The following is a 143,847-nucleotide window of genomic DNA, read 5'->3' as shown; positions in this document are numbered from 1 at the left end:
GGTCCCTCAACCACCATACTTGGTGTTTCTGACCAAAAGGTTGAGGGACCTGGCTTAGTCAGCAAAAGTTTAGGGACCTTGAGTCAGCAATTTTTTTTTTCTTTTTTTTTTTTGTCAGTTTTTTTATTTTAAAAATATTATTTATTTGTAAGTTGGCAATTGTCATGATGAAGAAAAGTTTAGGGACCTAAAGAAGCCATGTGGCCCAAATGAAATCCTTTTAACCAAAACTCATCGTTTTGATTTCTATTCCTTATGCAAATTCATCCTTTGGCAAGGTGAAACCTTCTTTATATACTCTAGAAGAGTTGAAGGGTTAGTCATTTTCATCTCAAACACAAGTCAAAAAATACGAGCTCCATTGGTATGTCTGGGTGGGAATTCGGAGAATCATCAGCGCAGAAGAAAGCAAAAATTGAGTCTTTGACATCAGCTGAAGGTTAGATCATCCCCAATTTCAAGTTTTTTTTTTTTTTGTATTTTGAACCGTACCCTGTTTTTGTGTTCGTAAACGAGTTAGGGTTTCATGAAAATGTGGAAAAACTTGAAATTTTTTGTGTTGATCTACTTAAATTATGCTTCACTTTGTTATTCTCTGCAATCGCATGTAATTTGTTGTTGTTTTGTGTGATTTTTGTTGAGTTAGGGTTTTACACTAAAGATTAGGGTTTTGTATGCTCTATTTTTTTTAATGTGATCACTTAAAACGGCCATTCTAAATCAGGCCCGACTTTAAGCCGGTTTTTTCTCACACACATAACAGGGCCCCCAAAAATCAGGGGCCCACAATTTAAAAAATAATAATCGCTGACTCAAAAAAAAAAAAATCTACTCTACCTATTCATCTTCTTCCCCATAAACCTCCATTTCGAAACCAAAACCCAAAAAATCTTCCTATCCAAAATTCAATGTTTGACTTTTGCCTTTTAATTTCCAAAATAAAATTAAATTCACTCAACAATTATCACTCCTAAACGGCTAATTTGCCTAATTATCTCCAATTCACTTAATTTTTTCTCTATTTTTTAGGCAAAATTGAAGAGCAATTTATACTCTTATTAGAATCAATGACATTCAATTGATATTAACAACCAAATTTTTATTTATTTATATCAATTTCAAGATCAAGCAATACCCACAAAATATTACAATCTTCAGTTTTCTTTCAATTTTAACTTAATTCAAAATGTGGAAAAAACGTTAATGGAAGCACTCAAAATTCTGGCGAACTGTTCTTGTTCAGTAAATTTGGAGTAGTGGAGTGCAGAGGTTGATTACTTGATTAAAGAGCAGGTTGTATCTATCTATATATATATATATTTTTGTTATTTTAATTTATGCATAATTTTTTTTATTTCTGAAATATAAATTGTTGTTTTTTAATTATGGCTCCTAAAATTAGGAAATATGATTCTGGTTGTGCAAAACGTAAAAAAAAAAAATAAAAAAAAAAAAAAATTTAAGAATTGACTCAATCTGGGCCCAATTTTTATAATTAGGACAGGGCCACAGAATTTCCGGAGACGGCTCTGATTCTAATATATGTGTTCACCTAATAACCTAGGTATGGATGCTTTGGAAGATGCACACCCACTGATGGGAACTCCGGATGTCTTGGTGATGCACGTGTTCCCCAAACTCAATTGAGTGGACCAGCTCAGTGTGGAAAGGGTATGTTGGAAGTGGCAACTATGGTGGACCCTAAGGCACATTGCACCCTACCTGCCATACCGTCCGCACTGTAGGAATGAGTTGAGGGATTGGGTTCTTAATGACATCCTCTACAACTTTGGGAGGGACTTCTTTGCGTGGATTGAGAAAGACATGACAGTGTATTTCGATGGCTTTCCACTTCTATTCAAGGAGGATTGGGAGGTTGTAGGTGGGGTGGTAGAGGGGTAGTTTTTTACTTATGGTGTCAGCTAGTTTTTGTGCTGTTAATGGAAGGTTTAGATAGTCTTTTGCCATTGTCATAGCTTGGAATGTATGTAGGTAGGTTGAATGCGACATTCATGATGTTTTTTTTTGGGTATGTCACTGCTATGACAATGTAGGATCTAACTTAACCAAATTAGTCTTCATTTAGTGATCTAGGATGATGCAATTGTATGTAATTCAATGAAGCCTAATGTAGGGTATTTTGTAATGACAATTATGTTGATTATATTAATGAATATGAATGCTATTATTCTGTTTACTTTACCTTAATCTATTTTGCATTTAGCTATAATTGTATGTTTGATTTAATTTATGACATTCATGTTCATGTTCGTTACTTGGTAGTAAATTTGTGTACTTAGTTGATTTGCCATTGCTAAAAGCTGTCCATTCTTTTGTCAGATTATGGAATTAAAAGCTTGTTTGATTATACATCATGGTGGTCAGTGGCAAATTGGTTGTGAATCATTTTACTTAGGGGGGAAAATAAATGTCTTTGAGGATATTCCTGAAACTGTAGATGCTGACTATGTGAAGAATTTAATAGATGGTTTGGGATATGATGACATTGTTAAGGTCCATTTCTTAGATCCTAGGAAAGATTTTAACTCAGGGATTAGGTACCTAGGTTTTGAGAAAAATATATGTGATCCTTTCTTGAACTTACTTCTACAATACAAGCCCATTCATATATATATATAGAGCATCAGGAACCTATCACTCCTTTATTTCAGAATTTAGGACGAAGGGTACTTTTATAAGTTTGTTGACAAGAGATAATGTGGAAGATGATGAGCCTATTGAGAGGCCAAGGGAAGGAGTGAAATTGCATGAACATGACCATATTCCTGTTGGATTGATTCAAAGTAACTAGCTATTTTTTAGGTGAATTTGTTAAATGTTATTGATAAGTTAGAGTCTTTAGAAGTAAATGGTTAGTGGCTAATTACGTGGGAGTAGTCATTGTTACTGTTAGTGGAGTCATGCATAGTGGGTTAGTTAGATAAGATCATGCTCCTAATTATTAGCTTTAGGTTGTTATTCCATATGCTATTTATATTCAAGTATCTCTGTATTCTCGTAGTGTAGCGGTGAGTTAATAAAATCAGTTTTTGTTTATCTCCATTAATATTATTTCACTTAAGTCTTAGTTTCAACAATTCCTAGGCATGACCAAGCTGACACTACAAGAAATAAGCTATTTTGCGATAGCCAAAATCTGTCGCAAAAATAGCAAAAACCGTCGCAAAAAATAGTTGCGACAGTCAACTGTCGTAATTAGTTTGTCGTTGTATCAATTGTCGTAAAATTTCATTTTTACGACAGTTTGGTTGTCGAAAACTTTTTTTACGACGGTTTTATTAATTTCAACGACAGTTTAATTTTTTGTCGCTGTAATTAATCTGCAACAGCTTAAAACCATCGCAACAACTACGACAGCCATGAAAATTGTCGCAAAAACAAACTTTGACGATGGCTAGCCGTCGCAAAAAATAAAAAAAAAATAAAAAAAAAAAAACAAAACCCCCAACCCAACCACATCATCCCTCCTTTAACCAGTAACCACCACCAACCGCCACCGAAAACCACCAAATTAACCCACAAAAGACATTAAAACCCATAAACAACCCTAGATCTGAAATTAAACCAAAAAAATCCAACATCCAACAACTCCAAAAACCACAAATTAACAAGATCAAACAAATAAAAAAAATAAACGAATAAACGAAAAATTAAAAAAAAATGGCAAATAAACAAAAACCACAATAATAAAAACAAAAAATACATAATATTTAACATACCTTCGGAAATTCACAAAAAATTGAACAAAAAATGAAAGAAAAAGCATAAATTATCTAAACAGTACAAATTTGAACAAAAAGGCCACAATAAATCAAAAGAAAATAAACGAAACATAACAAAATCAAACGAAAATGAACGAACAACAAACGAAAAATAAAATAAAAAAGGCAATACAAGCACAAAATAATGAATTTAGACCAAAAATATTAGAATATAAACAAAAACCACAATAACAAAAACGAAAAAAACAAAAAAATTTAACATACCTTCGAAAATTTCCTTTTCTTTGGGCGTTGATTGTCAAATTCGACCATAAAAACTCCAAATCTGGAATTTTTATGGTCAAATTTGACAAAAAAAAACCTCAATGTCACGAAATATAACCTCAAACACACGAATTTCACTTGGCCACCTTCTCCATTATTTTTAATGAGAGAAAGAGCGGAAAGGAGGATGAGAAGCAGAGGAAAAGAGGATGAGGAACAGAGATGAGATAGAAAAAGAGAGAAAAGAGAAGAGGAGAAAAGGGGAAAAGATTAGAGAAATAGAAAATCTGGAAGAGGAGAGAGGATAGAGGAGAGAAAAGATGAAACGAGAAAGGAGAAATGAGAAATGAGGGCGAAAAGTATTAGGGTTTGGTGTGGGCTTAGCTTGTTGGGAATTTAAATACCCATTAAAAAAATCAATTCTACGAAAGCCATAAACTGTCGCAAATTAAAAAAAATTTAAAACCGTCGTAATTTGCGACAGTTTATGACTGTCGTAAATATTAATTTTTTTTATTATTATTTTTACTGTCTATTGCGACAGTTTAATTGGCCAAAAACTGTCGTAAATCAATGGCAGTTTAAAAAGCCGTCGTAACATTACGACGGCTACTAAAACTGTCGTAAAATTAAAAAATTACGACAGTTTTGCTAACTATCGTAGAAAATCTTTCGTTATTTGCTCGGATTCTAGTAGTGTGATATAGACTATGATACTGAAGGGACTGATATGATGATAAGGAGTTTGTGCAAGCAAGGTGTGAGATAGCCAATGACAAAAAAATGTGATTTCTTATGAGGATGAGTTGGAGATGTTGAGGAAGGTAGCTGCATATAAGGGTTTGGGAGAAATAGGGAGTGACTTTGAGGGGTTTGATGAGCTAGATAGCCCTGATGAAGATGATGATGACAGTGATTGTGGTTTTTTAGTTGCTCCACCTTCCAACAAATATGTTAAGTCAAGTGTTAGGATCATGGAGAGTGAAAAACCCCAATCCCAAGTCTTTTATCCTGGGTAGACATTTGATAACCCATCCAGTTTTAAAAAGGCCATTAGAAATCATTCAATGGAACAGGGAAGAAACATACCATTTCATAAGAATGATAAGATGAGGGTAGGGGCAGTTTGTGAGCACAAGGACAAAGGGTGTCCATGGAGAATCTGGGCCTCTTGGGATAAAAATAAAACAAAGTTTTGTGTCAAATCTCATGTTGGTCAACATACATGTGGCAGATCCTCTAAGGTAAAGAAAATGTCAGCCTCTTGGATTGCAAAGTAGTACAACACACAGTTCAAAGTCAACCCTTACATGAGGTTACATGACCTTATGGAGACTGTTTGGTTAGATTGGGGCATTAGGATTAGTAGGTACTTGGCTCATAGGGCTAAGAGAAGAGGGCAATCTCTTATTGTGGGTGAGTGCAAGGAGCAATATGGATTGCTACCTAGGTATGCAGCAGAGATATTAAGAAGCAATAGGGGGAATATAGTCAAGCTCAAGTTAAATGGGACTGTTTTTTACAGGATATACATTTGTTTTGAGGCTTTGAGGAAAGGTCTTTTATGTGGATGCGTGTAACACTCTAGAAATTCCTTTCTTTTAAAATAATTGTTTTGTTCTGTTTAAAACTCAAAATAGGAAAATCTAAGACATTACCACCACTGTGAAAATGGCTAAGGCAACTATCAAAGACACACAGCGGTAAACTATTTTTAAAAACATTCAAAACGACTCAACTTAAAAGTCAACCAACGAAAGTAAAGTCAATCAAAGTAAAACAAAGTCAACCTACAACTTGGAACCATTGTAGGCCCTTAATAAAACCAAACCAAATTAAAACCTTTGCGTTAGCCTCACAAACAATAATATCATAAAATAATTAAAGCAATAAACATATCATAAACTTATGGAAACTAGCATGATTCGCTCTTCACTCATGCCCATCATGAATATGCTTCATCACCTGAAAAGCTTCTCTCTACTTATTTCCATTACTCTTCATTAAAAATGGGTCATCATAGGGCCAAGGTAAAGACAAGGCCAACAAACACACAATCAGCAAAGCTGAGTACATAAGCGTAATTAAACACACTAACATGCTTTCACCTATCAACACACAACTTACCTCGTTGCACCTGTTTACAAGCACGCAACATACAACAAAACTTCTCAACTAAGTAAATAATAATTTATTTAGTATTGATTACGCATCGAACATGTTTCCCCCCTAACTTGCCGTAATAAAGGGGTACTAACACGGGAGTTAACTGTGCCAGTATAAAAGAACCACTCGTAAGTGGAGGAATTCCTACGCATAATAATAAAAGGAAAATACAGCGTCCTGTACTCCTAGTAGAAGTTATGGTTAAATTTAAAACCCCATAAATCCCCCCATATGTTCATACTCAAGGTATATACGTTCCAAGAGTTTTGGTGCGTAATCTTTTTCACTTTACATTATTTACATATTATTAAACTTGATGATGACTTTCAAACCATAACAAAATCAAACATTACAATTATCCAAACAATTAAACATTCCAATTTAATTCTTGAATAATTAGTGACCACATAATATTTAATGTTGAACCCTTTTTAAATCTAGCTCGGTGTCAAAGACACCTTAAACGCATAATGCGCTAAAAATCTCATCCCTCGGTGTTAGGAACACCTTAAGTGCACTAAGGCACCAAAATATAATTTAATCCTCGTGTATAAAGACACTTAAATAGCTCATTTCTCATGTTTATAGCATCAATAGAAATTATATGAACCATAATAAAATTCCTTTCAATATTCCAAACCAAATTAAACATGTAATTTAATTCAACATGCTTTCTATCATACCATAAATAAAAGTGTGGTTCATATTCAACATGCCAAACGACTATTTTCAAATCATTATCCATCACAAATAAATCATGCTTCATAATTCAATTGCCAATATCAACTAAATCACAATTTCCAATCATAATCTAGCATGATACTACTTGAGATTAATTAATCAAGCCTAGCGTGTTACTACATCATAAAAAATATGCTAAGTACGCGAACGTACCTTGAATACGATATTAAAATCGCCATGACTAATAGAAATCACTCACTTTAAAGTCTCCTACAAACCAAAATCATAATAGGGCATTAAAATCTACTCCACACAAATTTCCAGCAATATATACTCTTATTAAACCACTAATAATTTAATTAAAACAAGCTGAAAATTATTTTAAAACCTCATACTTTAATCCAAATTAATAGGTAGTTAAAATTCTGTCAAGAAACTTAATTTTTAGCATACTACCAAAAATTCCAGCAATATTAATTAATAAAAACTTGCTGTAATTATACTTTAAAACCCTTAAATTAAAGGTTTAAACCACCCTAAATCATATTCCTTCAATAATCAATTATTTATAAATCTAGGGTTTCAAAAATTGGGGCTTTTTAATTAGAATTAAAATCTGAAAATTAATTTACACCATACTTAAAATCAATCATCATAAAATCATCACAAAACTCATAATTTATAATTAGATTTGGGATTAAACAAAAGAAAAATAAAAAGATTAATTTTTTTTCCGAAAAGGGGATGCCGGACAGTAGCACGGTACCACAGCCGGCTACTGCCAGGCTGCTGGTGGCTGGTGCTGCTGGTGGCCGGCGGCCCATCGATGGTGGTGGTGCCGGCGGTGGTGAGTCGAAAAGGGGAAGGGGAAGGGGAAAAAGAAAGAAAAAGAAGAAAAATAAAGGAGAAGGGAGAGAAAGTTTACTTTGGGTATTCTCCACTCTAGACAAAGTTTAATTTGCCCAAGTGTTGAATATTTATACCCCTTTCTCTAGAAACCCTTCTTACCTAAACTTTCCCTTTTTACTCTTTCCTAATCCCTTTCCTAATTAAACTTTACTAAAATAAAACTTTCCTAAATTAAACCCCAACTTAATAAAATAATTTATTAATTAAAACTTTCCTTTTATAAAATATTTCCAAACTTATTTAAAATAAATAATTAAAATGTCATAAATAATTCATTTCAAATTATTTAAATACCCCACAAAATACTTATTTAAAATAAAATACGTATAAAAATACGTGGTATTATAATGCAGGCCTTTTATATCACTTGATGGGTGCTTTTTAAAGGTTCCTTATGGGGGGCAATTATTGGTTTTAATACTTATTTAAAACAACCAAATGTTCCCCTTAGCATGGGCAGTAGTAGGTGTTGAGAGCACTGAAACTTGGAGTTGGTTCTTACACCTACTTGCTGCTGATTTGGGAACAGAAGAAGGGGCAAGGTATACATTTATGTCAAATCAGCAAAAGGGCTTGGTTGCTGCAATTGCAGAGGTTTTTCCATAGGCTGAGAGCAGGGTATATGCAAGACATATCTATTGCAACTTTAGGGGGTGTTTGGGGGTAGCTTGGAGTTTAGGATGCAATTTTGGATAATTCTAAAGTCTACAACCGAAAATGATTTTCTGGCAAAATTACAAGTCATGAGGGACCTTTCAAATGATACTGCAGAGGATTTATTGAAAAGAAATTATAAGAAATGGTGTAGGGCATTCTACACACCTATGTCATGTTGTGACAGTGTAGACAACAATATGAGTGAAATTTTTAATGCATATATACTGAAATGGAGACATAAGCCAATAATCAGCATATTAGAAGACATTAGAGAGAGCCTAATGGACAGATTACACAAGAAAGGGACATGATCAAGGAAAGGGATCTCAGTTTATGTCCTAGAATCCAACAGCAACTAGAGAAGCATAAAATATGGGCAAGGGGTTGTAATGCATTCTGGGATGGTGGTTTTTGCTATGGAGTGAGGGATGGGACAACTCAAACTAAGTATGTTGTTAATTTGGTAAACAGAACATGCTTCTGTAATGCATGGCAAGTTAGTGGGATACCATGCAAACATGCTGTGGTGGCCATTTGGAACAAAGTGGACCAACCAGAGCAATATGTGAATGATTTTTTCAGATAGCACATATATGTGATGTGTTCATTTTATATATATATATTTATCCCCGTCCCTTGGTCGTAATTAGTAGTGTTTTTGGCTCCTACGAGCCACTTTTATTACTAATTTGTGTTTTCCAGTGCTTTGGTAGTTTTGCTTGAGTATTGTAGGAATTTGCGTACTTGGAGCATTTTCCCGGGTTTTCCGAGGAGCATCTACAAGTATTGGAAGACCGCGACCCAGTTCGATAGCCCAAGACCGATTGGAGGGATCAAATCGGTGATTAAGGGCTCGAGTATGAAGATCCAAGGAGGAAACTCGGATTGGGCCGAGGAAAAGAGGCCCAATCGAGGTTTTGGTGGCCCAAGAGAAGCGGCCCGGACCAGGTTCTCCGCCCAAAGGCGCGCCCGGCCGGGCGGGGCGGAGCAACATCTTGAAGGGTCCCGCGCCCGGAGGCGCGCCCGACCGGGCGCGAGAAGACATCTGAGGCAAAGGAGGCGGGCCCGGTCGGGCGAGCCACTGCCCGACCGGGCGCGAGAAGGCATTTGAGGAAGAAAAAGGCGGGCCCGGTCGGGCGGCCCCTTGCCCGACCGGGCGCGTGTAATTTTAGGTGTTTAGTGTTTTCCGTTCAGTTTTGTTTTAGCGAATAATTCTTGCTTAGTATTAATGTAATTTTATTGGGTAAGATTAGGACTTCTTCATAATTCTCTTACTCTAGTTTTTATTCTCTTCCTTCTCTCTACTCAACTTTCTCTCTCTAGACTTTTATTCTCTCTTGTTTCTTAATTCAATTGTAATTCCGCCGTCTTGGTACGATTTCTCTCTTATTTAATCTCAGTATTTTCTTCTTTCAATTTCTTCATGTCTTGTTTAATTATTATGTTTTGCTTAGTTTTAATTATGTCTGAGTAGTTTTCCTTCTAAGGTTTATGGGGATCTAATAAATAATATGAAAGGGTAATTTTATGATTGTTGATCATTGATGCTTAATTGATTTCCTATTGATTGTTTAAATGCTATGCAATTAGATTTGGCCAGGTTTAATTGTATGAGTTTAGCAATATTGATTCGAGATTCGAGAGATGAGAATTGATGTTTAGGCTTAGTTTCAATAGGCGGATTAATTTATAAATGGTTAGGTCGAGATTCGAGAGATGAGATTTAATACCGGTAAATTAATTATGTGATTGTAATACGTAGCGAAAGCCCTTTATGATCTGATTAATTAATGCATTGATGATTGATTATTGTGTTTTACCCTGGAATATTGTTTATTAGTGAACCTATGCCCTAGGCTTTATTATTATTGATTTCTTCCTTAATTATTCTCTTTACTCATAATCTTCGTAGTATAATTTATAATCACAACAAATATTGGTTACTTTAATAATTTAGACTATATTAATTAATTAGGAGTAGAAAGACTAGTTTCCCTGTGGATTCGACCCTACTTCCCTATCTGCATAAGCTAGTGGACTTAGGTAATTATTTTTGATTAGGTGATACGACTTTAGCCTGTCAAAATTTGGCGCCGTTGCCGGGGAAACGGTTTTATTTTTATTTCTAATTGTTTTTGTAGTTTAGATTATTTTTCCCTTTTGCCTCAAAGGACATTAGTTCTTTGAGGTAGTTCTAATATCTGTCTTTTTAGTTCTTTGTTTATGCCCAGGTGTTCCAGATCAGGTTACATTCCATTCGATCCTGAGATCGAACGCTCGTTTCATAGACAGAAGAATTTTTACAGGCAGATCCTAGCAGGTTCTGGGAGTAATAATATTCCTAGAAATCCATTACCTACTTCTAGTGATTCGGAGCATTCTATTGATTCAGAACTAGAGATGGGTTGTAGGGAATATTTCAAGCATCATGATAACCCCAAACTTGAACCCCACTGTGATCATACACTAAAGTACGGTGGCGTTCCAAAGGGAAAGACAAAGAGCAAACAGAGTCGCCAACAAGTTTTAGGAACTTGTAAACCCAAAAGACAATCCAAAGGACCGTCAAATACTCCATAAGGTCTTGAACCAAACAGGGTCCGGGGATGAGGGTACGAATCCAATCTACAAAAGAAAGGACCCGCCCTATAAAATAGGCCTCTACTTTGTTCTGCTCGTATTCATGTGCGCTTTTCGAATAACATACAAACATTATATTAAACCTACCCTGTTTATCTATGTTGGTTGAATATTAATGCACAAACAAATCTATTATTGGCGATCACTTGACTTAAAATCACATTAGCCTAAACCAAATTATTAATTATCTTATTAAGCGTGATTTCAAGTACAAATTCCCTTTAAACCTGCATAAAAGGCTTGATCAAGCAATAACAAAATATATCAAGCAACATAAGCATCATAATAATAAATAATGATAATAACATGATAAGACATAATAAAGCTTGATAATAATAGCAAGATCCTAGGCATGATACTAACAATATTAATAACAAACCCTGGCATGTCACTAAACAATAAAGATCAAAGCTTTAAACCTAACATGGTACTAACATGATATTAGAAAAAATTAAAAGCATCCTAACATGATACTAGGAATTAACAATAATAAGCATGCAATCTACATTGTGAAAGAAATAGAGAGTAAGCTAATCTACTTACTTTGAAGCCTCGTACCTCTTTCTAATAACAAAATACACAAGTTAGTAAACTTCAATGAAAATCAATAAACAACAATTAAAGAATTAAATTGAAATCAAATTGAATAAAGTTTTGACTAGTTTTGGACCAAACCCTCATAAATTGTCAACCCTTGCACGTCTAGGGCGAAGGCAACTTCGAACTTGGCTAAGAGACTCTAAGTCTAGTGAATGCGGAATATTGTTTGTAAAAAGCTAGTTTAGAAAGAGAGAGAGAAAGAAAGAATTAAGGAAGAGTGTTGATAGAGAGAATTGAGAAAGAGAATTGATGAGAGATGATGAATAAAAAACAGAGGTTCGGACCCTATTTATAAGAAAACAGTCCGAAAAATCATAGAATTTAATAAGGAATAAAACTCCACGCTGTCTCTAATCAAACCGACCTTGTCGCCAAAGATTTATCTTGTCGCCAGGCGACAGAGTCTGTCGCGAGGCGACAAAACTGTCGTTTCGCGACAAGACAGTTTTTTGCGGATTTTGTTTTAATCATATCTTTTGATCTAGAAGTTCAAATAAGTCATATAATATGTCGTTGGAAAGCTCTTGAAGTATACTTTCTAATGCAATTGGAATCAGATTAAAATATTTTGTAGATAAAAAGATATGGACGAAATAGTGAAAGGGTGTCAGTTTTGGATAGAGTTTCGTATATCTTTAATATCTTTTTCGTTATAGCTCGGATTTATTATTATAATATATCATTGGAAAGATAATTTCAAGATCTATCCAACCATATAAAATTTGGATAAAAAATATGAGGCACGAAAATAATATCTGACTATCTTTGAACATCTTTAAATCCGAATAGAATTAGGAGAGTTTTAAAAAAGGAAAGTTTATATTCAAATCAAATTCTATGATCTTATCTTTTCAAAAAAGGATAATTAAGATATTTTAGAAACTTATAGAAGATTCTAATCAATCCTAATTAGTTTAGGAATAGGATTAAACCTTTGGACCCTCCTCATGATCATTGGGTCGTAGGTAAAATCCGGTTTGGGCCCAATTTAGTATTTTGGCCATAACTTCCTCATTATTCATCGGAATTGGGCTTATAATATATCGTTGGAAAGGTATTTTCAAGCCCCATCCAACTACACCATTATTGGAACCTTATCATGGATCAAAATAAACTGAAATGGACGTTTTTATAAAATAGAATGGGTTTTCGAAAACAGAGAGAAGGATTTTAATAAAAACTAACCGCAACACTTGACTTTTCACACTTTCACCTCATTCGATTATAGTTTGACGCAAAAGGTATTCATCACTGGGTTTGGTTTTGGGGAGACACAAATGGGTGTCTACATGGGTACACCACCACCACCTCCACCTCGCAAGCTTAGCGATTATTCGCAACCATCGCTGACGGATTTCCCACATCTTTCTCCTACACCCGATCTCGAGGGAGTCCAGTTCGAGATCAAGCCCCAATTCATAACGATGATAGAAAGAAAGAAATTCAGTGGAGCAAAGGGTGAAGATCCTAATCTTCACATTGCAGATTTCTGTCAATACTGCAATACTATTAGGCAGAATGGGGTAACGCAGGATCAAATCAGGGAGATTCTTTTTCCCTTTTCTTTATGTGGAAAAGCTAAATTATGGTTCAATGGTTTGAATAGAGCTGCACTTGGTATTACTAACTGGGAGACTCTTGCGTTGAATTTTTATAATAAATATTACCCTGCAGAGAAAACAGCTTTATTGAGAAGCGCTATCCAGAATTTTGCCCAAGAGACAGATGAAGCATTATATGAAGCTTGGGAAAGATTCAAGGATCTGCAGAGAGAGTGTCCCCACCACAATTTGGCGAAGTGGCAGTTGATTCAAGCTTTTTACAATGGTTTAGGAAATGCATCTAGGACAATTTTAGATTCCGCAGCTAGCGGTAGATTTATGAATTTAAATGTTGATGATGCAGGTCAGGTTATTGAAGATATGGCAATCCATAATTCCCAATATGGGAATGCTAGATGTTTTGCTAACAAGGGAAAACATCATGTTGATTCAGTCACTTTATTGCAAGCCCAGCTTACTTCTATTTGTCAGAAACTAGATAATCTTACTACTAACAATCCTAATTCTGTTGCTAATGTTTCTGCTGTTTCTAATAATGCTAATGATGCTTTCTGTGAAAATTGTGGAAGTGTAGGTCATTATGAACAAGATTGCAGGAGTTCAATGGAGCAAGTTAATGCTTTTCAAACCTACAAGCAAAATAACCCATACTCCAATTCCAACAATCCTGGCTACCGGAACCATCCCTACCTATCTTACCGTAGCACCAATGTTCAAAATCCTCCACCTCCACAACAACCACAACAAGCACCCCCTCCGCAGCAGAAATATTACCACCCTCATGCTAACCAGAAACCCCCATCACAGCCCCCTACTACATCTTCTGACCCTGCTTTATCAGAAATTAGGGCAATGCTGACCAGTATGCAAAAACATATGGAGAGCAGAGACCAACAGATTGACTCTATTATAGCCCATAATAAAGTCATGGACACCCAAATTGCCCAATTGTCCTCTACCCTTCAATCTCGTCAGCAGGGAGCTTTACCAGCGCAGGGAATTCAACCTACGGATCATGCTAATGCAATCACCCTAAGGAGTGGTTCACACTACGATGGGCCCCTGATGCCCAAAGAGGATGAACCTGAATTAACTAATATTGCTAATCCTGATTCCGTTTTACCAATTTCCCCTGCAGGGCTGCAGGGTAAAATTCCTGATGCTAATGATTCATTGCAGGGTACAACCTCAGGGAAGGATGCACCCCAGGAGGAGAGTAGGGAAGCACCACCAGTTATCAAATTACCATTCCCTAATCGCCAACTAAAGACTAAGTTGGACAAGCAGTTTGGTAAGTTTCTGGAGGTTGTTAAAAATTTGCAGGTAACGGTTCCTTTTACTGAACTTATTACACAGGTTCCTGCATATGCTAAATTTATGAAAGATATTTTGACTAGGAAGAGGGCCTTTAATGAGGTAGAAACTGTAGCTTTTACTGAGGAGTGTAGCGCATTGTTACAAAATAAATCTCCTCCTAAATTAAAGGATCCTGGTAGTTTTTCTATCCCTTGTCATATTGGTAATGTCTTCATAGATAAAGCATTATGTGATTTGGGTGCTTCTGTTAGTGTAATGCCATCGTCTATTTGTTCTAAATTAAATATGGGTGAATTAAAAATTACTAATATTACTTTGCAAATGGCAGACCGTTCTGTTAAATATCCCCTAGGTATTTTAGAGGACGTCCTTGTTAGAGTTGGTAAATTTTTCATCCCTATTGATTTTGTTGTTTTAGACATGGCTGAGGATACACAAATACCCATTATATTAGGTAGGCCTTTTCTCCATACTGCAGGAGCCATTATAGACGTTAAAAATGGTAAACTAACCCTATTTGTCGGTGATGATAATATTACTTTTAATTTAGGGAAGGTTTTAAAAGGTCCTATGCTAGAGGAAAACTGTTGTTTGATTGATGTTATTGATATAATGGATGATATTTGTGAGAATAGCTTGACACAGATTCTTGCAAGGGATCCCTTAGAAGAAATACTTTGTGGTAATTTGTCTGCAGGTGATGCGAGTGTCTGGAGCAAGGAGGTGGACATTATTGAGAAAGCTCTTGCCATAGAAGAACTTGATGACAAAGAAAATAAGAAGGTAGTAAAATTAGTTCAGGAATCGACACCTGTAGAGGTAAAGAAACCTGAACTAAAACCTCTCCCTTCTCATTTAAAGTATGTTTTTCTTGATGAGCAGGAAATGCACCCTGTGATCATTAGTACTGCACTTGATGACCCACAAACTTCCCAACTTCTAGAGGTTCTCCGAACCCATAAAAGGGCAATAGGGTACAGTATTGATGATCTCAAGGGTATAAGCCCAGATTTTTGTATGCACAGGATACACCTAGAGGACAACTACAAGCCTTGCATTCAACCCCAGAGGAGGTTGAATCCCAATATGCAAGAGGTAGTCAAGAAAGAGGTTATGAAATTACTTGATGCAGGTATTATCTATCCTATTTCTGACTCCAAATGGGTAAGTCCTGTTCAGGTGGTTCCTAAGAAGGGTGGGATGACCGTGGTTAAAAATGATAAAAACGAATTAATTCCCACTAGAACTGTTACAGGGTGGCGTATGTGCATTGATTATCGTAGATTAAATGTCGCCACTAAAAAGGACCATTTCCCTCTCCCCTTTATTGATCAAATGCTTGAGAGGTTAGCTAACCATAAGTTCTTTTGCTATCTGGATGGGTATTCAGGATTTTTCCAAATTCCGATCCACCCTGAAGATCAGGAAAAGACTACATTTACATGCCCTTATGGCACTTTTGCATGTCGTAGAATGCCTTTTGGTTTATGTAATGCACCTGCTACTTTTCAACGTTGCATGATGAGCATTTTTTCTGATTTCATAGAGTCTATCATGGAAGTCTTTATGGATGATTTTAGTGTCTATGGTTCTTCATTTGATTCATGTCTAATTAATTTAGCTAAAATCCTTAACAGATGTGAAGAATGCAACTTGGTCTTAAATTAGGAGAAATGTCACTTTATGGTGACAGAGGGAGTAGTCCTAGGTCACATTGTATCTGATAAGGGCATACAGGTAGACAAAGCTAAAATTTCAGTGATTGAGCAATTACCCCCCCCCCCCAGTTAATGTTAAGGGAGTTAGGAGTTTCTTGGGTCATGCGGGGTTTTATCGCCGTTTTATCAAAGATTTTTCTAAAATTGCTAAACCACTGACTCAGCTTTTGCTTAAGGATGCCCCTTTTGTTTTTACTGACGAGTGTCTTGAGTCTTTCAACAGGATTAAGCAGGCTTTGATTTCGGCACCCATCATATGTTCTCCCGATTGGAGTCTTCCTTTCGAGATCATGTGTGATGCAAGCGATTTTGCTCTAGGAGCCGTGCTTGGACAGAGGAAGGACAAAGTTTTACATGCTATCTACTATGCTAGTAAAACTTTGGATGAGGCTCAAGTCAATTATGCCACCACGGAGAAGGAGTTTTTAGCTGTCATTTATGCTTTAGAAAAATTTAGATCATATCTAGTTGGTTCTAAAGTTATTGTTTTTACTGACCATGCAGCTTTAAAGTACTTGATAGCCAAAGCTGAATCAAAGCCTAGGCTACTCCGGTGGGTTCTCTTACTCCAGGACTTCAACATTGAAATAAGGGACAAAAAGGGAGCAGAGAACGTTGTGGCAGATCACTTGTCGCGAATCAGGTATGATGAGGGTAAGGATTTTCTCCCTATAGATGATTCATTCCCTGATGACAACCTGTATGCAGTTGTAGAGCAACACCCCTGGTACGCCGATTTTGCAAATTATTTAGTGGGTGGTACTCTACCTCTTGACTTGTCCTACCAACAAAAAAAGAAATTCCTGTATGATGTTAAACATTATTTTTGGGATGATCCTTTTTTGTTTCGTGAGTGTGCAGATGGATTATTTCGCAGGTGTGTCCCCGAATGGGAGGTACATGGTATTCTCACTAGCTGCCACACTTCACCTTATGGAGGACATCATGGTCCCTCTAAAACAGTGGCCAAGATAAACGAGTCAGGATTCTATTGGCCCACCATGTTTAAAGATGCTAACATTTTTGTGCAGGCTTGTGACTCTTGCCAGAGGACTGGCAACATCTCGCGGCGGCATGAGATGCCTCAAATTGGGATTTTGGAAGCTGAAATTTTTGACGTTTGGGGTGTTGATTACATGGGACCGTTCCCTTCTTCTAGAGGGAACCGTTATATACTAGTCGCCGTAGATTATGTATCCAAGTGGGTAGAAGCCATTGCCACTCCTACCAATGATGCCAAGGTGGTCCATAGGCTTTTCAAGAAAACTATTTTTCCTAAATTTGGAGTGCCTAGAGCCATAATCAGTGACGGAGGATCCCACTTTCATGAGCGGAAGTTAGATACCCTCCTAAAGAAGTATGGTGTTTACCATAGGACAGGGCTAGCCTACCATCCCCAAACTAGTGGCCAAGTCAAAGTGTCTAATCGCGAGATTAAGGTCATCTTAGAGAAGGTGGTATCAAAATCTAGGAAAGATTGGAGCGATAAGTTGGATGACATCCTTTGGGCATATAGAACCGCATTTAAGACCCCTATAGGTACCACTCCCTATAGACTTGTGTATGGTAAAGCATGTCATCTTCCGGTGGAGTTAGAGTACAAGGCATATTGGGCTATTAAGGAGCTCAATTTGGATGCTAAGCTAGCGGGAGAAAAGAGGCTTCTACAACTTAACCAACTTGACGAGTTTAGGTTGATGGCCTATGATAGTGCGCGAGTCTACAAGGAGAAGACTAGGAGATGGCACGACAAAATGATCTTTCCGAGAGAATTCAAAGAGGGTGATAAGGTGTTGTTATTTTACTCTAGGCTTAAACTGTTCCCAGGAAAGTTGAAGTCAAGGTGGTCGGGTCCTTTCACTGTAAAAAGGGCCAATAAGTTCGGTTCTGTAGAGATGTTTGATGAACATGGTAATGAGTTCAAGGTAAATGGTCAGAGGCTTAAGATTTATCATGACGGGGCTACGATTGGTGCAGTTGAACTACTACATCTGACTAGCTCCAGCTCGCCTTGAGAATACTATGGTAAGAAGATCGTGCGGGACCTAGATAAACCAGCGCTTTGCGGGAGGCAACCCGTATTTTCCTTATTTTCATTTTTGTTTTTCTTCTTTTTCTTATGAGAGGAGAGAGGAGGGAATTTAATGAGTTTTATGAGTTTTTGGTACAAATTACAGGAAAAGGGTTAGTGAAAATTCGAAGAAAGTTAGGTCGACTAACTTTGCTCTCGGGCCCGGTAGGGCGGAGCGTCGCCCGACCGGGCGCGAGAGTAAGGGTTGGAAAAGCTTGAAATTGGCCCGACCGGGCAAGAGAACGCCCGGCCGGGCGCGAGAGTTGACGTATACGGACTTTAAATTGGCCCGACCGGGCGGAATGGTGCCCGACCGGGCGCGAGAAGGAGATCAAAACTTGAAGAAATTGGCCCGACCGGGCGGTGAGGCGCCCGACCGGGCGCGAGAAAGGGGTAGATTTTTTGTGGAGATCGCCCGATCGGGCGAAATGGCGCCCGACCGGGCGCGAGCAAACGACGCATCAGAAAGTAAGGTCGCCCGACCGGGCCCCATTCCGCCCGGCCGGGCGCGACATCACTCCCCCCTCACCCGTCTTCTTTCTTCTTCTCCTTTCCTTCTTTCTTTCTTTCTTTCTTCATTCCTTTTTCACTCTCCTTCATTTTATCTCTCTAAAACTCAAATTTCCTCTAACTTCTCTCTAAGATTTCTCCTTCATTTTTCACCCAAATCCAAAACTTTTTACATATTCTTACTCCTCTCTTCATCCTCTACATTCCTATATCAAAATTTTACATTTTCCACAAAAATAAATTTTCGACCACCACTTCCAATGGCGGCAAAGAGGGCCAGAAACTTTCTCGGGGGGAGTTCAAGCGGGTTATCCCAACAATATGACCCGGCTCTTCAACTTGCTCAGTGGCCGACGATCAAGATCGCGACGCCGGAGCAACGGGAAAAGCTCGAGGTGCTCTACGGACGCGAGGTAATCCCCTCACGGTGGTTACACCGTCCCACTTTAGAAGCTTTAGGTATTGATGACTTTGTTAAGAGATTTTTGAACGATATTGGTATGCGTAAATTTGTAGATATGCATTATTCGACTTACCGTGAATTAACTTGTGAATTCTTATCTTCTCTTGTTATTCAAAACCATAAAAGTGGTCCAAAACTAATTTTTAGGCTTAATAATAAAAACATCACTCTCTCTTTTGTGGAATTTTGTAAATTTTTTGAACTGGAACCGGAATTAAATAGACAATGGAATGCTGAGTTTAAAATGGAGGATGTGTATTTAGCTTTGACTGGTATTCCTCATGTTTCTGCACAACATGCTAGTGCTAGGCCTATCCACCACCCCGTCCCTAAAATGTGGCAAAGATTTGCCGGTGTATGTTTCCTAGGTAGGAATGAACCCCATAACTGTCAGACCAATGAACTAGCTGTAATTGGCCATTACATGTTTGGGTATGAGAAATTGAACATAGCCCGGTATATCATCCACCACCTAGGTAGGCATGCTACGGCCAGCAACCACCACACTACCCCCATCCGTCTTGGTGGCCTTATCACTAGGATAGCCATCAAGAAGGCCGGTTTTGTAGAGAGTGGACCCCACCGGATGACTAACATGGGACCCGACACCTACATGACCTCTAGGTACCTTGAGGAGCTTGGGTGGTTGCGGGTAGACGAGAACCAGGTCACCCATTGGTGCATTAGGACAGGGACTGAACAACCCTTGCCCATTTTTCCTTTGCCCAACCCAGACTTGACCGTCTTTCCCCCAGGGCAAGAGTCCTACACTTATGCCCTGTTAGTTGCCCATGCTAGGGGTGAGGATCCACAGCAGGCCCAGGCCCAACCACAGCTTGTAGTTCAACCCATTCCACAGCCACCATCACCACCCCGACAGTCCTATTCCGTCCCTCACGGTGACTCTGACCCAGTTTGGGACTTGCAGAGTATTGGCCAGGCCATAGGTCGCATAGAGCAGACCCAGACCGAGTTCAGACAGATGATTGGCTCTGTCGACCATAGGCTAGGCTACCTAGAGAGGAACCAGGGTAGGGGGCTCTACCCTATTTATGATGATTACGCTCGTCGGGGCAACATTCCCGACGATGTTGTTTACCCAGACTGGTTCCAGCCCCCACCTCAGGGATACGATAGGGATCCCACTGCCCATGGTATTTACACAGACTATTCTTCGTTCTATGGGTACGGTCAGGACATTCCTTTTGGGGGACCGCCGGGGGGGACTTTTCATGCTAACTATTTTGGTGGTAGCTCCTTTGGTGCAGATGGTGAAGGTTCCAGTGGTGGAGCAGGTGGGTCCACACGGATGGACGAGGATGAGGATGAGTAGCCAACTGGGCTAGCTTCGAGCCAATGAGGACATTGTCTGATCTTGGCTTGGGGGAGATTTTTGGATTTGGTATATATTTTTCTTCTTCCTTTTTCTTTATTTTTGTTTATTTTTGGTGTGTTTTGTTAGTTTAGATTTATTGCTTTTTAGATTAGTTTATTGCTTTCCTTATATGAAAAGTACAAAAAAATTGAAAAAACAAAAAATAAAAAAATATACGAACCAATGAACTGTAAATCATGCTTCCCTGTGCCCCATACTTGAGAAAAATTGTTTTGATTCTTGGTATTTGATTTTGAGCATTGTGGATTAGTTGATCATGATTTGAAGTTTAGTTACTTGGATTCCTAAACATGCGTCAATTTTGTCCAACTACTTGTGAATATAGTGCTTGACTAGTTGATTTGGTTAGGAATGTGTGTTAGTTCCTGGTATGTCAATGAATTTGAGTATTGATTTGCAACTATGAGTAGTGTTTCATGACTTACTATTATGCACATGTGGAGGACGAAGGCATTTGTTCTTTTAGGTAGCCTTCAGATTTATTTAGATACATTTGTTCCCTTCTTGCTACCCATGTTGTTGCTTGTGCCCTTTTATTGTTTTTAGCCACATTACAAGCCATATTTGCCCCATTGGTTACTAGTCCCAAGCTTGGCTTGGGGGAGCTATTAGTGAGTGAGGTGAGGGAGTTTGTAGTGTGCACATTATTTGCACAATTTGGGTGGGTTTGAGAAGTAATTTGTTCTTGATCATATTTTTGTTTTGATGAGTTTAAAAGTTGAATATCCTTGGAAAAATAAAAGTGTGATAGGAAAAAAAGAAAAAAAAAAGAAGTTCAAGAAAAAAAAAGTGAGAAAAAAAAAAAAAAAGTGAACTTCTAGAAAAAAAATGAAAAAAAAAAAGCAAAAAGAAAAAAAATGTTTCATGTTCAAATTATCTAAGTGAAGGTTTATCAAAAGAAAAGAAGGAAAAAAGTTGAGTTTCAACGTAAATATTTCAAGTTATGAGTTCAAAGCTTGTTATTCACTCTTGTTCCATATTATCATATTTTTATGAGTAATTTTGTAAGCGTTGGGATTGTTTATATTGATTGGAGTATATTTGGTGGATTTGTGTTGGAGTTAGTTTTGTTGGAGATGTTTATGATCATTATATTTGATCATGGGTTTATTAGGATATGGCTCCCTTTTAGCAAGGCTTTTCTCTCACATATTCCCAAATTTATCTTACCCTTTACCCTAGCATTACATTACAAGCTTTAAAGACCTTCCGACCTTGTGCATAGAGTTGTGTAAATGTGAAAGTGTTGTTTATCAATGCAAGTTATGACTTGACATATTCCGAGTCGACTATTAGGTTGAGTGTATGTCTTTTTAAACACACGAGTGTTGTGAGTTTGGGAGGGCATTGTTCACATTGAAGGGGTTGGGATGGAGAGCGATCGAGTACATCTTTTACTCGCCACATAAATGAGAGTTGAGTGTGTGAGCACTAGTCTTGAATTCTATATGCTCTTGTGGTTTGCTCTACTTGACAATTGTGGGGGAGGAAAGGTGATTAGATGGATAGGATTGGTTGATTTTGAAGCATGTTCACTTGATTTGCCTTGAATCGTTTGTGCTTGATTTTTATATTGGGGTGAGGCATGTTTTTATCGTTCATTGAGGAGCTCTTTGCTTAGGGACAAGCAAAGGTTTGGCTTGGGGGAGTTTGATGTGTTCATTTTATATATATATTTATCCCCGTCCCTTGGTCGTAATTAGTAGTGTTTTTGGCTCCTACGAGCCACTTTTATTACTAATTTGTGTTTTCCAGTGCTTTGGTAGTTTTGCTTGAGTATTGTAGGAATTTGCGTACTTGGAGCATTTTCCCGGGTTTTCCGAGGAGCATCCACAAGTATTGGAAGACCGCGACCCAGTTCGATAGCCCAAGACCGATTGGAGGGATCAAATCGGTGATTAAGGGCTCGAGTATGAAGATCCAAGGAGGAAACTCGGATTGGGCCGAGGAAAAGAGGCCCAATCGAGGTTTTGGTGGCCCAAGAGAAGCGGCTCGGACCAGGTTCTCCGCCCAAAGGCGCGCCCGGCCGGGCGAGGCGGAGCAACATCTTGAAGGGTCCCGCGCCCGGAAGCGCGCCCGACCGGGCGCGAGAAGACATCTGAGGCAAAGGAGGCGGGCCCGGTCGGGCGAGCCACTGCCCGACCGGGCGCGAGAAGGCATTTGAGGAAGAAAAAGGCGGGCCCGGTCGGGCGGCCCCTTGCCCGACTGGGCGCGTGTAATTTTAGGTGTTTAGTGTTTTCCGTTCAGTTTTGTTTTAGCGAATAATTCTTGCTTAGTATTAATGTAATTTTATTGGGCAAGATTAGGACTTCTTCATAATTCTCTTACTCTAGTTTTTATTCTCTTCCTTCTCTCTATTCAACTTTCTCTCTCTAGACTTTTATTCTCTCTTGTTCCTTAATTCAATTGTAATTCCGCCGTCTTGGTACGATTTCTCTCTTATTTAATCTCAGTATTTTCTTCTTTCAATTTCTTCATGTCTTGTTTAATTATTATGTTTTGCTTAGTTTTAATTATGTCTGAGTAGTTTTCCTTCTAAGGTTTATGGGGATCTAATAAATAATATGAAAGGGTAATTTTATGATTGTTGATCATTGATGCTTAATTGATTTCCTATTGATTGTTTAAATGCTATGCAATTAGATTTGGCCAGGTTTAATTGTATGAGTTTAGCAGTATTGATTCGAGATTCGAGAGATGAGAATTGATGTTTAGGCTTAGTTTCAATAGGCGGATTAATTTATAAATGGTTAGGTCGAGATTCGAGAGATGAGATTTAATACCGGTAAATTAATTATGTGATTGTAATACGTAGCGAAAGCCCTTTATGATCTGATTAATTAATGCATTGATGATTGATTATTGTGTTTTACCCTGGAATATTGTTTATTAGTGAACCTATGCCCTAGGCTTTATTATTATTGATTTCTTCCTTAATTATTCTCTTTAATCATAATCTTCGTAGTATAATTTATAATCACAACAAATATTGGTTACTTTAATAATTTAGACTATATTAATTAATTAGGAGTAGAAAGACTAGTTTCCCTGTGGATTCGACCCTACTTCCCTATCTGCATAAGCTAGTGGACTTAGGTAATTATTTTTGATTAGGTGATACGACTTTAGCCTGTCAATATGCTAAGACTTATGATCACCTACTTGAGCCTCTAAATGGTCCGCAAGAATGGCATACTTCAGAGAACATTGTGACTGCTCCTGAGCTGAAAAAGGTGCACAACAGACCTAAGACAAAGAGAAGGGCTTCAGCTGGTGAAGTTACTGAGTCTGGGAAGCTAAGGAAAAAAGGAGGCAAAATAACATGTAGCTTGTGTGGGGTTCCTGGCCACAACATGTAGGAATGCACCAAGGGATAGCTCTAGTGGTCCTAACACAACTTCTCCCCCCCCCCCCCAACTGAACCTATTTCTGCAGTCCCAATGCACAACAGAGGTGTGAGTGTATACACCTACCCTAATGGTTATCAAAGACAAGCAATTGTAAGTTTTGTTATTGCCTTAAATTGATTTATTTTTATGCTCCATTACTGTACTTAATTAATTTTTTTGTTACTTGTTTCAGCCAATTAATCAACCAATTCCAACAACTTCTAGAAGAGGAGCTGCATTTTACTCTGATTATGCAGGGGAGCAGACCATATATTCCTTCTCTTAGGAATATCCTATGTCACAAACACAACCAGAAGCAGCATCTCAATCATTACAAACAATATCAAAATAGTCATTGTAGAACTTAGCTAGGGCAAAACAAGTGCAGAATAGAGACAAGAGCAAATGAGGTAACCTCATTTCTTTTATTTATAATTTAATAATAACAGTCAATAGTGAAATAATTACATTTAGATGGCTTGCTTCCTAATAACAAACCAAGCAAGTACACATGTAGCAAGTGCAAAAATAACCCACAATTCACACTTAAAACATATAGAAACCCTTGATTTTTTCATTTTCAGCATAACACACTCTGAGGTCATCTTTCTTGCAAATGTGTTTGCTTCATTAACCCTCTTCTTCAGCTCTTGAACTTCATTACACGACATCCTTTTGTCTGTAAGTATCCCTAAGATGATCTCCCTCTGCCATTCTGTCTGATCTGCATCATCAATCCACCCGAATAAGGAAGAAGAGAGTTCGGTCCACAAACAAGGCTTAGGAGCTTCCATTCTAAAAAACCAATTGGCAATAGTAGGAGTTACTCCTCTACCTTATAAAGTGGAACCAGTTCTCCTCTTTCTCAAATGTGGGACACTCACAAGTGGGTTACAATGGGTTTCAACACTAAGATATCCAGTATTGTTGTAATGTTTTTTTTTTTTTTTTTTTTTGGGTTAAATTATTTAAAACCATGCTGTTAAAAGTAAGGGGGAATTAATAAAATACCCTAAAATGGTTTTTTTAAGTACCATAAAATAGTACGGCGCAAATTGTTATTTTTGGCACAACGATTAGGAAGATTTTGTTGACTTGTGTGACACTGTAGCCATTTAAAAAACTGAAAGCAACAAAAAAGGCGTATTTGGTTGAAAACTTGAAATACCGTCTCAAATCTGAAATGCCCGAATTTTCAGGGTGTACTCATACTTGTTCTTGATCAATCAATTAATAAATTAATTTCATATTCTGAATAGAACAGTCACAAACTAAAGAAATTAAGAACAAAAAAATGGGGGTATTATCAGCAACAACAGGAAGTCGATATGTTAATCTTGAACCTATTTCTGCATTTCATCAAATTCAGGAATTCCCCTTATCACGTTTACCCACTTCACCTTCCTCTGTTACTTTCTCGTCTCGAGTTGTAACCAGTCCCATTTCACTCAGTTCTAGAAAACTCTGGAATAATACTGCTTTTGATGCACCGGTTCCAGATAATATCGTCGATGTTTTGGGTGATGTCTCCATTTTTAGGGCTACTGCTGAACCTGTCATCTTCAAGGATCTTTGGGATCAAAATCAGGTTCCCTTTTTATTTTTTTTGCGGGTTAATTAAATATTTTAATCAAGAATGAATGAATTTTGATTACAGAATTATCTTGTATTGGTCTCTAAAAATCTGTTATTATGATTATGGTAGTTTTAGTAAAATCTTGTGCGAGACTGTTGTACTTGTATCAGTTGTATGATACTTGATTTTAGTAATCAGGATTCCTGTAAATAAAATTTGGAATTTAGTAAAATAATGCGTAAAACAGAGTACAAGCAGGAAAAATTTAGACTTTAATGTTGTATATCAAAAAATTTATTTTTGGAACCCAAAATGTAGAAAGTAGGAGTGATTTTAATCATTATTCTGTAAGAGGAGTAGTTTAGGAATCACATTATTATGATATTATAGTATGTGGTTTCATTTTGAAGCAACTTATTATGAATTGCAATTGTAAGTATTTGTGGACGACCAAAAACACATGCATTTTCACATTATGATAATTATTAAATTATACTGATGTTGATAAGTTTGTTTGTGGGGTTATCCAGGGAGTGGCAGTTGTTGCACTGCTGAGGCATTTTGGATGTGTTTCCTGGTAAAATTATGCTTCAATCTATCAAGTAGTTAGTTAGATATTTCTTTTGTGGTTTACTAATTTGGGTTTTCCACTGTCCTGTGAATCTGGCAGTTTGCATTAGATTTGAAAGACGCAATGCCGATATTTGATGCTGCTGGTGTTAAACTCATTGTTGTTGGTGTTGGAGAACCTGAAGGGTACCTCTCTTTGCTTCCTCTTTTTCTTTGGTTTGGAGTAGTACTAAGATCAAGACTCCAATTTGAAACGAGAGAGCGAACGAAGAGGGCAATAATATAATCTCTATTTTGTAATGACTGCAACACTTTGACTGATACATATGTAAACCTGCACAAGTTTGACTATTAACATTTGTAATTCTATATTAGTAAGAAATGTAAAAGATTAATATAATGAAAATATATGTAATATAAAGATTAATCCAGAAATATATTTGTTGACTATGTATGTTTTTTATATATCGGTGAAAAGTACTGTCAAAGGAAGTAGTATTACATAAAGATTATTAGCATGGTTATAGGTATAATACATCTCATATTTATCTAGACTTTTTTCGCATTCCTTCTACCTCAGAGATAACCTCTCTACAACTTTATGACACTATGTGTAAACTAAATAATCTCATATTTAACTAGACAATGTTATTGCTGATCAATTTTCTGCTGACCCAATACCTTATTTCATTTGGACTTATGCTCAATCGTTTTATATATCCAGTTACCATTTCCTATGGAGTGCCTTTATGCAGATCCTGAGCAAGGTAAGTTCTACTTTATAGTACTCCCTCGGTCCCTTAATTAGATGCCTACTTCTGTTAAGGGACGGAGGGAGTAACTGTTATTTGTAGAGATATATTGCTAGTTTATCAGAATACAGACACTCATTAATTGCTTGTTATTACAGGCATACAAGTTATTGGGGTTATATTTTGGTCTTGCTCGGAGATTATATATTCCTTTTAATGTAATCTTTCAACCATCTTTCCTGAGATATTGTTTCTTCCTAAGTTGATTCATGTTTTCACTCAACATTGGTATTAATCTGACAGAAAAAGATTTACGGGATCGAGAGGTATGTATCCCTGAAAAGGGCTTGGAAGAATTATAAAAAACAAGCTACACCTAAAGACAGAAGTAGTGTTTTGCAACAGGTTGATTATAAATTTATAAATTAACTTTAACTAAAGATCTGATCACTTAATTGATCAGCTCTAAAATCTTATAACTTGACCCATTAGACGAACTGTTGTATGCTCGGAAAGAGGAACAAATGGGAGACTATGCCCCATTAGACGATGTTTTCAGTGCTTGCAATATACCACCAATTGCATAAAGCTTATGTAGGTAGTGTTCCATGCAATCAGGCTCAGCTTATGAATAATGTAGCATACACATTTACTTTCTGACGCTCATCATTTTTTTTTTTTTTATTTTTTTTTTTTTCTGCAGTATCTAGTAAACAAGAATGATTTGATTACTTATTAATATAGCGCAATTCCTGCCATTTTAGTTAGCAGCAAACGTAATTACTGGATTAGAACGAACACTGCTGTAAAAAGTTGTGGAAAATTAAACTGACATTTTTATGAGGATGTGGCTCATGTTGGTTAGACTTGCTTGCTCGTTTTGACAAAACTAGTGAGATGAAGAGTCTGTATTTTGAAAGAAAAACGTGGGTTCTAGAATTATTTAATTAATACTACCTCGTTTCATGTTATTTGCAACAATTTGACAAAGAGTAGAAAAGAAAAATGTTTAATAGTTGCAAATAATATGAAACGGAGGTAGTATCATTGTTTAAGATCATTGGGCTTTCATCCGCCCAAAGTTTTGAAAATGGAATAAAACAGTAAGCTTGATTTGCGGGCCAGAAATGAAAAAAATTGTTAGATTTTATAATGTAGGCATTTTCCTTTTTCTTTTGAGAGTCAAAGCATAAGGTGACAGAGAATTAGATATTAAGGTGCATGCAATCTTCCGCCCTAATTTGGGTGTGCATTGTTTTTCCTGGCATGGAGAACGGCAAAAAAGCCAACTTGAGGGGTGATTTGAAATATTGTTAGATGAGATTTGCGATTTTCGACCCCTTGTCTTGCCTTTATAAATTTGAAAACTAACCGCTCTTCTGATCTCACAAACATAGTTTTGTGTTGTATATTCATTGGGGTTAAACTATTTCTTGTCTTATTAAAAAAAAGTTTTAAGAAATTATTAAAATATATTATTTGGTTTAACTTATTTTTGTATATTATTATTGCGAAACAATGAGAGTATAAAAATCTATCTATACTTGCATATTAAAAAGCATTCCTAAAACAGAATACGTGCCACGTGTCATATTTTTTTAAAAAAATACTATAAACATGACATGTCAGCATTATGTGCCACGTATCACACCTTTAAACACTTAGATGACATGGCACATACTCTCATCCATAACATGTATTAGATTTGACAACTAAAAATGTTTATAGCAAGACTTAAACTCGAGACCAATAAGTATTAACACCTTGTTTGGATAAAAGGAAATGAAAGGAAAAGAAGAGAAAAGGAGGGGGACAAACTCTCTGGTTTGAATAAAAGGAAATGAAAGGAAAAGAAAAGAAGAGAAAGGGAGGGGGACAAACTCTCTTGTTTGGATAAAGGATTGGGGGAAGGAAGTGAAAGGAGAGGAAGGGATCAATTTTCCCCCTCTCTCTTTAATAAGCATAATCCCTCCAAATTTGGAGAGAAAATGGAGCTCATCTCTCCCTCCCTTTCTTCTCACTTCGCTTCCTTTTCTATCCCTCACCTTCCTTTCCTTCCTTGTTTCCTATCCAAACAAAGCGTAAGTTATAAGCCTTATCATCTTAACCATTCATTTAATGTGTTTTTTATCAAACAAAATTATAGTTAAGTTGAATAAGATAATTAGTGTTTAAAAATTCAAGTCATGAAATTTCAAGATGATTATCAAAACATTCAGAAAAAATTAGTCAAATATAATTAACAAACTAAACAAGACAAAGTAGCATATCGGGGCATCATTCGACCACACTTGGTCGGGAGAAGTCGTATTCGATCCCCCACAACAATAATTAGAAGGGGAATGAAACCTAACCACCCAAAAATAGCATTCGTAAATTGTTTCTTTGGCACAACAATTTTTTGGGCTCGTATGAGTTGTGTCTAATCGTTTAGCCGTTAAAAAAAATTGAAAGCAACAAGGGCGTGTTTGGCTGAAAACACGTCTCAACTCTGAAGTGCCCAAATTTTTAGGGTGTATTTTTTATTAATTAATTAATTTCATGTTCTAAAGAGAACAAAAAAGGGGCAAAAAATGGGGGTATTATCAGCAACAGCAGGAATTGCTGCAAATCGATATCTTAATCTTCAACCAATTTCTGCATTTCATCAAATTTGGGAAATCCCCTTATCATTATCATCACGTTTACCCACTTCAATTTCCTCTGTTTCTGTTCTGTCTCTTTCATCGCGAGTTTTAACCAGTCCGAGTTCACGACTCGTTTCAAAGCTTCTGTTTCTACTGCTTCTGATGCAGCAGTTTCTGATAATATTGGGGATGTTTTGGGTGATGTCACCATTTTCAAGGCTACTGGTGAACCTGTCATCTTCGAGGATCTTTGGGATCAGAATGAGGTTGGTTCATCTCTTTCCTCAATACCCTTTTTATTTTTTTTACAATGTCTTTCGTGGGTTAATTAGTTTTTGAACAAGATTGAATGAATTATGATTATTGAAGTATGAAGTATGATGTATTAGTGTCTAAAATTAGGAAATTTGATTGTAATTATGATTGTCATCATAAATACTCCGTATTACAGTATGTATGAACTGCACCCAATGATTATGTTAGTTTTAGTAAATCTTGTGTGAGACGGTTGTACTTGTATGATACTGATTATAGTAATCAAGTTTCACTTGAATAACTTTTAAATTAAATAAAATAATGTGTAAAACAGAATAAAGGGAGGAAAAATTTAGACTTTAATGTTCTATGTCAAAAAAATTGTTAGTGCAACCCAAAACGTAGAAAAAGTGAGTGATTTTAATCATTCTATGGAGGTTAAAGGAACGATGTAAGAGGAGTAGTTTAGAAATCACATTATTATGATATCAATGTAGTTGAGATAGTTTAGGAATCACATTATTATGATATCTATGTAGTTGATTTTCTATGAAACCAAACACATATGTAGTTTCATTTTGAAGCAACTTATGAATTGCAAACTCTAAGTATCTGGGACCTAAAACACATGCAGTTTCACATTATGATAATTTTTATATTATAATTACACTCATGTTGATAAGTTTGTGTGTGGGTTTATCCAGGGAGTGGCAGTTGTTGCACTGCTGAGGCACTTTGGATGTGTTTGCTGGTAAAACTGTGCCTCAATCTACTGTATTAACTATTAAGTAGTGGGGTGTTTCTTTTTGTGGTTTACTGATTTAAGTTTTTCAATGTTCTTTGAAGCTGGGAGTTTGCATCAGATTTGAAAAAAGCAATGCCGAGATTTGATGCTGCTGGTGTTAAACTCATTGCAGTTGGTGTTGGGGAACCTGAAAAGGCCCGCTTGCTTGGAGAACGGGTACTTCTTTTTGCTTGCTGTATCTGTTTGGTTTAGAATCTAGCTGACAACTCAAATATTTAACTTGAAAATTCGCAAACTAAATAAGAAACATGTTTATGAGTTCATGAAGTGACATGTGAGAAGCCACTTTAAGAAATTATAACTGCCTAGGTTTTATACAGTGGCAAATTTGGATAGACTTTGGTAGTGAGGATATTTGTTAGAGAATGAAGACTATGATAATCGCAATTCTTATTGTATGTCTTAGAAGCACAAATAGGCATTGAAAGAACGTTGACCTATATATACAACTGCAAAGCCGCAATATGGAAGTTAACAAACTCTGGTCACTCTGCTTGCAAATTTACCTTCCTGTTGATCATGTTACACTTTTCCCAAAACTCTTGCATACTCATGTCCTTGGCGATGCTCAATAATTTGGATGTTATTTCCACTTAATTATTTTGGAGCCAGTGAATAGTTAATGTGGTTTCTAATACTGAGTCAGCGAATGCCTCATCTTGCTAGGCATTGGTTTCTATGATTGTTAGCAATTTTCTCATTTCTGGCAGACTGGCACTCTGGATTGGCAAATTTCTTTCTGTGAACTTCAGGGCAAATTCCTAAAGACTTTATCTAGTAATCTGCATATATTATGAATTTTTATTTTGCCGTATGATTTTGTCCTGTGCAATAAGCAGCATAAATACGAGTATGTAATTAGTCATATGCTTCATTACTTCGTTTTTAGTATTACCGAACAATAGGGTTTCTGATGTGTTATTTTGAAGATCATTTTTCACATGCCCTTTGGTATGCTAAAATAGTATGAAACAATGCAAGTCCCTTAAGTTAGGTAGATTGGGGATTAGGTAGCTGCCTAAGGAGAATCATCCAAAGTCAATTAGGTATCAAAGCAGTTGTTATCCCTCTATTATGTTTGGAGCGTCTTTCTTACAATCTGTCAGGTCACTTCCTCCTTGCCCACGTTAGGCTCCGTAGTTCTTTCTCAATTCTCACTTTGTTGACTGCCATCCTATTCTGTGATTCAGACTTTTCTACATGCCTTGGTGCCTCAGAGATCTCTGTACAACTTTATGACACTGAAAATCTTATACGAAGTATTTAGCTTGCCCCAGATTCATTCTACTCTCCTAGATGTAACTTTTAGAGAGGCTCAAAATCTTTGACTGTGTTCTAGCAATATGCTGGTCAATTTTCTGCTCTTGTTTCAGTTAGAAGAGTTTTCTACTTTTCTTCTCTTGTTATATTGATTGCTGCCTGTTGAACTTTCTGATCTTCCAGTTTAGGTCATTCCATGCCTTGTTTCTATTTTGACTCATACTCTATCCTTTTATATATCCAGTTACCGTTTCCTATGGAGTGCCTTTATGCTGATCCTGAACGCAAGGTAAATTCTAGTAACTGTTATTTGCAGAAATATATTGCTAATTTCTCACAATACAGACACTCATTGAAATGCTTGTTATTACAGGCATATGATTTATTGGGTTTATATTATGGTCTTGGTCGGACATTCTTCAATCCTGCCAGTGTAATCTTTCAACCTTCTTTCCTGAGATATTGTTTCCCCCTAAGTTAATTCAGGTTTTCACTCAATAATTCACATCCTTGGTTTTAATCTGACAGAAAAAGGTTTTCTCAAGGTTTGAATCCCTGAAAAAGGCTACGGAGAATTATACAATTCAAGTTACACCTAGCGACAGGAGTAGTGTTTTGCAACAGGTTGATTATAAAATTATACATTTACCCTAACTAAAGATATGATCATAGGCCAGGCCAAACCTCAGAAAATCTTGCGGTCTTGCCCATAATTGATCTCTCTAGAATCTATAACTTGACCCTTGTTTCTTTCTTCCAGGGAGGAATGTTTGTCTTCAAAGGGAAGGAACTGTTATATGCTAGGAAAGATGAAGGAACGGGAGACCATGCCCCCTTAGAAGATGTCTTCAGTGCTTGCAATGTGCCAGTTGCATAAAGCTTATGTAGATTGTATTCCATGCAATCAGCTGACAAGCTTGTGAATGATGCAGCTAACACATCTACTTCCTGGCGCTGATCAAAATGTTTTTGCTGCAGTATCCGGTAAACAAGAATGCCTTGATTACTTTTATAGTACAATTCCTGCATTTTAGTTAGCAGCACATGTATTTGATGGATTAGATGGATTAGAACACTGCTGTGTTATTTGATGGATTAGAACACTGCTGTAAAATAACTCTTCAGTATATATGAACTAGGAACATATTGTTCATAGTAATCGATAAATTCATTGTGTATATGTTCAGTTCATCTGGCTCCCTAATACCAAACATTGAAAGTTAATTTAATAAAAGCTCCCTAATATCTTGCTACTGCAGCCTGCATGGTCCGTCAATCATCTAAACTCAACATACTTTAACTGAAACATCTATCTGAAAGTGAATTTTGGAAATTTTTGAGATTTATGGGCATTATACTCCGTACATATCAAGAAAACTCTATCCTGAATGTTGTGGAAAACTGGCATTTGCTCTGTACCAAGTAAACACAATAGCACACACTAGCTTACTATTCAGACAAACCCAATTGTGAGGTGAGATTAGTTTCTCACTTCGAAGAAATGGAGGGAGAATCACTAAGATATACAAAGTAATATGGGTAGGCTATTGAGTACAGAACTTGAAAATTCCACATTTGGCTCGAAATCCACCACAACAAAGTTTCACTTCTGAGGATGTGGCTCATGTTGTGAGACTAGTTTGCTCTTTTTAACAAAACAAGTGAGATGTAGAGTGTGTATTTTGAAAATAAAAAAAGTGGGCTGCTAGAATTGTTGAATTAATTAATTAATTAATATCATTATTTAAGGTCGTTGGGCTTACATAGGGCCAAAGTTTTGAAAATAGAAGTAAAACACTAAAGCTTAACCTGTGGGCTGCAGCCCATGCAAGAAGTCTGCTTTGAAGAAAAAGAAAAAAGTTGTCAAATTTAGGAATGTTGGCATTTTCCTCAAGGTTTTCAAAAAATTGACAAAACAAGGTTAATAGTAATAGTAATTAACTAATTATTAATTTATTATTATCTTTATAATTTCTAAGTAAACATTTTAAGAACATGGTGGAAGAAATTAGCTGATAATAATATAAGAAATTTGTTCAACACTTTCTTGACTCACGAGAACACTACTATACGAATTAAGGAAAATGGGTTCCCTTAACAGGAGCCCTTTCTTAATCTTGTTTTGACAAATTCCACTAATGTACCCTTTTTGTACTACATTACATTTTTATCACAGATTAGGTTGTCACCATGCTCTATTTTTCCTAATTACCATTACTTTTTCTAGAATTTAGTACGATTAATTACTAGCGCACATGATTAAATCTTGCACACGTCGTTTGTTTTTTTTTTTTTTTGTGACATCCTACCTGTTATACTAATAAATCAATACTAATTTTAAATAATGGGAATAACTTACTCCGTACTAGAAAAAATATAATAAAAACACGGAGTAATAAAACAAGAAATGCTCTTAGGAACCCTCAAAAAAAAGAAATGCTCTTAGGTTGTGATAAGATATCATTAATTTTACGCTTTGTTGTTACCCACAACGAAGCGAAAAGAGTAAAATCAATAATAACAACGGGATGAGGGTCCTTTTCAAGAACTTCACAAGTCAAAAAATTGTCTTGTGAATAGAAAATGCCATAAATAGAAATATCATCTTAGTTGTATTCCTTGTCTAATTGTTTTTATGAAAGAGAGTGAAGATGCACAAAGAGTATAAATGGAGAGGAATTAGCAAAAAAAAATTCTCCTGAAAGGAAAGAAATTGGAAATAGACATGAAATGAATATATGAAAGGCACTTATTTGTTACTACTGCTAGTAATTGGAGTAGTTCTTGTCTAAAGCAACCCCACCAACCAACCACTTTGGCAGATGTGATATAAATTTCTAATTTAAAACTTTATATTATAAATTTTATACTAATGTTTCTCATTTTATTACTCAATATTAGAATTTTCCTTGTTTGCATTCTATGCTCTTTTAGGAAAAACAGAACATAAAAGGGTCCTAGGCGTATGGGTGTTTCTGTGATTTGCTTTGGATGGATCAATAATTCATTTGCTTCACTTCTATCTCTTTTTTTTTTTTTTTTTTATTCAATTAGTTATGTTTAGTGATAATTATAGACTTTATATGATACTACTAGTTAGAATTTGGTTGTGACCAGCAGTCAATGTTTGTGAGAATCGTGGACCCCCTTTGGTTTGGAATCCTTATGGAATGAAACAGAATGTTTGAAAATAATATGCAAATTATGTATCCGTCAAAAAAAATATATATATACAAATTATGTACGGAGTATATACTCGAATGATTTGGCGTATCTCATTAGCTCATGTGTAAGGGTCTGTTCTGTTCAGATTATTTTCAGTTCAGTTCAGTTCTTAATTTACTTCTCTCATAAAATATTCAGTTCAGTTCTTAATTTTCTTCTCTCATAAAATATTCAGTTCAGTTCAGCTTATTTCAGTCAATCAGAATAGGCCCTAAGTTTGCATCTTATAAGGGTGCATTGTAATTACATGTTCATTTTTATCTACGGTCTAAACAGTTGAAGCAAGAAATTGATAACAATAGATATTGAATCGTAAAATAAGGATAAGGTTGTCATACAATCACTTGGCCGGATGAGAAGATAGCTAGGGAGCATGAAAGCATTTTTGTTTCCTTTGGAAGGTACATAACTCTACTTATAAACTTTAGTTGCTTTAAACAAGACAACAATAAGATAAATTCTACTCCGTATTGAAGATCAGCCACGCTAACTCTTACTACACAATTACACCCTTGTTAATGCTCATAAGAACCTATAAATATACTTCGTATGTGCTAGAAAGATGTTTTTAGGTATGTGATCTCCTACAAGTTATGGTCTTTGATCTCCGATCATAAAATGCCCGAAAATGATCATCAATTAGTATGTATATGTACAATATTGTGCGTGAATTAGTCAATGTGATCTCCAAGTAACGATCAGTTGTGTTAATTTCCATAAGCACTAACTTTGATACTGTATTAGATTAGATAGAATGAAGGAAAACATAAAAATCACAATCCAAAAATGATTTTGTGTTATATTTGACTCAATCCCTAAGTACAAAGGTTAAATTAGGCACAGATAACGAGAAGATTGATACATTCATTCTATTAAAATTACAGTAAATTAAATAAAATTGATCATGTGTTATATTTGACATTAGATGAGCATTGAGCAATAGAGCAGTAGTAGATGCAGTATAGCATGCTAGAAAAAACAAAGATATATAAGAGGGGAAGCTTTATACAGAGATAAGAATTGAAGGGAAGCAGTTTCTTAATTAGTGATAACAAAATCTAACAAGTATATAGTACTACTATAAGCTATGCTATTCCTACTAGTCTACTACTATCTAGCCTGATCCCCTCATTTATTGTTTTAGTCTGACCATTTTGCCTACAACTACAGCCAAATTTGTGTAGATCATACATATTGTTCTTTCTTTGTTGTTTTGTTTTAATGTTTAAAGTTCTTACTCAACTCGATTTTAACATCTCCACCGCACTTTGTACTCGTAATTGTTTAACCTTATAAGTATTATTACGGAGTACTTTGTATTATGTGGACACTCCGTAAATGACTGTCATAACTATTTCCTCTATTCTAACATGTTAGGATAAGTATGACTTTGGTATGGAGTAATTAAAAATGGAATAAGATATAAGGGCTGCATATAAGAAGTTAAAATAGAAAGAATTGACAATAAATAAACATTTATTACACCAATTTACTCGTAAATTGTTGATAAATTCTCAACTTAACACTTAAAAAAGAAGCATATAGCATTACCCATTAAAAAAAGTTGGCTTACATAGTACTTTGCTAGACAACTTTAAAAGAAATACTTCGTATAATTTAGACAGCAATATTAATTTGTTCAATGGAATTAAACCAATATTTCTTTTATTTTTTTAATTGCGACATTTTCTTATTAAAAAGTAAAATAATTTCTAAATTACTATAGAGTACTTTTTATATTTTGTAATGATTTTTCTTTTTATTTCTGACTCTCCCTTTATACCTCTTATTTTTATTTCTCTCCTTTTCTTAAATAATGTATTCATACTATACTATCCACATGTATGATTAAAAAAAAAACGGAGAAAATATATACTAGTCGTAAACAAAGAATGGACAAAAATAGACGAAAATGTCTCGGCAACGGCAGCTAATAAGGCAAAAGAAACGAAAAAAGCAAAGAAACAGAGCTAGTACGTACACCCTATTAATAATGCAGCAGATCAGAACACAAGACCTCCCTCAGACTCAGAGGTTTATTTTATCTGCTCGAAAGAATCTCTTTACTCTTATAATTTAAAATAGAGTTGTGAAATGTGAATATGACATGACCCGCGTTTTGCCTTCAACCCTCAGACGATGACGTTTCAGTAATTTTTTTTTTTATTAACATCCATCTTTCTTCTCTTCTGCTTTGCTTCAATTAAAGCTGCTTTGCATGCTTCTAGCCCGGCCCAATTACCCGGCCCAAACACTGCATGTCATGTATGAATGTCTGCATGCACCCCCTGGACTGTTCTCTGAAATGTCTGGGTTTCTTACGTCGCTCTCACTCTCTATTTTTGTTTTGTTTTTTGACTTCAATTTTTCTCAAATGTGTTTTCGACCCCCCCACCACTCCATATCTTCCTTTAGATTTTGTCTTGGATCTTCTGCTTTCAAACGCTTCACTTCTAACTCCCATACTACTACGGATAACTCGTATCCTCTAACATTTTACGTGCTCATTTTCCTTTCGTTCCCCAGTACTTTTCCATGTAATTTTGTTCATTCTATTTTTATTTTCAAAAATCTTACGAGTGTCGCTAAATTTTTATTCATCTCTGACCCTTATATAGATTAAATTAGAAAATTTTAGACGAGATTAACAGAATAAAGCTTAAATGCCTGTGATATTTAACTCACTTTGAGACGCATATACTTGTGTATGTGATGTATTCTGTACTTGTATATACAAGTACCATTTACTCATATGAGATTACTCTATCGATATACAATTAATAATGATTAACATTCCAAAAAAAAAAAAAAAAAAAATCAGCTCATTAATAAAATAATGTACATGGACCACATTGTTGCTCATTATTCCAAACTATTTTGTTCATCTTATAAACAAATAATTGCTCATAGGAGATAGAGATATAGATAGAGATAGGTGTGCATAATCTGAAGTTTCATGTAACATAAATTCCAACGTTGGCACCACGCTGTAATAATAAAGAAGTATGTTGTAAAAAGAGGGGTTCATTTAATGAACAGTGGAAATTCTATTCCATCATAATATACACCGTATTTGTTTAAGCTTGATTGAATGCATTTTTATCTGTTTCGATTTGAAAGTCTGACTTTCAAGCAATGCAATGCAATGCAAGCAATGCAATGCAATGCAAGCTAAGCAACCTTTGCAGGATCAATTTAATTTCATGACGTGGGGTCATCAATCTCTGCAATTTTGTTGAATTATGTATGTCCTGATTTTATTTATTTATTTATTTATTTATTTATTTATTTATTTATTTAAATAAACTTTAGATACAAAAATGGATAAGAAAATTATGAGAAGGAAGTGACACAGTGTTCCTACTAATGTAAAGACGTGTGACTATATTAGCTGACCCTATTTCATCCATTAAAGACAGACCTTTCATTGACGAATATGTCATCATCAAGGTGGAATTTTTCTTTTGCTGATATTTCGAAAAAGAAATTTTGAGAATTTATGGGTTATTGAGGTACATTAAAGGTTTTGCATTTAATATAACTATTTTGTCAAACATTTTTACACAATCAGTTAAACAAATCATCTTATATAATTAGGTAGTCAAACCAATTAACATAATCAACTAATATTACGGAGTAACAACTACGTCGGACTTCATAGTTCATATTGTGTATCAACTAACACTCAAATAAGAATTTTTTCCATTTCCTAAATAATACAATATTTTGATTTATAAACTATTTTATTATTTATTATATCATTAACCATAAAGACTAGAATGTTGTACTATAAGTCTACAAGTATTAACTAATTACGTATAGAATATTGAGAAACGGATAAATAACATCTTTTATCCTTATGATCTATCTTTAGGTGTTTAGTGAAAAATATTATGGTACACAACGTAAATCAATATAGTAGTGATCATATAATTTAACTTCTTTTTTTTTTTTTTTTTTTTTTTTTTTTTTTGTCTAGAAATTTTGGAAAAGACGACAAATAGGGGAAAAAAGAGGGAATGGAAATTCCAAATTGCTGTTAGCTCTCCACAAAAGTTGGGGTACGATGGTGATCGAAAGTGAAAGGGAGTGGGCAACTAAAAATGTGCATGAATTAAAGTTTTTCTTTTTCTTTTTCAATCAATCAAAAATAAAAATTAAAAAAAAAAAAAAAAGAATAAGAAGATAGACAGTATATGGGCACTTACCTAAGTTGTACTCGTAATGAAATGGTGTTGGTGGTAGCTTATGATTACCACAATCAAAAGTGGTCTCCTCCAAAATCTATCACTTTTGGCCCCCATCAATTGCAATTATATGAGAGTTTTTTGCTCATTATTTCTACTTCTCTTAACTATTTCTTGTCACCTTTTTCAAACTAAATCATTGCTATGAGAATTTCTGTCTCCATGCACTTACATTTGCTCCCATTCCTAATGCATTATTGCATGCAAATTCATACTTTGATGATCCACCAGTTAACTTGAGTGTTGGTTTAACTAAATCTTTCCGTTCGAAATTAACCATCACTTATATAACTAATCATAAATTAGTGTTTCGAGATCGTTCCTTGAAAAGAAATGACTAAGAGATGTTGGCAAATTAATAGATTGATGGCATTTTTAACAAGCTCAGTATGCCAATGATTCATCATATTTAAATTTAGGGCAAACATAATGCATGCATGGTCACAAACACATGATTGGTAAGATATGGTATTAATTAATATGATATGTAAAATATTATTAGTATTATAAATATGTTCTTTATTTCTCCTTCTACATAATTAATCCTCCCTCAATTTCTTTATTATTTTCCAGCAGTATAAAATTCATTTTATTCAAATTATATAACCAAACTTATATTAGTATAAATACCACAAATATAAGGGAAAAAACGTAATTATGTGGGATTTAAAAATATTACATTTTCTTCATAAAAAATCTGTGTTTGAATATTACATTGAAAACTACTAAAACATCAAGATGGATTAATATTATCGTTATTGGTCCAAAAGATAACCTCGTCAAAAAAAGATTCTTAAGAAGTATTTTAAAGTTTTAATTAAATAAGTTCATCACGTTCTCCAATTAGTATCTAAAAAGGCTTAGACCAACATAGTTGAGCTTGACATAAAACAACCAGTGCTTAAATTGCTTGTGATCTAAAACTTAAAAAACTAATTATCATAGTTCCACTCTACTTTTACACCCTTGAAGACAAGTTTATTGAAATTAGTTATAGAATCTTCATAAGTATTTTTTTTTCCTTGTTGAGCTAAAAGGTGGGGACAAAGTCTCAATTTAGAGTGGTGCACATTAATATATTATCAAGATCAACATTGATCAATTAGAAGAATTAGGCCATGTTTTTTTGAGTTGTTGTAGTTTGCTCTGCTCTACTAAGTATAAAATTAGCTGCTCTGCTCTGTTAACACCTGTTTTGCTGAAATTTACTAAACTCTGTTAGAAGCTCAAAAGAACAAGATCTTATCCTAATAAAAGTAAGTTACACTTTAATGTGCTAAAATTAATGTAATAATAAAAAAATAAAAACGCCATTCTGATCTTAATACTCCATTTAAGTTATTGTGAGACGATTTTACGCTCCTACACGATTAAACTTAATTAATAAATGGACAAAAGACATTTCCAACATATCTTAGGAGCTACTAAAAAAACATGTCTTAGGCACTTACTCCGTATTGTTAACACATGACAAGATATAGTTAAAACTCATCTGATATTTTACTCTTTATTAATAAAGAAAAGAGAACAAAAAAACCAAAAAAAAAAAAGGACTCTTGGATTATATTGTAGCACGCCATAGTAGTGGATTGTTCTCCAATTTTATCTTCTTTCTCCAAGTTGAAACGTACTTTATGCAAATTTTACCCTAAAACAGTAAAAAAAATTAAACCTACAAGATATAAAGACCTTAGCATATACGGTCCACACTCCACTGTTTGGCAAAGACGTTTCAGCTGAGGCCTGAGGATTCGTGAGATTTTTATGGTATACTCATAGTACGGAGTAATTAATACTAGTACGTTGTATGAATGTATGATAACAACTTACCATGTAATTATTATTTTTTTATCAATCAAACAAACAAGTCTACCAAGTGCATATGTATAGATCAAAACAAGTTTTCTAACTAGAGTTTTTGTTTATTATAAGGGTTTGTTATGTGAATTAAACAATTGTCACTTATAATAAACAAAAACTCTAACCCAAGGTTTGTTTTGTTCATCTTAAAAAATTTCAGCATTAGTTAGGGTTTTAATATAGAGTGAAAACTTACTTAGGTTTAAGAACCCTTGTTTTTCTAAATTAAAATTAACTAGTTGAAACTAGTTAACCCTTATATCGATCTTTTTAATTGATCTTATTTTAGTTACAAATTGAGCTTAAATACTCCCAACCTGTTTTAATACTATAGTTACCTCACTTACCTCTTATTTTATTTAAATCAATTTAATTATCTAAAATTATGTATCAATCAAAGTATAAAGTATAACATTTAATGAAGTGAACTGATTGGAGCTGAACTGAACTGGACTGGAATGAGAGAAGGAAATTAGAAGCTGAACTGAAGTGAGCTGAATTGAAATTAAACTAAAGTGAATAGGCCCTAAATCTTATTTTAATTTCAATAATTAGTTTATCAAATTGAACTTATTCTTACTAAAAATAAGTGAAATAATATGAAAAGAAAAAAGCCTAGGTAATTACTCTAATTGCATCTTTATAATGAAAAATGATGATATAACAAAATCTGGAAATGCTGTCTTCCTCATTCTTTTTTGATTCATCAAAGGGACCTACTTGTCACCTTTTCGGTCTGGAAGTAGTTGCGGACAACCATTAATGCCAAAATTAAAGCAAATTCCAGCACTAGATATCAATTTTACTTTTTTTTTTTTTTTTAAAAGTACATGAACATCACTATTTACTACTATTAAATAATCGCCTTAGATTTTGACTTTATGAGTAATTTTGAGTTAAAAGTCCCACTAAAGTTATTGATGTCTTATCTTACCGTGGATAATATGTTACTTAACGCTAATTTTCTTTAATTAATTTGCATGTAGTGGAAGCATAGATTAGATAGCAGACTTAGTTGCAATAATGTGATCTGAAATTGTTGTTAAAGTAAATTTGTATACTACAGTATATATTATGGCTAAAGTTCATCAGTGAAAGTTCTTTTTTGACGTGAGGAATGTTTACAGTATATAATTATATTAGAGTTAATTAGATTTAATTACTCCGCTAGGAATAGTTTAGGTAATATATCTAGCCTACTACTACTTCCTCCGTTCTATTAATATTGAAACAATGGAGTTATTGCACTATTCATCACTCCTGTTTAACCACATAATATGATTTATACGTTAAGCAAAATATTGTCATGTGAGATCTTGTTGGATACGTCTCATAAAATATTTTCACAATATCAACTTTTTATAATTTTACTCTAACACAATTATAGATATTTTGGGATGCGTAATTTCATCCTTGTTGCAATATTAATAGAACGGAGGAAGTATTATTTTTGTATAATATAGCATCAGTTTTGGAATATCATCTTCATAGGCATAGAATTCCCTCTGTGATAAAATTTAAGTACAGTGTGAGAGTGAGGGATATGTTAGTTGGTTAAAGCTGGCTTTCTTCCTGATTTCAGGTAAATCTTGAGAACAATTCTTATCACACCCGTCCTTGTTGCTCTCTAAACACCAAAAAAAAATAAAAAATAAATAAATAAATAAATTACATTGTACTTCATAATTAATAATAAAAGTAAAAACATACTTGTCATGGTATGAAGAGCTAATAAATGTGATTAGAGTGTTTTTTTTTTTTTTTGGGTTTATCCAAAACATATACTCTGTCTAAAATTGTCAATTTGTCACGGTATGAAAAGGAATGAAATGTGTACTCCATATTGTGAAAATACTCCGTAATAATATTGTAATAATGCATAGGATGTAGAAAGTCTTATTAGCATTGATAACAAGAACCAGACCTACAGAATTGAAATGAAACATAGGTCAAAACTTATTTTTTTTTTTTTGTAGAGGTAGCTTAGCTGGGTGTGAAATGACTCGTTAAAAACGACGGTCGGGGTGGGGGATATATTAGACAGTTTAAGGCTAAGCCCGTGAATATACTGTATACAATGACCCAGCTAATATGCACTACAACTCTCTTATCTCTTTCTCTCTTACTTCCTCCGTTTTTATTTACTTGCAACACACCTCTTTGGCACGTATTTTAAAGAAGATATTAGATTAAGTAAACGGATAAATTAAATTACAAAATTTTATCATCGATAAGAAGAAAGGGGTAACACGTATTTTAAGGGAGATATTAGACTAGGTAAACGGATAAATTAAATTACAAAATTTTACCACCGATAAGAAGAAAGGGATAAGTTGTTACGGTTAAAATTTCATAACTTAATTAATTAATTCGTTTACCTAATTTAATCAACTCATCAAAAAGCGTGATAAAAGGTATATTGCAACTATTAAAAAACAAAGTATATAAATAGAGTAATATACTTAGGGTATGTTATTTTCAGATTATTTTCAGTTCAGTTCCAATAAGTTTAGTTTGGTTCAATTCTTAATTTTCTTCTCTCATAAAATATTTATTTTAATTCAGCTCCAATAAATTCAATTCAGCTCAATTTAGTCAATCAACATAAGCGTTTACTAGTCTGGTCTGTTGTAGTAGTAGTACAGTTTAATCTCATCTGAATAATTGCCTGCATAGAGCTGCCTCCCAACGCCAACCGTCACCATTTTTTGCTTGGAACTTGTATTTCTTTACCTATCACTAGTTCACTACTCTACAATCTACATACCCGTCAATCTTTCTTCTTCTTCAATCTTTTTTTTCAACATTTCTTTCGGTTTTTACAAGTCATCAATTTTCTTTATTACTCCATCCGTCTCCAAATAATTATCTTTTATGGGCAAATTTTAGTCCCAAAATATTCACCCCATTTGCTTTTTCCAACAATCATTAATATTACGTAATTTTTTACCAAAATTCCTCCAATCTGCAATAATATTTGTGCAAATTTAACTTTTCCATGTAAATTTTATTTTTCCATGTACTTTTATTACTTTCTCTCTCTACTTTTTTGCATATCCAATGTCAATTTACTTTTTCAATATAATTTTACTATTCTTATTTATGTTTATTAATTCCCGTGAAAAATACCCATAAGGGACTATCAAAAGGGGTCAGATGGAGTATTATTACCACATGCATGCATTTTTTTAATTGTTTAATACAAACATTAGATTGAAAATTGGTGACATGATTAAAAAAAATTTGGTTATTGTACGTTTAAATAAAAGATTTTATACCAACATGGAATATTCTCTACAAATACAAGTACCCTAAAGTCAATCCTACACTAATTTTCAAGTTTAAAGTTGAAATTGACCTAAATAACATGCATGTATATGATTTAGCTCGGCTCTACCAACGAGGTCTTGAGTCTTGACCTACCTGGTTTTAATTGATGAAATGTGTACATACAATAAGTTACGGATTTAAATTCTATCATCTACATTTGCAAATTGTATTTCCTTTATGGTTCATTAAAAAAATACTCGTTATATTGATCACTAATTCATTAATTCCCCATTATTGTATCTTCCACCCTAATTACATCACACTTCATTAGCTTTTACAAAAATGGTTACACTTGCTTTTCATAGTCTCTAATACACATGCTTAACTATTACGGAGTAATACCTTAAACTACATAAATAAGTATTAATTGTAAATACGTACCCGCAAGATAATGTAACAAGATTTTCACGTGATATTTTCATTATATTGATATCAGTAGAACTTTTCAATTAAAAAATTTTGAACTTTAACGTTAAAGAGTAAATTAAAGTGTAACCATGCATTATTGTAAAATAAAGAGAATAATAAGTAAAATTTAACCACTTATGATACATTGTACTCCGTACTCCATGATAAATAAGACGAGTACTGTACAAGTACAATGTGATGGCCATATTCTCGATGAGATTATTATATCTTGGGTAAAGTTTAAGACGAAGATCTAACACCTACACCTCAAAAGGTTACATAAATGCAAATGATACATAGTTGAATCCAAAAGTCCAATTGCAAAATTTACAAGTGATAAATTTTCCAAAAATAGGCAAACATAGTTTGTAAAACGTAATGCAACACGGATAAGTTACCCTAATACTGTTAAAAATCGAAAAAATTAAATTAAGTCCAGAAAAAAGCATGCATGCCAAGCTTAGGTATAAGTTATTGTGTATTCCTTCATACTGTACTCTCGTAGTATAATGTAATAATGTTAATGTTAAATTTATAGCACAGCACCAGTCCGTCCTTATGGCCAGTCAAAATTGATGACAAAGCAACAGGGTAAAGGAACAAAAAGGAGATCTAACACCCTATTCCATGTCATTTTCACTATCATTATACCAAATCTAGTGATATATACTCGTAGAATTGTAGCTATATGTATTAATTTTTTAATTGATGGATTTATATATATACTTCTGTTTTCTTTTGTTTGTTACGACCAATGTATCAAATCTATACTACCTTCAATTCGTCTCAGTTTATTTGCCTGTAACTCTTTGTGTAAGGTTTTATAGAGAGGAAAAAAAAATAAACAAGTTTGGGATTCAATGATCTTAATCAATAGAAAACATAGAGAAAAAGATTTCTTTATTAGCATATGGAGCTTTTAAGTTGAAGTATATTAAAATATAAAAGTAGATGTTGTATATGCTCTCTACTCTGTAATAAGCGAACAAATAGAAATAGAGAGAGAACTAAAAGCCTAGTGCGAAAATGAAAAATCTATCCCATAGATTGAGTAGACAAGTACTACTAAATACACTTTACTATTTATGGCACTTTATATTGTATTTAATCGTTTTACTCATTTGTAGTAAAAAGTTGCAGCCTAATCCACCAGGTCTCTTCTTAATGAAAGTAGCAACTTAAATATTTATATAATTTTTTTAAAAAAAGGAAAATTTGTGAATAAGAGAAGGGCGCGGGAAAGAAGAGATAAAGCCAAAGTTGAAAGAAAGAAAGAAAGAAAGAAAAGAATTAAGAGAGAGAAAATAAAAGAATTGAAAGAAAGAAAGAAAGAAGAAATGTCTTTCTCAAACACAGATCCCTAAATGAAGTTGTTTGTTGCAGCAACAAGAAGGTTTTCATTGCCTCTCTTCTCCAACACTATCTCTACTTATATTTTCTTTCTTCATTCTTTTTGCTTCATTTCATTTTTCTATCACTTTTTAAGTCCTTTTCTTACCTCTCTCTCTAGGGATTGATTATCCATTGGATAATTTTTTACTTGATTATTACTATTATTATTATCATATCATTAGTTTTTATATTTTGGTCAATGATTGAATTGTGTTTGGTTTTTTTTTTTTTTTTTTTTTTTTTCTTGAGTAGAACAATTTGACAACCATACAACAACCTAGTTTAATTATCATGAAGTCAATCAACAACAGTGATGATGGAAGTAGCTGCAACCCCAACAACAACAACAACAACAACGACAACAATGGTTGGTTACTAGGTTTCTCTCTTTCTCCTCAGATGAACAACATGGCTCAACAACAACAGCAACATCAACAACATCAAAATCCTAGTAGTACAAGTTCAGTTTCAAGTTCACTTGCTACCTTAAACAGTTTATTCCCTTCCCATCACCTTTACCAACCAAACAACAACAATATTTACAGTGGTAATTATTATGGAGGTGAAAACAGTGATCATCAACTGCATGATAATAACAATAATCATAGCAGTAATCATCATCATCATAATTTGTTATACTCTCATCCTTTCTCTCTCATGCCTCTCAAATCTGATGGCTCCCTCTGCCTCCCTCAAGGTATCATATACTCTCACTTGTCTTTTACTCTTTTGTTTTTTTGCATGTTCCGAAATTATTAATTAATAGTCACGTTTATAGTGTAATTTCAAACAAACAAAACAAGTAAATTCCGTATTTTATTTTTGACTTTGAATGTGAAAAGGAATGGTGCAAGCTGCAATAGGGAATTGCTCTACTACAACCAGCTCTACCACAACAAATAATAATGCAACACCGAAACTTGAAGATTTCTTCGGCGGCGATCATCATTACGAGCAACAACAACAAGAAGCTGTGCACGTGCAACAATACCCATTTTACCCTCAAATAGTAGGAGATCATCAACTCCCACAACCACCAACAATGGGAGGAGAAACAGAAATATCAGCTGGGTTAAGGAATTGGGTACAACGGAGCTACATTGGGTGTATGGGATCGGTTGATGCTGATCATCATCATCATCAAATCAACGGTGGAGATCAGACTGTGAGTGTCAGTAGTAATGGTGGGCCTGCTAATGGGCCTAGTGCTGGGCCTATGGGTGGGATAGGTTATGCTGATTTGCAATCACTGAGCTTGTCAATGAGCCCAGGGTCCCAGTCCAGCTGTGTCAGTGGGTCCCACCAACAACAACATCAGATTACACCCACCAATGTCACACCCATGGGAGCTGAGTCGTCGTGTTTAGGGATGGAGATTAGTCGGAAAAGAGGAGGAGAGAGAATTGAGCATAATACTAAGCAAATTGTTCATCGTAAATCTTTGGATACTTTTGGCCAAAGAACTTCTCAATATAGAGGTGTTACCAGGTATAATAATTAATATGATCTTTTTAATTTTTTTGTGTTTAATTTTACATTTATTTTTATTTTTAGTATGGTTTTAAAATGATTAATAATGTGACATGATTTGATGAACAGGCATAGATGGACAGGAAGATATGAAGCTCACTTGTGGGACAACAGTTGCAAGAAAGAAGGCCAAAGTAGAAAAGGGAGGCAAGGTTAGTCTTAATTCACACCTAACCCTTTTTTTAAAAAAAAAAAAAAAAAAAATCCTTACATGACAACTAAATCCGAGCATAAATAGTAAATTTTATCATCCAATAACTAACTTTTTTTTTTTTTTTTTTTTTAAATTTCGTTGTGGTGGCCTGGATGTCAAATTTTGCAGTATATCTAGGTAAGTCTTGCAGGAATATTTGCTTGATTTTTTTTTTATTTAATTTTTGTCTTGACGCTTGAAAAAAAGGAAATTCTAATAATAAAATGGACAATTATAGGAGGATATGATACAGAAGAGAAGGCAGCAAGAGCATATGATATGGCTGCACTCAAGTATTGGGGGTCCTCTACTCATATCAATTTTCCGGTAATCATTTTTTTTATTGTTGCTTGTTTCAAAGTAGACCAAAATTTCCTGTTTTCTGAAATGTTTGGTTTTGAAATTGTTACTAAAAACAGTTGGACAATTACCAACAACAACTTGAAGACATGAAGAACATGACTAGGCAAGAATTTGTTGCTCATCTTAGAAGGTACTACACCATTTAATTGCCTTCTATTTTTAACTTGTTATTTAATTTTGATTTAAAATGCACTGATTTTATAATTATATAATGTTTTTTGCTATCATAAATTCATTTTAATTATATCTTAGGTCAACAATTAATTATATGGTAATGTTATGTGTATACCGCAGGAAAAGCAGTGGTTTTTCAAGGGGTGCATCAATCTATAGAGGAGTTACAAGGTAAAATGATTAGTCCTAGTTTAAACAATGCAAGCACATTTAGTGTGAATGTATCATACTAATTTAATTGCTTACATTTCAGGCATCATCAGCATGGAAGATGGCAAGCAAGAATCGGGCGAGTAGCCGGGAACAAAGACCTGTACTTGGGAACATTCAGTGAGTTTTTTCTCTAATCCAAAATCAATTAACACCCAATTGTTAGCTAGCTAGTTAGCATAATCAAACAGTTGGTTAAACCTAAACCATTAATTTTTTTCACGTGTTTTGTGGTGTAGAATCTTTGATGAGCAAGTAATCATAATAATAATATTAAAGGGACTTCAATTCTTTATGATCTAGAAAAAGCCATCCTTTAAATCCACTATTAAGTGTATATCATCTTTTTGGACACTGGTGAAATTATGATCATAATAATACTTGCGCAAGTATTACTACTATTATATGGGTCTTTTGATAAGGCTGTTCGTAAGAGAATATCTTTAAATCAATCCTTTTTCTGTTGCCTTCTCAGTTCTCAACATTCTTTCACTTTATTTTCTTAAAAAGCAAAGATCATCATACAAGAATTTAAGTTGATCCTTTTTTCTTTTCTTTTCTAAAAGAAACTCTTTTGTTTAGAACTAAAAAATTCTGTTTTTGTTTTTTAAGTGGATCAACTTGTTGCTTTGATTATGAGTATTGAGTATGACTCCTTTTTATTCCTTTTTTTTTACTTAGGTACTCAAGAGGAAGCGGCCGAGGCGTATGACATTGCAGCAATTAAATTCAGAGGGACTAATGCTGTGACCAACTTTGACATAGCTAGGTACGACGTAGACCGTATCATGGCTAGTAGTACCCTGTTAGCTAGCGAGCTAGCTAGGCGTACCAAGGATCCACTACCACTACCACCACCACCGGCACCAGAAAAGAACGTAAACGAGGAGGAACGAGAGAAGCCTGATTGGAAAATCGTCCTTTACCATTCATCTCAGGAGCAGCAACAACATCAGCAGCAGCAACAGATTGAGCAGGCCTCAATGGGAATGGGCTCTGCCCAAGCCCATGACACAATGCTGGGGTCAGCCCAACAAGAGATTGGTGGTGGGGTCCATTACTCTAACACGTCATCATTGGTTACTAGCTTGAGCAGCTCAAGAGAAGAGAGTCCTGAGAAGAACACTAACAGCAGCTTGCCTTTGGCCTTTACAATGCCACCTTCAGCAACCAAATTGTTTGCTAATCCTGCAGCAAACATTGGCACTTGGATTAACCAACCCGTCGAGCTTAGGGCCCCTTCCATATCACTCCCTCAAATGCCAGTTTTCGCCGCTTGGGCAGATTTACACTAAGTTACTCGTGTTTTGCTAGTGTTACCTGTATTTCTAATTCCCGCGGATTATAATCCTATACGTGTGAATTGGTACAGTGGTACAATTTGCGTTCCCATACCCGTACCCCGACTAGGTAACGTTGTTAGTTTTTGGGTATTGATCACGGTCATTAGATTCGTAGTAGTAGTACTAGTATTTATTTGTATGGAGTAGTAATTAAGGCTAATGTGGGTTAAATTTATTTCATGGTTTTTATTTGGATGTAAGGTTAATTAATTTTATGTAGATCTTTTGATCAAAAACTGAAAGTAACAGTAAGGAAAGAAGAAAGCATTTTAAGCCTTTACAGGTTATCATTGAAATTCTATGAAATGAAATTTGACAAAGGGGACATAAATTCATCATTACATAGCATAATATAGCTTTCATTTTACCCAAGTACATGACCAAATTATGCATAAAATTTATTTTTTTGACTATGATATTTTTTTGTAAACACTTTTTGACTAACCCAAAAAAAAAAAAAAAAAAAAAGGAAATTAAATTTTAGTTAGATCCTTTATTTTCCCCTCTTATATGGACATCATCATTACATATTTTATCTCTTTATCTTTAAAACACTTTGCTTTCTTCAAAGGTAACAGACATGTCATTCCCTATGATTCAAAAAATAAGATTCCCAAATGACCAATTTTGTGATTAGATGTTATGTATATCTGCCAGTTTTCCTGTCATTTTTTACTTTCATCTTTGTAATCTTGGGAACTAACATTTTTGCCATTTTCAGTATTTTTTCATATCAAAACTCTTCTTCCTGCTAATCCATTAACTAGGATAAACGACAAGATTTTTGTAACTTTGTATAAGCGTGACTTGATGCATGTAATCTTTATATGTGTGTGTTTTACACAGAAAAAGAAGTATAAAAAGGTGTCAATAAATCTTGTAAAAATCTTGAGAAGAACTAGATTGTTTCCTTAATTTGATGCATAAATCTGTAAGACTACTAGCAACTCAATGAGTAGTTCATTTAGAACCTCGATAGTTTCACCTTAAGGCTCAATTTTTTCACATTATTTCACGAGCTTATTATCCAAATTTGTGATTTAGTTTTAAAAATGCATGTTGAGCAAAATCTAATAAAAGTCCACATGATTTATAACATCAAAGTGAGGTGATTTTATTACCTATTCTGTAGAAATTATTTTTAAAAATACATGTTGAGCATTATCTTAAAATAATTATCGTGATAAAATTTTTACTTCCTATAACATCAAAATGAGGTCAAAGTACAAAAAAACTACTCTTAAAAGACTTCTTCATGTCATAATAAACTCATACGGAAACTCCTTACTTCAAGTATAGATACACTATGAAAGCCCAAGATCGTGTTGGAAGAACCTAATTTATAAGTTAAAGTAATAAGCCTTAATTAATACAAAGCTTAACTAGAGAATTTATAACAAATGTCGTGCATGTTTACTTTTCTATTTCACTGTTTCTTTTCTACCCTTTATATATATATATATATATATATATATATATATATAGTCTCTTAGGTTGTGAAAAACTTGGCATTGAGCCAAATAGGTACCAATCCTTACAAAAGTAGACCCATGGAGTATGGTGAGTTGTGCTATGACCTCATCTCATGAAGATCAATTCAAGGCACGAGGGGCATCTTGTAAGGTGGTATGTATGGAAGGAAAACTCCGATCCGGACTAATGTTTGCGTTGTTTCTATCTTTACTCCTTTCTTATCAACTGATCAAAACACTTGTTGACTTCGTAAAGTTTAAAGTAGCTTATACTTCACACGAAGTATTACGTTTTCATATTCATTATTTAACTGTCTTGACATTTGCCATAACCCCATAAGGTCCTATTGTTTTCTTTTGTTGCTATACTGTTAGGCCCAATTGCAATATTGTGTACGACTGTTAAAACCTCAGTACTAAGGTATTCGGCCCATTATCACCCTACTGGGTCAGGCAGCGAAGTTCATTAGCTGAAAATTAACCATGAAACTCAAAGATACAGTAAAATTTTCATAACAGTGGTTGTTACTTGTTAGTCTACTAAACGTAGGAAAAATGGAGTAAAATAATTTTGTTGACTATGAAGTTGTAGTTGCTGTCTACAATTTCATGTATTTGGATGCCAACTAAACGACTTCTCAATTTCTACTGTACCTTCCACTTAATAATATATTTATCATCCTTAAGGTTCACTCACTAATATTCAATCTGAAAATCAATACAAAAAATAAAATAAATTTTTTTTTAAAAAAAAAGTACAGTATTACAAAAGGTGCTATATTTTGAAATAAAATTTTCTTTGCCATATAAAATTTGGACTAGTCAACATATAATAATAAACAAAAAGTAAGATATCTTCGTTTATATCTGGATCCTAACATACCGAAAAGGACTTAACAACATATTGGTTCTGAGACAAAGACTTATGTATGATCCAATATTTAGAAGGAGGCCCAACCTGTGCAAATTAAACAAAATAGGACCAGGTCCAAATCTTTGAAAATGAAAACAAGATATTTGGGACAAAAAACAAATAGACCCGTGAATAATCCCCAATCATTTATTGAAAAAGGGTTAATTAATACAGTATGTGCTTCATTTTTTATCTACATTAGGGCAGCTAACGCGCGCGATGCTAGCCATATCTAGAAGGTTTTTTGGTTTGGTTTTTATATCACAAATTTAGTTAAATTAACAATAAGAGAAAATATGTAAACAACTATATTTAGGTGGTATAAATGTTCAAGACAACTAATATTAATAAAAGCATAAAAGTATATAAATATTTCAGAGGGTATAGTTGTCTTAACACTATTCATTAAAAATACTATGTACATATTAATGAGGGTATGTATGTAAATGTACATTTTGAAGGGTATAATTGGCATTACACTATTCATAAGAGTAGTTTTCTACTTTTTAGAAGGTAGGGATATCAGCATCCCAGGGAGACACAAGAAAATTGAAAGTTGTCCAAAAAATATCTCCAAAACAGCCAATCAATTTATTTGGATTTGTTTAGTTTGTTATCCTCCAAATTGCGCTGAATTGGACTTTTGGAAGCTTGTGTAATGTGTAATGAGAAAATATATTGTTTTACATTTTAACACGCTAACGATGTTTTTACCAATAATGTGTAGGCGTAGTAGTTAGAATTAAGAGTTTGTGTACAAGTATAAACCTTTCCCAATTGCAAGTTTAAATCAATTTCATGAAGTATCTAAATAAATTTCAAGTATAACTTTACATAGAAATATATAGAATGAGATCATCTAACTAATTCATTTGGTATGTAAAGAGTTTGATGTATGATCACTATGACGTTAACCACACATAGTAAAGTATTTATATCGGTTATTTTAACCACACATAGTAAAGTATTTATATCGGTTATTTTACTAAAAGATTTCCCTTTTTTTTTTTCATTTGCTTCCTAGTTGCTCCACCATTGGTCCAATAATAACCTTTAACAAATTAACAAATGCACTTATACAAACGCAAACATTAAACATATATTAACATTAAGTTTCAAGCATGTTTTAATACGTAGTATTATGGTCAATGGATTCTCTTGTCAAAAAATAAAAATAAAAAATAAAAAATCATGGATTCTAATAATAGTAGTAACAAATATTAATATATCTCAACAGTCAACATCCCCAAATCCTCCTTTCTTTTTGATTGAAATCATACCTTTGTTGATCGTATACAAAGTATATAATATATATATAGAGTATTAATTAAATACTAAGAGTTTGTTTGGCATTATTGTGGTTTTCTATTTGTTGGTTTTTTGTTTTTCAAAATCATATGATATATGTCACATATTAAATAAAAAATTAGTCAAATTTATTAAACTCATGATAATTTTGAAAACTAACAACAGAAAAGTGAAAACACCTTTTTCTTGTTTCTTGTTTTTGGTTTTTTGTTTTCTAAGAAACTGAAAACTGAAAACAAAAAACAATGCCAATTTACGATTATGATTGATACTCCGTATTAGTTAATTTAACCCAGCATTTGATTAATGAAAATTATCCTAAATATATAGCAGGCGGCCGATTTGCATTAATATTTTATAGAAGAAAATAGTTAATAACAGAATCAGCCAAAGAAAAAGAGGCATATGGCCAATAAAATGAGCGCATATTACCTAACAAAAGCATATAATAATGTAAGGTAGCCCTCAAACATCTCCACTGGCCCATATCATGTATGTTTCATGTTTGGTAGATGAATAATGAATGTCAATGCAAATAAACATTAAACTTACTTGCATTATTTGCTGTTAACTAAACTGGACTTGTCACATCCTAACTTAGCTTGGTTCTTTCCCTCTGTCTCTTACGCATGACTTTTGAATACTCTACAATTTTGAATCTCCAAACTCTATTTATTACACACGTATTAACACACACCTATCAACAACATCATCATCATTCATTACATTAACTTCAGCATTAGCATTATTGGCAAAACTTCAACTTGATTTTTTTATGTTATGATTTAGGACATGTTAGAGTTGAGGATCAGGGATCGAGCATCTAACATACATTCAGGTAGTATTACGAGTATTACATATAGTAGATGGTAACATAAGATAATATACATAAAAGGGTTGTTGATTGTGATGGTACAAACTAAGACCATTAGTTCATAAAAGAAGGGAGAAATATGTAGCTCACAAGTTGCTCAAGTTTGACTCAAGCCCTTAGTGAATCTTCTTATGTATGTATGGGTAGTTAGATTTGCTCTTAGGCATGTTTTTTCACATTTAACTATGATGGATTATCAACTTTTATACTTCGGAATTTTTACTCATTTATAATTTACATATCGAGTACAAATTTACACTTCATCATTGAATTTATGCATTGAATAACATGAAAATCAAAAAATTGTTGCTAAAATTAGGAATTAGGAAAATTAATGGAGGGTGGGACAAAGCACTAACCAGTTCCTTTGGAATTGAGCGAAAAGCGCAGTGTTGCTAAAATACTGCTGATTCATGTCGGACGTCATGGCTAAGTATATGAAAAATTAGAAACACAAGAAACAGTGAAGCACCAAAGTAGATTATTTGTTCTGGAATAAATAGGACACGTGGGTCCATTTAACTTATATTCTGTGGTGTAATTGTGTTATGTTGTGCTTTGGACAATATACCCTAGTTTGCTAAATTCTTAATTAACTCTCATAATTATTTGTTGATACATTATGCTTACCAAGTACAACAGTACAGCTGAGTATTATCCAGAAATACTTGCGTGGACCTGGTTCACAATAATATTATTGTGGACCCGAGGTTTATACACACGCAACTGACATTATATTGAACATAGAGACCTTTATTTTTAACATAGTAACCTTTATTAAAAGTTGTATAACGTTTAATACTATTGTGAACTTGAAGTACGACGTTATGACCCTAATTTTAACATAGTGACCTTTATTATTAATATTGACCTTATAAAATATTTCATTAAAAAAATTAACCTCTTATAGCCTATATATTACCAAATGAACTATAGTTTATCTAATGTTAATGGTCCACAATAAATTAGTGTGAACCAGATTCATTTAAGAATTTGTACGTATTATCAGCCTGTGCATACTTGTAAGTTCCTAACATAACACACCCTTAGCTGTAATACTGTTAAAGATAATCCATTTTTTAAAGTTAATTACAAATATTTTATTCTACTAGTAACAACTACTTGTGGAAAATCTTCTCATATCTGAGACAAGAAGAAAGGTCCGATCTGATGGATAGGATACTCCGTATTATAATTTGCTTGTACAGAAGATACGTTGGTCATTTTCTTATAATGATGTTTTGATTTATTCGATAATACTCGTACTTTATGCCAAGTATTACGATAACATTTTATGGTTGATACATATGTATGAGTAAAGACCAAATACGGTCCCTAAAGTTTGGTATAAGTTTGATTTAGGTCCCTTAACTTTCAAAAGTCTGATTTAGATCCCTCCACCACCACTAAACACTTATTACGGCGAAAAAATTAAAGACTAGGCAAAGTTTAGGGACTAAAATGCTGAGTTGTCAAATGAAGGGGAAAGTTTAGGGATTTTGCCCATATGACATGTCTTTTTATATTAAGAATTGTGAAAGTTTAGGGACCTTGGCATTAAATATTTTTTAAGGGGAAAGTTTAGAGACTCAGCAAGATATGTGGCGTAATGAAACACCACAAAAATAAAACGACGCGCTTTCGTCTTCGCTTTGCCCCAAAAATAAAACTACAATAGTAACTTCCACCACCACATCCACCGCCACTACATAAACCACCATCATTACACCACAACTGTCTTAAACTAATAAAAAAAACCAAAATTCCAACAAATCTAGAAAAGCTAGTCAAAGTGAAAAGAAAAAAAAAATCAAATCGAAAACAAAAATAAAGGATTAACCCATGTCAAGTTCACGAGACGACAACCACCTTGAAGTTTGGATAATATAATATATACTTATAATTTTATAGGTTATAGCTTTGGATGCATTGGTAAGTTGGAGGCTTGAAGATCTAGAGGTGGTGCGTGGTTTTCGGTGAGAGTGATGGCGGTGTAGGTGGTTTTCACTGAGAGTGGTGGGGTATTGGTCAATCTCAATGCGAGTGGTGATGGTTTTGGTGAGAGTGATAGAGGTTTTGGTGGTTTTTGATTGGGGTGTTGATGGTTTTGGTGTTTCGTTTTTGACGGCAGCAATATTGGTCGTTCGTTGATGGTGTTGGTAGGGGTTTTGGTGGTTTTCATAGGGAGTAACTGGGTTTTTGGTGATTTTAGTGGGAGTAGTACAGTGGGGAATTTGGTGGTTTTGGTGGGGGTTTAGGTTCTTTTCGGTGGGAGAGGGTGGTGCTAGTGAAAGTGGGTTGGATATGTAGGGTGGTGGAGTTTTAAAAATGGGAAAGGTAAGAAGTTGGGGGGAGAGAAACATAAAGTTATACCAAAATCAGACTTTTGAAAGTATAGGAACCAAAATCAAACTTTTGGCAAAGTTTAGAGACCGTATTTTATGTTTACTGGATATACAAAATACTGTATTTAATACAAGTTAATTGTTTTTCTATTTCAACTTTACTATAAATACTTCCTGTCATGAAGATAATCACAAACTCGTGCAACTATACAAAGCTTTTAAGTCATTAATGGCTAATGGCTAAGAATAAGATCATGGTGCGCGACATACTCACGCATTATGCAACTATCAAATGACTTTTTTGCCCTTTTAAAATAATTAAGTAAAACATGGTTTTGGCTACAACTCAAAAGCCACCAAATATGATTAGGATAAGCCCCACCAAAGAATATAAAATATGTTTTGTGAACTTAATTCTTTATTCCATTGGACAAAAAGTATAATAAAATCACAAAGAATACGTATTAAATCACCTATATTACGACTCGAAATTGCTAAAAAGAGGGGAGAAAATCTTCTCCCTAATCACGCCTAAATGCACATGCTTGAGCGTATGATGTAATTCTTGCACCAAAAAGTTCTCCATTGTGGACTCCTTTTGCTAAAAGCGAAATTATGATATCGATATGTTAGGGCATACCGGCATATCTTAGATCTTAATCCATCTTATATTTCGTAATTAACTTTAGGAAATTTTGACTATAAATACCATCAAATACATACTTTGATTTTTGGTACCTATTTAAAGTTTTATTTTATTTTGCTATTCAAAAAATCTAAAATTTTACTTTCTTCGTTTTCTTTTACTTGCAACACAACCTCTAGACACACAGTTTTAGGAAGTGATTAATGAAGGTAAACAAACTTTTTTAAAAATATAATTTTAATACTATGATTAGAAAGGGATTAAGTATCATCTGTTAAAATTATTTTGATTAATTTAGTTGTTTACACCATGTAACTTTGACCTTAACGTGTGTGCCACAAGATGACTGTGTAGCAATTATTTAGAAACGGAGAAAATTGATTTTACTTTATTAAAGTTCAGATTATTATAAGGAGATATGAGTACTATATAAGTTGGGATTATTTAAAGAAAATGGGTCAAAGTTGAGATTATTATAGATCAATTTTTCCTATTTTTAATCAAGTCTAATAAGTTCTACTGAATAGATTTCGTATGACAACATAAAACTTTCAATTTTATGAAGGTAAATAGAATGAGTCTAAGACACAAGTGGAGAGGAATTGGGGGAATTTGTAAGCAGCGGAATTTAGTGAATAGTAGTACGGATTAGGACCTGTTCTCTTCAGCTTAATTTCAGTTCAGTTCAGTTCAGTTTTTAATTTTCCTCTCTTATAAAATATTCATTTCAGCTCAATTCAGCTCAAATCAATTCAGTTCCTAATTTTCTTCTCTCATAAAATATTCAGTCTAGTTCAGTTTAGCTCAGCTCATCTCAGTAAATCAGAATAGACCGTAACTATTCCTCCATTTTTTTATAGTTGCAACACACACTTTTTTTCACGGTATTTAAGAAATGTGGGGTTCACATGATATAATACACTTTAAAATGGGCCACGTGCTTTAAATAAGGGAAATAGTATAGTTTTTCTCTAAACTAACTTTCCATTTATAGTGTGTTGCAAGTATTGTGACATTTTCATTTTTGAAAAGTGTTGTAAGTATTAAAAAATGGAGAAAGTATTATTAGTACAGAAATTGAGTACACATTAATCTGTAAAACAAACGGAAAGTTAAGCGCAGAATGACGCATTCACCCTCGAATTCCATTCATTTCCATATTTCTTTCCTGAATTTCAGCTTCACTTCTCCCTGAAACCAACACCAAAAACAACCAACCCAATACAAAACTCACAGCTCCCACCTTCTCCACACACTCTCTCTCTCTCCTCTCCAAATCACCCACCACTCTCCTCACTTAAAAATCAAACTCCCCCAAAAATCACAAAATTAACCCACCAAATTCAAATTCAAACCTATGAAAAAACACCACCACCGTCAACACCACCACATCTCCGCCGTATTCTTCCTCCTCCTCCTCCTCCATGTCCACCCCTCAACCTCAGATCCAAGCGACGAAGCCTGTCTATCCCAGCTCTTCGCCTCCTTCCAAGACCCGGCCCATAATCTCAAAAACTGGACCCAACCCAACTTCGCCAACCCATGTAACGGCTTCGACTCTCACCTCCAAGGCGCCACTTGTAACAACGGCCGCATCTTCCGCCTTTCTCTCTCCTCTCTCTCACTCCAAGGTACCATCTCTCCTTCTCTCTCTAAATGCAATAACCTCCAAACCCTTGACCTCTCCTCCAACTCTCTCTCCGGCGAGATCCCTTCCGAGCTAAAAGACCTTTCTAACCTCGCCGTTCTCAATCTCTCCGGCAACCGTCTCTCCGGTCAGATCCCTCCCTCACTCTACCTCTGCGCTTACCTTAATGTCATCGACTTACATGGGAACCAGCTAGTGGGGCCCATTCCTCAGCAACTGGGTCTCCTCGTGCGACTCAACACTTTCGATGTGTCGTATAATAAGTTGTCCGGGGTGATTCCGCCGTCGATTGGGAATCGGAGTGGGACGTTGCCGAGGTTTAATGCGACGTCGTTTCAAGGGAATAAGGATTTGTACGGATATCCGTTAGAACCGTACAAAAATAGAGGGTTGTCTGTGATGGCGATAGTTGGAATTGGGCTTGGAAGTGGGCTTTTGAGCTTGATTGTTAGTTTTACAGTTGTTTGTATTTGGTTAAAGGTTTCTGAACAGAAGATGGCTGCTGCTGAAGAAGGCAAGATTAGCCACCATATGCCTGATTATTGATTTCTTTTTCTTTTTTTAATTTTTGGATTTTTAATTTTATTTGCTGGGAAATTGTTTGTTAGTATAAGATAAATATAGGTTGTTTAGTTGACATTTTTCCAGTTTGTATGAATTTGATCTTAGTCGCTACTGATCTTCATTTTCAGAGGGAGGGTAATTGAATTATGGTTTTGTTACATGATTTGACTTTTTTTTTTTGGGTGGTTTAAAGGAATTTTGTTTTGTTTTTTTTTAGTTCGGAAATCGACAATGTACAGAGAAAAGAATTGAACATGTGAGACATTCATAAATTAGTACAATACCAGTATATACGAGTTTATGTTGAATGCTTCCAATTATTATTACTCGTATATTTTTTTTTTTTCTGAATTCTTTTCTTTTCTTATTACTCGTATTATTATTGTCGTGTATGGGTAAAAAAAAATGTCGTGTGAATCAAAATTTACGGCCTTGTCTGACAATTACCGTCCTAAATTACCTAATATAATGGACATTCTCTTTGTCTTCCATTTAATTGTTGGGTTTATTAGTTGTTTTAATTGCGATTGTGCTAGTAGTTGAGACCTACAAGAAATTCCGATTGATAACTTTAGGTTGTCATGTTTTCCCCAAGATGATTATCTTTATCAAACTTAATTAAATTGTCTGAAATTATATTATGGATTTGTCATGTACAACTGTACAAGTACTATGTAATTGTTCTCATCACCATATTATTTGACTATTAGTGAAATAAACCCAATTTTCGGATTGAATTTCAAAAAAGTTAATTACGAGTCAATGAGTTTTGATGGAGTTAAGGCAATTGGCGAGCCTTTAAGTTTCCAAATACGAGTACATGAGCAGTTTGGTCATGGAATTTTGATGAGAATCATAAATTGTTGAGATAGGAAGGCTGAGGTTAAGGACCACTAGTATAGTTGGATACTTGAGCCACAAGTTGTCATTTTCTGAGTGGGAAATTACGCAGGCTATGGAGAAAGTGACCGAAAGTTTCGTTGATACTGTAATGCTTTAGTGGGTGATATCATTGGTATATTGCCATTCTGCTGGTTTTTTTAGTAACGCTAATAATCATTCCACAGGGTCTGGTCCCTAAATAACTCGAAGAATCAATTACAACTTGTTTGTGGAAAACACATCAAATTAACCTTACAACAAAAATAAGGAGTACGGAGTAATAAGTTTATGAAATATGATAAAGATGACGTAACAACAATCTTGATATACTAAACAACGTAAACTTACTTAACTCGGGTGAAAGAATAGTAGATCAGAGTACCTTTTAAGGCGTAAGGAGTGTTTCGGTGCGTGGAGTGGCTCTTAGGATTGTCTAGTAGTTAAGAAGGTTTTGGTAAATGCGAATATGGGGTGGTGGGAGACCAAGACCCTTTGGAATGGGGAGGAAACACTTTTGTTTTTGTATGGGTTTCTTGAGATTCCATGGACGTGCTTTTAGCCAGAAACATTCTCAAGGAGTATATTGCAGGTATTGTAGTATAATACTAGTATCACTACTATAGTTTGACCCACCTATCTACAGTACTCTCATATTTTTTTAAGATATATATTTTTTGAAGTTTTCCATTGTACTATTTTGATTTTTTTTTTTTTTAATTGATTTCTTCATTACATTGCTCACTTAAATTCTCTCTTTTTCCCCTCTTTAGCAAACATGTACGTGACCTAGCTGCTGCTTGTTGGGTATAAACACACATGAAAATGTGCACAATAAGTTAATGAGCTAATGTTAGTATTGTACTTTTACTTCCCATAGCAATATACTCCTTTGGTTACACAATATATTTGGATAGTTTGTTAATTACTAGTCAGTGCTTTTTTTTTTTTTTTATTACCACTTGTGCTAATATATGCCGCTAATTACACAATATTTTGAATATTTAGTATAAGTGTCGTTAACATCCATTGAAAATAAATGTCAAAGATTTGAAAAATTATTTTAAGTCCAAAAGAATATATGACGCTCTTTGCTAAAAATTATCCCTTTTTTCGTCATGCATACACAACATATGCTTGTTCCAAATTATTCTTTTTTAAAAAAATATATTGGTATCCCATTAGTCATAAAACCAATCCTAATTCTAAATATTCATTTCTCACTCTTTAATTATATACTTGTACTAGGTTAAGTCCCGTGCCATGCACGATTATAATTAAACTTTACAACAAAAATTATAAAGAATGGTTTTTTTTTTTTTTTTTTTTTAGGGAAATAAAGAATGGTTGTTAATTTAACAATAATTTATCCAAAAAAAAATAATATTTGTGACAAAATAACTTGAATTTTAATTTATACCAAATGCGTAAAGGTTATTATTTTGAATTTTATAAAAAAATAATTTAGTAATAGAAATTTAGAAGCTATTAGGTTTTATATAAGAAAATGAAAATATAAGCTTAGGTTAGTAACCGTATATGTCTTACAAAAAAAGAAAAAGAAAAAGAAAAAGGTTAGTACTCGTATACGAACTCATATACATACATTTGTCCTTATATTTTTGTTGACACACTTTGACCGGCATTAAATGAAAATTTAGTTGATTACTTTAGGATAATTAGTATTCCGTAATCAACTTTTTAAAAATATATTTATAGTGAGTAGTAGCGGTTTTTATTTTAATTTTAATAATCACATTGCATAAAATGTGTAGAGTAATTAAATTGAAGTTTTCAATATATGTTGAGTTAAAATATTTTACACTATTCATGTGTCATCATTTACTTAATTTATTTTACCAATATACAATATAAATATGATCATATATTATGTTGTTGGATTTGTCATATTGTCTGCTTATATATATATATATATATATATATATATATATATATATATATATATATATATATATATATATATATATAAAATCATAATTTTTAATAATCTCTAATTAAAAATTTTGATAATTAAAGTTGTGTCTTGGCAAATGTGCAAATCCAACTCTAGTCTTTTAAAAAGGAGGGAGTATAATATAATAAAATAATTTTGTTCAGTTGTTTGTATAAACGTTATGTATAATTTTAAGATTCATACAAATTACGCTACTAAAATGATTTTTCTATTTTTAATTAAAATAAATTTTAATTTATGTTAGTACTAGGTTAAATCCCGTGCCATGCACGGTAATTTTTAATACTTATCATTAGTTTAACACTATTATTTAATTATAAAAAATTATACCTAATTGCAAAATAGGATGAAAGTTCTTTAGTTACAAAAAAAATTTATCACACTAAAGAAAACAGAGAGAATAATATATGCACGACTAATAAAAATAACTATGAATTTCATTACAAAGTTATAGATAGCAAACTATTATTGCATAATATTGTATAAAAAAATAGGAAAATTTGTTAGAAACAACCTTTTAAAGTGTTCACTTTATTTAAAACAACCTTTTAAATATTTTTTTACAAATTCAGACCACATTATAATTTTTTTTTATCAAAGACAACCTAATGCTAATTTTCGGCGTTGACTCTATTTTTCCGATGTTGACAACGAGTGTATGAGACATGTGACCTCATATATTGCTAATTAAACCCCTTTCCCTCCAATTCACTCGTACTAAATCCCCTCCTCTCTCAAAGTAATTTGTCACTTTGAAGGGTTTTAATAGGAGTTAATTGGAGGGGAAAGGGGTATAATTAGCAATATATGAAGTCACGTGCCTCACACACTCGTGGTCAACATCGGAAAAATAGAGTCAACGCCGAAAACTAGCATTAGGTTGTCTTTGGTAAAAAAATTTTATAATGTGGTCTGAAGTTGCAAAAAAAAAATTTAAAAGGTTGTTTTTAATAAAATAGACACTTTAAAAGGTTGTTTTTGACAAATTTTTCAAAAAAATAATATCTTTGTTTGAATGTGTACAAATGGAATACACTTATCAAATAGGAAATGTAATATTATTGTATTTTGTATTAAAAACTTCTCTAAAAAGCTTTGACCAAAAAATTAAAAAAAAAAAAATTAAAAAAAAAATTTGGAGGGAAAATTTTTAACCAAGAGATGACATGTATTATGAATGAATTCTAAATTTCTAACTCAATACTATGTTGTAAGTCATACTTTTAAAAATCTTCAGAGGCCAGTTGAAACCTGAGAACATAGCACCATCCTTACCTAATCATGCTCTCAGGCGATAATTGGAATTTTCACCATAGTGGTAGAAGAAAGAGGTCCATCCCTAAGTGTAACCACTCTTGCCATCCACAATTCTCAAAACTTATCACTCCTATTAAAGTTGAAAATAAAAGCACAACGGAAGGAAATAAACAATGAATTGGAACAACTTATCTCGTTGTCGGATCAATTGAGGTGTCGTGACGAGTCACTGTCCTAAGTCAGAAAAACCCCAACTACGGTGGCTAGACTACGGGTTCTGACCCCAGGGTTAACACCTCCTCCGTCGGCAAAGGCACACTCCAATGGACAGAGTGAGATCCGTCTTTGTTGGCTGAGATCTTGGAACAATTTTAGACAAGATACTATTTAGAGAGAGAAAATAAGTAAGTAGAAGACTCCTTTTTAGAAGTAAGTAGAAGACTCCTTTTTTACACACCTACTTGAAAGTAAAAACTTGGTTTTTATAACTAGTAAAAGGAACGTTAAAATTAATATGAAAATTAAGAGTTTTGTAACTGAAAAATTACTTGACAATAAACTCTTAATTTTGTAACAGCTATCGTATTATTTATAAGATTGTAACAGACAAAATCTTACTAGTAAATGTGGTAACGTTGACCAAGGGGAATAATCATCAATTATGAGCACTATAATTTTAATCAAAAGTTTGGAATAAATCTCCAACAACAAAACTCGAAAACAACTCGATGCTTAATACCACAATCAGGCAACATCTACATTGAACTAATTGCAAAATGAGAAGAATAGATAGAAACGGAAGAAGTTGTTCACACAAAATTTCATAAACGATCAGTATTTTAAAGCAAACTTTGAACCCCCTTGCCTTTTGTTGTGTCTAGTAGGAGTAATATCAAGATATTTGGCCCAATCAGAAAGCCCTACAATTCAAGTTTTATGATGGCCCGTAGATTATTACTGGGTTGATCATATCATATTATCTCATTCCTTCCTTTCTTCTAAAAACTCTAAAACCCTAAACCCCAATTTTCTCTTTTACTCGTTTCTCTCTGTAATCTCCTCACCTTCAGACCTTCTTCAATGGAGAATTCAACGACTCAGAAAGAAGAAATTGAAGTAGACGAAGATAACCAGAGCTTCGAGGAACTAAGCTTGGATCCTCGTCTTCTTCGAGCACTTATTAAGAAAGGAATCGAAAAGCCAACACCAATTCAGCGTGTCGCCATTCCCCTAATTCTCGTAAGTTCTTCTTCTACATTCGTTAATCTTCAAATTAAACCCTAATTTTCAAGGAATTTGTTCACAAATTGGGTGAATTTGAACAGGAAGGTAAGGATGTGGTTGCCAGAGCTAAAACTGGGTCAGGGAAGACATTTGCGTATCTACTTCCATTGCTCCAGAAACTATTTTCGGATACCGGCTCGAATAACCGCCTCGGTCCTGCCGCATTAGTTCTTGTTCCCACCCGAGAATTATGTCACCAGGTTTTGAATTTAATTTATTCATGCTTTCATTTTTCTAATGTGGGTTTAATTTGGGGATTTAGGGTTTTTGATTTGTGATTAAAATTTATACAGGTTTATTCTGAAGTGACGTCTATTATAGAATCGTGTAGAGCTCAGTTGAAAGTTGCTCAGCTTACTAGCACTATGTCAACTATTGAGATGGTTAGTTGTCATTTATAAGCTCTTTTTTAAGTTGTTCGTTTTTGCTGTAATTTGAGCATGTTATTAATGATTGATGTCGTTTGTAAATTCTATCAGAAGCAGGCGCTGTCCGGCCCTGCGGATATTCTGGTGTCAACACCTGCTTGTGTGCATACTTGTTTGAAAGCTGGTGCTCTTCAACCGAAAGCCATTCAGGAATCTCTTTCTATGCTGGTTCTCGATGAGGTTAATCTTGATTTTAGTATCTCTTTGTTGTTGATACTTGTTGTCTCTCTCTTTTTTTTATAGAGCCGGGCAAGCTGTGGAGCGTTGATGTATTAGTTTTAGGCTAGCAGTTATTTGTGGCACTGATTATTTTCCATATTTATAAACTTGTGTTTATGTTCAGGCAGATCTCCTGTTGTCTTATGGATATGAAGATGATCTAAGATCTCTTACAGCCCATGTCCCTAGACGTTGTCAATGCCTCTTGATGTCTGCTACATCAAGGTTTGTTCTTTTTTATATTTATTAATATTTTTTTTTCCTTTCTTGATTCATGAATCTCTGTTATCTTTCTTGGCTCTTTAAGATTGATCAACGAATAATTTTTCTAGAAGTGAATTCCATGGGGGATAACACTTTTATATGTATTTATAATTTCTTAATATGCCTGATTAATATTTCTTTATTACCTATATAGTGCTGATGTTGAGAAGCTGAAGAAACTTATTCTACACAATCCCTATATTTTGACTTTGCCAGAGGTTGGTGGTACCAATGATGAACTTATTCCTAAAAACGTGCAACAGTTTTGGGTAAGAGTTATTTTGTATGTATTATGATCTAAACGTTACCCCATACTTCATTTTGATAAAGCATCCCTGTTTTTGTGTCAGCTTAATTATCATGAAATGTTGAGAATTATACTTATGAATCATAAATAATTTACGAAGAAACTCCATGAACTAGCATGTGGATTTCAGAACCATTAAAAGACTTTTTGGGGGAAATAATACAAAGTGACAGAAAACTTATTTATTATGGATCTTTGAGTGGGAAAGACTTATGACCCCTTAAAAATTGAGACAGTCAATACTGAAGAGTAGGAAAATGCCTACTGCATTAGTAATTTGAAGAAATATACATGTACTGTGATTTTGTGATGGGGATAACTTCTATGTGGTGCTGTCTCGATGCCTTTGTTTTTTCAATTTTACTTTTTGTTTTGCGTTAGATATTGATTGTAGGGTGATGTGAACACCAAGTTGATCTTTCTACTATTATCCTGTAAACAATAAGCAAAACAAATACTTGTTCTAATTATGACTCAAAATGACTTTGCAGGAAGTTCAGTGAATTCAATGTGTTTTGTTGTTTGTATAATAAGTATACTCATGAACAGCTTCATCTCTCCATGTTTCCTCCTCGTGATTTTAATGTTTATGAAAGTTTAGGAATCATTGTGTTCCTTTTTTTTTTTTTTTTTTTTTGGCCCAATATGTGTTTGTTGTCAGTTACGGGTTATGTGCTGCTTTTATATTCTTTATGCAATAAATTTACTTTTCTTTCTTTTTTTTTTCCCCCTAGATTTCTTGCAGTGCTCATGATAAGTTCATCTACATTCTTGCCCTTTTAAAGCTGGAATTGGTTCAGAAGAAAGTACTCATCTTCACTAATACAATCGACATGGGATTTAAGTTAAAACTCTTTTTAGAAAAGGTATTGCTATTTTTTTATTTTTTATTTTATTTTTATAATACCTTCACAATGACTGATAATGATGTGCTCATTTTCGGGATGTTTGGCATAATGTAAATGAACTTTCATTTTGATTATTAATGACTGAATTGAGGATATAAACTTTGGGCCAAGTGTCCTTGAACCTTGCTCGAAGTTTGATTAAATGTGGCCACAATAGGTAATGTTGAGTACTGATTTCATGTCAAGGTTTTTTTTTTTTTTTTTTAATATTTACATCTGTATGGCAGTTTGCTATCAGATCAGCTGTTCTAAATGCTGAGTTGCCCCAAAATTCTAGGCTTCATATGCTTGAGGTATGAGCTGTCTCCGCCATTGCTTTAGCCTTCAATTTAGTTGGACCTTGTGCAACTTGTGCTACCTATGCCCTTGGCTGGCTATTTCCTTTAAAAATTTGGACTTTGGGACATTGGTTCTTGACCCTGTAGCTCTTTGTTGACCAGGAATTTAATGCAGGTCTTTTTGATTACTTAATTGCAACTGATATCAGCCAAGCTGGAAAGGATCAGGAGGTTAGTGAGAAAAAATCGGAAGGAAAAAAATCCAACAAATGCAGGAAGCTAAAATTGGATGCAGAATTTGGTGTAGTGAGAGGCATAGACTTCAAAAATGTGCACACGGTATGTGAATTTTTTTTTGTATTAATATGTGCGCTTTAGGTTGTTGATCTATGCTACGTTCATATTTTCAAGGCCCTGTGATTATTTAATTCATATCACATGTTATCTAACATTTTGTTCATACGACTATACGTGGCATTCTCTGTTTTAGCCTTTTGTGCTAGCCAACAGATCTTTTCCTTGTGGTAGCATATGAGAAAGATCATAGCTCTGACTTTTGCATAATTTAGTTCTAGAATAGCATGTAACTACATGTTCACTCTTAGGTGTATAGTTGGTGGACTCTAATTTTAATTCAGAAATATTTATATACCTAACAAGACTTGAGTTTGTGATCTGCAGCTCACATTCTCCCAACTAAACAAGGGTCTACAATCAAGACCTATTCTTTGATCAATATGCAACTTGTTGGAAGGAGTAATAGAATGACCGTTAACAAAGTACAACAAGTTTGTCGTTGGGATTTGTTAATGGTTTAGTCATCTTCCGGACATGTATTTTTATGATCCTAATCAATCTGTCATTGCTACTGTTAATCATCATTATCTATAGTAGTTGTGTATTGATCAAAGTTTAAGGTTTTGGTTGCTTGTTACTACTTCTCTTAATATTTTAGTTGTAGTGCATGATCTAGTTTTAACTTCTCAACGCTGTTATCCAAAATAATTAATTTAAAATGATTTTATGTATGCACTAATAATTGGTAAGATTTTGAGCGACAATACTTGCATCTTGTTGGAAGCTATTATAAAAACACTCGGTGAATAAAATTGAAATCGTAAAGGATACAGCCAAACTGTAAGAACCATAAATTGATAGACAAACTAATTGTTACGAATATCAGCTAAGTGGAAACTGATCATTACTCCACCGCGCATTTCTCTTTCCTATTTTCAAAGGGAAAACTTTTAATTCAGCATTTTAATTCTTTGTTTTGTTTCTATTTGAAGTCAGTTTGTTTTGTTTTGATTTTAAGTAGGGTTTTAGTTTGTCATATTTTTAGAGATCAGATTCAAGTCTTAATTTACTTTTTTGATCTGTGAAGTTGGGTAATTATAGTAATGTCAATGAAGATGTTGCATTTCCTAATTTTCTTACAAGCTATCTTTGGACAATTATGTTAACATGAAACAGGATTTTGAATTTATGTGTTAATTCATTTCAATTATCTCCCTTCTTTGTTTGGGAGACATAAGCTTGAGATGAATAAGGCTGTTGCTCTATGATGGAGTTTATCCTGGAAGCATTTGTAACATTAGCTGCAGAAATTCTTGATTGACCTCTGGAGCACATGGTATGATTACTGTTTGATGCCAGAATGTGGTTATATTGACTCTTGAATTGGCTTTTTTGTGCATCACACAGCATCAATTACATAATGTGCTGCTGCTATATGATAGCTACAGGCTATTCACACTTGACTTAGATAGAGTGATTATCTGCTTTGAATTACTTGAGTGGTCTTGTTATAACACACTAACAACACCTGGACTTTCTCCTTTATTTGTTTGTTTATAGGTTATAAATTTTGAGATGCCTCGAAGTGTCGCTGGATATGTGCATCGAATTGGACGCACTGGAAGAGCTTTTACTACTGGAGCATCTGTTTCTCTTGTAAGTTTCGTTAGGTAGCATATACATTGTTTTATAAGAGCATTAAACAGTGACGATTTAGTGATTTCATATATTGTTTGTGACTACAGTCATATCTTTTAGTTGAATGCTGGAAAAAAATGTTCAAGCAACACTTCCTGCTTCTTTTTTCTTTCCCCTATATTGGCTTAGGCATATAAATTCCTAATTTATAGACCCTGGATATGATAGGAACATGTACAAAATATATGCAAAACTCACTGGCAACTCCCATTTGATAATCTGGAGGGGTAATTAACCTTACATCATACCAGGTTGCGGAGCGGTGACTTGACTCTTAAATCTCTCAATGGTGGTTCACATTTTAAGCTTCTCTATGTTTTGGAAAGATGTTCAAATAGTAGAGCAATCATTTTGTATCTGACAGCTTGTCTTCTTTTTTTAATTTGTCCTGTGTAGTTCTAGAAATATTTATTCTTGTCAAAAAAAACATGTTCTGAAGTATGGTGATATGCATGTGATTAGATGTTGCCTACTGCCTATGATGTTTACTCACCCTGGCCAGCTTTTTCGGGCTTTAGAACAATAAAATTTACTTTATGGTAAAGAACAACATTACATTGAAATTGTGTCCTTTCTGAGCATGATGCTTATTAATTTGTTGATCCTTACCTGTGGATTGGTGAAACAATGCAGATGTAAATGACTGTTTAGTGCAAAGCAGAGCTAAATTTTGCAATTCAACCCAATAATGAATTATGTTTGGCTTACCATGTGAAATTATTACAACTGCTTTCCATATAATCGAGTTTTCATTTTTTTTTCTTCTATGTTCTGGGAGACCATATGGTTTATTTATATACAAAAGTCGTGTCTTCACAGCGAGGAAGAACATATGTGTTATAGTTACTGGTATTTACTTGCTCATTTGAGTTCAGTTCCTTAAATCATAACTGTTCAATATCTGATTTTTATTTTAATCTTATGTTTCTCCTATTTTGATAACTTAACGATGAGCAGGCTTGTGCTTGATAAAATTATGAATGCTTTGGTTGTTGGTGTTCTGATATTTTCATTATATGGTAGGTCTCTCCAGACGAGATGGAAGCTTTTGATGAGCTAAAGGCTACACTTGCAGAGAAAGCAAGTGATGATACCAACTATATTGCTCCATTTCCCCTACTCACAAAGAATGCGGTGGAATCGTTGAGATATCGAGCTGAGGTATTTCTTTAACATCTGTTCGTTACTTCGTACACTGTATAACTACTGTCAAATTTGTTTTTTGTGATTGAGGAAGGGGTTTGACTCAAATATTAACAGTTATATTTTATATATAAGATTGAAAGGAATGACCTCCACTGTCAATAACTCCTCCTCGCTCTTTAGCCTTGCTCAATTAAAAATTATTTCTATCCTGAGATTGAGCACTTTTCATGATTTGTAATCCTTGTACTGTTTTTAAAGTATATGGGTCAACAAAACTTACTTCTTTAAATGTGACTGGCATAGATTACCTCCTTTGCTTTATGAATTAGATTCAACAATTACTTTGGTATAGTCAATTCAAGCCTTCATTATCATTGTGTTCACTCTTGATACTTTACTATCTTTAGTATTTTCCCATCCTTCACTGGTCTCGCTTCTCTTTCTTTCAGTCCATTTCCAGTGGTATATGTGGTGATGTAGAAGGTCATTTTGACAAGTATTTCAAATAAAGGATAATATACCTTAGTACTTTGAAAGTCATCTCCATTAAAGAATAGTGATTCTTTGGAATAGATTGATGTTGGAGGTTAGGATTGTGAAAAAGACTGCTAGTCTATCTGTGCCAGAAGAACTGCTTAGCTTCTTTTGTTTGTATGAGTTATACTGCTATAGTGCTTTTGAAGGGCTTTTTCTTATGGGAGCGTCTTTTTTAGCAATTGGAGCTCTTGGGTTGACCTTGTAGATGTGAATATGTGATATGCAGACTGGAAACCAATGGAAGTTGGGTGCTGTATTAGGAAGTTAGGAACTGATTTGAAAATGGACCTCTATTCTTCAAATATTTATTTCAGCTAGAGGTTGAGAAAAAATTATATTGTTGGGAAGGATTTATTATTATTATTATTATTATTATTGTTATTGTTATTGTTATTGTTATTTTTTTATTTTTTTTTTGTGGGGGGAGGGGGGGGGGGGGGGGGGGTTATATGTTTTTTTATGGGTCAAAGCTGTATGTATTGACTCAGTATTGTTAGCACAACTGCATAAATTATGTTCTGCATGTGTACATATTTTTGTTTTTGAAGAGGAATAAATTGAGCTTACTTTTTCCCCCCCAAAAGTCAAAGGTACATTGTTGAAGCATTGGTTTCAATTTATAGGATGTGTTCAGGAGTGTGACTAGTTTTGCTGTACGAGAATCTCGGGCACAAGATCTAAGGAACGAGATGCTCAACTCTGAAAAGTAAGTTTTGGCTTCTGCTGTATTTGACTATTTGTTACACTTACTTTTATCTTAAAAAGGACTGTTTGTACTTTGTGATTTATGAAACAATTCTATTCCTGTGGAGAAGCTTTATGCTGTATTGACTGACTTGACACTGATCTTGTTGTTGCCGTGCAATTTTTTGTTCAGGTTGAAATCCCATTTTGAAGCTAATCCTAGAGATCTAGGTAACTAATTGTCTAGATAATTTTCAATTTCTGCTTAATATCTTATATATTTGGATTTTAAAGAGAGAGTCTCGTCTATACAGATCTTTTAAAGCATGACAAAGTCCTCAGCAAGAAGGAACCTCCGGCGCATCTGCGTGATGTTCCTGAATATTTATTGGACCCAACCACACAAGAAGCAAGCAAGATTGTCAAACTTGCTCGAGCAGCAATGGGTAATAATAGAAAGCCTGGACAACAGGGTTTAAAGAGAAAATCGAGGAAGCGAGATCCCCTCAAGACATTATCAGCCGAGGTATTTTCTTTTCATCTTTGGCAAAATCCTTCTTCATAGAGGAAAATGAAGACTTTTCCGAATCTGCTGTTCATTGTTTCTGCTTAAAATGACAATTTGATCGAAGCAATGTAATTTTGATGTTTGCTTATATATTATAGGGACCAAAGCAACGAAAAAGGGTTAAGAGGAACAATCAGAAATGACCACAATCTTAACTGAGAAATGTTTCCAATTTTGGCATCATACTAGACGGTGTATACGAGTCTTGATATGGTAGCGAAAACAGGGTTCTCAACTTGGTGCAAAATACGGCTGAGAAATCTGTACTCAAGTTTGAACCTGCTGATGCTTCTCCAAATCTCCAGGCAGAGGAACCAAAAGTCTGTCCATATACTCTGCATTTCCAGATTCATTTTGTTAGTTGTAGAGAAAAATGTACTCTCTCCATCCGAAAATAAATATCACTGATATACAATTCAAAGTTTTATTCGGATGAAGGTAATATTTATTCCCAATCTATGCTGGTGTTTCTCAAGGTTTTTCATACCCAAATGTGTAATAGATTAATTCACCAAATTATATAAGAAATTTTGGCTTTACGGTATCTGCTACTTTGCTAGCCCCTCTACCCTTCTTCAAGTCAACATATTTACCCCATGTAATCATTGCGTATACTCGAAAATCCAAATCTAATACAGCCTTAAGCGCAGCAGTTTGAGTATCGAAGGTAATTTCATGCATAACATGCAGTAGCTTGTGTATTGAGGATAGTCTAATACGGATTATAGTCTTTGAAAACTATACATCTCCACACATTGAAATTATTTCTTTAGCAATAATGCAATATGTAATTAATTTCCTTTCAGTGACTACAATTGATGTTGTAATTATATAAATGATTCCTGTATGAATAATTAGAGATTCCTTAATATGTACTCGTATTACATAAAATCTACGCAACAATAAACTTGTGGAAATAAAGTGTACACGAAAGTTAGGATAGTCTGGCTATGCAACAATCATGGTCTGGAGTACTTGACTGCCATCGCCGTGTGGGGTCGTCCATCAAACAACAGAAGCAATCAAAATGGAGACACCATTTCCCGTTTCTATCTTGCACCTCGTGGGAAGCGTGGAGAACTCTCCCTTCTAACGGCTGCTGCCCTAAATATTTTTGTAGTAGTAAATCTATTACGTAGTCTGAAGTAGCATATGGGGCTAACAATAGCTTACGTGTTTGATCCTAGATGTTGCTCCATGACTATAATGTATGGAGTATAAATTTAATTACTCTATCTGTTATTCCGTTTCATAATAATTTACGCAGTTAAATTTGACGTAATTTCTATCTAAAAACATTTTACTTGATATCATGATAGTACTAGTTTTTCATACACTATCCAAAGCTACAATTAAATTAATTTATGAACTGTAAAAAAACGTTATATTGGTATAGAACAAAAAGGGTAGAATTAAGAAATCAAAATTATACTCCATAAGTAAAAATCACGTAAATAAAACGGATCATTTACTAAGGAATCGAATACGAAAGAGTGTAATTCAAAAGTGAAAAACAGTCACCTGAATAACCCGCGAAAGGAAAACACACCCATGGTGTATAACACAACACGCATACAACTACAACCTAACCATAATTTTGGAGGAAATTAAATGAAACCCCCTTTTTTTCCCAATATTAAATCTAACCCTTTAACGTCTTCTTCTTCAACTGTCTCTCTTCTTCATCTCCACCACAAATCCAAATCCCTACTTTTCAATCATTCATCTTTCTCAATTTCTCTCTCCTTTAAATCATCTGCTATAACTACATTCCCATTTTCTGGAGAAATTAATAATAATTGTACTTATAATATCAAGAACAAGGTTAAGAGGAGAGCAATTAAATTCGGAAAATTTGATTTTGTATCAAAAATGGTGGTTTTTGATCAGTACATTGTTGGGATTTCCATAGTCTCTCTCCTAGGGTTTGTTCTCTTCTTCTCGCTTTTCCGTGACTCAAAATCTAAGAGCAAGAGAAAAGATGGACTAAATTCCGCCGGAATTCGCTCGGAATCTGTTCGGAATTCTGATGAAGTTAGCTCTGTTTCCGACGGACCTGACGTCATCATCGTCGGCGCTGGCGTTGCTGGCGCTGCTCTTGCTTATACCCTTGCTAAGGTGATGCTTATACTACAATTAATTTCCTTTTCCTTTTTTTTTTTTTTTTTTTTTTTTTTTTTTTTTTTTAAATAAAATTTGGAGTTATGTTGTTTGCCAGTCAAATTGTTGTTTGAGCTGCGTGGTTGAGTTTTTCTGGATATAAATTTCCACTTGTAATCTACTAGAGAGGTTCTGAACTCACATGGGATTTGATTGTTTTTTTAACTCTTAGTTTCAATTGATTATTGTTGTTATAGGAGACCGTGCAATTTCTGGATTTAGCTTCCTTATATTCAATTGTTTAATCCGTTGGACTGTTCTAGTAGCATACAAAATTCCCAATATAATATTCATCTAGTCAAATGGGTTGAGTTAGTCGGTTTCAATTTGGGTTATAATACTTTGAAACAATTCATTGGGGGTATCAGTGTTCGAGTCAAACCCAATTATATAATGTTTTAAGTAGCAATTTCAAGTTTTGGGTTTAAAATTTGTGTTCAAGATTTAGCATTTAGGTAAGCTTGAGTGAGATTAAATAGGATTTCAGTGCGCGTGACCTCATCTCTAGTTGCTAAGAATGGTTTGTGGTCCTTGTTACAATGATAGCATCTGAACAATATGAGATAGACTAAGGAAGTAACACTTTTCAATTTTTTGAATGTTTTGGATATTTGGGATTAAAATAGCTCGTTAGTTTAGGTGATGTCAAGGTTCTGCATTTCTCTTGCAAATTTAGTCTAGAACAAACATTAGAAGACATTTGTTGCCTTTGTCACAACTGTAGTTATGATCAATAGGGACTAGAGTGCGCTGTCATCAACTTATTATCTGAACTTATTGGAACTTATTTTGTTTGCAAAAGCAAAGAATTGTCTACTGTATAGAATAGAAGACTCTGAAGCATGTTCTTGCTGTATTTTTGGTTCTATAACCATCACCAGAGTTAGAATCATTGAGAAAAGCTGCATACGTTTTGCTTCATTTTACTGGTGAATAATGATGGATATAATCTATGGCCAAATTGTACCATTATTTGCGTATTCTTATAATCGACCCTTTTCCTATAACAAATTAAGGTTTGCTACAATTCTAAGCTCAGTTACTTTTTTAATTATTTCTTGGAGGCTACTTGCTTAAGTTCAAGAATTGTTGGTTGTTAAAGACTAGAAGTTGTGGATCACTTAGGAGTTTCTAAGTTTTAGTGTGTTGTTGCAAGTGTTTTGCCATTGAGCAAGTTTGATGCCCTAGAGCTGAAATTCAAGACAAGGAGAGCTTTGTAGAATTGGTATGATTTTCTTTTCTTCAATGTTTGGGTATATACATGATTGCATGTAAGGGAAGATTCCTCATTGTGTGAGATCTAGGATTGTCGTAGGTTGGCCTAAAGACTACATTAAGGTAGTGCAAACGCTTAAACAGATTGTTTACCTTCTCTGGTTGCATATGGGGATGTTATTAGCTCCCTCAGTCAGCTTTAAAGGAGTGATGTCATAAAGTGAAATGGAAGATAGAATATTTTATTGCACCTATAAGGTTAATCTTGGATATTTCAAGTCATGTATTTTTGCAGTTTATATATGGGCTAAAGTATCTTGTTTTATGCACTTTACTTTTGTGCTGTATTTTGCTTATTGGCTATAATTTATTTTGAAGACAGATACTTTGACTTTTTTAGGATTAAAACTTAAAACCGCAAAATTTCTTGGTTCTTGCCTTAGGGTATGCTTAGAATTGTAAAAGTAAGAAATTGCCAGTTATTTTCTCTTCTCTTTTGGTATGTTTTCCAATCAATTTTTGTAATCTAAATTTGCTAACTTTGATTTTTAAGTTGGAAAAAAAGTATATATTGACTGATTACATGAAATAACTTAGAAAACCTTATAGTCAAAATTATCAAATTCTACTGTCAAACGAGGACTATCTGTGTAAAACGTAAGTATTACTTGTTATCTTTTCTCCTCCTCTTTCCTGATCTAGACTTTTGCAGTGATTGCAGGATGGTCGGCGTGTTCATGTGATTGAAAGAGACTTAAGTGAACCTGACAGAATAGTTGGGGAGCTTTTACAGCCAGGAGGATACTTAAAATTGATTGAATTGGGCCTTGAGGGTATGCACAGAATCTGGTTGTGTTTTAATAATAGAGTCCTGCATTAACGTGTTCCAGAGTATTTACCTTCAATTATTTTCAGCAAGTGGTTTGGAGTTTTTCACTGTATTTATTCATCTCACTCTGAGTTTCAGATTGCGTTGGAAATATTGATGCACAGAGGGTGGTTGGATATGGTCTTTTCAAAGAAGGGAAGAACATAAGACTGTCTTATCCCTTGGAACAGTTCCATTCAGATGTGTCTGGGAGGAGCTTTCACAATGGACGTTTCATACAGAGGATGAGAGAAAAGGCTGCTTCTCTTCCCAAGTACTTGGTTTTTTCTTCTCTGTGTTTACTTTGTTTTGTTGAACAAAAGGTTTGCGATTGCATTATCTTTTGCACTAATTGCCGAATCTCCATTTCCTTGTAATTTGTTCCAGTGTGCGGTTGGAACAAGGAACAGTTACATCATTGCTTGAGGAAAAGGGAATAGTCAAGGGGGTTCACTACAAGACCAAGAATGGTGAGGAGTTGAAGGTCTGTGCACCTCTCACAGTCGTCTGTGATGGTTGCTTCTCGAATCTGAGACGTTCTCTTTGTTCACCAAAGGTGATAGTTTCTTCTTAAAGTGTTGACTATGGTCATCGATACTCTGTATAATCTTTCTTGTACGTCTTTTAACTTCAGGATTTAATTCAAATTTACCGAACAAATTATATTTTAGTGTTTGCTTTTCCCTGTTAGATGCTTCTCTTGCTTACTGTGTTGTCTCATTTCATAGGTTGAAGTGCCCTCACACTTTGTGGGGTTGGTGCTGGAGAACTGCCAATTGCCTTACGCAAATCATGGACATGTTATTTTAGCGGACCCCTCACCTGTTTTGTTTTACCCTATTAGTAGTACTGAAGTCCGTTGCTTGGTTGATGTACCAGCAGGGGACAAGTTGCCTTCTATTGCTAACGGTGAAATGGCCAAGTATCTGAAGACGGTGGTGGCGCCTCAGGTGTGGTGGATATATATATGCTATTTGGTTCTTTTCATTTGGTAATTTAATCCTTCTGGCTTTATGATTCCAACAAGTCATGTTACTGCTTCAGGTTCCTGCTGAAATTAGAGATTCATTTGTAGCAGCAGTTGACAAGGGGAATATAAGAACAATGCCTAATAGAAGCATGCCTGCTATTCCTCAGCCTACTCCTGGAGCCTTACTAATGGGCGATGCTTTCAACATGCGACATCCTTTAACTGGAGGTGGGATGACAGTGGCATTGTCTGATATTGTTGTACTCCGAGACCTTCTGAGGCCTTTGAAGGACCTAAATGATGCAGATTCGTTGTGCCATTATCTGGAGTCTTTTTACACCTTGCGTAAGGTATATGCATGCATCATGTAAACATGACAACAATTACATGCACGCACACGCAATTACATGATATACTCAAATTGAAAATGTGTGTGCGTGTGTTTAAACTGGATTAATATACTCAAACTTGATATACTAATAAATATTAAATATCAACCTTTCTTGCAGCCTGTGGCATCAACAATCAACACTTTGGCAGGTGCCCTGTATAAGGTGTTTTGTGCTTCACCTGACGAAGCTCACAAGGAAATGCGTGAGGCTTGCTTTGACTATTTAAGCCTTGGAGGAGTGTTCTCAAATGGCCCAATTGCTTTACTCTCTGGTCTAAATCCTCGGCCATTGAGCTTAGTAGCGCACTTCTTTGCTGTGGCTATATATGGTGTTGGTCGCCTGTTGATTCCTTTTCCTTCAATAAAGGGACTTTGGCTTGGCGTAAGATTGCTATCGGTATGACATCTCTTCTCCAAATGTAGTCAGATTTTAGTCTCATGTTACACGTGTTTTTGTAGCAAATTGCAGCTGAATTTATGCTCTATTTGGCAAACCTTGCTGATAAGTATCTTCAAAGTTATAAGTAAAAAGGGGGTTATTACTAGTTGAAGTTAAAATCTGTCAAATTAGCAATTGTTTTGGTAAAACTAGCTGTTGAACTAGATGAAAAATGCAAACCAAAATTAAAGGTCATTATCTTTATGTTGGCATCAGATTCTAGTAGGTGATTATCAGCTTATGGACAGAGACAAAATTAGAAATTAAAAAACATGTTCACCAGTAGGAGGAGCGCTTCCATTCCAGACCAGTAGCACCTAAACAATTTCCTTTAAATACTAGTAGCCAAATTTAAATACTCCAATCCGTAGCTGTTTATTTTACCTTAGCTTAGCTGGAATGACTGCCAAAGACTTTGATTCCCCCTCGTGATCGTGAGAACCTTCATAGTTGTGTGGCTACCTTTTTGTTTCCCTTCCTTCTGCTATCTATGGTCAACGAAAAGTACTACATATTTCCATTGCCAAGCTGATTGAGAATACCGTTAATCTCTGTTGCAGGGTGCAGCCGGGATCATCTTTCCTATAATGAAGGCAGAGGGACTGAGGCAGATGTTTTTCCCTGCAACTGTTCCAGCATATCATAGGCGTATGCATGTAAAGTGATGTTTCCAAAACAGTAAAGAAGATAGTTTCCGCATCCAGAATTGCCTGCTATGGTGCTGAATATACTAGTCTCTATGAAAGTTAATCAGGCTTGTTCTTTTTAAGCTGCTATTGAAAGCAAACAGGAGATAGTTGTATTAAGATACCACTCCTATTTATTGAACTTCATTCATGATTATCAAGCCTATGATTCATGAACTTGTTTTATATGTATATTTATTTTTATTTATTTTTTGGATCCAACAGTATGGTTTTAAGTATATAATATTACTCGTACTAGTTTACTACTTGCTGGTTCTTAGTCTATATTTTGTCAACCAATAATATTAAAAATTGTTGCAAGTTGTGAAAAGATGATATCATTAACTAACAGAGTAACGTGTTTTTTTAATTGTTGCTATTCCCATAAAAACAATAAACAAGTCTTGTTTATTAAGGAGATGCTGAATATATTAATTTATTAAGGAGATCTTGGTTAGTGTATGTATGCAGTGAGGGTGTATGGCAGTAGCAATATCAAAAATTCAAAATTATCAATGGACCCAGAGCTAAAGGAGGCGGCATTCTCAGGAGATGTAGGATTTCTGAAACGAGCTGTTGACTCGAAACCAACAGGTTACTTTCTTTCTGAATACACCCCATCAGATAATAATTATGTTGGAGGCAATATCTTTCATCTTGCTGCGTTTACAAAAAAGGTGGAGTTTTTCAGAGAAGCAATGGAAAGATTACCAACGGAGGTTCAACAAGTACTCTTCACCCAATCCAACTTTAACGGTTGGAATCCTCTTCTTGTTGCAACCTGGGTGGGTGATCTTGAAATTGTCCGACTCATCCTTGGCTTCTACAAATCAAATTCTGGTTTAGAGACCAAGCCACCTAGCAACAGTGATAGTAATGATCAGCATCTTAGCAAACCGTGGTTAGGACTTTCCAAGTCGAAAAAGACCCCTTTGCATGTTGCCATTGGAATCAAGCCTAATGAGGAAAGTGCAATGGAGATATTGTCAATGGATACGGAATTACTTTGTGCCATGGTAGATGATGAGGGGAACAGCCCGCTTTTCCTAGCTGTCCAAAGAGGACTGAACTCAGTTGCTGAGAAGATCTTGATATCCTCCTCTTATAGTAATAGCGGACAAGATGGTTCTACTCCTCTTCATTTTGCACCTAAATGCTCAGGTTTGTCATCCACTCATCCATATGCATTGGCTTCTAATTCTTGCTTCTAGATTGATGCATTAGAGATTAATGGATTAATAACTTAATCTAGTAATTGATCTGTTTGGCCTAGCTAGCTCTATTATATTTATATGTATAGAAAATTATTGCTTGTATGAGTTCTATCTGATAGGAGACTTTGTGAATGACAGAAAATGTTTTGAGATTGCTGCTGGAGAAGAATCTAGATCATTTTGACGCAGTTGATAATAAAGGATTTAATGTGCTTCACCAATGGGCAGAAACAGCAGAAGTTTGGCCCTTTAACTTGATCTTAGAGGGTGATTTTCCTGTTGTAAGAACCAAAGTCTTTGATAGAGTGTAAAACATATTCCTGGGCCTCAACCATCAGCTTAAGCTTTTGGTTGAGTTGGTCCACTAACATGGTATCAAGAGCCAGCGTGACACAAAGGTCACGAGTTCAAATCTCATCCACCCCTCCTTCAAAGTGGAATTAATTCGCACCAGGTTTGGGTGGGCCTGTGTTGCATCCACATTTCAAGCCCAAAGGGCCTTTCATGTGAGGGGGAGTGATAGAGTATAAAACATATTCCTGGGCCTCAACCATCAGCTTAAGCTTTTGGTTGAGTTGGTCCACTAACATTCTTCAGGGATTTAATGTACAGCATAACAGATAATAAAGATGGTGACAGTCCATTGCATATTGCAGCTAAGTCCAAAAATGCCGATATTGGACAAGTGCTTGTACGTGGTTACCAGCAGGAAGTAGGAGCAGGCGAGCCATCTGAGTTGCCTGATTGCCCTCCTTGGAAAACAAAGAATAAAAATGGGGATACGCCTTTGCACATTGCTTTATCTTCAAAACATAGTGAACAAATTGCGTTGCATTTTTTATCGTTGGATTCAACATTATGTGAGATTCTTAACAATAAGGGTGAGAGCCCCCTCCTCCTTGCTGTTGCTTCAGGATTTGAACAGGTTATAGAAGAGATTTTGAGTAATCAGAATCCTCGTTACAGCATGCTGCGTCGCAATGATGGAGTTACAGTGCTTCACTTGCTACGATTCTGTTCAGGTAATATAATTAAATTACTGTTATAACTATTCTTCTACTCGTATTTGTTGGAGAAATTGTTAGTTGTTCTACTTTGAATAAACTGCCGAAGTAGATGTTCTGTATACATAGGTATTTGAAAATTCTAGCTTTTACAATTCTCTAATAGCTTGATAGAATTGTGAACAAAGAGAAAACTGGCAGATGGTTGCTTGGAAAATTTTGGTGGATTAACTCGCCTGATGATAAGGGAAGAACTGCCCTTGCCGAAGCCAAAGAAGCTCATGTTCCGTGGCTTGTAGATTTGTTGTTGAACCCTTCTTCGATCCAAAAGGAACCATTTGATTGGATTACAGCATGTGAGAGAGATGAGACATCAGCTGTAATTGCCTTCATTGACAATTGTCATGATCTTCAAAAGATTTTCCGTGAACAAAATGACACTCCTTTGCACCACATAAAATTGCCAACTTACAAAGATTACATGAACTTCTTGAAGAATCCATCAATTGCAGAGCTTAAGAATACAACAGATCATGGGGGTGCAACGCCTTTGCATCGAGCACTAGAAAGGAAAGACATGCTTCTGGCTAAGACACTGCTCAATGATAATGGGGTAGAGCGTAACATAGAGGATTATCATGGTACAACTGCCATGGATTTGCTTGCCAAGTTTTGCAAAGAAAATGAAGACTGGGTATGTATCCTGTATCTAAGAACTAATTTTAACTTTCCTGTTGATGGAGCTAAAACAGTAAGAAACGTGATTACTTGCAGGCTAGAATGTGCAAACAGATCAAAGTAAATCCATACTTGAAAACAACATATATTCAAACTGGGACGAATCTGGATCAAATGCGAAACACACTTTCTGTAGTCGCAGCTCTGTTGGCAACAATCACATTTGCAGCTGGATTTACGCTCCCTGGTGGCCTTAATAATGCAAATGGAGATGCCATTTTAGCAAAGAAAGCAGCATTTTTAGTATTTTTACTAGCAGATGCATATGCTATGTGTGCATCCATGCTGGTCTTATTCTGCTTGATATGGTCTATGGTTTCTGAACGCGATATGTCATATTTATTGGTTGATCGTAGTGTGGTTATACTCATGCAAGCCCTATATGGCACGATGGTGGCATTTATGACTGGTATCTATTCTGCTATAGCGCGTAGCTCTTTGTGGGCAGCCATAATTATCTTCGTCATGTGCTCTTTCATTGGAATATCAGCGAATAGAACTGTTTTGCATAATGTACTTGCCAAGCTAATTCCTGCGGCAAATCATGATCGGAAAGATCGGATCCGGTTGCTTGAAGAGGTAAGAATGTTTTAGAGCCGTATTTATATTTTATTGGGTCGTTTGTCCGGTGGCAAGAAATATCAGAAGGGTTAATTTATGAGTTATTCTCTTGCTAATGTCTATAATAGTAAGGAAGTTTCACTCCCAAACATATGTTTTTTTCACAGTAACACACTCAATACCATCTAACTCTAAAATGGTAGTGAATGGTTATGATCATGAGGAAAAATACTTTGCAGACATTTTAGTGTGGATGGACATACTTGAAAATTTATTATCATAATTACCACTGACAGTTTCAAACAGGTTGTAAATAGTTTAGAGTAAAAAAGGTTGATCTGGGCTAAATCATAGCTTCTAAATGTAACTGTAGTTCGTTTTGTCAGAATCAGGTTCTTGCTCATATTCGATGCCAGTCTACAAGACCCTTAAGTTTTCTACATATTCTAAGAACGTAGGGGACATAAGCAATAACTTTAATAATTTCGATTTCTACCCCCTCACATATCATTAACAACTCTGTATGCTAACAAACATAGAATAATCACAATATTACTTGTTGGTGCTCTTCTAATCAGCCTGATAGGTTTGCATTGAATTCTGTCCCAGGGGAAAGCATCTGTTGCTGGAAACGATGTCTCTCAAAAAACCAAGTAGCAGATCAAGAATTTGTAAGGGAGAAATCCGCTTTGGCCTTTGGGGTTCCGGATCATGTAGCAGTGTGATGCAGAATCCAGTCAAGCAACTTGAAGCCTCTTCTTTGATTATCTGTTTTATACATAAATGTTTATTACAATGCATTTACAGTTGAATCATTCAATTAGACTTACAGATGAATGTTTCAAGCTCCTCATCAAGTTTGATTGTCCAAGGCCTTCTTCTTTCCTCTTGAATTTTCTGTATTAAGAGCTCTGATTTTTTTTTTGTTCACTATCTACTGAAACCACCACAAACTAAATATCAGAACATTCGAGTCAATATTCTGCAGCTGGAGATGGCGCTAACAAAGTTGTGTTAAAAGATGATAGTGTAATTACGCTTACTTCACTTTCAGATGAAAGGTGACTTAAGGCTTTTCTAGATGCATAGCTCAACAACAGTATCTTTTTTGTCAAGTTGATTTTTAGACATTGCTATGGCTTGATCCAACTGCACCCAGGTTGCTTTATAACTCTAACTGTTTTCATCAATTCCCTAACTTGAGCTGCATCTTCCCATTGTCCAGCATTTGCATGAATATTTGACAGCAATACATAAACTGCCGGGTCGTTTTTCTCAGATTGAAGAAGCAACCCAGCAACAATCCTTCCCAGCCTTACGTTTCCATAGAATGCACATGCACTAAACAGAGTCCACCAAATATTGGGATTAGCCTTGTAATCCTCACTCTCAATTAGTCTCTCCATCTCATCAATGTATCCAGCTCGCCCTAAAAGGTCTACAAGGCAAGAAAAGTGGTCTACTCCAGGTTCCAACCCATAACCATTGATCATTGCATTAAATATGCGAATGCCATCGCAAATTAGACCAGTACGGCAGCAAGCAGATAAAACAGCAGTAAAAGTGGCTTGGTCAGGTTTAAGCCCAACCTCATTATGCATTAATGTGAAGTACCTGACAGCTTGTTTCCCTTCTCCATATTGTGCTAATGCAGAGATGATAGCATTCCAACTCACAATGTTCTTTGCGCTCATGCATTTAAATACCTTAACAGACCAATTCAGGAGCCCACATTTTGCATACATGGTGATGAGGCCATTTCCCAAGGAAATTTCATTTAGAAATAAACGTCTTAGGATGTAGCAATGGACCTGCTTTCCATGACTTAAGGCTGAAACACTGGAGCAGATGCTCAATACAATAGTTAAAGTGTATACATCTGGTCTGATTTTTGATTTCTGTAGCTGAAGAAACAGTTCAAGAGCTTGCACAGGGTATCCATTTAGCAAGAATCCTGAAATAATTGCATTCCAGGTAATCAGATTCTTGGAGTGCATGCTGCAGAATATTTGACAGGCCAGATCAATGTCACCTAGCTTAGAGCATGCAGACACCAAAGCATTAATAACTTCACTTGCTAAACTGAGCCCATTTTTCAGCACAAGAGCATAGATCATCTGGACAATTTCTAAGCTACCTGAGCTAGCTAAGAGGGCTCCGATTGTATACTCGTCTGGAACAAAACCAATCCTCTGCATTTTCATGTAAGTTAAGATTGCTAATTGAATATCATTGTTATGAGCATATCCAGCTATCATAGTGTTCCATGAAATGACATCCTTCACTTCCAATTTCTCAAATATTTTTCTAACAGAATCTAACAGCCCATGCTCAGCATACATGGCCATGGCAGCATTGCTCACAGCTGTGCAAGGTTCATAACCTGCCTTTACAGCCTGAGCATGTAACTGGAGGCACATGTCGAGAACCAAACCCGAGCTCAAAAGGCTCACAAAAGTTAATTCAGTAGGTCTTAATCGAGCCTCTGACATTTCTTGAAATATTACCAAAGCCTCTTCTTTCCTCTCAAGACTTGCTAGCCCATTGATCATTGCATTATAGGTAATCACATCGCGCACCATTCCATCTGCATCTTCAAAAACTTTACGAGCATCAATGGAATTTCCAGAGTTAAAATACATTGTAAGCAAAGAATTCACCACCGAGCTCCAACCCAAACACCCACTCTTAAACACCAACGAATGCACTTGCTTCCCAAAGCCATGTAATTCGACAGCAGAACACAAGCTAAGAACACAAGCAAAAGTGTAATTGTCATGCCTCACACCCAACAGATGCATTCTCCCAAACAATTTAAATGCAATATCATCATACCCAATTTCAGAACAACCAGTAATGACAGCATTCCAAGGCGCAACATCTCTCACAGGCATTTCATCAAGCAGTTGGCAGGCATAATCAACCTGACCCAACTTAGTATATGCAGATAACAAAGTAGTCCAAGAGTAATTATCAGGGTTACCCAGTTCAGCAAAGACAGTTCTAACAGAACCCAAGTCCTCAGTTTTGGCATAGAGTGAAAGGAGAGTGTTTGAGACATGGGGGAAAGCTTTAAGTCCAGTGAAAATGGCATGAGCATGAATTTGGTTTCCAAATCTGGAGTTGGGTATGTTGGCAGAGGCAGTAAGAGCAGAAGAGAGAGAATAATGATCTGGGTTCAAGCCATCAGATGAATGGAGTTGCAGGAAAAGAGAGAGACAATCATGGTGACGATTTGAGCGGGTAAGTTTTGACAATTGGGAGTTGAGTTTTATGAGTTGTTTTGCGGCGTCCTGTGCTACAACTTTGGCTCTTTGGGTGTGGCATACCAAATTCATCAGCTTGTTGCATGAGTCAAGAGCTAATCACACCTACTAGTATTAGTAACGATAGGTCACTGCCCCATATATTCTTAACATTAATGCTAATCATAGTTATCAAACACATCTCCTACGCCGCAAATTTGGCGCGTTTGGGCATCAATTTTTGGCCTATATAGCTCAAAGTTTGCTCCTTTATAATTTAAACATAAATTTTTTCCAAAAATCTAAGTTTATATCTGTGTTAAATTTGGAAGGTTTAGCACATGACAATTTCATAATAAAATAGCTTTGGAGTCGTGTCTAGATTAAATAAACAATGGTTTTCCATATAAAAGTGCTGACATTATGCTAACTTGCATAATCAAACAAAGTAACGGCTCATAGTAACGTTATTTTTTGTTCCGTCACTGCTTAACCACGGTAACTCAAGTTAAGTTGAGTTAAGCTTTTACCCCCCTCTAAAATTATCTTCTCATCTTCGTTAAGAAACAGAAACAGAAAAGCAACTCGAAATCATGAGAGAGAAACAAAAAAGAAACTCGATAGATCTGTCCATGAAGTCCATGAAGTTTCAAGCTTGCTAGATCTGTGATCGGAGATCGGTAGATCTGTCAAATTCTGTTGCGCAGGTGCCGATAGTTGTTTCCTTTGAGGTATGTTTTTGGTTTTTGAGTTTTGTAGACAAACACGAATCAAGCCTAAATCTAAGCCAAACAAGTATACTACTCATATTGTTTAAGAAAAACAAAGCATACTATTCATACGATTACTATTTCATTAATCACATACAATACTCTTTTTTTTTTTTTACAAAGTCTATAATAATGAGCAATTACAAATCAACTTGGAAGCAAGCACAAATGTAACTCTATTACTGATTATGTAGCTCATAAAATATAACCTACATTGATTGGGCAATGTACTCTTATCTTGTGATAAAAACAAAAAAAAAAAAAAAAAAAAAAATATAAAATATCATTTAATTAAATTACGAGAAAATACAAGTTAATCCACCTTGATAAATACCCTGATTAAACCGCTAATAATGTCAGCAGTTGTTTATCAAATAGATTAGTTGGGGCGCCCTCTTTGCCCCCTCACTCTTCACTCTCCAACTTACCTGAACCACCTCATTCTGTTTGGCTTCCATGGTGCTCTTGTAAAGTCGTGAAGGAAAACAGTGTTTTTAAAACCCCAATCAACAGAGAAAACTGTCAGTGAGAGAAAAATCAGAAATTTCAACTAATTATATCAGCTTTCGTGATCCTAACTTGGAGAAAGATTTGAAAGGGCAAATAGCAATTTGTTATAGTTTTGCTGAAGCCATTAAACTCCTGAACAGGTAAAAATGTCATCTTTTATGTGTTAATAGTATCTCAACTCCATTAATTCTACTCTAGGATTCAAACTAAATTTTTTTGATTGATTTTATAGATATCAAACTGCATAGCTAAATTGAAAGAGAGAGAAAATGCGTAGATTATCATTGTATCTCTGCAAGAACAGTCTCCCTTCTTTATTGGTACCCTTTGAATCCTATGCTGGATTAACATTTGTTGCCAATTTCTCCAATATTTCTTCCCCTTCTAATGAATTCCCAGTTCCTCAAAATCAATTTCCCCAATTCAATACTGAATTTGTGAACCCGAAAAATGGGTTTGGATTGGTTCATTTGGATAGTGATTTACAAAATAGTATTGCCCATGATCGTAAATTTGATGAATTTGAGGCTGATGTTGAAAAAATTTATCGAATTTTGAGGAAGTTCCACTCTAGGGTCCCAAAATTGGAGCTTGCTTTACAAGAATCTGGTATAATTATGCGTCTCGGGTTAACAGAACAGGTATTAAACCGATGTGGGGATGCAGGGAATTTAGCTTATCAATTTTTCATATGGGCATCGAAACAGCCTGGTTACAGGCATAGTTATGATGTCTATAAGGCCATGGTTAGGACTCTAGCCAAAATGAGGCAATTCGGAACGGTTTGGGCAATAATAGAAGAAATGAGGAGAGAGAGTCCGCGGTTAATTACCCCGGATGTGTTTGTTGTGTTGATGAGAAGGTTTGCTTCTGCAAGGATGGTTAAGAAGGCGGTTGAAGTGTTAGATGAAATGCCTAAATACGGGTGTGAGCCTGACGAGTATGTCTTTGGGTGTTTGTTGGATGCGTTGGCTAAGAATGGTAGTGTCAAGGAGGCAGCCTCACTTTTTGAGGATATGAGGATGAGGTTTACACCAAGCCTCAAGCATTTTACTTCCTTGCTGTATGGATGGTGTAAAGAAGGGAAACTGTTGGAAGCAAAGCATGTCTTGGTCCAAATGAGGGAGGCTGGGTTTGAACCAGATATAGTAGTCTACAATAATTTGCTTAACGGGTATGCAGTGGGTGGGAAGATGGCTGATGCTTATGATCTTTTGAAAGAAATGAGGAGGAAGGGTTGTGAGCCAAATGCAGCATCTTACACAGTATTGATCCAGGCGCTTTGTTCCATGGAGAAAACCGAGGAAGCAATGCAAGTCTTTTATGACATGGAGAAAAGTGGTTGTGATGCTGATCTCATAACCTATAATGCCTTGATTAGTGGACTATGCAAGTGCAGAAAAATTGATAAAGCCTATGAGCTTCTAGACACTATGCTTCAGCGAGGCCACACCCCTGATCAAATTACTTATCTGCATATACTTTTGGCTCATGAGAAGAAGGAGCAATTTGAAGAGTGTAAGGAGCTTGTGGATGAGATGAAAAAGATCGGCTGCTTTCCAGATACTAAAATATACAATACCTTGATCCGTTTGGCATACAAGTTGGGGGAGGTAAAAGAAGGAATTGAACTTTGGAATGAGATGGAGGCAAGTAGCCTTAGTCCTGGCAAAGATAGCTTCACTATAATGATTCATGGTCTTGTTGAGCAGGATTGTCTAGTCGAAGCTTGTGACTATTTCAAGGAAATGATTAACAGAGGGCTTTTATCTGCTCCCCAGTATGGTACTTTTAAGGACCTACTGAACTCCCTTTTACGAGCTGAAAAGCTTGAATTAGCTAAAGATGTGTGGGATTGTATCATCGTAAAAGGATGTGAGTTGAATGTCTATGCATGGACAATCTGGATCCATGCACTCTTCTCAAAGGGGCATGTGAAAGAGGCATGTTCTTATTGCTTGGAAATGATGGATGCAGATGTGATGCCAGAGCCCAGCACTTTTGCAAAATTAATGAAGGGCCTGAAAAAGTTGTATAACAGACAAATTGCTGCAGAAATAACAGAAAAAGTGAGGAAGATGGCAGCTGATAGACAGATTACCTTCAAAATGTACAAAAGAAGGGGAGAGAGGGATTTGAAGGAGAAAGATAAAGCGAAAACTGATGGAAGAAAGAGGAGGGCTCGTCGACGTCAGTGGGGCCAAGGTCGTAGTAAAGCTGACATTGTTATTTGATGAATGGTGCGTGAGCTTTAAAAGCTAACCTTAGATGGAGTTTGTAAATTGGAAACATGAGCCCATATCAGGTACATTTTCTTGCCAACCACAACTCATTAACTTCTGTTATGCCTTGTTTACTTTTTCAATCAAAGTTAGTTTCACCTTTATGTAATTTTCAGAACCTTTAAAGAAGATGCCTTCTATTCTGTCAATTTTGTAACCCAACGTTTTCAACTTTTGTTGTCATAATGTAAGTCATTTATGTCTTTCAAAATATTTCTCAGATAGGAAAGCTGATATCTGTACCTCCTTAGACTGTTAGTCAATCTCTGGATTGCATACTGATTGACTTGGTTCTGTGTGAAGCTTAGTTCTACCAACTACTTATCCCAAGACAATTAGAGTATTAGGCCCATATGCTCTTGATTGTGCATATATTCTACATTTCTATGGATAATTGGACATAATACTCAAGAGAACTGCATTCTGTACTAGTTGTGCCTAGAGGCTAGATCAGTCTTTTGAGGGAGCAGGATGTTCTATAGGACTTTTTTTTAGAGTAAAGCAACGTGAATAAGGAAAGAGGGAGGATGGGATGTCAAGGAATTTTTAATTTGAATAAAAATAGGTTTTCCAACGGACATGCTACTTACTGTATTAGAAATAATTTTTGGTTTTCTAGGTTTTTTTTTTTTTTTGCTGGGCAATATTGGAGATTTGACATTGCTTGGCTTGAGCAATGGGAGGGACTTCTCAGAGTGCTTTACCTGTATAGAAGGCTCTCTGTATTGCAGATCCTTATGGCTGTATCGCCTGTATGCATGTTTGGAGTTCTGAATAAGTCTACTGTCCAATTGAGGGAATAAACTGCACTTCTTGTTAATTGCCATAATCTGATCAGAGCTGATTTTGGGGGTTGGGCTGATCTAGATAACATAGGTAAGCAAAGCTCTCAAAGTTGAACCATGTTTCTATTTCTTCCATGGCCACAGCAGCTCAATCTAATTCTATGCTGATCCCTTGTAAATGTGATGCTTGATTTGTTTTTTTATTCCCATTCCTAGTGTTCTGGTAACTTATGCTTTTGTGTGTGAACTCTGTGAAGTGTCTTCAATAGGCATCGTATCCCTACTCATTCAGTAATACCTTTGATGCATCAACCATAATGCTGTTAATCTCACACAGGTTCTCATTGTGGTTATGCTGTTATGGGTCATTCCTGTTGGACTTAGCATTTGTGTAATACAGAAATCATCAACAATTAACCCACCTTTTTACACCAAAATAAAAGGAATGAATTAGTGATATTGTTTGCAAGAGCAAAGTACATTATTGTAAATGAAATACAGAAGTCATACTACTTTGAAATATCAGTATCAATACTTCCAGAATATTATATTACAGCATGATTTTCTTTTTTATTGTCACCCAAAAACAAAAAAAAAAAAAGTCTGGTTAAAGATTAAACCTCGCAACTAAAGCGGCTATGTTAGCACCTGATCCTGATTCCTGTGTTATAAATTTTCTCGTCTGTAATCAGTCTCATCATATATTTCCTCCTGCACATACAACAGAACCAGGAATATAGAAGGTTTAGAATCTTGGCATATATTGAATAGTTATATGCTTTTATAATGTGACTCACCTGTAGCAGTTCTTCTATGACATCTTCCATCGTGATTATGCCGATAGCTTCTCCATCTCCTGAGAGCTCAGAAAGTTGTTTCTCTTTGATGTCCAAAATTTCAGATTCCACATTTTTTGACCACTTTTTTCCTTTAGAAGTTTCTCTATGAAATTCACGAGTAGTCTTAGGCAAGCTCTTCAACTTCTTCAGTGATCTCTTGCTTCTCAATTTCTTTTCTTGGGGCAGTTGTTTTCCATCCTTCTCCACTTTCACCTCTCTCAAAGGTTCTATAAATTTATCATAATCGAGGAAGGAAAATAAATTGGATGGACGTTAAGAACTTAAGAGTTAAGACATTAACTTTTAGAGCATAAATGTAAATTGCATACCTTCCTGTGGATGTTTGCTGCCTGACAGCTCTGAGTCACTATCTCTAACAACAACAGCCATATGACTATGGCCTTTTTGGAATTCGTTGAGTATGTCATACAAAGGCATGTTTTCTGAAACCCTGGGATAGAAAGCTAAATTATGAGATAAAAACTTGGCACCTCTTTTCTAAGAATTTGTATTATGGCATGCAGGCTGCATGCCACATTCTAGCCTTTTATTACTTCTGTGTAAAAAGCTATTGTACCTTGGGATTTTGCGAAATGTGACATTCTTTACCGGTACCTTGTCTTCTGGGTTAATACTCAGCAAATTCTTCACCTGCATTGGCATGAAGCCATTGGAGTAAGAGGGCAAGACATAAACTGCACCTGCCTGAATTTTTTGTATTTATCCTTATGAAAGCAATATGCATTGACAAGAAGCTGTCACTGACAGCTTCATTACTGCAACTTAACGGCATCTCAAATTCTCAACATGTTTCAAGTTTACTAAAGATCATCAAAATCAATTCTGCATAGAAGTGAAAACTGGATTTGTCAATTTTACAACTTCAAAGATAAAAGTGAAGTAGCAGGACAAGGCCTATGATATTTGTTGGATTCCCATAATAAACCGGAACCCTGCTATGTCCTTTATCCATTATCACATTCATCAAATTCCTGTCATATTACAAAAAAAAAAAAAAAAAATGAGATTTAACTGCTTGGACCCCGACATATTCATTTCCATCAGATTCAAACTTTCAAAGAGATCTTGTGATAATAAAGTTCACCTACCGAGATTAGAATTAATATCGATGGCAAAAGTGTTTTCTATAGGAGTCATAGCATCTCTTGCTGTTTTTTCTGTGAGTCCAAGTGCTCCGCCTATGATAGTGGTCTCATCATGGGTAAGTTCTCCTCCTTTTCCTGCCTGTTCATATGTATAGAATATAGATTATCAGCTTATGTCTTGTTGTCTGGTTTACCAGGTTTCTGTTCATTAAGGAAGAAATAGTAAGGTGCAGCCTACCTCATTTCCATGCAAGTCAACTAGAGTTTTCAATTCAGCTCGCCGAAACATTGCTTTGTGTCTCTTCCCCAACAAAAGGTCCAATAGCTGGTAAAGGAGAGAAAATGAGGAAAGGACGTATGTGGATTCTGAAATATACCTGTTATTTGGAAGGGAAAAAAAAGGAGAGAAATGGAGAGCATATTGAGTTAGTTCTATCACCTTGCTTATCGGATATGCAACAGGGAAACAAATCCAGACAAGAACTCGAACAAGAGGGGCAACAGCAGCACCAATTGCCAAACCATACCGTGAGCAAACAGCTTGTGGGATGATCTGTAATGCAACATAATATTAGTTTAAATCCGTCTGGTTTCTAATCTTGGTTAAGAGTACTACTAGTATAGGCTAAAGGGATCTCACCTCACCAAACAATAGTATCAGTGTCACTGAAAGAAGAATAGCACCCCAGGCTGCAACCAAACTGTCAAGAAATATTGGAAGGGCCTGCGACAATGTCATTTTTATCAGTTTTACTTTTTTGCATTTAGACCAAAATACTGATCTTATTCAACACTCTTTCTTTATGGTAAATTACCTCCATGGCAGCTGCATTGCATATTAAGAGGGTACAGAGCAACAAGTGCTGTCTCTGGACAACAGGTAATATCTTTGCTGCATACCAAAAAAAAAAAAAAAAAAACACCTTACTACTGTTAAAAGAATGAATTATACTGCAACTTTCTGTTCATCAAACTATCACGTCAGGGATTCAGGGCTTTACCATTCTTTTAATTAACGACTTTAAAGACGAAGCAAAGAAACAAGGTGTGGAAATTACCAGCATTTTTACGATCAGAGGGAGATCCAGCTTTAGCTATTACTTCAAGGTCTACAAGACTGAGGGACATGAGTCCCAGGGTGAGTCCAGACATCAACCCAGCAAACACTACCAGTATGAAGCATATCGCGATTCGTATGAAGAATTGTGAACCACAACACGAATACTGCACTGCCATTCAACTTCACTGCCTCCTTTTATTCCTTTCTTTTTCTTATTGATTATGAACTCTCAGGTTTTCTCTGATCAAATGAAAGTGAAAGAAAGAGTTCAATGATTCTAACAGTCTTGATTGAGATGTGAATGTTTCAAGATTTTTTCTAATACTGGAAACGTCTGGAACCGGAAGCTGACAACTTTTCTGCCTGTATTCTCTTGGTTGCTTTTTTTGAAAGAAAGGATAAATAATTTTTAAGGCCCACCGAAAGTGTAAATCAAGAGTTAAACTGGAATAAAATTTCAAGTAGGTTTGATTGAACAGAATAAGCAGAAATCTTTTGAAATGAGGAAGATTTGGTACTGTTCCTGATTCCCTGCTGTGTTGTCTACAAGCGATATATCCACAACTCACCATCTTCTATTTTGGGTTATGTCAGCATGTCACCTGTAAATTCTAGCATGTCTGATAGTATTTTCTATTGCTATATTTATCTTTTTGACATGTTTTTATTAAACAATTTTTGTCAATGTGTCAAGGAATTATCATTTGAGGGTAAAGTTGCGAACTTCACTTGTTTTTCCTCAATTTTACACAATAGACATAGCGCTGGGTCATGCCACTAATGGGCGGCATGGCCCAAAGCAGTTCACCCTCCTTCCTTGTACAAATAAGTTATTTAATGCCAATATAAGAAGCCATTCTGATCGATTGATCTGTACCTAACACGGTCCAATAACGACCAAGGAGCCTCGAGACACCAGAGGGTTTTAGTCGGACCATATCTCGAGTGTGCTAAAGCCCACTGCAACTATAAACCATCTAGTGCCAAATTTGCCAATTTAAGTTCGGACCATGTCTGGAGTGTGCTATAGCCCACTGCAACTATGAACCTTCTGGTGCCAAATTCGCCAATGTTAAACCTCAACATCTACGGCAAGTCTCAGAGATTCAGACCATCAGTGATCTAATTTTCGCAGCATTATTCATCAAGAAATAAGAAAACAAGCATGATAAGCAAGAATCAATTAGCAATCAAAGGAATTTCCCTCCTGCAATCACAACTCAAGCGACTTTCTCACCTTCAATCACGTCATTTCTTCTCTCAATTTTCTCTCTCATCACCACCTTCTTCTTCCCCTGCAATCCCTTCTTCAAACCCATCACTCAAAACCCCATTTTGCTCCTTCTCTCACACACCCTCTTTGTGTAGGAACTCAAATGAGGAAGACCCAAATCGAGGTTCTGAAGGTACGCCGAAGCTTTTGGTGGTTCAGCCACGTGTCCGACCAAATGCCAATTTACAGGCCAAGCTTAACGAAGCTCTTAACCTGGCTAATTCGTTGGATGAACAAAGAGATGGTTACTTTTCCACTGATTTGAGTCTGAAACAATCGCCTCCGCATGTTGTAGTTCAGAACCCACTTTCTAGTTCCGGCAAGGGCCGCTCAGGTTGCTTCTTAGTCTTTTTTATTTAATTTCTTTAATTTCCTTTTTATTTTACTGTTTTGATATATGCAGCCGCAAGGACTTATTTAGAAATTCATGACAAAATCACGTGTCAGTTCGTGTATACGTCATTTTCCTTCACTTGAGCAAAATGTTGGGTTTTAAATGGGATAGGGGATAATGATGTTGAAATTTGTATTTTAGTACAATGTAGTTGAATTTGGTAACTAGGTCATGTACTTATGTAGTGTGGCATTTTTCTCAAGTGCTTTTAGATGTACTCTAAGAAGTCACATACAGTGTTTTGGGATAGTCTATAAATGTTGCCACCTTGGTTTTTTCTTTAAGCTGTTGGAATAGTGTGAGAAATATTGATTTGAGAAAGGTTTAGTTTGAAGATGAACATAGACTGTGACTGTGAAATTAGGCCTGATATATTTGAGTTTGAAATTTTTTGGTGGGTTGAGGGATGGGATGAATAATATTGTGATGGTGCTGATTTGGTGTGTGTGCTGAAGATAAGAGTGTGTAGATCATTTTGTGAATGCACTTCATTTAATACATGTGCAGATACGTTCTTTGGACCGGGGACGGTGGAAAACGTTAAGTGCCATATACATGCCATTGAATCAGAGGCAAGGAACTTATGATTTTGAATAATGCCTGTACAAGTGATACTTTATCGCTTACATATTATGGATTGGTTGTGTTCTGATGCATTATCATTATGTTCTTGTAGCAAGGTGAAATGGATGCTGTATTTGTCAATTCAACACTGTCTGCAATTCAGCAGAGAAATCTGGAAGTAAGTTGCTTAAGTTGTACTTTGTATTTTTTCAATTAACCAAGTAAAATATTGCAAGGGAAATTGTTGTAGTATATTGAGTACTTATGAGTGAGCATTCATTCTGTTGTAGAGGGCTTGGGAGAAACCTGTTTTAGATCGTGTTGGCCTTATCATAGAGATTTTTAATGCTCATGCATACACTAAGGAAGCAAAACTTCAGGTATAGCTATTGTTTTTATCTATTCATTTCTGTGGTTTTCCTGATCAAATCAGAAGTTATTACCTTACATTTATCAAGACATGGCTTTGGTTTGGAACTAGGTGATTTTTTTCTGATCTTTTTAGAATTTCAGGCTGAGTTAGCAGCTATAATGTATAAGAAGAGTCGGCTTGTTCGAGTACGGGCTTCTGATGGACGTTACACTTTTGGAACAAAAGGAGAAGCTGAAGTTGTGAGTGCTCGAGGGTAAGTCCCCTACTCTTTATACAGAATTGCCTAGGCATACTTAGGATGGTTAATTGAAGCTAATAATTTGTTGGGCTGGTGGCTAAGAAAGTTGATTTCTTGCAATTCTGCCAATGTTTTATTAAGCTAAGTTGCTTTCTAGTTTCTACAAAACTTAATAATGACAGATATTAATCCTAAACAGCAGGAGAATGACGAACTTGTGAAGGACACAATGACAATTTTGATCTGTTTTATCAAGTTACTTGGTTGTTTTCTTGATTAGGATTTAGGCTGTTCTTGATTATTGCATCCTAATTCCCAAAGTCGAGTGGGTTGTGTATGGATTTCTGATATCTAGTCTCTATGGCCTACTGGGTTAGGGTCAGATGAGAATATTGATCATGGAGTGGTACATGGTGATTTTGGGCTCTTCTAAACACTGCTGTTTCATTTGGCTTTTCATTGTGTCCCTGTTCTCTTCTGACGTGAGCCACTAACCAATTCTACCTGACAATCTGATTAAAATATGAAAACTGTTCTGCTGTAGTGCTGACCCTTCATATGCTATTGAGGTCTATGTCTCAGCTGTTTCTCATTTCTCATCTAAGCTTACAACTTTTTGAGCTTGATTTTAATCGTTAGTCTGTAATTGAAAATATTTCTAATTTGCACTATTGCACATTACAGGAGAGGAAGTGGTGGTCGTGGTTTTATAAGTGGTGCTGGAGAAACCGAGCTTGAGCTTCAACGTCGAAGGTTTACTTCTTAAATCAGATTTTACTAAAACTATATGAACTTGGTGATTACTTTTCTTGTCTTGTGAAGGGTCTTATATAATAAAGGATGCAGTGCATATTGCTGTGTGTTAATAATAAATCATACAGAGCATCATACTTGTCCAGTTGTTTCTAAGTCTTTCTAGATATAAACCCTGATGTGTGTGGATCAGGGTTGAATTTGGCTCTTATAATTGTGTGATCAATGCTAGATTGCTAGTCCTGAAAGCAGTGTACATGCTGAAATCACACACTTTGGAGGAGCTCTAGCTTTTTTGCATGGAAGTGTACCTTGGACTTTCTCAACATACTATATGTTTCTCCATGAGCAAAACTCTGTTACATGCTTGGACGACATGCTTATTCTAGTATATGCAGATATGCTTCCACTGAAATTGCAGTGAACTTAATTTTGGACTTGCAATGGCAGAATCTCAGAAAGAAGAAAGCGCCTGCTGGCTGAAATTGAAGAAGTTCGTAAAACACGTGCTGTGCAGCGTGCTGGTCGGAGAAAGCAAGGTGTTTTAGATGCTCCAGGGCTTGCCACTGTTGCTGTAGTTGGGTACACTAATGCTGTCAGTGATCAATGCCTCATACACTAAATTTTTCCCTTGCCTTTCTTTTGCATCTCAGAGATGTATTTTTTATCTTATGTTTTTGACTGGATAATTCTTCAATTACAGGGGAAGTCAACTTTAGTTAGTGCGCTCTCAGATAGTGACCTGTATAGTGATGATAGGTAAATTCATTATTATAATTCAAAAGTGCTCCTTCCATATATGGTGTAAATTAAATCACCATGTTAGTTCAATGTGTGCAGATTGTTTGCGACGGTTGACCCAAGAGTCAGAGGTGTTGCTCTTCCGTCTGGGTAATTAACTGCATAGGGAGCCCCCAACATTCATTCCTCTGGCTGCTTTTGGAGTACGGTGAAGTAATATGCTGACAAGTTAGACCTAACCTTATGAGTTATTTATTTTCAGGAGGAAGGTCTTGCTTAGTGATACAGTGGGATTTATATCAGATTTGCCAGTTCAAGTGAGTTGCCAGGACATGTAAATTATACTTTTCTTTTTATAGAATGTGAAGTATATTAAAATTCTAATTTGCAGCTAATTGAAGCATTTCATGCTACCTTGGAAGAAGTTGCGGAAGCAGATCTGCTTGTGGTAATTATCTTTTATATCTTGTTTTTGCATTGTCAATGCTATCTTCATAAATGGGGAACCAACAAGGTAGCTCTACTTGTAGTTTTAGACCACTAGGTAGTAAACTAGAAATCCTTCTAGTTACGGTGTTTGGGGATGGAGTTTTCTCTCCCCTCCCTTCAGCATGGCCTGCAAATCTGGGCTGAGTTCCATGAGGGATCCGGCGTAGTAGGATTTTCTATATCTTACGATCTTACCCAAAAATTGCAAAAATGATTTAGAACTTGATGTGCTTCACTCAATGATCATGAAACTGGTTGGTGATTGATTATGCACATGATGTACAGCATGTTCTGGATTCCAGTGCATTGAATCTTGAGGAGCAACGAGAAGCTGTATTAGATGTCTTGCGACAAATAGGTGTTTCAGGGAAAAAGATTGAAGACATGATTGAGGTTTGGAACAAGGTATATCAATATCTTAATCTTTCCATTTCTTTCTTCTTCCTTTTTTGTCATTCTGGACCATCGATGAATAAAAATTTTAAAAATTAATTTTCAGATTGATTTTGAAAGAGATACAGAAACAGACACAGACACTGGGGTCGTAAATTTCAACGATGACAATGACTACAGGTTTGTTGAGGATGAAGATGAAATAGCTGATAAAAAACTGCAGGAAGATCAGGAGGAGAACCAACAAAATGACGACTCAAGTGACTGGATTGGATCAAGGAATGGCAATGAAGATGAGGACTATCAACTTTGCTCTTCTAAGATTTTGACGGGAGTAGTTGATCAGAAAATAAAATCCTTAAATGAATCAAGCATGAAGGAAGATGGCCCAGACACTGATTCCGAATTTAAACACATTCCACTTGTCAAAACTTCAGCAGTAACAGGGGTAGGATTGCAGGAGCTGCTTGAGCTCATTGATGATAAGCTGGTGCAGATTGACAAGGAGCAACATTCATCACAGAGAGTACTGGAGAAGAGTGAATTTGACCGTAAGTGGCGGCCTATTCAAGCTGAGAAGGTGGGCATTGCTGTGGAATAACTACGTGCTTTTTTTCCCTTCATAATAGGCATAACTCGTACAACCATACAAATAATGTGTATGTTGGTTATACACCATACCTATTTAATAGTAACTAACTGTCAAAGAGGTTACCAAAAAATGTCGGTCTTTTCTTTTCATGTAGTAGTAGAATTTTGTATCTTACAAGTAGCCCAACTATTGTTAGTTCTTGTTAAGATTTTCAATCACGTAAATAACGTAGTTGGATGTTGAACTGCTTTTGTTGATTTGGAATACTTGATTAGGAAGAGTCAGTGTTGTACACTACGTATATAGAATTAAAAAGTATTTTTAAGTTGGTTTTTGAGCACTTTCTGGAGAGTTAGGGCATGGAAGGTTAGAGTGATGGTAAGTTAATTTAGCTATGTAAATAGTGTCATTTTGGTGGTATTTCACCTAAATTATCTGACTAAAGGGAAAAAAAAAATTAAAAAAACAAAAAAAAAAAAACTATGGTTCAATAATCTATTTCAAGTGAATGCTCGGTATTGGTATGAATATGAGGAAGCCCCAATTTTTTCTTATGAATATTGGAAAGGAAATACTTGAATAAGAAGAAAGGGTAGCATAAAGGGTTACCATTATTTTTTGTTTGCTATTCACAAGGAAAGAAACTCCTTGTATCAAATTGGAAATTGTGGAAGGAAATATTTTTGTTACCATAGAGTTGGGAGAGGTAACAAGTGGGGGGCAATAGTTACCTTAAGAAATGAAATGAGGTGTGTTACCTAACCTCTCATTCCAGAAAGATAATAGGTAATGTCAATGGTTAAATGATTCAATTACCATTGCTTAAAAATACTAAACCAAACATGTTATAAAGCTAATACTTGGGCAACTGTAACCAATAAAAATGAGGTTATTTCATTAGGCTGCCATAATATCATCTGTATCAGTCAACATAGTTCTTTTGCAATTTGTGTTCTTTCCAATTGGAGTCGGGTTGCTTAGCCATTTCTCTCCCCTAGACCTGCCCTTAAAGCCCAAATGGCCTTTGGGTCTCATGGGGTCAATGAGTAGCACCTTGTTTGCTTTCTTTTTGGAAAAATGCCAAGTATGGGATTGGGACAAGGCATGATGCCTAAAGTTGGGGTGTTGGATGGTGCAAGGGGGCGTGTGGGCGTGGGCACAAGACATGTGCACCCAATGACAAGACATACAAATAGATATTTTGGCAACTAAGGGTATGTCATCTTTGCCTTAAAACATGATAATTAAGGATGGAAAAGGCATGAATGAGATGGTTCGGGCACTAAGTATGACTCTCAAGGCCCTTTGGGAATCCTTAGAAGTACTTGGATGTATAATCTTGTCGGGTGAAAAAATTATCTACGGAAGCTAAATTTAAAGGCTATAATACACGAAAACGGAGCAATTTAGGAGTTTTCTGGAGATTTCGAGACTCGGTGTCAAAAATTCATGGAATATTTTGGGATGCATCCCAGGGTCATATAATGTTGTTTAGACTCATATACAATTAGTCAACTACATTAAGATCCCGTGAAAGCTTAAAACCAATACAAGAGGCGTGTAAGAAAACAGCTAAATTGACAGTTTAAAGGTAAAGTGGATGGTTCCACCCACCAAAATGGACTCCCGAAGTGTGTTGGGGTCTATGGAAAGCATTTCGGCAATATATTCCAGGTCCCAAAAAGTCCGAAATTGAAGGCTATAATTTACATTTTTTGAGCAATTTCAAAGGTTTTGGGACCCGATGTCAAAAACTCTCGAGATAGTAAGAGAAACATCTCGGGATTATATAATGTCGTTTGGAACCATATATGATCATTATATGTTGTGATAAATGTTCGTGGTGGCCATGAGTTAATGAAATCAGTGTAAGTTGTAAGCAGATAAAATAACAACTTAAAAGAAAATTGGATGGTTCCACCCACCCAAATGGACTCCCGGGGTATATTGGAGTCCATGGAAAGCATCTCGGCAATTTTTTTTTCAGGTCCAAAAAAAATCAAAGTTGTTCAAAATTGAAGGTTATAAATACACGATTTTTGGTCAATTTTGGAATTTTTTAACAAAATGGATTAAACGCGTGGGGGTGACCCTTGGGGTCATATAAGTTGTTCTGAAATCACAAGACACCTATAAAAATGTCTATAAAATCCCAATTATGAGTTTTGTTTGATTTAGTTGTGTTGTTATTTTGAAATTATGTTACATTATTATTGGTAGTAAAAGAGATGGTTCCAATAATAATCAATATGGACTCAATTATCTTCTTTTATATTGTTGGTTATTCCCAAATTCATTAAAATGTTGATTTTCAATATTATACAATTTAAAATATTTTTAAACCATAATAAGCATACCGAATTATATATAAAGTCCTAAAATTGAGTTTGGTTCTATCACAAGAGTATTTTGAAACACTCTCAGAGGTGAGCTACTCAACAATTTCTATTCCCTAAAGTTGCCCTTGAACCAAAATGGCCCTCTTAAGGTCTCATAGGGTTCATGGGATACACGTCACCCACATTTTCAAACTAATTTTGGAATTTTTTTCCAAAATTAAAGTGGATGTTATGGGTGTTAAGTGTTTACGTAAGTAGTTATAAAGTTGATTTGAAATCATTATAAGCTAAACAATATGTTCATTAAGTCATCATAATGAGTTTGGTTCGGCTTCCGCGATACATCTATTTCAAAAATTTGTTATAGTAGTAGTTAAAAGCTGCAAGCTTCCATAATAGGCAGTTACTAACAATATATGGGCTGTTTGGCTGTTACATAGTTTAATCCCTTTCAAGATCTACACAAAAATCAGTAATACTTCTATAAAAGTACTAAAAACCTCCTCTCCTAGGACACCTTGTGCTGTTGTACATTGCTTTAACAAATGTAAAATGTCTGAATAAGATCGAAGAAACAAGGACAAAAGTACCCCTTAAAATACAAGTAATTGCAGCAACGCCGACACTTCTTAACACACAGCACTTGAAAGCAGCAGCACAGCAACAGCAAGTGGGCAGCAGTGAGTGTGAGGAGTGATAAATAAAGTTGCAATCTTTAAAAATTAAATAAAATGACAACCCCTTTAACAATGGCTTATTCTGCGCCCCACCGCGTATTATAAGATCTTCACTCTCTTCTTCTCTTCTCTTCTCTTTCCACCTTTCATACAATAAACGCGCTCTATCACTCTGTTTTTCCCTTTTTTCCTCTTTTTCTCTCTCCTCTTTGAGCAACACTATCTTCACTCTCATACTTTTTTAGCAATTTCTAACATACCCGAATCAAATTCTAGATTCTATATCAAATACCCACATAATTTATACTTGCAAGATAGATTTTTTTTTTTGTTTAAGTGGATCTGGATTCATAAGTGCATCAAACTGTTCAATTGGTTAATGTGGTAATCTCAAACCCCATTTCTTGTAATTTCTATATCTTTTAGTTGTGATTAGTAATTTGTTAAACTGGATTCTTCGTTTTTTGCGGAATTGATTTTTTTATTTTTATGGATCTGTATTGCTTCATCATATGTTCATTTATTTATTAACTGTTACATTTTTATATGGTTTTTAGTCAAGGGCGAATCTATATAGATAATAATTTGATTCTTTGATTTTCTTCGTTGGTAAGATCTGTGATGCTATGCTCGATTGATGATTGCTATAGAATTGCATATATTATACTAAGAAATGTTTTGCACATTTATATGATGAATAGTATTAATAATGTTAGATTAAATTTTTGTGCTTGGTAGAATAATATCTTGATTTATCTATGCATTGATGTAATTATGTAAATTTTTTTCTGATTTTATATTTGTTTGAGTTATATACAATTCGCCTTTTAATCTAAGATCTTGTTTTTGTTAGAATGTATTTAGACAATGTGGTTCTTCTTGAGATGGTTTACTCCTAGATTTGATTATCTTGATTTGTAGCTCAACTCATGTTGTGTTTTTCATTATTTTTAATCTCAGGTAAACTTGTATCATCTATATACATTGGAGTATAAATTTACTGTAAACAGAAAGAAGTCATGTCAAGGAGACCTGTAAATCCTACTCGCCGTTTGGTGGGCAATGGAGGGTTTCCACTAGCAGGAGCGTTCCCATCAAAGACACGCTCATCTCCCTTGGTTTCGGTTACCCTTGTGGCACTGGTACGTCTTCAGCATTCTAGCAGTTGCTTCATTAAATGACTGTATTTTCACCAGATCAATGTTTTTACGTCATTTATAATTGTATCGTAATCATCTGGTACCATGTATCCTGTCCATTTGTCTAGGCATATTGATACATGATATGTGTACTTAAAGATTTTGCTTCTAACCCTATCATTTTTTTTTTGTTTGCAGGGTGTATTTCTTATTGTTGGGTATCTATACAGTGGCTCAGGTGGGTCTTGCATTCTTCTCTATTTATTTCATTACCGTTTCCTTATATGCCTATGATAGTATGCCATGATCATATTGAACGGAATATCTGGTTGTCATTAATCCTTTCTAGATTTCATATATCTTTATAGAAAAGCTGCAATTCTTCCTGTCTTTTAGTATTTTGGTGGATTAGATATGTCTTTGAGCTGTATACTAGAATATTGAAACTCTGCTAATTGAACAAGGACATCAAAGGGTTGCATTTTCATTCATACTGTTGAACCTCCACTTCTGTGCAAATGCAGTCTCCTAACTGATTTCTTAAACAAACCACATTTTGCTTCTTATTTTTATGGAAATTTCATGTCTCCTTTCCATCTTTTTTTCTATTTGCTTATACAGTGGCTCCTTAAGCATTTGATGTCAATCTTCAACCCTTACCTGTTTCCCCCCTTCCCCTAAGGATTATTTTGTGATCACGTATTGAATTGGCTGTTTGTATCTTGCAGGTAAAAAAGACATTGTTAGCAGAATTGAAGGTAGATACACTTGCTCATTTCAAATTTATGATTGATTTCCTAGCACATATCTTCTGTCTGTTTCTTTGTTTCATGTCTCATGTCTCATTCAGTTTAATATTTTGTATGCTTTGTTTGCTTTTCTTCTGTGTATATAAAGGAAAAGAAGCGATGTAATCTTTCTCTTGATTTGACATAAATTGTATCAGCAGTTATCAGTTGTCTGTCAGAACCAAAATTATGCTAAGTTCTTTGATGCAAATAGGTTTCCACTTCTTTTTTTCTTTTGGATAGCAAGCAAATTGAATTTCTAGGTTTTGTAGCTCTTTTAAATCAAAATCTACTTACTGTATAGCAGAAAACTTAGCCTCTTTGTATGGAAGCTTCTGGTCAGTGGTTCAAGTATACCTTTCTAGAGGTTTTGCTTGGAAAAGTAGTTCAGCAACACTTAGTCTGCACTGCAGCCCATTAGTTAGCAACTAGACATCTTTCTGTTTGTTTTTGCATAATTTGTTCACCTTTAGTAGTCTGGTTACTCTTCCTACTTTCCAATTTTAGCCTTTGCTCTGATTGATGTAACTGATTTCTGAGATGTAACTTTTATTGTTCACCTCTTATGCAGGCGAGTTTTCTGGAACACAAGAACTTCAGAAGGCAATACCTCTTCTGAAGAAAGCTTACAGTGATGGCATGCACAAGGTTTTGCATGTTGGGCCTGATACTTGTTCTGTGGTCTCTAAGCTATTAAAAGAAGAGGATACTGAGGCATGGGGCGTGGAACCATATGACCTAGAGGATGCTGATTCAAACTGCAAAAGTCTTGTGCGAAAGGGCATTGTGCGTGTTGCTGATATCAAATTCCCATTGCCATACAGATCACAATCATTTTCATTGGTTATTGTCTCAGATGCATTAGATTACCTCTCACCAAAGTATCTGAACAAAACTCTTCCAGAATTAGCAAGAGTGGCTTCTGATAGCATAGTGATATTCACTGGTATGTCAATATCTATTTTTTTTTTTTTTTTTTTTTTTTTTTTTTTTTTTAACTCGTTCAATATTATTTCTAAAAGCATTGCAGCAACTCATTGGAAAGATTGTGCCTTCTTTAAATATCTTCATGGTTTCATACATGTGGGCCTTTAATGCAAGCTTTGAGATGAATTCAAATAAACTTCTGTAGATCCCTTGATGCTGCTGCTTGAAAGGCGACTTTGCTTAGCTATCAAACTTTTGTTTAGTTACCTATCTAATCGGTTATATACATTTATTTGTAGGTTTTCCTGGTCAGCAGAGAGCCAGAGTTACAGAGTTGTCCAAATTCGGACGCCCGGTGAGTTCTCAGTTACTTTTATCCAATGCCCAATCATGGTTTATTTCAGAATTTGATCTGCCTAGTTGTAATTGTTAGCAACAACAAAGCCATAGCCTTATCCCTAAAGAGAGAGATTGGGTCAGCTACATGAACCGTAGTCTATCTTATGTAGTCATCCACAAAGACACTCCTTCATTCGCTCTATTGTTAATTTTAACATACAATATAATTTAAAATGGATCTCATTACTTGTTATCCTCTTCTGAAAGTTTGGCTTAGTAAATATAATTTCAAATGTTTCCATCCCTTGAATTGGCTATTTCTCATCATTGGATTCCTCCGGAAAAAAGGAGGGAAACAAAAGAGATTACCAGCTTGGCCTGAAATGAAAGGTGGATAAAAGATAGAGATGGTAGATCCATCTCAGCGTAAAATATATCCTTGACTAACATAGGGCCGATAGGGGCATTATGAGGTTTTCTTGACTAATCTTTTTTCAAAAAAAAAAAAAAAAAAAAGAAAATCCTTTGATGTTGGGTGAATTGTCTATTTATGAGATAAGATCATCCTGACTTAGGTGTTTGGTCTAATATGCTAATTTTCAATGTTGACTAGTGTATACAAAGTGAAATGCAAACTTTTAAGCTGCTTAATATCTGAGAAGCCTGAAGTCAAATGACACTTTGTTTCTGATGATTCTTCCTGTAGGCTAAAATGCGCAGTCAGTCATGGTGGGGGAGGTTTTTTGTTCAGATTGGTTTGGAGGTAAACGAAGCTGCTGCCAAAAAGTTTGATCAAGCTAGCATCAAAGAGTCATACAAGCCAAGCTGCCAAGTTTTCCACCTGAAATCGTTCCATTAACATTGCAAGGGCTTCAGCCTTTTTAGGTGCTTGATGCATATTAATAGAAAGGGTGCTTCAACAGAGTATACACCTTATGTTGTGTAGTGCTAGTTTGGTGTAGGATACGTTGATTCAAAATCACTTTTTGTTGTGTTATCAAATGTTTTACAAATCCATACATTCAATATTTATTAATCAAAGTGCGGAAATTATTTATTTAATGGTCTATGTACTGATTAGCAATTCAGAAGTAATTTTTCTAAATAAACTGAAAAAACTATCTAACCATCCTCCTCTTCCCTTGATGAATAAATACTATCTACTCTACTTCGTAGTGGGAAGGTGAGAACTTGATCAATATATTTACATTATGTTAAGCTAATAAGATAGCTTTAAAAGGGCCACTTTATAGCCTAAATATAATGCAAAAGACTAGCGTTTATGCGTATTGTGGCATTATATTAACAAGATAATTCTCATCTAAATATTTTCAAAAAATCATAAGGCCAGAAGAATATATGGGCATAAGAGTAGGGCAAACTTTTATGCAAATAATAACGTAATAAGAAGTCAACTAGTTTAATTGGTTAAAGTCCTGGAAGGTATTGATTTGGGATTAAATCTCGTCTATATCACTGTCCTTTATAGTTATTTATACACACCAACAAAGAGGGGGGGGGGGGGTGATATATCTGTGTGTAGAAAATTTTCAATCTGTTACTATTACGAGTAATACTTTATGATATACAAAGAATACTCAATATATTAACATAAATTTAATAGTGAAACCTTTAGAACCATGAGATTGAACTTATACTATACTATTTTTACTAATTAGACTGCAGCACCTTGAGCTTGAAATGTGCTGGGACACTTAAAGAATACTCATTGAAACATCATGAGCTAAGTTGAAAGTAGCTGAACACAAATACCATGCTTGATTAAAATGAAGACTTCTAAACTGTAAATGATGAACTCGAAAGCATATGGCAAACAGAGAGCCAAAAAGATGACAGTAAGATTTATCACTGTAAATGACGAACAATGAAGGGAGGTTTAATCACTGCAGCTGAACTAGACTACATAGCAACTCCAGATAAAACAATGTGCTATCAAGAATTTATTACAGTTTATAATTCAAAAAATGTAACCAAATTGCCTAAACCAAAACCTCAAAAAATTCCTGATTCATCAGTTAGTCAAAAAGATGGCAGTAGGATTACCAGGAGATGGAGGATTTTGTTTTAGCACTGGCATAAGAGGTCCAGCCTTGGCACAAGCATCCTCATCTTGATACAACAAAATCTCCACTTGCTCGAGTGCAAGCTGCCTCTTGATCAAATACAAATTCTCTGAAAGGACCTTCATCTCACCAAAAGGAAGCTTCAACTCCAAGGCCTCAGGGCCTAGAGCAAGAGTTTCATCCTTCTTGAACTTCAAGAATGGCATGCATTGTTTCTGGATTTGTTTGAAGTTGGAAGCCTTCCCAATCTCAGTATTCTGCAGGGCTGCCATAATTTCACGGTCTGGAGCAAAAGTGCAAGTTTTTGAATCAAATTTGCTTTGAAGTATTTTCAAGCACTCTTCCTTCCAGCCATCATATGTCTCGTTTACATAAATCAAACCATTTAATTGCTTATCCTCTGCAACTTGTTGAGCGGGGGTTCCTTTCTTGCTAGCCTTCTTTGAACCTTTGATTAGCTTCTCGAGAAGCTTTCTCATTAGCACTATTGAGCCTTGTAAATATTTGTTGGCACTCTTAAGGACTAAATCAGGTGCCTCAGCAACGGGCCAGCCAGCTTTTACTGCAAAGCCTTCCTTCTTCAATAGCTCTCTCCAAATATACTCTCCATAATGTGGGCAGATAGGGGTAATAAGTCATGTCTGAATGTCCATAAAACGCTGCACCAAAAACCTGTTCATGCCTCCAGCCCCACAAGAAAGCCTATATTCATCCTTAGCAGTTTGCAAGTCATAAAATCCAGTCTTAAGAGCATCTCGGAACATATAGTTCTGGTAGTTTTTCTCAGTCAGCTTTATTGCCAAATTAATCTCATTTTCAAACACCCGATCTGCATAAGAAGAAGGCTCACCCGATCTAAGAGCTGTATCAGCAGCAAGAATTTCTTCCATCCAGGAGACCTCTTTTGTGAGACGTAATATCACTGAATTTGCAGTTTCAAATACAAAATTTGCATCATCAACACCATCACCAGCATCAGCAAGAGCAAAACGAGTGGCATCTGCAGAGAATTCTTCAATGGCCTGGCGTAAAGTCCGGAAGTTACCAGTGGACTTGGACATCTTCTCAGCATTTAGCAAAATGTGCCCATTACATCTAAAACCACGAGGCCAGTGGCGCTTGTCCATAATTGCTGTGTGATTATAGATACTAAATGTCAGATGGTTCTGGATAAGGTCTTTGCCAGACACACGAAGATCAAAAGGATACCAATATTCAAACTCCCGCTTCATCAAGCTAAGCACATTTTGATCAATATCTGATGACTCTGGATACAGACCACCACAAAACAGGAAATCACAGACATCATCAGACATTTGTTCTGGCTTTATCAAACTGGCATTAGATCCATACATGCCTCCATTTTGAAGAAAATGGACAATAGTATAGTAAGCCATGTATATAGTTGAATCAGAGAGGGACTCCACAAGGTACTGTTCATCCCAAGGAATTCGAGTCCCAAGGCCAAAAGACCTTGAGCAGGCCCATTGATTTAGCCAACTCAAGGTGTCTTCAAAACCATGACGTGTCTCATCAGAATAGCAATTCATGTTACCCAAGCACTCCTTGGCTAGTTCCTTCCATTCAGGTTCACCATATGTGATGTACCACTGGTCTGTCAAAGCCACAACACATTCATCACCTGATCTAGACATGACCTTTTTCTCAAGTTCACTATACAAAATGGCTTCACCGGTTTCTAAAAGCTTACGTCTAACCTTTGGCTTGGCATCCTGGACCTTCTACCCAGAAAATTCACCAACAAGCATTGTCCCTTCAGTGAAACCCTTCAAATAAGTTAATCGCTTAGATTCTGCAAGCTTGTCCTTTTCATTTTGGCTCTTGATCTTCAAATCAGTGCAGACCTTCTCAGCAGGCTTATCTCCGAATTCAGGGATATCAATGATGGGTATGATATTACAGGGAAGTATCCATTCATCTTTCACACCAAATTTCGCCCGCAGAGCTGGCTTTGCCTTTAAGTCATGCAGGGCCATAAAGTCATCAGGGGCATCACTAGGGACACTGGTTACTATCCCAGTACCTTTATCTGTCAAGATAGTTAACATGGGAAGGGTGTAAATGATTTCATTTTGCGCAAGAGGAGACTTCAACGGCAAACCAATCAAGTCATGACCAGTAAGCTCTACCAAGCATGTTGGCTTCTCAGGGACCCTTGAGTAGTTCTGATATGCAAGATTAAGAGCTGCCCTCTCAGTGACCACATAAACATCTGTCTCGTTAATTTCAAAGGCCCCATATTTTCCTTCAGGCAATACCCACGCATTTGTTTGACCATACATGGTCTCTTGGCTCAATGTTGCAGCAGCCAAATATACTTTCCTACCCTCTAAACTGCTCAATTTTGCAGGAAATGGTGGAACAACTTCCATCTTTATTATTGTATATTCTTGTGGCTGGATCCCTTCACCAGAAGCCCTGTCATGGTCTGCACATGGTTGTCCATCTAGCGGAGAGAAGATTGCGTATCTTTTATCTTTCACAATCTTACCAGCTGCTTTGAGCTTCCGCATTTGCCACCTCACAAAAGAATCAAAGTATGGATTAACATCAGTAGTGACAAAAGAACGCCTCCAGTCAACTCCCAAGCCGAAAGCTTTAAGGTCCTCAACTACCAAGGGCGGAAAATAGGTCAACCATTCGTATGGGTCCTGAAACTTTGAGATTTTTTCATCGGAAAGGGCAAAACTTCGCATGATCTCCCACTGATACAGAGTTGTGACAGTTTTGGCTGCAACCTTGGACTTCTTACCCCTGAACTTATCAGGAGCTGGCTGTGATCCTGCATTTGAATCCTCTTTTTCTGATGGCTGGCTAACTTCCTCCTCCACTGCAGATGGAAACTCAGGTGGATCTCCGAACAGTTGAATCTCTCTTGCAAGTTTATCTGCTGCAGCCTAGATGGGCATGCCAGTGCAGTGGAAACCAAAAGGAAATAGTACATTGGCTCCTCTCAGTCTGTGGTAAGCTGCAGCAAATTCTATCTTGGAAATTGAAAATGCACGCCCAAGATGCAAATAACCATTCATATATGGAAATGGAAAGTTCCCAAAGAACTTTTCTCCGTCACCAGGAGGCTTCTCTCCGGGCTCAGCATCAAATACATGATTCTGGTCCCACCATATACGGACCTTTGACTCAATATCAAGTAGACGATCTCTCTTAACTAAGCTTTTACTACCCTTTGCCATGTTTGAGGAAATCTTGCAGAAACTGTATGGAGGAAAAAATAAATAAACAAATAAAAACTTCAGTGGTAGCGGAAGAGGCATGAATGGATATAGGAAATATTTTTGCCGTCTCATATGAGCTATATCCATTTAACATAAAAAAATTCTTTGACATCTGAATTAAGTGATTAACAAAACTATTATATGTAACTGTCCAAGCTGACAAATTGTTTAGTAAGGCAGCAACAATGTCTAGATGGACCAATTGGCCAAACCTTTTGTAACAGTATGTATTTGTAAAATTGCATTGGACAGCGAAAAATCTTTTATCTATACGATGCATTTACAAGTTGTACAAAATAAAATTCTCCTTCCTACAAAAAGTGTCATTTTATTTCCTAGGCTATAATTGGACCATTATTTTTTTCTGTATATAGTGGAAAAACTTTAAAATCGTAAAAGGAAAGATTGTATGCATGAAAGGAATTTCACAGTGTGAGTCAAGGAATTTCTGTACGTATGCAGGATGATTAAAGTTTGAAATACATTGAAACAAATAAGCTTATAACATGCCACCTAACTAACGCAAAGAAGGAAGATTGGAAGAGTTAAACCAAGAAGGTTAAACACCTTTTGTTACAGCCTTATAGGAGAATGATTATCCCCCCAATAAAGTATAGCAACACTTGATTTACAATTTTTTATAAGAGCTCTTGATCTACATCACCAGGTAGCATAACTAGAAACCAATCAAACGTCATTAAATCTTATACAAAGTTTGTATCCATACAAACAGAGATTGCTTAATTGAAAGTGTACCAGAATTGTCACGTTAGTCCCATGCAGGACTTTCGATGACATGTTGCGCAAACCTCAAAAAATCTCTTCAGGTTTTCAATGCAAGAATGCACGTGAGAAATCAACAAGCCATGCAATGCACAAGTCTGGACATAATTATGCATTGAAATTATTTGACTTGAAGGATTCAATGAATGAGATGGAACCAAATGAAAGCATTGGTCAAACTCCATAATTTTAAAAGTCAACTATAACCACCATGCAAGGTACATAATTTGAAGCAAAACAGGGGAAAATGCTACACAGTGTGAGACTTGGCTTGAAAAGGGAAGAATCTGTTTCTTCTATTTCTGTTCTGTTCCAAATTTTTATATAATTTTAAAAAGTTCTGAACACTTTCTATTTTCTGTTCGAACCTGGAAGGTCTTAACACTTTCACTTTACACTGGCAAACCCTTTTTACTACCTTATACTGCTTGCTCTACAATATTTATACCTTTTCACTTACTCTCTTTATCCATATATCTCTTACACCCACCCACCTTTTTACACTTTCTCTCTTACTTAATCTACCTTTTTCGTACACCCACTAAACACATCAACCATCCTATTGTCTTTGTGTACAATAGTAAGAATAAATAAATAAATAAGAGCTTCTGAAAACAGACGAACTACATAAAAATTATACGATACCAATATTGCAATTTAAAAAAAAAAAAAAAAAAAAAAAAAAAAAAAAAAAAAAAAAAAATTAAAAAAAAAAATAAACTCAAAGATAAATATGAATAATTGCCTATTAGATATTGAATAGGGTTCACAAATTAATAAATTAATAAAAAAGGATAATCAAAACATGAAGCTTGGATTTAATTATCATTTAATTTAAAACGAAACATGTTCACCTTTGAGAAAACTGAAGTCTTCTTGTCAAATTTCTCAAGCAATCCCTGAAAGATCATACATTAAAAAAATTACAAAAAAAAAAAATGGTATATACTTTCTTAGTAAATTGAAATTTGAGAGCAACTCCAATCAGCAATCAATGTACATAATGTTGGAACCAATTCTATTAACCAATTAGCTAAATTTAACATCTAAATAAAATATATTCAGTGATTATAGCTTCAACATTAGCCATCAATGCAAAGAAACTCCATTACAAATTCTGTGATTATAGCTCCAATATCAGTCATCGGTGCAAAGACATTCCAATACAAAACCTACTAGCTAAATAATTTTCATAGAAAATGTCAAAATCTAGAGGTGAGAAAATGAAGGTCATAAAGAAGAAGATTATGGGTACTTTACCAGGAAGAGTAAAAACCCGAAGTCATGAGATGTTCCCAGAAGTTTAAGAGTTCGCCATCCTTATACCGCTAACCAAGAGACCATGGACACTCTGCATCAAATAAAAGCTATTCTTTGTTAGACAAACACCAAAGATATGAGTTAGCTTTTCATATCTCGTTTCCTGGCTCTTTCTTTCTCCCCTGTCCGCTAATGCCTAATGGTCTCCACATAAATATATTTGTTTGTTTTCACACCCATCTCTCCAAATACTCGGGAAATTAAATAAGAAAACCATACAGTATGAATTGATTATATAAAAAGGCTTAACTTTAACTACTGTCTCCCACACACCTTCACACTACACCAAACCCAGGCCATACTTGAGCGAGGGCGGGAAGGACAGCTTCCCTGACCCAGGCCAGGAAGACAAAGCCTATTTTCATAGTTTCATCCTAACATTATTGAGCTATAAACAAATGCCTGCTAGATTAGGCTGAAAGGTTGAAGTGGTTTAATGGTGTTGAGGTCTTGTTAATCATCAAACTATTTCAGAGGGGCTAATTGAGGGTGCTAAAAAGTCAGACCAAGCCTGAATAGGTGTAGGCTCGGCTCGAGATCATTAGAATTTAGGCATGCTTAACTCAACAAACCTAAAACCCGAGCTCAGCCGGGACACCAACAGCCTTACAATGACCCGGCTCGTGGACTCGATTAGGCTCAAAATATGCAATACATTAGCAACAAAATTTAATTTAAAAATCAGATTAGAGTCGAAAAATCACATAAAATTCTTCTCAAATTTCCAATGTAAAGTGCACATAGCAAAATTCTAGCAACAAAAATTTGCACGTTTGAATCTTTCATAATTTTGGTAATCATAACCAATAGTTCAATAATCCACCTTAGAAAAACCCTAAATTGACTTGAGACGCAAGAGGCAAATGACTAAACAGGCAATTAAATTAATGATGGTGTGAAATTAACCCTAAACTGTGATACTGGTATTCGAAACTAATATAATTAAAAAAAAAATAAAAAAAATGTACCTTAGAAGCAGCTTGGAGGAGATAAAGCTTAGTAGGTGCTTCAATGGAAAACTCAGACTACGCTTGACTGTAGGAGAAGGGGAGAGTTTTTTCTCAAGATTTTAGCTTTTTAATTACTTAATTTCACACCATCATTAATTTAATTGCCTGTGTTAGGTCTGTTCTGATTTATCGAGCTGAACTGAAGTGAACTGATTAGAGCTAAACTAAACTGAATAGAGCTGAACTGAACTGAAATTAAGCTGAAGAGAACAGGCCCTTAGTCATTTGCCTCTTGCGTCTCAAGTCAATTTAGGATTTTTCTTGCTATAATTTTGCTATGTGCACTTTACATTAGAAATTTGAGAAAAATTTATGTGATTATTCGACTCTAATTTGATATTTGAATTGAATTTTGTTGCTAATGTATTGCGTATTTCGAGCCTTATCGAGTCCACAACCTGGGATTAATTTGAATTAAATTAATCTTAAAAAATCACAATTTAAAAACTAATCCTTATCAATAATAATTGTTTTCATTATCATATTTTATTAAGCAAGAACAATAATTTATTTTAATCAGTGATAAAAGAGAATTGTATTTTAACGACGAGTGAGTTGGGATTTAAATTATTTTTTTTTAAAGATTGCCTTTTTACATAAAAGTAATCCACATAACATATTTAAAATTAATTAATTTATAATAAAAATTAACGCATAACTAACAGTAACAGTCACATCATACATTATGTAATTAAATTATTATGTGTTTTATTAAATTAGTAAAATGAATCAAATAATTATAAAATAAAAAAAATAAAAACATGAATGTTTATTTTTGCTTTTTTTAAAAAATAAAATAAAATAAAATAAAAATTGGCTACTTTGCTAGTTGCAAAGCCTTTGTGCATGGATAATGGCATTGGTGAGGGGTTTGGAACTAGCATGTGATCTTCGAATTAGCAAACTATATGATCCAACTTGATAGTCTTGATACTCCATACTCTACAAGCTATATGTAAAGATACATCTGAAAGTGATGAGTGTGCTCACTTGGTTGATTATAGTCGCAACTTGATTAGCAAATAGAAATGGGAGGGAGAATAATTCATGTATTTCGTGAAAGGAAATAAAGTGACATACACTTGCAAAACGAGGAATGACTCAAAATGGGACTAGTATAGTAGAAGGGGGCTTCGATTGGTCTTAGTAGAATCTTTATTCTTAAATGAACATATTAGGGGTGTGACTGTTCCACCTCTCATCCAACCGTAACTGTGTTTCATTTTCCTCTGTTTACTTTCCTTTTACGTTCCATTTTTTGTTTATGAAATGAATTGCTATTTAATTTATAGGGCTTAACCCCGCGTGAGCACCAAAAAAAAATGAATTATTATCTACATTTTTCCAACACGTAACTTGAACTATAATTTTTTACGTCTTTACATTTTAAGATTTTTACCGCATAAAAAGTCATGCAATTGCATTAGGGAAGAAAGGAAGTAATTAATCCACCCGTATGACCAATTCCAAATTTCCAATACTTTTTCAAGTTACAACCCGTAAAACTCACTCACCGTCACCAACTCACCACTCATTAGGGAGCTTAATCAAGGCTTCAAATTTAGCCGGCAGCCGACGAGAAACGAGAAAAACTGAGGAAATACAAGTGTAGAATCAATAAAAATGCCGTCAAAAACCAAAAAAAGAACCTCTAATCTTCAACCCCAAATTAAAGACAGCATCAAAGTGCAAAACCAACAAAATCCCAACAAGTAATTTCATTTCTTTCTCTTTCCCTAATCTCAAATTGTCAATTTTCATTACTATAAAGTATCAAATTTTTCTAAGCTTTAATTCAATAACTGTGTTTATTAATTTTACAGTGAATGCTGCATTGAGGGCGACCGTCTTTTCCGTCTTCTCCATTCCCTCCAAAGGTAATTTCAATAATTATTTCATTTCAAGAACCCTAATTGCATATATACAGCATGGGAAATTCCCAATTAGGGTAATTTTTTTTAATTGAATGGGTGATATTAGCACACTCTAAATTGGATTAAATGTTTATAAAAGATTGATATGATGTTAATTGTGATTATGGAACAGGGGAATTGAATCAGAATTACAGTCCAATAGAATCTTACCTGAGAAGTTGTGGTTCAAGGTGTGATTTTTACTTATGTTAGACAAAACTGAATATTGTGTAAGGAATATTGTATAAATTGTATTACCTAAGTTTACATATATGAAGTAGTTATTGATTTTGGTGCTATTTGATGTGCTATTGCAGCAACACTTTGCTGTTGGGATCAATGAAGTGACGCGACTGCTTGAACGAATGGCTCCATCTAGTGATGATGCTGCCTTTGCTGCTGCTCAAAAAGGATCCGGGGGCCGTCCTCCATGTTCTTCTGTCACTAAACTTCAGGTTTGTATTTTTCCTGAGCTGCATCATTATTTGTTAAAACATGAAACTGTTGTTAGTGAATTTGATGTTTGAGTACGGAGTAAATTAATCTGGACCCAAAGAAAAATGAACTGAAATACTCAGACCTGACAATTTGACATGAACACGATTGTTCCTCATAAACTCCATGTAATTAAAAGTAGATGCCCTTAAATGTTACATTATACAATCTGCAAAGAAGTAAAAATTATTTGCTTTAAGGTTTGTGTATCGGTGCAATAGTAAGATTCTGTGCAATTTGGGATGCCAGGGCAGGAAAGTTTGATTAGCTGAATGCTTTGTAAGAGACTTATGCTTTGCTTTGTAAGAGACTTATGTTTGTGTATATGACTTCTTTATTTGGTGATGTGGTAAAAGATCAGGCATTAAATAGATTTTCCTGTGCCTGATATCTATTGACTATTGTAAATGCTTAAGTGCTTAACAGATGAACTCGATATTCCTATTTTCAGTACTGTGTGATATTACCGTTACTACTGCCACTTCCTTAATCGTGTTTCATATTTTTCTTGGGGAAACTGGTTCTAGAGAAGAGAACCTGTTTTATTGTATAATGCATACACTACAGCTTGGTGCACCTACCATTCCACATACTTATCATGATCTGGTAAATGTTTAGCAGTCAGTTTAATGGCAACCTTCATTATCATCATCTTGCCTACTGCATGGATTTGGGTAAATAAATATCATATTCAAGAACGCGTGTGTTCCATTCATGTTTACCTCTTCCTTAATTTGTGTTACCTTGCTCTAGACACATTCGTGATTTTTCCCAGTACGATATCAGGCTGTGGTGGTAGCATCAGACTGTAACTCGAGATGGCTCACTAAGCATCTGCCAAGCTTGGCTTCTTCCAGAGATGTGCCAATTATCTATGTTAAAGATAATAAAGAAGGTTCTCTGAGACTGGGTGAAGTTGTCAAGGTCAAAACAGCTGTTGCTCTTGGATTTAAGGTAAAAGTCTAAGAGATCAAAACTTGCCTTTCCTCATTTCCTGATATTTTTCTTGTTTCATAGTCATTTATTGAGCTTTGCAAGATCTATTAGCATGGAATGCTTGAAATGCTTATCGTGGTGATTTTGGAATCCAAGTGACAACAAAAGGGTGTATAATTTGGGAGGAATACAAGGGGGCAATCAAAGCTATGATATGCATATGAAGTGCATTGCTTGTTGTAAGCACAGATGATTCTTTTGTTTATGATTTACAAACTTACTATAATTCTTGTGATAGGTTAAAGGAAGTAGTATCAACCAACTTCTTGAAGAAGTTCTTCATGAAAGGTCAAAAGAACTGGATGCATAGACTCCACAAAGCTGGCCAATGTGTCTTGTCAATTGTATGCAGAATGGAGACAACTTAACTCTCTTGAATCATGTAGGAGACCATGACCTTTAACACATACATCCAACTAAGAACGCATCATGAGCTCAAACAGCAGCTGCCTCAGTGCAAGGGGCATGTTCGAGCGGGGCTGTAGGAGGCCAATTTTCAAGGATTGGACAACTGCTGTACAAGATGAGCATGTTTTATGTCGTCTGATTCCTTTACTCATTCTCAAGAAAAACATGTATTTGTAAATGTGATTAAATACATTATCCGCTGTACTGAGATGGATTGCTGCCCTCTTAAGGGGGATAATAGATCAGTAGGCCATATAGGGCTTTGGGCATTTTAATCCAAAATAGGTGTTGGTCCACCTTTGAGTTTCTTCATGGACCAAAACCCGATGCCAATGGGCGATTTGGTTCTACTGACTATTTTTTTTGGATTTCTAAGAAATCATTGTTCTTTGGATTTCTAAGAAATCATTGTTCTATGAATCTCCCAACTCAAAAATAACTCGACTGAAACTTGAAACCGGCCCATACCAAGTGCGAATGAAATCAAACCCTATACGAGTTCATGATTTGGCGGCTCAAAAACCCGATGTGACAACTTTAATTTTATGAATTTATGATCCGGCTCAAAAACCCGGTGTGAAAACTCTAAATTCAAGTAAACAAGGGAGCGGAGAAATAATAGTTCAATGAAGGTGATTGACAAAGAGCTCACTCATGAAATTGTGGCAAATTCTAAAGTACGAGTATAACATATCCCTTTGTTTGTTCCACAAATTCCTGCTCCTACTCTTTGTATATGGTCATAGATTTGCCAACTCTGATTATAAGTACATAGTAAGAAGAACTAACCCATCAACGAGAGAGATTGACAAAGAGCTCATTCCTGACTTTGTAGCGGCCGATTTCAAGTTAGCTTTAAAAGTCAATCCGTCTCTGTTAGCTAATAAGTATCATGATGAAATGCTTGCATTATAACCAATAACCATAACACATTATTGACTTATGAATGTCATTTATCATGGTTTATGAATTCTTACATATAGTAGTTAAACTTTGAAATTAAATACCGTCTACATTACTAACTAATTTTTGTAGTTCTATATATACATCATAAGGGGAAAAAAAAATAAAAATAAAAAAAAAAACACATGTATTGGATTTACCAAAGTAAAACACATTTATTAAGAAGTGTTCCTTACTTACTACAAGCAAGACATGAGATTTAACCTTCATAATGTTGGTCTTATTATCTAGGTTTGGTAGTCCTAATCCATATTGTGTTTTCTCTAAGAAAATGTTTTTTTGGAAGTTTGAAACCTTTGGTTTATTTTTGAGCAGTAGAAAACTACCCCACACACTAACCTGGGTTTTTATTCGGGCCAGACAGGCCCAGCATCATTTTGTATATGTTTCGGATGCCTCTTACAAAGTCCAAGTGGACTAAGGCCGATGTAGCTTATCCTATTTGAAATTTAGAACAACACACTAATACACTACATGTGTTGTAGGTCGTATTAGATTAAGAAAATAAGGACAGCAGTATTTTTTCACATGGATTGTAGTTCGTACTCCTATTAGATTAAAAAATACAGGCAATAATATTATTATTTTTTTTTTTTATTGGGTAAGGATGAAATTGGTGAGGTTCGACCTATGACCTCACATTTGAAAGTCAGAATAGTGCTAGCGAACGACTCTAAGCTCGTACTTCGTATTTCATACAGACAATGATATAAGCATTGAAAATTCGAAACTATATCGCTACATTTATACTTAGTTATTGTACATTATACAATTGCATTGGATATTTGGGTACCTTCACTTAAAATATACTTCGTACAATTTGTGGCTTGTGAGTCGAAATTGTGATGCGTATAATGTATAGTAATACTCAAGTGGGGGCTTTTAATGTAGGACGAATGAAAGAAATATAACATTGTTATTACTTGTATAACGTAAAACTTTGATATATGAAGTTTATGGAATTCACTGATTCACACTTCACATCAGGCAATGATTGTATGCAAAAATAATGCAAAATTGCTAGAAGATACACTATTTCCCCAACAAAGAGGGTTTTTAATGCTTTATCATCTACCTCTCTGAATTGTCTCTATCCTAATATTATTAAGCAGCTTCAAATAAGTGTATCTTTCATTGGATGTTATATGTTATCTCTCAATCAATGCTTTAGATTTTAAAAATAAGAAATAGTTTGGTCAATGGTCATTAAATATTCATTTATAATTACTGTTTACGAAAAAAAAAAACAAAAAACACCAAACTCTAAAAATACCTACTAATACCACGTAAGAATGTAAGATACAAAACCAAACACTAAAAACACCTACTAATACTACGTAAGATACCGGTGTTTCTTATATAGCTTAGCGTTGCATGCATGATGAGAATGAGTTTATATACTCACTCATGATTTACCTACTACCCATGATAGTTCACTTGTATATACGTGTGTGTAAGGACGTCATCGAGACAATCAAGTACCTCTTGACCTCTTGTGCATTGTACATTAATCTAAATATGTTTAATTGCTATCTTAGATACAGATACGGAGTAATTTGTAATCTTCCGTCCTTTTCGAAATTGATACTGGCCTGGTTTTCACTCTATATAAATTTTGTGCAATGTAATATTTCTTTTTAAGTAAGAGCCCACAACACCACAAGGCCACAAGGAGATCAGGTGGGAGATTTATGGCACAACCACAAGGATGGATTTTAATTGGTCCTTGAGTTAGGGTTTCTCCCTTCTCCCATCCCCCCTTCACATAGTAGCCCACGTTGTCTTTATGAAAGTCATATCTCTCATTTTCAAAATATTAGGTAATACTACTTGACCTTTGTTACAACAATTTGATCATATACATTATCAATCCACGTTGGAATTGAAGTATCTATATATGAAGATGATCACGTGGAAAAAAAAAAATTATGAAATCAGTTGCTATTACAATTATCATATCGTTAAATTCAACGATTTTAGAAATGTGGTACCAAATTTGTGATTGAAACAAATAAACACTACTATGTGAAGTGATATTAACTCTAACGAACAACTTAATTAGCAAGTGATATCAAAGATTAAAACGTACAAAATACATGTTATCCAAATTCAAATTAAATTAGTATATAATATTAATAACTAACTAACCCTATAGTTAGTTAACCCTATAGTTAGTTAAAAGTGACCATCATATAATAATGAACTAACATGCTCAAATGCTCAATATAATAATTGTCAAAGTAAAATTGTCAAAGTTGCAGAAAGAGTGAAGACTGAACTTAAAATGCACGATAACAGCCAAAAAGTCCTTGTAATACCAGCTATATTTAGGAGCTGATTTAGTAGAATTAAGTCCATCCAAGAACCAAATGTTTCTTTCATAACAGTTGCATGTTTTTGTCTTGAAATATTCAAATATAATGCTTCTAATGTTATTATTTCTTAACAGTTGGCATAAAAGATGAGGCCATTTTCATGTAAATCTTGTACGTACTATCACTTGCATTTGCTTACTTAGGCACTTGGCTATATTAGCTCATTTTGCACCTAATATCTTTGTTTTTGGGTGGTGCCATTCAACGGGGACAATACTTCTCCAGCGTTGTTTGATTGAGATTCTTTCATTTAATCTCAATCACCCATATAACGATCGATCCCTATTTTTAGAGTGATAAATTTACATCTATGTACTTATCTTAGATTTTTTATTAGCTTGTACATCACTCGTTTATTATTGTGCTCACTAATAAATTCAATAGAAAAGAAAAATAAACGCATAAAATTATTGTCCTGTGTTTACAAAACGTACTTCGTACTTAACATATATTATGTATTGTACTAGACTATTGGTATTTAACTAGCTATGAAAAGATTATACTTTGTATTCTCTATAAAAGTATACTTAACATATGCTAGTAAAAATAAATATATACTACGTACATACATATATTGATATATCCTACGGAAGAATAGATGATAGCGAGTAAGAAAAAAAAATGTTATGGTAGCTAGTACGGAGTAGTAAAATAAACTGGCAAATTTTAACAGATAAACCACATTTATTAATTAAAAAATAGATATGTTCAAGTTTACATATCATAAGGAAGTAGTTACATGTCATGTGTAAAATTGGTCAGCAATAATCAACATGGAATTGAAATAGGACCAGCCAAATCTTATTATTGAGGGTCGAAGAGACCAACTGCAAGATTTCAAGGGCAATAGCTACATGTCTTAATAATGTACATCTTGATATGCAGTTGAAGCACTTAAATGAAACAATTTAAGGTCAAATGATAAGATTCATAAAATTATTACTACTAATAATAATGCTAGTTCAACATGTATTGATTATCTAATAATTCTTGAGAAGTTGGGATCAGATTACATGAGATCTGCTAATTATGCATAATAATTCATTTGGAAGAAGCATAAAAATATAGTAATATGTATAAAGTATTACACAAGAATTTCTCAACATGGCATAACATAAGTAACCAATAATTATGTTATGATGATCATATTATAAAAAGATGATATAATCTATCTATGATAAAAACTCTAGTCAAATCAACAACAAACGTATAGTTTTTGTAGAATCCATAAGAAATAATTCTCCCAAAAGATATGGCATGAAATTGCGATACTGTTTGTAAAATAAGCTACTCATCATGATCAACTGCCTCTCTTAATTTAGAATAAGGTTGGTTGATTCTTATTAATCATTCCCCACATGTTTGGTCATAATCGCTACTTATTGTAAAATTGGCATGCTGCCCCCACATGTTTTGCTACGAGGAATTCACATATTTCACCGGAGAGATTTTTAGGCCCCGTTTTCTAGAACTCATTTTCATTTCTTGTTTTTTGACAAGTAGAACTCTTTTTCATTTCATTCTTTCATTCAATATAATTTAGGGTGTATACTATTCACATGATTTTCACTTATATGAACGTAGCTAAGCTATGTTGAACTTACTAAAATTAAATTTATTTAATTATAATTTGAACTTGGATAACCTTTATCATAACTTTTTTTTTTTTGAACTGAACTTATTAGAACTTATTAAACGTAAAATAAGTGAAAACAATGCAGGGTGAATAAAATAGGCCCTTAGTTTAGTTCAGTAAGTTTTCTTTTTATATTTCACTTCAATTCAGATCAGATCAAATGTAGCTAGTATGTTGATACCGAAGGTAAGCCTATAACCTAAGCTAGTATATAGGATATATGAAGACAAAATTAAAGGACCTACTAATATCATTCAATGTTAAGTAGAGAAGAACAAAAAAAAGGCATGGTCATGTCCCCTTCTAGGAATATTAAAGGATACCACCTTGGACGTTGAGGTGTTTCATGGTCTCCTAATATCTGGTTAGTAAGAATAGTCATACTACAAAACTATAGAGTCAATTTGTCACATCTAAATTAACATGTCAAATAGGTCGGATTATCTAATTAATTTCAAGGCAAAAAATTTCAAATCACATCAAATTTGTTTCAAGATCAAACAACTTTGATTCAAAATCAAGCCTATTTATAAATAATTTACCACATAATTGTTCGGATATAGGTTAGATATATATGGATATATAAATCTGATTTTTGGACAAGTCTATTTACATCAAATCAATATTAACCTACTATGAAACATAATACTTACGGAGTATGCTTTTACTCCATATATATGATATGTATAATAATTGTATTTTCTACAGAGTAATATTTATCCACCATGTAATATTTTATTGCTAGCTGAATTTTTTTTTTTTTTTTTTAATTGCTAGTTGAATAGGAGTATAATTTATACTGATTTAATTTTGCTGAGTATTTTACTGATTTAATTATTTTTCAATAACATATTGAATACACATTTATTCTTGGAAGGTATTGTTGGTAGTACTGTCAAAACGGTTTGACAGTTCGGTTTCGGTTCGGTTTAAAATCGGTTCGATATTTAATCAGGTCGGTTTGGAATCGGTTTAATTGTCTCACGGGTTGGTTTTGGTTCGGTTTAAATAGTTATCGGTTCGATTCGGTTTCGGTTTATTCTTAAGCGGTTTTAATTCGGTTCGGGTTGTAAACAGTCCGGGTAGTAAACGGTTCGGTGCAGACGGGTTGCGGTTTGTTAACGGTGCGGTGTAAACGGTTTTTATCCCGGTTCAAACAGTTTCGGGTTGGAAACAGTTTCGGGTTAGAAACAGTTTGGTTCTTTTTTGGTTCAGTTTATAACTGGTTCGGTTCTTTTTCGGTTTAATTTTTAACTGGTTCAGTTCTTTTTCGGTTCAGTTTATAACTAGTTCGTTTCTTCGATGGTTTAACCACTTTAACGTTATTCATATCGGTTCCATTTCAAGTTTACTAAATTACGGTTCGGGTCGGTTTTCGGTTTCAAAAAATAAATTGTTTATTGAGTTGTTTGGATTCGGGCAGTTAAATGGTTTTGGTTTGAAATTTGATAGTACTTGCTAACCTTTTGCATTCACAAGTTTTATATAAAGTCGCGAATCATTTCATATTTAGGCATCATATTATAAACAAATTCTCATTGGTTTTATAAATACATATTATGTTCTGTTTCAAGTTTAGTCATACTGATCTTACTAGTTATATTCCCGTCAAAAAAAAAAGTTTGTAAACGGTTCGATTTAATTATATTCCCGTCAAAAAAAAAATCCATGTAATTATATAAAAAAGTTTGTAAACGGTTCGATTTAGAAGCGGTTTGGTTCATAAACGGTTCGGTTTATAACCAGTTCGGTTTACAATCAGTTCGGTTTTTAAATGGTTCGGTGCAAACGGGTAGCAGTTTGCTAACACTTCGGTGTAAGCGGTTTTTTTTTGCCAATTTAAACGGTTTCGGGTTGGAACTGGTTTCGGGTTAGATACGGTTCGGTTCTTTTTCGGTTCGGTTTTCTTTCAGCTCGGTTTATATTTGGTTCGGTTTGTTAACGGGTTCGGTTTTTATACAGTTTAACATTATTCGGGTCGATTCGGTTTCGGGTTTACTAAAATACGGTTCGGGTCGGTTTTCGGTTTCAAAAAATTGGTTTTTAATCGGTTCGGTTCTCATTTGGGTCGGTCGGTTTCGGGCAGTTAAACGGTTTCGGTTTGAAATTTGACAGCACTAATTGTTGGGAATGGAATGGGGACATCACAGTATCACATTGACCAATTCACATGTAACGAAATTCTTAAAACACTATCCATGTGGTCCTTTCAATAATTCTCCCGCCTCTTTTTTTCCCGCCTTATTCTATGTCATTTCTCCTTGGGTTAGCAAATTAAAATTCATAATATGTAGTCAATGAATAGATTGTTCAAACCAACTACCCACATTTTTTTTAATCAAACGACATATTTCTCTTAATTTGACCTTCTTTGAATAATTATTTAGCATTTCAGTTACAATGTAACGTCTATTTGTATCATAAATTTAATACTAAAGTACTAAACTAAGAATAAGAAACTAATACAATAAAAAAAAATAAAAAATATTAAAAAATAAATAAAAAAGAACATTTGGCTTGTCAACTCGTATCATATAAATATATAATGACCATAACTAATTGAGCATAAAAAACAATCGTGGGCTTCTCAATCACAAGATTAAGTGTTTTTGGTGTTGAATTGATTTAACATAGTATATGATCAAGAGTCAATGGGTAAGGTCATGAGTTCACATTTCATGTACCCTCTTTTAAAGAGGAATATTTAGCACTAATTTAACTTCTAGTTGAGTTAGTCCTTTAACAGTAACAAATTATAGGCAAATTCCATTCACTTAATTCTCACTTAAAGTATGCGAACTACTTATCTGAATTATTTACTCTATATTAATTATTAACATTTTCACTTGTAAATTAAATTTGAATAACTCTTATTAACTTTTATAATAACTTATCTTTCTTAAAGTTATCTTATTTAACTTACCTGTAAAATGATCATTGGAACAAAAAAAACGAGCATAAAAACCCGAGCTTTAAAATTTTGACTAGAAGGAGCACATATAGGAAAGCATCACACGCTTATGCAATATTTTGGTGATGGTCTGGCCATTGGGAGACTAATACCATACACTTAAAAAAATGTTGAAGTCTAAAGCAAGATATCTTTCTACCAAATAATTCAATTGGAAAACTTTTCCTAAACAGTATTATAAACCCAATTAGCTTAAAAAGTTAGTGACCGAGTTTAAAAGTAGTTAAATAATATATACACCTCTAATTATCTCCAACATGAACGTAACAAAGGGATACTTCCCATGCAATTTCCTCAAGCAAAAGATGGAATAAATAGTCAAAATTACATGAGTCGTCAGATAATTTAAGTAGCTGTTTCTCACTGAATCTGGTTTATGTGAGATTTGCTGAAGCACAATAAGAATATTTCATGAGATTCTACCTTTTGATTTTTGTTATTTTGGTGGAAGAAACTGCAAGAATGTTTAAAAGTAGGAAACATAAATCGGTAATAAGAGATTTCTATTCTATCTTTTTCCTAACTCAATCAATTTTCATTAACAAAATCTGGAAAGTATGATCATTTTTTCAGAACTTTGTCACACTGCATTTACATACATGAAGATCTTCCTCCGTGTTTTGCCTCGATCTATCGCCTTGACTAGTTAATTAATAAATTAATTACCAACATTAATTCAGATGTTTATTTATTTTATTATAATTAGGTTGTATTAGTACGTACGGAGTCTATCTGTCTATGTGTCTCAGCTAAGCTAGTACATACGCATGCTTATTAATTAGAAGTCGTCAAATATTGTGACCCGAAAATCTGAAATTAGGTTCCCAAATCATACTTCATATTTGATTATTTAGCCGTTGCTTTTGAAATTTTGGGTCACACATTGTAAAAATAGTACTTGGTACTATAGAGATGTTTAAGTAAATGGTGTAAATAAGGTACAAGCGAGTCAACTTTGTCGGAAAACAGTGTAAAAAATACTCCGTACAAACTAAGAACAATGAGTGAAATACTAAAATTATACTAAACTGAACAAGGGACTATAATTTACATATCTATCTTTATGTCGACTTCGACCAACAATTAAAGACACTTAATTGTTCACGAGACAATATATGTAATTTAGGGTAGATACGAGTCAATCCAAATAACCAACTACGACTGTTATCTTTTTATGTTACTCTCTTTCAATAATTAGTAAGTTTGGGCACCTTATAATTGTCAATACTTTAGAGTATTAACATTTTGCAAGGTTTCATGTTCACAAAAACACTCACATGTGAATTGTGATTAATTGTCTCGCATAGAAGAGAGCAAGAAAGGATGACAAGCTTAGCTATAGTAATATGGATCATTTAGTTAATTCTAAGATGCATTTTGCAATTCTGCTAAGATTGTATGTGGTTAGACTTTCTCCTAAATATATATAACTAGCATAATAAAGATTTATCCAATTTTTTATTGCTCAACAAAAACATACGTGTACAAGTATATTTTTGCCAAATAAAGGAAGTTCCTTACTAGAAGTTTAAGCTCAAATCTAGGAGCGCATATTGTTACAATTTCCTCTCTTCTCAAACCAAAACTTAATCATTCTATATTTTGCCTTGAAAGGTGAAAATTTATAATTACCTCTAACAACTACAAAATCTAGTTAGTTCATGATGTCCTTATTTATTTTTTTATTATCTAGATTTATTACTATTCCAATTATCAGCCCTTTGAACTTTTAATGGGCCCCCCATTATTCAGGTAGCTACAAAACCAACGGGCCGTTTGATTGGTTTGCAGTTGTTGAGTTTGATCATATTTGAAAGTATAAGATTAATAATTAATCTTAATTAAAAGTTAGATTAGTTCACACAGGCGGCTTCAATTTAATCGGCAGTTGCTAATAACTATATGATGACGCGCAATTTTGTTGATCTCAAATAATATGTATGTTTGGACTTTCGAGCATTGCATCATTTGCAAATATGTATACAATACAAAGTATTTATCTTTATATATTCTTGATGTTCTGACCTAATTAAAAAAAGAAAAGAAAAAAATACACAACACAACTTAGATTCGCCGAAATCTCTAATTATGCATAGGTATTATTGGTACAAGAAAGAGGTCAGCGGCCTCAAAGATGAAGTTTATTATCCAAATTTGACTCTCTGAAAAATGCGGTATTTCTTATTATAGACTTGGAGTATACCTATAAAGTACGGTTAATTGATTAGCAAAATTTGGTATATTTTTGGACATTTCATGTTACCTTTGCCTAGTTGGAGCAATACTACATCACATGTAAAAGAGTAGGCAGTATGGTGATTTTTTTTGTTCTTTCGCAATTTTTCATACTAAATAATTGGCCCCTCTTCAATACTTCATTATTAGATTAAAAGTACATTGGACTCCATCTTTCACCAAAGTTTGTCTGTATGAAGTACATGATAAATTTTTCCAAATTAAAGAGAGCTTCAATATCTGGAACTTTATTGAATAATAGCCATAAAAAATTGGAATGAACTACAACATTTAATTCAATCCCACTTGATGCTCATTTCTTAGCCATTTTAACGCAAGCCACCAATTCAAGTTTACTTATTTGATGTTTTGCCCTCCGACTTTGTCGACTACATGTGAAGAGGAAATGATCTTTTTACTGAATGACAAACAAGAATTTAATTTCAAGTACATTTCCTTTTTTTCATTGTGTTAAATTTCAAGTTTCAACACTCACCTACTTCAATAAATTAAGTTAAATTACATCAGCCGTCATACAATTTAAGGTCTATCTAATAGAAGAATGATTTAAGTCTAAATTTGTGGAAATAACTCGATACAATCTACTATGTACTTGTTTGCAACGAATTGTCCATACACATTCAAGTATGTATGTAAACCAAAAATGAAAATGCTTGAAAATTCTATGACATTTTGAAGAAATAATTTCTCAATTATGATAAGAGATTCTCAATCACCAAATTAAATATAAGTGATGTATGTGTTTAAATAGCTAATTAGCCAAGCAATTAGTGTACACCTAATCCTAATTCAAAGCAAAAGTAAGTAACAAAGGGGAAAGTCTAGTCTCTAGTAGAGAACAATTATGCATGGAAAGAAATGTTGTTACTAACAACGTTGACTTTGAATAATTTTTTAATTTTTTAAGGTTGCTTGCTGAAGATGGGTCAAGAAACAAAAATAGAGGAAAAACTAAAAACAGAGGCTAATGGAAAGTTTTAATTTTTTTTTTAAAGAAAGTGGCCGACAAAACTTGTAAAGTGGGGCAACCCGGCAGAAAGACAAAGGGTTACTGTTTTGGGTCCGACTTTGCATGGGCCTTGTGGGTCAAGTATAAACCTTGTCGCTCAGATATCCTGTCGGTTTGGCTTTCTCATTTTTGTTAATGTACTTCTTCTTGTCTACAATTTTACTTTGATTTCCTTTAATTTTGAGGATTTTTTACTTTGAAATGAAGTAAGTTTAGTTCATCCGTTTTAAAATAAATTGTTATATTTTTATAATAACAATGAATTAAAAGAGTAGAAAAAAAAGAAGTGGTGTGTAATTGTACCCTACTAAATAGAAAACAAATAAATTATACGCAATTTATATCAGTTGTAATAAATGAAATGTATCGGACCAAAAAGGAATTTGTGGCAAGTAATTTGTGATTTGAGTGCATAAGCAAAATGCAAGGGCATGTTCTGATTAACTGAAGTGAATTTATTGGAGCTGAACTAAACTAAATGTTTTATGATAAAAGGAAATTAAGAACTGAACTGAACTTATTAGAGCTGAGCAGAAATGAAAATAATCTGAAGAGAACAGGCCCCAAGTAGTAAAAAGCTCCCGTAAAAAATAAAAAATAAAAAATAAAAAAAAGCTAATGAATGTGGTGACTTTGGATATGAAAATACTTAATAGATTATGAAATTCGGTTTTTTAAATTTTTTTTTTTTTTTTTTAATTTCAAAAAGCCCAAGTATAACATAAAAATTTCCATGAAATTTGAAATAGCTTAATTATTGTATCTATATGCATTTGACAAAGAAGGTTGAGATTCTTGCAACCACTAAACTGTATCATATCAGTAGCAAAAGAATAGGCTAATGCAATAATGTCACACATTTGTTGTTATTGTTGTTGTTGCAATGAAAGAAGTAATTATATTATTATTTTGGTTTATCATTTCAAAATTAGATGACATTTAACTAATTAGAAAAATTGTACTCCGTATATGATAGATTAAACTATAGAATTTTTTCCAAGACGTTTCACTAAGCTTGTAGACAAATCTAGCTAATTAATAATATTGTGGTCCATGATAGAATTCAGGCAAAATACTTTATTGATAGATGTTAAAATCAAAGTTTCAAAATGAAATTGAGATTCTTATGTATTAAGTATCAATATGCACTCAACTACCAATCCATACATAAATTGTAATCACATTTTCAAAGAGGAATAAAGGAGGAAAAAAATCATCTATATATTAAATTTACTAATGTTTAAGTGGTTGGAATTTCCTATAAATGTTACTACATCGAGAAATTTGGTAATATTGACTTCTATCGAAAGATTCAAATCAGCAAATTCTTAATATCCCCGAAATTAAATGAAACAATTATTTTAACAAATTAGAGGAGATATCACATTGGTCTACCGTTTTCTAGACAATTGTTATTGACTAAAAAATATTGCTCCTCCATACAAAAACTAAGTTGCAAAGTATATTATCAACCCTATCATAATCTTTTGATTGTTTCATGCATTTGTTGAAAAATTAGTACGTGAACAAAGCCTTTATTTACTATTATAAACATTATACACTTAGTCTAATGTCGACTTTCGTACAATTGTCTTATAAACTTCGAGACAGCAAAATCATAAAGCTAAAACAATTTCTCAAAAGTATAAATCTTCCTTTTCTTTTGTGCTTTGTTTTCAGCTTTTTACTAACCACCTTTTAGTAAGTTCCACCGACTTTATAAATAAAATTAACCTCATTATTTTTTTTCCCGGATGTTACGTTATCACTTTTTTACCGCACGTACACTACATCACTACATGCATAGTGTAGAACCATATTATTATGCCTTAGGAAAAAAAAAAAAAAAGAAAAAAAAGGGGGAAAAAAGAGAGAAGAAAAAATAAAAAGAGTATGACATTATATTATGTGATATGTGATCGGTCATTAATTTAGAATCAATAATATTTGATTATTTGAATTAATTGAGATTCTAATTAATTAATTTTTGACTAATCACCAACCAAATCCACAAAATGAAATTAAAAATATATACGAACTAGTTCTCATAAATATTTGATGGAGATGCGTAGCTTTCCTACAAGAATATGGTCGGCTCCGAAATTGGAGCACGTTCTAGCTGGTACTTACTAGAATAGAATTAGTTCACATTTACTTTTATTCTAAATTGGGGAAATTAATTGGCTTGAACTACGGCATTTATCACTTAAGCAGTGTTAGTTCATGGCAAGTCTGCCATTATTAGATCCTCCTATAAAAAAAATGTACATATATGTCTTACTATTATTTTGTGTCCAAGATATTGTGATACAAAGATTATAGTATAGTTTTATTGATAATGTTGAGGATATTAAGGGTATAATGAAAGTTATTCTAATTATGATAACATACATTACATCTAACCCAAATGAGCTCATTTATAACTCAAAAGTTAGTACTTGTAGTTAATTATTTTGTAGTCTTCAATAATTTTGTATATGAGTTTTGCTCGTATCTAGTTAAACAAATATGAGTAATAACAACTTGTACTTCATACATTTTAAGATCTCGAAATAATATTAGTTTACGATCCAATTTTTTCTTAATTAACTTGCAAAATAATATTTATTGAATACTAATCCGTGTCAACTTTAATCACTAGTAACAATGTATAAACCGTTTATTATTAACAAACATTATCAAGGGAATTAATGTTTGAACCATCAACATGATGAGTTGATGACACCGAGTGTAATACGAGTATAGGATAAAGCACTTTTATAGTTTTATTTTCTTGTTGTTACTCGTAAAATGGGAGAAAGAAAAGGCAGTAATAAAAAAGATAAAAGGAACAAAAATAAGCTAAGATTTGTCTCTCATTTTCATAATAAGTGGACCCCAAAAGGGTCCCACAGAAGTAGCTAATAGAGCTGACATGGCAAAATGAGTTTCCTATAAATAGTTCCAAACTCAGCACAATCAAAGTCATAAACTCCTCCACTACTACAACAACAACAACTCATCCTCTCTCTAAAACTCTTTCTCTCTCTACAAATTCATTCTTCATCACTTTACTTCGTTTCCACACCAACAAAAAAAAGCTCATCACTCCCTTAATTCCAGCTTGTATTTCATCAAATCTCACTGTAATTTTACAATGACGATGCTCTCGAGCTTAGCTGGCACCAACAATCACGGTCAAGATTCTTCTTACTTTCTTGGTTGGGAAGAATATGAAAAGAATCCTTACCACGAAATCGATAACCCAGATGGTATGATTCAAATGGGTCTTGCTGAGAACCAACTCTGCTTTGATCTTTTGGAATCATGGTTGGCTAACAACCCCGAACCCGCTTCGTTTACCAAGAATGGTAAATCGTGTTTTAGAGACCTTGCTCTCTTTCAGGATTATCACGGTCTACCCGAGTTCAAAAAAGTAAGTTACTCGCTCGATTGTACATTACTGAATTCTCTTCGTTCTATGAATTTTGATTGTTTTTAAAATGTTCAATTATTGATGATACGTACCTTTGCTTGTTACAGGCTTTCGTAAATTATATGTCCATGTTGAGAGGAAATAAAGTCACATTTGACCCTAGTAAGCTTGTTCTTACCGCTGGCGCTACTTCGGCGAATGAGACCCTTATTTTTTGCTTGGCCAACCCCGGCGAGGCGCTTCTATTGCCTACTCCATACTACCCAGGGTGAGTATTGGTTCATTTATAATTTTATAAATTTATTCATAGTACGAGAAGATAGCTAGATAGAGAGAATTGGACCGACTTATTGAATGTAGTATGTTGTATGATTTCAGGTTTGATAGAGATCTCAAGTGGAGAACCGGGGCCGAAATAGTCCCAATTAAATGTTCGAGCTACAATGGATACAAAATCACCAAGTCTAACCTCGAAGAAGCTTACAATTCCGCCCAAAGGCAAGGCCTAAAGGTAAAGGGTGTCCTAGTGACAAACCCATCAAACCCTTTAGGCACTACCTTAACAAAGGAAGAAATCACGCTTCTTCTCACCTTTGTGTCAACAAAGTCCATCCATCTAATCAGCGACGAAATCTACGCTGGTACCGTCTTTACCGGGTCCGGGTTCATGAGTGTCATGGAGGCACTCATGGACAAGAAATGGGCCAACAACAAGGAGTTGATTGAGCGTGTCCACATTGTGTCAAGTTTATCAAAGGACTTGGGCCTCCCTGGATTTAGGGTCGGAGCTATCTACTCCAATGACCCGCTTGTTGTCTCAGCCGCCACAAAGATGTCAAGCTTCGGTCTCATCTCGGCCCAAACTCAGTACCTTCTTGCAGGACTATTGTCCGATGTTAAGTTCATGAACTACTACATTGGTCAAAATCAAAGCCGTCTTAAGTCCCGACACTCTAAGCTAGTATCAGGACTTAAGAAAGCCGGTATCAACTGTCTAGACAGTAACAGCGGCTTATTTTGTTGGGTGGATTTAAAGCATCTACTTAACGCCCCAACATTTGAGGCCGAGATCGAGTTATGGAAAGAAATAGTTTACAACGTTAAGTTGAATATTTCTCCAGGATCATCATGTCACTCGGCTGAACCCGGTTGGTTCCGTGTTTGTTTCGCGAATATGTCCGACGATACGTTAGACCTTGCCATGCAACGCATTAAGGATTATATTGATGTTAAGTTCAACAAAAACAGTCATCATGCTAAGAGGAATGCTAGAAGAATGAGGTCACTAAGTAAGTGGGTTTTTCGACTGTCGTTCGACGGCGATAAGGTGCCGGAAGAACGATAGTTTGAGTCATCAACACCATGACCACCTCCCACAACCAGTGTGAATCTCACATTCTTCATCAAAACAAGTAAATTATTATATAATATTTTTTTTTCTTAATTAAGGATTAATTAGTGTGAACACTAAGCATGTGTCCATGTAATTTTTCATTTTTATTTTTCCCGCCGCTGCTGTTTTTAGTTGCTTGATTGGCAGGGTACAAAATTTCTGTTTCTGGAAGGGTCGGCCTTGTTTTTGAAGGAAATTGATTGATTAACAATTCAATTCCTTTTTAGAGGAGAGATAAAAGAAAAAGAAAAAAGAGTAAAATTGTAGAGTCTTCAGCTAGCACTCGGTCCATGTGGACACGAAGTGGCTTTGATATTAATTAATTACCCATTGTTTACATTATTCTTTCTTGGAAATAATAATTGAATTTTTTTTTCTTCTTATAATATTATTACTCGTTGTTGTTCTCTTTAAAAGTCAACTAATTTAGTTAATTATATTCCGTAGTTCTTACTTCTTAGTGGTAAAAGTAAAACTCATTTAGTGTCTATAAGTGATACACTGATACCGTATCAAATAAAATTACCGATATTTTCAACGAGGGAAAAAAGTAGTTACTGATGTAATGGTAATGGTACCATAATTAGAGTAATCAACAATTTATTTTTGGTTACCTCTTTTAACTTTGATAATGAATTTCCTTTCTATATTCAAAGGTTAGAGGCTAGGAACTATACAAGAATACTTTATACTTTATATACTTGGTAATTCTCAAATTCTAATAAAATAAAGAGGCAGAGATTCTACCGTTGATGTTCCAGTTGGTTAGTTAAGATCCCGTTGAAAAAAGGCCGGTAATGAAGTTATTGATATTAATAATGTGATGCATTATGAAATCCTATAATTGGGTTGGTGGTTCTCGTAGTTATTTACAACATACTTCTATAATTAATTTCATTAATATAATTATTAATTTTTTGGGGGAAGGGGGATAATGGATAATAAATGCACTAATAATATAAACGACCAAAAAATAATGCCACGTGGACGTATACACATCTTCTAGATCAGTTTATGTTGCTTGATAAGTGCACAAACGTGTAGTAAATGGTTAGTTGTTACTAGTAGCGGCGAGATTAACGGCGAGTTTGGCCGGTTTTACTACCCCTTACACTTAACCGACCACCACTCTTTTTCATGGAGTATGTCTCATTAATTTTAATTTCTCTCTAATTATTTGGTGGAACGTCATTTGAGCCGTTATAGTAGGATTAGGAATTTAATTTCTTGGGAAAACTTTATAATATAATCATATGAAGATTATAATATATGCTTAGGGATAAGCATAAATGGAAGGAAATAATGATGAGTATAGTTAGGAAATAATGAAGAGTTAGTAGTGTTCGTTGGATCTTTTTAAGAATAGGAGAGACAAATCTTTCTAGTGGTAAGATAAAATCTTCGTAAAAGCTAACTTAATGATGAATTGAAACTATCCACATAGTGCATTGTATTTGAATGCATGGAATTATGGAATGGTGTGATGAATTGAGTGAAAACCCAAGTCATGCATGTTTTCCTACTTAAGGCTTGCTTAATTAGTTACTACCACTTGCTACTAGTACTAAATTCATTCAATGCTAATTAATACTTTCTCCGATTTATAAAGTTCTTCTTGTTTAGATGTACATTAGTTATTAGTTATTGTCTCACAAAAATTATCAAAATAAGAAATTTTATGCATTGATCTGAGGGAGTACAAGTTTTTAATACATATATATACTAATATTTAATATGGAGTATGAATTATCGTGTCAACTATCAATCCCACACTTGACAACCTTTTTAAAATAAATTTTATAGGGAAGTATTTCAGGGTTCGATTGACATAATATATGGAGTAAAAAAAAATGTGAAACTTTAGAATTTTATGTACTTGGTCTTTTTTTCATGACATTTTGGTAACAGCTAATTGAGCGACTTTTAAATTCAATGTAGATTAATTGTTCATTTATGTTACATTAACTTTTCGCACTGCTTAAAAGTTACTTTTTGATGGTCATATCCAAGAATATAAAATCGAAGGTAGGTCGAAGTATTATATAGAAATAAAACCCTGAGAGGAAGTTGCGATAACAAGTAATATCAACCAACACACCAAATAGAAATATAAAACTAACAGGAAACTCCCAAGTCAACCAACCTGACGTCGGCGGTGGATGTTGGAAGTCAGTTTTTTTTAATAGCTTGATTTTTTGCGATCTTTTTCTATGTTGCAAAACTAATCTAACGACGGAACGTACGTTTAAGGACTAGAGCATCAGCTAAACTGCTATTTGCGCAAATTCTATGTTTTATTACGTCAATTAAAGCCATAATAAGCTACGCATTCTCTTCTAGTGCATGACTTTAGCAAATTTAATGGATACGGAGTATTAGATTTAGCTAGAGTATCTACCCTTCCTACATACTCTTATTAATCAATTTCATCCCCTTTCAATTTTAAAAAGTAATAATAACATTTGTATTATCCTTCATCAATCCCTATATTATATTTTAGTGTTTAAATTAAAAAGAAAAATTATAATGTACTCGTAATTGTTTTATTAGAATTCTAAGTAGTTAGGACAACAAAGTCCGCAATTGACAATTTGTAATGGACCACTCAATGATTTTTCTTGTTCAAGGTAAAAGTTAACGTACTCTAATTATGAGATGGTATTAGGGTTGTTAAACATATACTTTTTGTCAAATAATTGAGTAGAGAACGAGTTTAAAATAAAAGGCTAAATTTAAACAAATGTACACTGTAATTTAATAACTTAACATTATTTATGAATGAGATCAAATACTAATTTTTCTTCTTTTAAAAGAAATTTACTATCGCACATCTAGTCTCCAATGAGGTTCTAGATTAAAACAAGACACCACCTTGACTGTGAAAATAGTATAGTGCACCCGGGTGCACCATGCGCATGGTGCACGCGGAAAGAACATTAGGTATATTTTAAAGAACATGGGAAAAAAAAAGAACATACTAGCGTTGGAAAAAGAACATGCTAGTGTTTGAAAAAGAACATGCATACTAGTGTTTGAAAAAGAATATGCATACTAGTGTTTGAAAAAGAACATCTTCTGTTTGGCAAAAGAATATGTTTGTGTTTGACAAACATATATATGTTTGATAACATGTTTTTCAATAATACAAAATATGTTCTTTTTGGTTCGTATGTTCTTTGAATTTGGTTCGTATTTTTTATTTTTTATTTTTTATTTTTTTTTTTTTTGAAAAATGGCTCGTATGCTCTTTAAGGTAATGAATTTTTTAACGTATGTTCTTTAACTTATGTTCTTTTATGTTATTTTGAAATTTGAAATTTAATTGTAAAATGAAATCTTGAATTATTTTTAGTTGAAAATAATTTAAAGAGAGAAAAATAAAATTATTATGGAAAGTTAAATTTTTGGAGAGAGAAAAAACTATTTTTGGGAAACTGAAATCTTTGGTAGAGAATTTTTACGTTAATGTGTTATTTTTCATGAAATTTAATAAAGTTTTTATCATGTTCTTTGTGTAATGCCTTTATGTTCTTTAGTAATGCATGTTCTTTGTTAAAAACAAACATGTTCTTTTTCAAGAAACTAAATGTTCTTTTTCATACACCTAATGTTCTTTCCGCCTTTTTTTTTAACCGGGTGCACCATGCGCATGGTACACCCGGGTGCACCAACCATACATTACCTTGACTGAGTGGTGCAAACTGACAATTATTAGGTCTTATATTATTACGTGTGTTGGATTGAGCCTTAGATAACTACAAAATGATGATGAGATGCACTTTGACTAATTGGCCACCAAATTATTAGTTTGGAAGGCATGCCAATTTATGTTGGCTAGGTATTTATTTTCATTTTACTACATATGAGTTGAGCTAGATAGATAGAGCTAAATCTTAATAATGGTGTAATTGACCAATCCATTTGACCGATAGGTCAAAATTGGGCGATAATCAAACTTCACTTGGTTTAGTAGGAAGTCAATCCAAATCAAACCGTATTCACTATCATTATACTGAAATTTATATTATGCTTCTTTATTACCATAGAGATTCCAAACTTAATTACAAAATCCAAGTAATTATTATTGGCAATAAAGGATGAATAGAGCCTTCCTTGACTGAGTCGAAAAAATCTCTACTTAACATTTATTTATTGACATTAGAATGTTATTTTAGATAGCTTAGTGATGGAATCTGCAGGAAAATGTCACTGTATTAGCGACAAGTTGAATCCATCTATAGATAATTAGCGTAAATATCATATCCTTTGTCAAAAAACAAGTTTTAATGAGCATCAACTCCAGATAAAAATATTTAGAGATGACGACACAAAATCTTCAACTCCAAATATTATCTTGTATTATTCTCCTATGGTCTTCTAATGATTTTTTTGGTTAAAGTATTCATTTATATAATTTAAATATATATGATTTTATTTTACAAATTAAAATGAGTTAAATTCCTTGAAACGCGGCTATTCGCTTACGATTATGATCCCATGATACTTGCATGTGAGTATGTGACAAGTGGTAGTTAGTTTGGTTGCGTCCATACACTATTACCACTAAATAATAAGTTAGGAAAACAATTTTTATTATTATTATTATAACTATTTATATTTTTAAATAAAGGGTTAGCATGATAAAAATAATTTTTAATAAAAGGTCTAATTGTGGAAAATTCTAAATGAAATACTTGAACAAACATAGAATTGAGAATTTTGGTCGATTTTCATGTTATACTTTGACTATATACCATGTGCCTCAGATATTTTTTCTTGCTTAATTCACTCTTACTCGTGATACTTTATTTAATGTACCTACTATTTATCGATCAAACTATGGTATACATTAATAGATTCAATCATAAGCTAATAATCTGCTCCCATGATAATATGATATACTTATACATGTTGATCACTAAGCATATGCATATACCCCCTTAATACCAAACAATATATAATCTTGGATTCTTCATATCTGAGTTATTATTAGGTGATCTAATAACGTACTATCACATAGATTAAAAATTATACATAGATTCAATAGATGTGAACGGTACGGTGAGTCTTTTATCATGAGCGTACATATGCCTATGTTATGTTTTCATACTCGTGCTGATGCATTATCAGTTCATGTCTTGTATAAACCATGAGGCACCTTCTTTTTAATTACATAAACATACAATACAATTCCTTCTTTTTTTTTTTTTTTTTTTTTAATTTTTATAAAGGAGTTAGTTCGTTATATATATTACTTAGTCTTTGTCAATTTGATTTGTGTGTTGTAGTAGTCCAACTTAAATCATTTCAACAAAGATAAATTATATTTAAAATTCTTACATGAGATCATGATTTATGGATCAGCTATTCAATTTCATAACTGGGCGGCATGGCAGTTTGAATCAATGATATAATTATTAATACAACTACCCAATCAAATTGGGGGATCATCCACTAATTATTCAAGCATGATCACGGTAGTTGCGACGAAGATGACTAATTATAGGAAATAACTTGATTAAGATAATCAAGATTATTATTCTATAGTTGGATATGATTCTAATTAATTAATTAATGTTGGTTCTGTAAGTGACCAACATAAAGTATTACTGTTTGGTATTTAACCTAGATCAAAAAGAGGGGGCATGACAGTTCATTAAAGCAACATTGAAGGTCAATAAACTTGGCTAATTGTCATTATGTCAAAGAAAATTAGCCAAATTGCAGACAAAAATGCCTTAGATTTTAGAAGCTGTTCCTCGACAAATAAACCTAAAGACAGTATTTTGACACTAATTTGTCATCCTTAAGGACAAGACTAATACGGACCAAAAAGAATTTGACTAACAAGTGTATTTAGGTTATTGTTGTTTTATCTGTCTAAGTACAGTACACGTATCTTGCGTGGAAACTCTGGAGAGTAGTCAAGTGTTACTAAATGGTTATTTGCCTTGTACTGATGAATTTCCATCGGAGAGGATGGTCGAGCGAATCAACCACGAGAAGAGAAGAGCTTGATCAATCGATTTGAAATATATTCAACTTGTACTTGAACTCGACTTGACTTGAAACTGTTCAATCATGAACTTCTCATAATCACCTCGAATTTTATAAGCATTGCTCAACCTAAGCTCTAATTGAACTAGAGTACATTTTCAGTCTTTTATACAAACTATTTTTTACTTTGAATAAATGATCTAGAAAAAATAAAAAAAAAAATCAATGGAAAAAATATTCAAGGTTAACCTACAAAATTTTAATAATGAAAACCTCATCTAGATGGATTGAATTTTAATAACTCGCTTAAGCTCATCAATTAACACCCGTTGTTTCATCTCATAATAGTACAAATATGATTAGGTGGGCCATGGTATTAGGTCGTATTATAATTCATTAGTTTAATGATTTATGCTATATTAGGCAGCTAGTACACATATACACGAAGGTATTTCTTATATAGTTATACGAAGTATTTGTGTTTGATATATACGACTACACAAAATTAAATCACATTGTAACATTTATCGCTTTCTTGTTTCCTTGTCGATCATACTCGTATTTAGCTAGACTTAAATCATTTTTTTAATAAACGACATCTATTTCAAATTCATGATTTTCAAGAGTAATAGTAAATTTAAACCTACCAAGAAATTAAGTTGATGAAAGAGCTCCGGAAAGACCAAGTATGGAAGGGAGTCATGTGGGAATCACATGAAGAAAGATGGGTGTAGGCAAAGCACATGCCATAAGGTAACTATATACAACACCTGCATAATACAAGGGCGTATCCCTCGTGCCCAAATTCAAGGGGCAACCTGGTATGCCCTCCATCTTCCCATGCTTCTTTATATAACAACATTAAGGGACCATCCCCATTATATTATGGTCTCCAGACTCCTACATAATGCTATATTATCTATATTAACTACATACCCTTTATTAGTAGGGCTAACCTACAAAAGTATCCTACAAGTACAAACAAAAATGTTATTAGTATAAACTAGTTAATTAAATCTATCAATTGTATTAATCAGCTAATAAGGAAGTCGTTTTAACTTAATTAACAATATGTTTGAGTCCGTATGAAGCATTATCATAGTATTTATTGGTAGTATTTTTTATCCTTTTAATTCATTTGAAATGTTTTTGTCCCAACTCTCAACTTCTATTCAAATTAGCCAAAATTAGTAGTCTAGTAGGCCTTGAAATACCCGCTATTTGTTTCACCAAACAAAATTTAGGGGGACCGACCTTAACATGTCATATAGTGGCTTGTTGGCTATTAGCTAGTTAATGTTCTTTCTATGACCATCTTTGTTTTTCTCTATAATAAGCACTTTCTTATATTAATTGAAATGATTGAGCTGTATATATATATTTATACATATATGATATGAGGCATTTTACCACACCCTTTTATTTGTCTCATTTACAACTTTTGCTAGAAGGATAGACTATTTGCTATTCATCTATCTCGTGTCCATGTCCCATCTTCTATCAAGTGGCAATATTATATGGAATATTTGGGTTTTTTTTTTTCCTTCTAATTTCTTCGTAGGCATAGTGTGTCATACCATAGGTAGTGTGACTGTGGTGTGAGCTTTGCAATTAATAATAATTCTCCCTCTCCATTTTTAATAATTACAAACATTAATTACACTATTTGTACAAAATACCTGCATTATTTTGATTATTTTAACATAATCAATAATAAACCTATCTCAAAAACAGAAATTGTTAGTTTATCTACTCACATTGTGATTATAGTAATATATAGTAGTAGTATTCTTGTTAATAAAATGAAGGCAGCTAAGGCTAAGGGTCTTTAGCTTATTTCTATCTATGTAAATGTCCAAAAAATATAATCAGATAAATTTAAATAAAGGTCAATAATTTCAGGTAAAATATATTCACAAAAATTAAAGTTCGGATCAATAATGAAGATTAAATTTGTCTGATACGAAGTAACTATATATTTGTAACAAAAAAATTAAATAAATTACCAACATTATTTTGAATTAAAATTTCCCTCCATCCCCAACATAACATGTATGATCATCATGATAACTTATTCTTCTCATGTCTAGCTACAAAAAAATTAGATTACCAACTGCATTTTATATTATATAGAATTAAGTCATTATGTATATAGTGGCATAATATTCTTCCACACTTCATCTCCGGCTGTTTACATCTGTATATTGCTGGAGTAAATTGTAAATTATATACCACTTGTATTATAATTTATAATACAATGCAAGAATGTAAGAGGTATATATGAGAGGAATCCAGAAGGGATCTTCTATAAAAACAAATAAGTTTGATACATTATATGATTGCAAGCATATCATACCTACTAAATATATACCAATATCCCGTCCACAAATAAAGGAAAAAAAAAAAATTAACTATTTGGAGTTGAGTTCTGGACTGCATTTATAATGAAATAAAAAGTATAATACTTGCCAACAATATCAGATCAGCAACAAATAAGTATTGCAACATATAATAATTCCAAAATTATCTCCAACTAGATACGATTCCTAGTCGACATATGAAAATTACAGCCCTATTTATTTGCCACATTGGAAATATCTATTTTTTTTCTTATGCAATTTTTTATTTTTTGTTTTGATGTTGTATGTTTCATTATTGTGAGCATTATGGGTGCCCATGATCAATTCAAGTTATTCTTGATTTTGTTCTTGCAAGTTGCAAATGAGACTAGCTAGAAACAATGACTTAATTGTGTTAATTACTTAATTGGCCGTATAAATAAAATGTATATTGTCGACTATACATGTAAAATAGTGATAAATTAAACTTTTTTTATTTTCCACTTTAGCATGTCGTTCTACTTACTTAACTATAGTATGTCGTTCTAATATATTTTCCGGTGTTGAATTTCTCATATCACTAATAATATATACGGAGTAGGTTATTATTTGTATAGTTTCAAAAATCTTATAAAGAATTTTGTTAATCAAGCTTGCTAGCTAGCTCTAGATCGAATCCTGAGAAAAATGCATTAGTGGAGAAAGGAAGGAGGATGTGATCGTTGATTCGTAGCTCGCAAGAATGCAAAATTCCACATAACATTAAAAAAAAAAAAAAAAAAAAAAAAAAAAAAAAAGGAAGCATTTTTTTGTCTCTTCAAAACAATTATTTAAAAAAAAAAAAAAAAAAAAAGGTGCCCTAATGGAGGGTTGATATGATGACTTTATTGTCCTAACCCTTTTTTAGGGCAACCTTTTTCTATATGTTTGCTTCCAAAAAGTTGAGCTAAATTGTCATACTTTTACCCAAGTTTGACAAAAAATACAGTCATGTGTATGTAAACACGTACTCCCTTTATCCTATGACATTCTTCTCATTTGCCAAACGTGGATTTTGTTATGAATGTGAAACAAGTTTTCTGTTAGGGTTATTTTTTGGATTATAAGGAGGTTTTAATACGGTGATGTCATTTTTAGGTGGAATGACCCCAAGGGTGTCCTAGGGCCTCTCATCAGCCTAAGTTTGCTAGTGGGAGTGAAAGAGTTGTCTTTCTTGGTATTGGACTGTTGGTGTTTACAATGACTTACATTAGAATTTCCTAGGATTGACAATTTATGTAACATTTATTGTGTTAGTGGCAAGGCTTGGATCGTATTCGAGCTTTAAGAAACTTTAAATGGGCTAAATTTGTTACACCATAGCCTTAGGCCCTTTAATGTTTAGTGAGGCCCGTAGTGGGAAGCCAGTTTGGGGCACCAAACAATTTTCAATCTGCATTTTTATTCATTAAAATCTTTTGTTCTATAAGTAAATGACTAAAAACAATTTTCATTTGACACATATCTAACAAGATTAGATTACACACAAGTTTTTTTCTTTCTTTTCTTTCTTTTTTTTCTCTATAATAAACCATTAAAAAATGTCAAAATTAGTACATGGGATGAAAGTAAAAAAATAAAAAAAATAAAAAATAAAAAAAACAAGATTGGTGGTAGAATTCGG

At 34.4% G+C, this 143,847-nt stretch overlaps 10 protein-coding genes, 1 non-coding gene and 5 pseudogenes across 15 annotated transcripts; 12 read left to right on the top strand and 4 right to left on the bottom strand.

The window, feature by feature from the left end:
• Positions 1–13,345: 13,345 nt before the first annotated feature.
• Positions 13,346–13,452, bottom strand: LOC145565925 (small nucleolar RNA R71). The gene has a single exon (XR_014095275.1). It is a non-coding gene; the product is annotated as a small nucleolar RNA R71 (small nucleolar RNA).
• An 11,928-nt stretch (positions 13,453–25,380) lies between these two features.
• LOC145562920 (uncharacterized) lies at positions 25,381–27,571 on the top strand. The gene is made up of 5 exons (XM_081623340.1): positions 25,381–25,674; positions 26,193–26,239; positions 26,326–26,417; positions 26,934–26,999; positions 27,477–27,571. The coding sequence occupies exons 1-5, from the start codon at positions 25,381–25,383 to the stop codon at positions 27,569–27,571; spliced, it is 594 nt and encodes a 197-aa protein (XP_081479466.1).
• A 1,965-nt stretch (positions 27,572–29,536) lies between these two features.
• LOC145561855 (thioredoxin-like protein AAED1, chloroplastic) lies at positions 29,537–33,189 on the top strand (annotated as a pseudogene). The gene is made up of 7 exons (XR_014094231.1): positions 29,537–29,877; positions 30,571–30,617; positions 30,713–30,827; positions 32,176–32,220; positions 32,305–32,364; positions 32,460–32,555; positions 32,692–33,189. The product of XR_014094231.1 is annotated as a thioredoxin-like protein AAED1, chloroplastic (transcript).
• Positions 33,190–46,265: 13,076 nt separating this feature from the next.
• LOC145561852 (AP2-like ethylene-responsive transcription factor CRL5) lies at positions 46,266–50,386 on the top strand (annotated as a pseudogene). Its single transcript, XR_014094230.1, has 8 exons — positions 46,266–46,394; positions 46,646–47,090; positions 47,236–47,881; positions 47,993–48,443; positions 48,536–48,609; positions 48,774–48,824; positions 48,907–48,983; positions 49,545–50,386. The product of XR_014094230.1 is annotated as an AP2-like ethylene-responsive transcription factor CRL5 (transcript).
• Positions 50,387–58,889: 8,503 nt separating this feature from the next.
• Positions 58,890–60,609, top strand: LOC145561854 (receptor-like protein 44 pseudogene; annotated as a pseudogene).
• A 4,488-nt stretch (positions 60,610–65,097) lies between these two features.
• On the top strand, positions 65,098–73,249 carry LOC145561851 (DEAD-box ATP-dependent RNA helicase 16-like). Its single transcript, XM_081621970.1, has 15 exons — positions 65,098–65,326; positions 65,413–65,571; positions 65,665–65,754; positions 65,851–65,979; positions 66,143–66,243; positions 66,437–66,551; positions 67,324–67,455; positions 67,725–67,790; positions 67,938–68,114; positions 69,633–69,728; positions 70,794–70,931; positions 72,077–72,159; positions 72,331–72,368; positions 72,452–72,663; positions 72,804–73,249. The coding sequence occupies exons 1-15, from the start codon at positions 65,168–65,170 to the stop codon at positions 72,846–72,848; spliced, it is 1,740 nt and encodes a 579-aa protein (XP_081478096.1). The 5' UTR covers positions 65,098–65,167; the 3' UTR covers positions 72,849–73,249.
• A 1,066-nt stretch (positions 73,250–74,315) lies between these two features.
• LOC145561849 (squalene epoxidase 3-like) lies at positions 74,316–79,700 on the top strand. The gene is made up of 8 exons (XM_081621968.1): positions 74,316–74,823; positions 76,802–76,913; positions 77,048–77,222; positions 77,336–77,504; positions 77,677–77,898; positions 77,993–78,268; positions 78,428–78,706; positions 79,309–79,700. The coding sequence occupies exons 1-8, from the start codon at positions 74,317–74,319 to the stop codon at positions 79,411–79,413; spliced, it is 1,845 nt and encodes a 614-aa protein (XP_081478094.1). The 5' UTR covers position 74,316; the 3' UTR covers positions 79,414–79,700.
• Positions 79,701–79,755: 55 nt separating this feature from the next.
• On the top strand, positions 79,756–84,051 carry LOC145561850 (uncharacterized). The gene is made up of 6 exons (XM_081621969.1): positions 79,756–80,595; positions 80,787–80,955; positions 81,246–81,670; positions 81,841–82,346; positions 82,427–82,969; positions 83,561–84,051. Exons 1-6 carry the CDS (start codon positions 79,896–79,898, stop codon positions 83,606–83,608), a joined length of 2,391 nt encoding a protein of 796 aa, XP_081478095.1. The 5' UTR covers positions 79,756–79,895; the 3' UTR covers positions 83,609–84,051.
• LOC145561848 (pentatricopeptide repeat-containing protein At3g49740-like) lies at positions 84,051–86,289 on the bottom strand. Its single transcript, XM_081621967.1, has one exon. The coding sequence runs from the start codon at positions 86,287–86,289 to the stop codon at positions 84,085–84,087; it is 2,205 nt and encodes a 734-aa protein (XP_081478093.1). The 3' UTR covers positions 84,051–84,084.
• A 1,091-nt stretch (positions 86,290–87,380) lies between these two features.
• On the top strand, positions 87,381–93,274 carry LOC145561846 (putative pentatricopeptide repeat-containing protein At5g65820 pseudogene; annotated as a pseudogene). The gene is made up of 3 exons (XR_014094229.1): positions 87,381–87,616; positions 87,709–89,781; positions 92,686–93,274. The product of XR_014094229.1 is annotated as a putative pentatricopeptide repeat-containing protein At5g65820 pseudogene (transcript).
• On the bottom strand, positions 90,411–93,877 carry LOC145561847 (DUF21 domain-containing protein At2g14520-like). The gene is made up of 12 exons (XM_081621966.1): positions 93,547–93,877; positions 93,304–93,380; positions 93,129–93,212; positions 92,928–93,041; positions 92,727–92,813; positions 92,488–92,627; positions 92,293–92,374; positions 92,132–92,137; positions 91,960–92,033; positions 91,712–91,833; positions 91,341–91,609; positions 90,411–91,254 (listed from the first exon to the last, which is right to left on the bottom strand). Exons 1-12 carry the CDS (start codon positions 93,722–93,724, stop codon positions 91,210–91,212), a joined length of 1,278 nt encoding a protein of 425 aa, XP_081478092.1. The 5' UTR covers positions 93,725–93,877; the 3' UTR covers positions 90,411–91,209.
• Positions 93,878–94,452: 575 nt separating this feature from the next.
• LOC145563030 (GTP-binding protein At3g49725, chloroplastic-like) lies at positions 94,453–99,787 on the top strand. The gene is made up of 13 exons (XM_081623435.1): positions 94,453–95,155; positions 95,723–95,787; positions 95,892–95,957; positions 96,070–96,159; positions 96,293–96,405; positions 97,075–97,143; positions 97,594–97,738; positions 97,847–97,902; positions 97,984–98,034; positions 98,147–98,201; positions 98,276–98,332; positions 98,659–98,778; positions 98,873–99,787. Exons 1-13 carry the CDS (start codon positions 94,714–94,716, stop codon positions 99,365–99,367), a joined length of 1,824 nt encoding a protein of 607 aa, XP_081479561.1. The 5' UTR covers positions 94,453–94,713; the 3' UTR covers positions 99,368–99,787.
• A 2,639-nt stretch (positions 99,788–102,426) lies between these two features.
• LOC145561845 (putative pectin methylesterase CGR2) lies at positions 102,427–106,629 on the top strand. Its single transcript, XM_081621964.1, has 7 exons — positions 102,427–102,758; positions 103,335–103,516; positions 103,712–103,751; positions 104,242–104,271; positions 104,873–105,247; positions 105,528–105,583; positions 106,274–106,629. Exons 2-7 carry the CDS (start codon positions 103,394–103,396, stop codon positions 106,424–106,426), a joined length of 777 nt encoding a protein of 258 aa, XP_081478090.1. The 5' UTR covers positions 102,427–102,758; positions 103,335–103,393; the 3' UTR covers positions 106,427–106,629.
• Positions 106,630–107,412: 783 nt separating this feature from the next.
• Positions 107,413–114,069, bottom strand: LOC145563028 (leucine--tRNA ligase, cytoplasmic-like; annotated as a pseudogene). The gene is made up of 4 exons (XR_014094492.1): positions 113,977–114,069; positions 112,949–113,039; positions 112,543–112,587; positions 107,413–110,885 (listed from the first exon to the last, which is right to left on the bottom strand). The product of XR_014094492.1 is annotated as a leucine--tRNA ligase, cytoplasmic-like (transcript).
• A 1,453-nt stretch (positions 114,070–115,522) lies between these two features.
• Positions 115,523–118,176, top strand: LOC145563027 (uncharacterized). The gene is made up of 6 exons (XM_081623434.1): positions 115,523–115,730; positions 115,842–115,895; positions 116,065–116,122; positions 116,249–116,386; positions 117,213–117,380; positions 117,661–118,176. Exons 1-6 carry the CDS (start codon positions 115,642–115,644, stop codon positions 117,730–117,732), a joined length of 579 nt encoding a protein of 192 aa, XP_081479560.1. The 5' UTR covers positions 115,523–115,641; the 3' UTR covers positions 117,733–118,176.
• A 14,000-nt stretch (positions 118,177–132,176) lies between these two features.
• LOC145563026 (1-aminocyclopropane-1-carboxylate synthase 9-like) lies at positions 132,177–134,217 on the top strand. Its single transcript, XM_081623433.1, has 3 exons — positions 132,177–132,455; positions 132,563–132,723; positions 132,834–134,217. The coding sequence occupies exons 1-3, from the start codon at positions 132,177–132,179 to the stop codon at positions 133,798–133,800; spliced, it is 1,407 nt and encodes a 468-aa protein (XP_081479559.1). The 3' UTR covers positions 133,801–134,217.
• Positions 134,218–143,847: the final 9,630 nt, after the last annotated feature.

The sequence above is a fragment of the Chenopodium album genome, chromosome 10 (genome assembly GCF_948465745.1).
Source record: "Chenopodium album chromosome 10, dcCheAlbu1.1, whole genome shotgun sequence".
NCBI classification, from domain to species: domain Eukaryota; kingdom Viridiplantae; phylum Streptophyta; class Magnoliopsida; order Caryophyllales; family Amaranthaceae; genus Chenopodium; species Chenopodium album.
Note: the sequence above shows the minus strand (reverse complement) of the source record. Positions and strands in the feature narration are given on the sequence as shown.

Bases quoted from the DNA above. Each gene is read 5' to 3' on its own strand.
- LOC145562920 (XM_081623340.1), top strand. From the start codon at position 25,381: ATGGGGGTATTATCAGCAACAACAGGAAGTCGATATGTTAATCTTGAA. The intron at 26,240-26,325 runs GTAAAATTATGC...TGTCCTGTGAAT, and splicing joins CATTTTGGATGTGTTTCCTG to CTGGCAGTTTGCATTAGATT. The intron at 26,418-26,933 runs GGTACCTCTCTT...ATTTGGACTTAT, and splicing joins TGGTGTTGGAGAACCTGAAG to GCTCAATCGTTTTATATATC.
- LOC145561851 (XM_081621970.1), top strand. From the start codon at position 65,168: ATGGAGAATTCAACGACTCAGAAAGAAGAAATTGAAGTAGACGAAGAT. The intron at 67,456-67,724 runs GTATTGCTATTT...TCTGTATGGCAG, and splicing joins TAAAACTCTTTTTAGAAAAG to TTTGCTATCAGATCAGCTGT. The intron at 70,932-72,076 runs GTATTTCTTTAA...TTCAATTTATAG, and splicing joins CGTTGAGATATCGAGCTGAG to GATGTGTTCAGGAGTGTGAC.
- LOC145561849 (XM_081621968.1), top strand. From the start codon at position 74,317: ATGAAACCCCCTTTTTTTCCCAATATTAAATCTAACCCTTTAACGTCT. The intron at 77,899-77,992 runs GTGTGGTGGATA...TTACTGCTTCAG, and splicing joins AGACGGTGGTGGCGCCTCAG to GTTCCTGCTGAAATTAGAGA. The intron at 78,707-79,308 runs GTATGACATCTC...TCTCTGTTGCAG, and splicing joins TTGGCGTAAGATTGCTATCG to GGTGCAGCCGGGATCATCTT.
- LOC145561850 (XM_081621969.1), top strand. From the start codon at position 79,896: ATGTATGCAGTGAGGGTGTATGGCAGTAGCAATATCAAAAATTCAAAA. The intron at 80,596-80,786 runs GTTTGTCATCCA...TGTGAATGACAG, and splicing joins TTTTGCACCTAAATGCTCAG to AAAATGTTTTGAGATTGCTG. The intron at 80,956-81,245 runs GTAAAACATATT...AACATTCTTCAG, and splicing joins ACCAAAGTCTTTGATAGAGT to GGATTTAATGTACAGCATAA.
- LOC145561848 (XM_081621967.1), bottom strand. From the start codon at position 86,289: ATGAATTTGGTATGCCACACCCAAAGAGCCAAAGTTGTAGCACAGGAC.
- LOC145561847 (XM_081621966.1), bottom strand. From the start codon at position 93,724: ATGGCAGTGCAGTATTCGTGTTGTGGTTCACAATTCTTCATACGAATC. The intron at 93,381-93,546 runs GTAATTTCCACA...TTTGGTATGCAG, and splicing joins CTCTGATCGTAAAAATGCTG to CAAAGATATTACCTGTTGTC. The intron at 92,628-92,726 runs GTAGGCTGCACC...ACATATGAACAG, and splicing joins TTGACTTGCATGGAAATGAG to GCAGGAAAAGGAGGAGAACT.
- LOC145563030 (XM_081623435.1), top strand. From the start codon at position 94,714: ATGATAAGCAAGAATCAATTAGCAATCAAAGGAATTTCCCTCCTGCAA. The intron at 98,202-98,275 runs GTGAGTTGCCAG...TCTAATTTGCAG, and splicing joins TATCAGATTTGCCAGTTCAA to CTAATTGAAGCATTTCATGC. The intron at 98,779-98,872 runs GTATATCAATAT...ATTAATTTTCAG, and splicing joins TGATTGAGGTTTGGAACAAG to ATTGATTTTGAAAGAGATAC.
- LOC145561845 (XM_081621964.1), top strand. From the start codon at position 103,394: ATGTCAAGGAGACCTGTAAATCCTACTCGCCGTTTGGTGGGCAATGGA. The intron at 103,517-103,711 runs GTACGTCTTCAG...TTTTGTTTGCAG, and splicing joins CGGTTACCCTTGTGGCACTG to GGTGTATTTCTTATTGTTGG. The intron at 105,584-106,273 runs GTGAGTTCTCAG...TTCTTCCTGTAG, and splicing joins TGTCCAAATTCGGACGCCCG to GCTAAAATGCGCAGTCAGTC.
- LOC145563027 (XM_081623434.1), top strand. From the start codon at position 115,642: ATGCCGTCAAAAACCAAAAAAAGAACCTCTAATCTTCAACCCCAAATT. The intron at 115,896-116,064 runs GTAATTTCAATA...ATTATGGAACAG, and splicing joins CTTCTCCATTCCCTCCAAAG to GGGAATTGAATCAGAATTAC. The intron at 116,387-117,212 runs GTTTGTATTTTT...GTACGATATCAG, and splicing joins CTTCTGTCACTAAACTTCAG to GCTGTGGTGGTAGCATCAGA.
- LOC145563026 (XM_081623433.1), top strand. From the start codon at position 132,177: ATGACGATGCTCTCGAGCTTAGCTGGCACCAACAATCACGGTCAAGAT. The intron at 132,456-132,562 runs GTAAGTTACTCG...TGCTTGTTACAG, and splicing joins GTCTACCCGAGTTCAAAAAA to GCTTTCGTAAATTATATGTC. The intron at 132,724-132,833 runs GTGAGTATTGGT...GTATGATTTCAG, and splicing joins CCTACTCCATACTACCCAGG to GTTTGATAGAGATCTCAAGT.